General features: G+C 49.6%; 1 protein-coding gene across 2 annotated transcripts; it reads left to right on the forward strand.

Annotated features, from left to right (window-relative positions):
* Positions 1–371: 371 nt before the first annotated feature.
* Hrh1 (histamine receptor H1) lies at positions 372–89675 on the forward strand. 2 transcript variants are annotated; one of them, XM_036182763.1, is made up of 2 exons: positions 372–428; positions 86381–89675. In XM_036182763.1, exon 2 carries the CDS (start codon positions 86416–86418, stop codon positions 87883–87885), a length of 1470 nt encoding a protein of 489 aa, XP_036038656.1. In that variant the 5' UTR covers positions 372–428; positions 86381–86415; the 3' UTR covers positions 87886–89675. The 2 variants fall into 2 exon arrangements, with proteins under 2 accessions (XP_036038656.1, XP_036038655.1); XM_036182762.1 differs by lacking the exon at positions 372–428 and adding an exon at positions 488–954.
* The last annotated feature ends 12241 nt before the right edge of the window (positions 89676–101916 follow it).

Here is a 101916-nt window from a genome sequence, read left to right on the forward strand (position 1 = left end):
GGCGTGCACCACCACCGCCCGGCTATACTTTTTTTTTTTTTTTTTTAAACTGATCCCTCTAGGGTCTTCCTCCGTCCACTTGTGGTTGAATTTGTGAAGCATCCTGTCTGCTCCTCCTCATCCGAGTCTGGTCTGTGGCTCTGCGTGCCCCTGGGGTGCGTATGCCGGTAGCAGTGGCGGAGGACCATCGCCAGGCTTCCTACTCATCCCTGGCCTCTTGCCAGGCGCAGAGCTCCGCCATGGACCCGGGGCGCGGCGGTGGAAGCTGGGCGAGGGAGGGTGCCATGGGGCTGGTGGTGGGCGGGCCCCTCGGCGGCTCCTCCCCCGTGCCCGCCCCGCCTCCGCGTGCTCCCGCCACCCCCGAGGCCTCCGCCACCGCACTGAGCAGCCTGGCAGCCGCGGCCAAACTTTCCCGGGAGCCGGCGCGGGTGAGTCGGAGCGCGGCGCGGGCAGGGGCGGGAACTGGGCGGCGGGCGAGGATGTGCTCAGACTGGGCTCTGAGCTCCTCGCCCCCGCAGGGCGGCGGGGACACCCTGCAGGTGGCCGCACGAGGTGGGCGCGCCGGGTGCCTTGGCGACGCGGACGGCCTGGGTAGGATGGCGGAGCTGTGGCTACTGCGCCCTGACGCACAGACACCTGTGGCTTCCTCCGGTTTGGGCCAGGAGCGCCGATCCGCGTGGGCCTGGCGACTTCTGGGCCAGAGGGCTGTCTCCGGGGCTCCCCAAGCTTCCTCGGGGTCTGACTTTGATGCAAACGTTGAACCCAGCCCCTGGGTGGAGGTGCGATCTCCGTGCCAAGCTCCGGGCATCCACTGTCTTTCAAATCCTCCTGAATCCCCAGGACCCAGGTTCTAATATACCCACTTTACGGAGGAGGAAACTGAGGCTTGGGGAGGGAAAGTTGTGCCGCCGAGAAGCGCCTTCAGCCTAAATTGGATGAATCCAAGCTACTTAGGTAGGTGGAACCCAAACCAGGTGTCTGGGTATGAGAAGCATCTGAACCAGCGCTCGCTTCTTTCCCAGCTGTCTGTACCATGTTCTTCTGGCTGCTGTACTAGAAGGGATCCTTTGGGTGGGTGGGGTGGTGGTGGATGCTGTGACCAGGATGTGGATTCTGGTGGCAGAGGTCCGTGGGAACTGCCCTTTCGGGACGAGGCTTGGGAGATACTAAATTCTGGGATTTACGCTGGGTTGCTCTGGAACCAGAGCACAGAGGCTGTCTACAGAAGCCACCTTTGAGGCCCTTGCTAGCCTGGGAGATGGAGGTGCAGGGATGCTCCAGGCAGGGTCGCTGTCCTCCGGCAGGGGGCTCCCACCTCAGACCGACTGGAACTGTGGAAACCGGCAGTATCCCGCTAGAAGATCCCCAGGTTGGGGCGCTTGGAGAGTACATTCCGATGTTGGGGGGGGCGGGGAGAGGGAGGGCAGGAACCTGAGCACAAGTGAAGTGTGTCACTGGAACATGAAGGAGAGAGGAGGTGGGGATCTGACTGAGGGGACTTAATGCCCCACCCTTGGTTTTATTCCTGGGGGTCACCAGCAACCCTTGGAGACAGCAAGAGCCCACCGGAGATGATTGTGGATTAACATAGTTTATACAGCAGCCGTGCAAGGCACCATTATTGAGCAATAGGTGGAGACGCGGAGAGGTTAACTAGATTGCCTAGAGTTGGCCAGCTGGTCCGTGGTGGAGTGGGGATTGAGTACCAGTCTTGCCTGTATCTTGGACTATCCGTGAAGCTCAGGTGGCAGACAGAACCTCAGGTCCTTCTGTGCTGTGGCTGGCAGCAGTGGAGATAAACAGCAGAGGGATGCTAGGCAACGGGGGTCACAGCACCCCTGCTTCTGCCTCCAACAGGTCTCTTTGGGTGTGTTGCTGCCACTGAGTAACTTCTTACAGGAATTGCTGCTCACCCCATGTTGATGTCCTGCTGTGACTTGGGGCTTGCTGGACCTTCAGTCCGTGGCCACCTAGCTGCCCCCAGAACATTGCCCCTGGGGGAGTACAGGGTTTGCCTGAAGCTGTTTTCAAATATGACAGGGACCCGAAGATCCAGCAGGTAGCTGGGTACCACCCACCTATAATCTCAGAGCTGTGCAGAGGCCAGAGCTGCCTGCCAGGGTCTCTAACACCCTCCACTCCCAGAACAGTCCTGGGCAGTCTTGGCTTGGAAGGGGTCCCCAGCACTGGTTTGAGTGTGGTGAGGAGGTGTTTGGTATGTGAATTTCTCGCCTGCACACTTTCCTTTCTATAGCCAAGAAGTGCCTGGCAGAAACACAGTGGTTTTTCCTCAGTACCAAGGCATGGCAGAGAGGTCGTAGGTGCATTTTAGGGTCCGGTCACCATGCTGTCTCTCATGCGCTGTCACAAGCTGTTTCACCTCTTTCCATTTCCCACGTTTTGAATGGAGGTGTTCATGGTTCCTTCCTCCCTGGGCTGGTGAGAGAATTAACTGTGTTCGCGTTGACAAGGCACTGCAAAGGTGCCTTGTAACTTAGCAGAGTACCATGTAAGTGCGGCTGCTGTCACTGTGATACCTCTGACAGCCTCAGCATGGCAAGCCTGTGAGCTCCTGGCCACTGGGACGCTTTGATTTGATTAACATTAACAAGATCCTTATTGGTGCTAGGCAAACACTCGACCACTGAGCTACATCTCTAGATCCAAGGATCTCTCCCCCACCCCCATCCCCGCTTTCTCACCTGCAAAATGCGGCCGATCTAGTTAGAGGCTGCCTACCTCGAAAGTCCTCCTCAACCTCTAATTTTAACAGGCAGAAGACTCCTCACCCAGTCAGCCCTGCGCCAGGTCCTAGGGAAGTCCCAGGTATTGCTGCCATTGTCACTACAACCACAGGCCTGTCTTCTTTCACCTTGCTGCTTGAACTTTATGCTCTTGCGTGGTTTGGATCTAGGGTGATTTTCAAGCAGATGCTTTCTAAAAGGAAGTGGCCAGGCTAGGAGGGACTTGAGAACTCTCCAGTTGGAGGGCAGAAGAAGGTGTTTCCTGTCTCTCAGCCTGGATTTGAACACTGTGGTCGTTGCTTGGGTTTCCCATGGAGAGGCAAGAGTCTCTTGACAATTACAGGGTTAAAGGGGATACATGAGGTCTGTTTCACAAGATCTGCCCACAGCTCTCCCAACAGAGGACACCAGCCATTGCCTCTGAGAGTGTGCAGCTGGCTGTGGTGATGCTGCATGCCTTCTGATCAAGGAGAGTGCCTTCAGAGGTCGGCAGGCCCTCTCCCAGGCAAGGACACACATGGTTGAAACCCATTTCTGTCCCTGAGAACCAAATGACCATGGACTCCAGTATCCTCATCTGCGAAATGGCCATGAATCTTCCTTACTACCAGTAATCCTGTTTCTCAGGATTAACTCAGAGAAAGACGGGCAAAGAAAAGAAAAGAAAAACCAGCTGAGTGTATAAATGGCAAAGAATTACATGCAATTGTAAATAATTCTCATTAGCATTCAGACTGGGCATTAGCTATAATTGCTCCTGATCCAAGATGCTTTGTCTGAAAGCCGTACCTGGCAGAGGATCCTTCAAGCCCCAGTCACCCGCTGCCCTCTCTTTCACAGTGACTCGGAGCATTGCTGAATCTCAGGAGGTAATTATAACAAAGCTGTGTCTTATAAGTGACTCACTTCTGCCATTAACGGTGGCAGAAGACTCAATGGCGCTCTCTCAGGAAACAATGCTGCTGATGCTGTCCAGGGAGGGGTAGGAGGATGCCTCACCTCTTTTACGCACTGTCAACCCCCGTGGTAATTCTCTGATGATCCTGCAGGAGGATCACAGACAGGGACAGAAGCTGACAGCTCTCACTCGGCCTCAGTGGCTTGCTTGCCTCAGTGGCTTGCTTGCGTGGTGAGGGGCTCTTGCACCTTGTTGCTGCTAGAAGAATGTGTGTTAGCAACCACTGTACCGTTAAAGACGAGGCGTGGAAGGGGGAAGGTGATAGCAGTTCCGGGGATGAGTTGAAAGTGTAGCCGCTGGTGTCCAGTGGAGCTGAGTTTGGATGTGGGCTCTTCTTCCAGTTTGTTAGTGAGGTTTGGATGAGTTCCCAAATAGAGGATGACTCTAGTAGAGCAGGGACTGTGTCTGTCTTGGTAAGTACCCCCATTCCACGAAAGGCACCTACGATGCCTGGTGGAGAATTGAACCTTGACTTTCCCATCTGTAGAATGGAGCCAGATAGAACACCACCTTCCCTAGGGGTTGATATGAGAACTGATTGAAGAAATGTTATGACCAGAGTAAGGACTCTGTGATGCCTTTGATGACACAGATAGGTAGATGGACAGAAGGGAGGACACTGTTGTCCAGGCTAGGAAACAGAATATTAATCTCTGACCCCCAGACTATAAAGAAGCAATAGTAGTAGCCAGAAGAAGGTCCTGTTTTAGCCAGCACTACAAGAGTGTTTTCATGTCCGTTTCCTTCTGACGCTGAAGCAGAAATCCCTGTCCTTGCTTTACAGGTGAGGAAACCGAGGTTGATGCAACAGTGCAAATGCTCTTAGCGATTTATACAAACACGGTTAATACACACCAAAGCCAGAGTCTCAAAGCAATGTGAATTGGAACCTCAGATCCTTCTGGGCTGTGGCTGGCAGCAGTGGAGATAAACAGTAGAGGGATGCTAAGCGATGGGCCACAGCACCCCTGCTTCTGCCTCCAATAGGTCTCCTTGGGTGGGTCGCTGCCACTGAATAACTTCTTACAGGAATCCCTGCTCACCCCATGTTGATATCCTGCTGTGACTCAGCGCTGGCTGGACCTTCCATCCAAAGCTCCCCAGCTCCCCCCAGAGCATTGCCCCTGGTGGAAGAGGACACAGGTTACTCCAGTTTCCAAGTCCCAGTTGTTACTGCCAAGCTCTCTGTTGCCCTGTAGAGGGCAGAGGGTGTAGTGTTTAGTCTTCCATGAACATTGTACCTCTTTTCAATGGAGGGTTTCGGTAACCATTTTTAACAGCTCATAGTGTGAGTTCTTCATTTTCTCCTGATGACTCAATACCTCTTTTGTTAGCTATATTCCCAGGTACTTGATAGTTTGAGGCTGTTGAATTTGTTGGACATTTATATATTTTAAATTAACGTTCTGTTAGTTTCTTGTTAGGGAACTACATTTGCATTTTGCAAATTAATTTTGCATCCAGAAATATTTGCCAAACCTCTTACTAATTAAAAACTGCCCTAGTAGATTCTTTAGAAAGCACGGCCTAGACAATGATAGAAGATACAATGAACAATTTCATCTCTTTCTTTCTAATTCTCTTGTTCCTCCTAAGACTTCAGTGTGGTGAATTAAAGTGTCTCTGGGCATTGTGCCTCTTGCTGGGGCAGTGCGGGAGCTGTTCTCATTTGAAGATTAAATATAGTTTGACTCCAGGTTTGTGGTAAATCACTCTGTTAGGTTGAAGAAATCCCTCACATTCCCAGTGTCTAGTTTTCTGTCCTTCTTAGTAAATGGAAGTAGACATTTTAAGGATGCTTTTCCTACATCAGCCTGGGTGATCATATGATCTTTTCCCCGCTCTTTTGGCCTGATAAACCTTCTTTGGCATAAACGCACCTTGTGTCATCCTGCAGCATCTCCGCAGATGATCTTTTAGCATAGGATTGTAATGTGAGTGCACGAGTGAAATTCCTGGTGATTTACATATTGAAGCGAATTTATCAGACTTTGGCTGGTTCAACTTTCTTCTGTGCTGGGAGCAGTTGCTGAAGCAGGGTGTTGTTCTTCCTGGGGTGTTTACTAGAGGTGTCACCAGTGAGGCCACAGTTGGAGGGTGGGGAAGAAAGCCAAGCTGGAGGTCACCAGTGAGACACAAGTGGAGGGTGGGGAAGCCAGCCACTCAGCCAAGTCTGAGAGGAACTTTTCAGCACTGAGAGGCTCCAACTGCCTAGGGCAGAAATGCCCAGAGGCCGCCTGAGTGGCATGGGGACAGCCCAGCCGTGCACACTGAATGAGGGGGGTCTGCCAACCCAGGGCCCCAGAGGGAGGTGTCTCAGCCCCAGGTGAAACCCGATGCTTGTGGGCTGCAGTTGAGTCTCCTCCTGAGCCTGCTGCTGCTGCAGGCCATGTGCTGGTGATTCATCCTTCTCCCGTGGCCAGAGACTGAGGGACTTGACTTCCTCCCGCATTCATCCTCTTCCAGCTGGTGGCAGGGACTCTCTTCCTAGCGTGTTAGTTTTTGCAGGGTCAGCCCCCCGAACCTAATGACCCACTACTGTGTCTGCTCCTGACTTTACTTCCACCCACTCCTCTGGGTAGCAAATAGGGCCAAGTTTCTCAGCTGGAACTTCTCTTGGTGGTCTTAGCTAGATGTGCCAGGCCCTGTACTAATTCGGATCATCTTTCTTAGACACTGTGACAACACTGGGAGTGGGGGGTGGGGTGGGGGGTTACTACCTACTTCTCCCAGGTGAGGAAAAGCAAGGGTTCTAGTTGATTATCTTCAGTGGCTTCATGTTTCACAGTGAGATGATTTGCTTCTTACCTATTTAAAGCAGGTTTCCTTTAGGCTCCCCGTTCTGTTTACGGAATCTTCCTTCCTCTCTTGCTTCCTTTTCTTCCCTTTCTTGCTCCACGTGTCAGAACCGGATCACTCTGGGGAGGCAGAGCTACAAACGGAATGCTACGCCGCTCCAGAGAACACTACTGGCATGGGCCGCACCGGACATTTGCTGCAGGCTTCTGTCTGGGCTGGGGTGTTGTATATTGTCCCACTGGCTTGAGAAGTCAGCAGAGGCGGGAAAGGGGGTGGCTGCAAAGAGCCTGACCAAGGGGAGCTTGACCAAGGGACTGTTGCCTCAAGTATCAGGGAGAGGCTAGCAGGGTGTTTTTGTTTGTTTGTTTGTTTTTGTCCTACCTGTAAGCATGGGTGACAGAAGAGTGTTGTTTTTTGAGGAACAAGCACACACAGCTCAGAACCTGAACATGCAGCCACCCTCAGCCACCCTCAGCCACCCTTAGGAGCAAGACAGGGAAGGAGTTAGGCAAGGAACACCTATTATATTTTCTCCTGCAAGTGGCCACTGCTGGCTGGGAACAGCAGACTGGTGGATGAGCAGACAGACGGCAGGTTAGCCTTCCGAGGTCCATGCAGGCACAGAGGAGGTACGGAGGAGTGGGGACTGAGCCGCACATTTGAGGGCTATTTGTATAGTGTGTATTTTATAGCTACCAAATGTATTTTATAGCTACCAAATGCCTACCCAGATGTATTTTATAGCTACCAAATGTATTTTAAGCTAGCAGCTGCCCGCCTTTCTAGGCAGTTTCCATGTGGTTTCTTCATTCAGCTGGGCATCTTTCATTTGCTCACTGGCGTTTCTCTGTTCTTGAAGAGGCTCGCTGATCCTCATTAAGTAAATGCACACTGCTGTTCCTTGACCTGAGCTCATGTGAAGCACAGAGCCATGGCTGGGCCACACTCAAAGCCCTAAGGCTTTGAATGGGACCTCTCCCCAGAGGTCTCACTCTGGGGAACTTGGCTCCAGCCTCCCTGGAGGGCTGCAGGAGGCCCTGCTCTTTCTAGCGTTTCCCAAGGCTCCCTGTATGAATCTGGGGGAAGGATGATCCTGCATTTAAATCAGGCCATTCCCATCTCTCCCTGAGAGCAAGAACATTTGAGGCAGAAAAGGCCAGAGAGACTGTCGCATACACAGATTCAGCTGTACAGTGCCACTTGCCAGTCCAGCCAAGGGTCAGGGCTGGGGACATAGAGCTCTGTGTTGGTCCCGTCACCTTCCAGATGGTATCTTGGTCAAATGCCTTGGCTTGTCTGTATCTTGATTCCCTCCCTGTACAATGGGCTGTGTGACGGTAGTCTCATGCCATATGATATTTTGGGCAAAGATGAACTGAAGGCAAAGATGGTCGGCGTCTCATAGATGACATGGAGGCAGAGTAGACATTGTCATCACAGGAGGTGACAGTTACAGGTGTGTCACTACCGTCAGACTTTCCAGTGGGGCAGATATGATGAGAGAATGCAAGGCCTCAGCTAGCGGAGGTGCTTATGCCTTAAGTTCTAGCAAAGTGTTTAAAAAGTAAAATGATAATGATGATGATGATGATGATGATGATGATGATGATGATCAAGAGGCCCAGGTATGATAGCACATGCCTGTGACACCAGCACTAGCAGCTGGAGGTAGGAGAATCAGGAGTTCATGGTCATCACTGGCTAGTGATGTAATAAGTATGAGGCTAGCCTGGGAGACACGAGACCCTGCCTCAAAAGTGAACAAGCAAACAAAAAACCCAGCAACCTCCACCGACACACACACACACACACACACACACACACACACACACACACACACACAAACACAAACACGGCTAGAGAAATGGTTCAGTGGCTAAGAGTATTGGCTGCTTTTGCAGAAGACCTGGCTTCAGTCCCCAGCACTCACGTGGTGGCTCCCCACAACCCTAACTCCAATTCCAAAGGGATCTGATGCCCTCTTCTGGCCTCTGTGGTCACGAGGTAAGTACATAGTACACAGGCTACATGTAAGCGCATACATACACTTAAAATAAATACTTTTTAAACGTGATAACCAGTTTTACAGAGGCTACATGTACAATATTCCTGATGTCTGTGGAAATGAATAGATCTTTCCATAGGCTTTACAGTGGATGATACAGAGTAGCCTCTGCCCTGTAGGATCCACTCACTGTAAGAGCAGGAGCAGGTGACCCATGTTTTTATCCTGTTTCACATATTTTGACTGCACCTTTTTATATCTGGATTTTTCAATTATTTATTTATTTATGATTAATTTTTTTCCTTAAAAAAAGTGCTTATGTGTTTTGAAATTTCACCTGTATGTATATCCATGTGTGCAGTACTAGAGGAGGCCAGAAGAGGGCATCAGATCCCCTGGGACTGCAGTTGCTGAAGGTTGTGAGCTGCCATGTGGGTGTTGGGAATTGAACCCAGGCTCCCTGCAAGAGCCGCCAATGCTCTTAACTGCTGATCAAACTTTCCAGCTCCTATTTATGATCTTTTTTTTTTTTTTTTTTTTTTTTTTTAAAGATAGAGTCTCACTCTGTAGCCCAGGATGGTCTGGAACTTGCTGTGTTGCCCTGCCCCAAGTGCTAGGATTCTGGGGACATGTCCAGATGCTTGAATACTTACAGCTGTATCACTGTTACCTGTGGTATTCAGAACCCTCCAGGCTGTGCTGACTTGTAGCCAGGGGCAACGGTTCATGCCATACAGCCTGGGTGTGCTGCTGCCTCTGACACTCTGGTGTGTTCATGCAGCAGTGGGACAGCCTTACAACGTGTGTCTGATAATGAATGCTGCCACATCCCTGTTGCTCAGTGACACCCAGCGATTTACCACCAGGATCGTTTATGAGTATTAAATGAGTCATGCAGCTTGAGAGAGTATGTGAAAAGCATCTACAGTGAGGGCGTACGTGTATTAAATAAGCTGATTAATGAACAGCTGCATGGAACACCCCCCGCCCCCGCCAGGAAGTCAGCCATCATGTTGTTGGGTTTTTCATTTGTAGTGGTATGGCCCTGTCCCTGAATGTCAGGGAAATGGCATCAGAGACCGTGGGCTGCTACTGGCTGTGTTACTGAGGATCCCTAGGGGAAAGCTCCAGTAAGGCATGCTAGAACCTAGGGGTAGAAGGGTTTGATGGTCATCACTGGGGTTTCCGAGTCTTATCCTGGACATGTTTTGACTGCATGTATGTATGTGTGTGCTGGTGCTCACAGAGACCAGACGGAGAGCATCAAATCCCCTGGAAGTGGATGGTTGTGAGCTTACATATGGGTGCTGGGAATCCTTTGGTTGAGTGCTCTTAACCACTGAGCCATCTCTCCAGCTCCTGAACTCCATCCAGTCTTTAGCTGGCAAGGAAGCATTTAAATCTCCCTGGCCCCAGTTTCCTCATCTGGAAAAGGAATATAACAGTGATACTCATCCGACAGCATTATTGAAAGTCTAGTGTCCCAGATCCTTCCTCTAAAGGCCTGCACCTTCCCATCTCTACGTCCCCAGCTCTCTTCTCCCCAGGGAGGCCTGCTCTGCTTCACTTCCCCACCCCCTCCCCATGATCTGATCATTCTCTCTTTGTCTGCACAACTCCCAGCAACCTATAGGATGGGAACATATCTGCTGGCCTCCCTTCAGTCTGCAATGACTTCATTAGCAGCTGGCACCTAGTAGATGCACAATAAAAACCTACTCAGTGCAAGCTAAAAGCAACAGGAGGCTGCGCAGCCCACCACAGTGTCTCTGTTTAATGCAGGGCTAGCCCTGGGCCTCTTAGGCTGAGGAGCTGAATGGCGAAGAGTAGGAAACCCTGGACAGAGACAAGCTGTTTCACTATTGCTGCGGGAGCTCAATAAATATTTGTCGGTAATTTATCGATTGATTCTCACAGCACCTGGCACCGGGCTCGACTGAGGCCCTCCATTAGCAAGTTAGGAACACAAGAAAGAGAAAGATGGTGTTTCCTCCTGTGGTCCCTCCTACAGGGGGGCTTTGCCCAGCCCCGGCTCTGTCCACCTGAATGAAGATTAAAGGCAAGGCAGCTGGAGAACAAAATGTCACTGTGATTGTCAGTCAGCATGGCTCGAGAGCGAGGGTGGCTGGAAGGCAGAGCTGGCCGGGTTCCTGTCCAGGTGTGGTGCTGGACGCTGGCCAAGCAGCCCCTCCTTCCTTGGGGAGAGTCTGGCAGCCTGTAGGCTGCCTACCTAGCTACCTCTGACTGGGTCTGTTTGCACATTTCCTTTTAGATCTGTGTGAATGTGTGTGTGCACGTGTGTGTGCACGTGTGTGTATGTGTGTGTGTATGTGTGTGTCCAGTTGTGTGGAAAGAGGTAGAAAAGATAGTCAGGCTTAGCTAGGGCAGGGTGGCGTGGCAGTCCAGGGTGTTAGGTACTGGCTTATTACCTGTGTTAGCAGAGGATGGAAGAAACAGGTCACTGACTGGCTTTTGGGGGCTCCCATCCTACTGACAGACAAGTAACTGAGCTCTGGGCACTGCACAGTAGGGCCTTTCCTTCCTGAGGCTGTCCTGTTGCTCAGCCACCCAGGGAAGTGAGCATTGAGGCTGAAGGTTCTGACACACCACAGCGACTGACAGACTTTGGAAAGCTGCTGTGGAGGTCCGAGCAAGAGGAGACTGCTGTGGAGAGAAGGAAGCAGGGTGGATCTTAGGAGCCAGTGAGTGGGCACTGGGCAGGTGGCATGGGCCTGCAGCCATTGTTGGAGGTAGTGCTGAAGCTGTGTTCTTGGATAGCTCGCTGTGCTGATCTCGGTCTTCATTGTGGGGACTCAGTTGTGGGGTTTTGATTTTGCACTTAGAGTAGGATAGACATTCTCTTTGTGGGTGGAGCCTCTGCAGGGAGTTCAGAGGTCTGCGGGCACAGTGCCATTTGCCCACTTGGGGGGGCTAGGAGTGGCTTTCTCTCACTCTGCTGGAACGTATTCTGGAGCGTGCTTAGTGAGTGGAGTCTGGAGAGCTGGCGTGAGCTTGGTACCCTAAGAGGTATGGTAGACATCCCGAGACATCCTTTCTGCACTTCAGTCCCCATAGGTGACAGGTGGCAGCATCCCACTGATTGCCAAGCCCATTCCCTACACACTTCCTGTCCCAACTTTAGCACAGACCTCATCTTCCCTTTACAAGACCCCTCATACCTGTCCTACCACCTCCCAAAGCCCATTGTTATCACCTGAGATCATTCTCTGGTAGAATCTGACTATGTCACCTCCTGTTCCAAACCCAGGGATGACGTCTAGGGCTATTATAAGGAATGAGCCCTAGGTAGAACCAAGAATGACATCTCTGATGAATGATCTGGCAGGAGAGCAACTGTCAGAATCACATGGATTCATTCAGTGTCCCAGTTAGCTCCGTCAGTTTGACACAGGCTAGGGTCATCTGGGAAGAGGGACTGTCAATTGAGAAAATGCTTACACCAGTTTGCCTGTGAGCAAGTCTGTGGGGGCATTTTCTTGATTGATTGATATGGGAGAGCCCAGTGCAATGTGGGTGGTGCTACTCTGGCCAGGTGGTCCTGCATGTTTGAGAAAGCAGGCAAAGCAAGCTGTGGGAAGCAAGACAGTAAACAGTGATCCTTCACGACTTCTGTTTCAGTTCCTACCTTTAAGTTCCCACCTTGAGCTCCTGCCCTGGTTCCCTCAGTGATGGATTACAAGCTATAAGCTGAAATAAAGTCTTTCTTCCCTGGGAACAGTGTTATGGTAACAGTGTTTTATCACTACAATAGAAACTTATCTAGGACCGAAATGATAGACAGCAGAGTGCCCTGGGCACAGCATGGGCCCACTCTGACCAGGCTGCTTGATAACTGTGCACAGGAGAAAGTACTTAACCCGTCTCTACTCAGCACCCTCACCTGTGGAACAAGGAGTCTACACCTCTTGGAGCTGGATGGGTGGCTGGCGTTCTGCCATCTACACTGCCAGCTCATGCTGGGGACAAGTAGCACTCATGTTAGCTCTTATCCAGCCACATGACACATACATACACACTTTCTTCCACTTTCCAGCTCTAGGATTCAGGGTACATGTGTCTTCTTCCAGGAAGCCCACCCTGACCACTCACAGCCTGGGTTAGGGTCTTCTCTGGCCTCACAGCACTCCAGAACCTACGTCTGCCACACACGTTATTTCTTATTGTCACCATCTGTCTCCCTAGGGTCTGAGCTGTCAGAGGATACAGGGCTGCGACTGACCCCTTGTCTTATGTCTGTCTTCTGGCACAGTGCAGGAGATACAGTAATAGTTAGGAGGTTGTTTAATGAAAAAGTGAGTGACAAGTGAAGGTGAGCAGGGCTTTGGAACATAAGACATCCGTGAGTAGAGCTGAGGAGATGGGACATTCTAGGCAGATAGGCAGTGCTATCTAAGCTTGAGAGGTAGGAAGGGTCCACTCCAGCAAGGGTGTCTGTCTGACCAGGTGTCCCCTCAGAGGGTGACCCGGGAACTTAGCAGGAAGTAACGAAAGGGAACAAGATGGGACTGACTGGGATGCTTTGTGTAGCGAAAGAAGTGTGGCTGTGAGGGGGTGGGCATAATGGAGGGTGGGGGGCTGAGGAGGAGTCCTTCACTTCTGCCGGACCCTGTGGATCCTGCTGAATGCCTCTGTCACACCATGAATTGTTTCTGAGGTGAGGGAGCAACCGTCTTGACTCTTTCCAGGGCCAGACTATAGTGTTTCAGAAGTGGAAACTGGACATACTGTTGAGTGGTTGGTTTTCTCCAGAACATCTTCGTATGCGCTGAAATGTGCTGTTCGCTCTTCCCCTTGCACTTCCTCACCGTAGAGGGCTGCAAGCAGGCACAGGGTGTGCAGTGCATGTTGATGAGGAGGCTCTGCAGCTGTCACTCGGTTCATGCAGGAGTAAAAATCATCTAGCTTCCCTTCAGATGGACTCTTTCCCCCAACTTGCTTCCTCCGTGGAGATCTTCGATGGAGTAGTTAGATGCCAACACAGGCCTTCTGATGGGCGCGTGCACAGGAGACTTCCCTGTGAAGTTCTTGGGACCAAACAGAATCCTGCTTGTCTAAAAGCAGTAGGAAAGACAGTGCCTGGGCCAGCAGCCGAGGCTCACGGGAGTTGAATAGGAGTTGGAGGTTGTTTATGGGCATCATGAAATTCTGTGCACTGAGAACACTGTGCAGTCATGGCCTGCTTTCCTGACAGGTACAAGGTGGACAAGTTACAAGGACATAGGGAGGGGACAGTGTGAAGGGAGACTCAGAGAGACTGAGTGACTCATTCTGCAGCATACAGCTAATGTGTAGCCAGGCTAGAGTTTGAGCTGGGGTCTTCTGGCTCCCTTCCACTGTGCCACAGAGCCACTTGGAGTGTGATGCCACATGCTTGGGACAGCGTGGAAATGGCCACATTTCACCAATCCTTACAGATCTTCACGTGGGAGGTCAGGCTGCTTTAATCCACCTAACTCTCTCCTAACAATGAAAAGTGGATGTTTGCAGGAGCTATGTGTGTGTCCTCTGTCTCCTGAGCTCCAGGCTGGATACATGATTCTGGGGGCACCTGGTGTTGATCACTCCCTGAGACTTTTGTTAGAAGCAGGTAGGGGGAGGGGAGGAAAGCCTGCACAGACCAAGTAAAACCAAATACTGAGCACTGGGTGGAAGTGCCGCCTTGGGTGAGTGACAGACACAGACAACAGGCTCTGGACTGACCCTGGGCTGGCTTGTTCTATTGATGTCAAGAGCTAAGGGCGACCTCAGTGGCCCATCCCATGCTTCTCTGTGATTGGTCTGGGGAGAAAGCCCTGCAGAAGTGAGCCTTTCTGCTGAATGTGCCCAGTCCTTTTATATCTCAGATGTAGAGCTGTGTGTCAGGCTCTGAATGCCATTTTGAGAACACTTGTTTTCAAGTTGAGCATCTCCACATCCGTGCTTCCTGGGGAAATTGCCCTCATCAGCCTCGCCAGCATCACCTGACCCAAGGCGGGTTGGTAATGGTGTGTGCTGAGCATCTGCTGGGAGGCGGGCATGATGCTGAGCATTTGAGTGTCACCTTGGTCCATCCTCTGAGCAACTCTGTGAGGTTGGGATTGCTGTTATCTGCATCTTTGACATGAGCTGAGAGCTGATAGCGTTGCGTCATCAGTATGTGCCACCTCAAAGGTTTGTGTAAAGACTTAGCCTCAGCATGTGATGCTCTTGGGAGCCATAGAACCTTTGGGTGTTGGTGCCTGATAAGAGGAAGTTAGGCTCTCAGGGGACATGTTCTTGAAGAGACAGTAGGACCCCAAGCCCCTTCCTCTCCCTCCCCACCTCTGCTTCCTGGCTGCTATGAGGTGAATAGACAGTGACTCTGAAGTGATGGTATATGTTCCTGTCATGATGTACAGTGTCAACACAGGTCCAAGGCAGCAGGGTCAAATGACCACAGACTAACACCTCTGTGAGCCAGAATACCCCTTGTCCACTTTAAGCTGGCTGTCTCTGCTCTTTTGTCACAGTAATGGGAAACTAACTACCACAAAGAGTAAGTTCTCTGGGGCATGTCATCTCTTGGTGGCAGGACGTCTCCCCGGCTATGGCTGGACTCCATCCTTAGCTCCGCATCTATGTTGCTTGCGTGGCTTCCCACCTTCTCTACCCACTCACCTCTCATGTTCCCGTATCACTGCATACTTCAAACACTGATCTTAAAAATATTTTTATTGTGATGAAATTTATATGAAGTGGGTGACTGTTGTCAAATGGCCCACAGCTGCACTTGCAATGCCCTGGAGGCAGAGGCAGGAGGATCATGAGTTTGAGGCTAGACTATGGTAGAGTAACAAGACAACCATCCCCAGCTAAAAAATGGTAAATGTTATAGGGGTATGATTTATATCTCATCAAAACTGCTTAAAACCAATGAAAAGCCCAGATGAAGACTCTGGTCAGGTATCCCCTGCTGTGGCCTTGCAAGGCAGGCGGATTCTACTTGCTGTGACTGGGAATAGCCACAAGCATGCCTTAGGCTTGGGTAAGAGCTGGTTGCCCAGATGTGGGGACATGAGTAAGACTGAACACAGTGTTATCACACATGGCAGACCCTGTGGGGAGCTAAGGGAAGCCCCCTAAGACCTGTTGTCCTGACGCCCCTCTGCAGTAAGGCATAGCTTCCCTCTCCAGTGCCAGGGAAGGGACGAGAAGAGCATTGGCTGCCCGCCCTCTGCTCCTGCCACACCTTCCACCACTCCACACCTGTGTGCTGAGTTCCCGCCCTGCCTGTCTGCTCCTACTCCAGCTCCTGGGCTCCCTGCATGAGATGGAAAGGCTCTCCCCAAACCAGATTCTAACCAGCTGCCATTGCTGCTCTGGGACTTTTCTTGTCCCGTGGTTCCTGTTGTCCCCTGGCTTCTACAGGCCTGCAACATCTTTAGTCCTTTCCCTTCTTGGCCCTTGATATCTCTGTCCTCTCTTCTGCTGGCCCATGAGATGTTTCATCGTGGACATCTGCTGGCTGTGATGTCTCTTGACCATGGTCCATGGCCCTGTGGCTCTGCAGCCCCATAGCTCTGTATCTCTGCTTTGGTTTTCCCTCCTGCTTGGTTTTGTTAGCCAGGGATCACTTGGACACACAGTTTGCCCCAGCCATACCATATAGAACCAATGGATGACTGTGACTAGCACTGCCCCCAATAAGGAGGGTGACAGAGTCGTGCTCAGCTGTCCTCCAGAGGAGCCTTGTGACCAACAGGCCTCATTTACTCATTCTACAGATTTCAGCAGTAGAGACTATTTCACCCTCCTTGGTGTTGGAGACCATTCTGGATGATGAGATACAAGAGTGGATTAGACCAGAGATCCTGCCTGCCTAGGGCTTTGTTCCTGGATGTGTGTGCACACGCAGGGCTGGGGGTGAGCAGCAGGCGTGAGGCCCGAGGGTCCCTGCACCAAAATAGATGAGTGGAATGTCCTGTGAAGTACAAAATACCAAGGTCTTGGGTCCCTGTCCTTAGAAATGAGCATCTCACGGAGTATTAAAGGAGTATCTCCCCAGCTCCTGTATTGTTCTCCAAACAGCATTTCTCTAGAGACTGTTCGAGAAGAAACAGGGATGAGTATCCTCTAGGGAGTCATTTAGAAAGAGAAGTTTCTATGTCCCACTTAACCTTACAAGAGGTGAGCAAATGTCACCAAGGACCCTGGGAGATAATAAAGGGTCAGAGGTCTTCTAAACACAGTCAGAGCAGGCCTGGGAAGTCCCCTCTTCATCCTCCAAGTTCAGTCCATTCGGCCTATCTCAGGTCCCATGCTGCTTGAAGAGCAGAGAGTCATTTCCATGGGGCCAGAAATATGGAGATTGTTGTCAAAAGGCAGATGTGAGGACAACATCTCACTTCTCTTTACCCAGGGAGTAAGAAGTGGGCATTTGGATAGAGTAAAGCCTGGAGGTACACTCCTGAAGAAGAATATTCTGGAAAGAGGTATAGAAAGACCTTGGGATGGGAGTAGTTTGGAATGTTCTAGAGAGAGCAAGAAGACCTGAGTGAATAAGCATAGTGAGTGACGGTGACTAGAGAGAGCAAGCCTGGTGTGGAGGACATTCCTGGCCATTGTGATGCCTTCACTTTTGTTCAGATGACCCTGAGAGCCACTGGGGGACTCTGGACCACCAGCAACAGGACCAGAGGTGGTGTGATAAGCGTCACTCTGGCTCCACTCATCTGCAATAATGAAGAAAGGAAGCAAAGAGTGGCAGAGTGACTCTGGGGGACACTTGTGCTGTTCCCCCAAGCCAGGTAGTCAGGGCAAAGACCAGCGTGTGACCAGAGGCAGTGAGAAGGGGCGGGCTTCTGACATGTTCTGAGGCAGAGCGGAGTGGCATGGATGCCTCTCTTGAGACGCCTGTCCTCTCCTGGCTGGAGAAGGAGTTGGGATGATGGCTGTAGAGTCTCAGGGGGCACCCACACAGTGGGTGTCCAGCAGGTTAGACTGCCCTCCAGTCCTGCGTGCCATCCCTGCCAACATTCTGAAGTAGATATCTCGTTGCCAGATGCTGTCATGGAAACGAAGAGATGGGGAAACAGGAGAAGCCCAGAGGAGGGACGGGGGTGGGAGAGACGTCATTCCTTGCTCACCCTGTGGCCCAGTCTCACCAGCTCATTATACCAGGTGACAGCTCTGAGGAACCAAGTTGGGGCAGGCAGATGGAGATATGGAGAAGACAAAGGATGCTGAATGAACTGGGGAGGAGAGGGGCCCGGGCAACCTCCCATCGGGACAGGCATGGCTTTGTCGTAGGCTTCCCGGGACTCAGGCAGACTGGTGCCAGGATGTGACTCATCTGGTGACCCTTGCCCATCTGCCTATGCAGTCACTTCTCTAGGACACCTTCAACATGTCATCGAGTCAAAGTTTCGGCTCCTCCAGTCCCTTGCCACAGTGTGCAGACGGGAGCTGTTCTATGCTGTCCCATGCTGTCCCCTGGGTCCCCTCAGCTGAGCATTCTACTGTACCAGCTTCAAGCTTTGTAGCCCCTAGAACCCAGCAGAAGGACACCTGGGCTTTGAGTCTCCCAAGGCCGTGTTGGAACCTTGAGCTGTGGGGCAGAATGGCTCCTCTGAGCTTCAGTTTTCTGATCTGTTCAAGGAAGGGATTGGGGGTTCTTGGACCGTCCTGGTAGGATTCAGTGGGTTCACTCAGATGCAGCCCTGTGTTACTGTTACTCTCTGTATGTTGTTATTTTCCCCACTAATGAGACAAAAATTCCTGACAAAAGTCATTTAAGGAAGGCAGGTTTATTTTGGCTGCCATTGTGGTGGGAAGGCGTGGCAGCAGGCCACATCCTGCCGAGGCCAGTGTGGTGGTAATTCCAGCTGTCTGCTTTACAGGATCTGAAACACATGAGAGGAAGTCTCAGGAAGTCTACATTAAGTTGGCCTATGGGTACGTTTGAATGATTTTCTTTTTTACAAAACATATCTATTTGTTTATTTAGCGTGTGTATGTTTGTGTGTCTGTCTGTCTTAGTTAGCTTTAATTGTCAACTTTACACATCCTAGAGTGATCTGAGATTAAGGACTTGCCTACATCACATAGGACTGTGGCTGGGTCTGTAGGGGAATGTCTTGGTTATTAAGTGATGCATGAGGACCTGGCCCACTGTGGGTAGAAACATCCCTAGGCAGGTAGTCCTGTGTATGGAAGGTTAACTCAGCATGAGCCTGAGTGAGCCAGCAAGCATCCTCCTCCATGGCTTCTGCTTCCAGCTCCTTCCTTGGGCTTCTGCCCTGACTTCCTTCCTGATTGACTGTGACCTGGAAGTGTAAGCCAAGTAAACCCTTTCCTCCTCTAAAGTGCTTGGGTCAGAGTCTAATCACATCAACACAAAGGAAACTACCTGTCTGTCCATGTCGTCAACACCCCCCACCCCCAAACCCCACCCCTGTGCCCTGTGCTGGTTAACTGACTCACCTGGGAGGGGAGTGGCACTATTACTATTCCAGGGCTAGGTCCTGGACTGAATGAAGAGGTGAGCGGGGCCTGAGCACCAGCATTTGATGCTCTCTGCTTCTGACCGTGATCTGATACGGCCCTGCTGCCTGACTCCCTGCCATGGTGGTCGGCACCAGGGACAGGGAAAAACAGTCCAAGACAATCAGGAAGCAGAGAGACAAGAGCGAGTCACCCCTAGAAAAGTTCCTCCTTTTTTCCCCTTTCATTCAGACGTGATCTTAGTCCCTGGGATGATGCCACACACACTACACCTCAGCCAGACCTATCTGGAAACGTCCACAGACACCCTCAGAGGAATGTCTCCTAGGCAACTCTAAATCCACCCAGTTTGACAGTCAAAATCACCATCTCACTCACCTTTCAAAACTCCACAACAGTGATGGAGGTAGAGGACCTGGCTCCTCCACAGTCTTTGTGAATCGGTCATTTCTCAGTGAGATGGAATGAATCTTCCAAATCGAATCTCCCCTTCCTTTGGGAAGACGATGCCAGCCTTACACCAGGTTCTTTGTGGGCACTGGGGGGACAAAGGGAACACGTGCAGTTCATGCTTTGGGGTTTGCTGCTTGATGGGACAGGCAAATCTGATGCGCACCATCTCCTTAGCCTCCTCGGGACAAGCTTTGTGATATGGTCCAGAGGAATGCCGGGCTGCGGGTGCTGAGTCTGGGGCTTGTAGCCCAGCTGAGGGAACCTGAGCACACTTCTTGGAGGATGTGGGGTGTCACAGGAGGTGAGAGAGCCGCAGTGGCTGGCAGGAGTGTGGTGTGTCCAAGACAACAGAAGAAATGAGGTTGTGCTGGAGTCAAGGCTGAGGGCAGAGGGCGCAGGAGGGCAAACCTAGAGAGACAACCTGGACTGCTGCTGCCGGACTCAGAATTAAGGCTGCGCTGTCCCCTCCCCTCATCTAACCTACAACCTCTCCATTGCCGTGAGTTTGGGAGCTACCCAGTGCTATGTGTTGGGTAAGGATCCCTTCTCAAGGCCTGTGTCTTGTAGGCTTGTCTGTAAACTATAATGCTGTTGGGAAAACTGTGATGTCCTTTAAGAGGTAGAGCCTAGTGGGAGATCTGTAGGCCATTTGGAAACTATCCCTGGAAGGGGATTGAGGGACCATGGCAACTTTCCTGTCTTTCTGTTTTGCTTCCTGGGCAAGGGTGAATGTGTTTATGCTGCCAATTGCTCAAGCCTTCAGCACCACCTTAGACCCAAAAAAACAGTGCCAACTGGTTCTGATTGGAATTTCAAAGCTGTGAGCTCAAATCCACCTTCCTCTGTGTTGGTGGGTGATTGATTACAGGAACAGGTGGGGAAGAAGAAAGAAAAGCAGGGTCCTGGGATGCCTTTTGTGGCTTTTAGAGAGCCTTCTAGAAGTGACCTGGAGCAGTGTTTCCCACAGATGTTCTGGGGAGCATGAGCGGAAAGGGGTTCCCTCCTGAATAAATAGCCTGGAAATACTCCTTGCAGGGTCCCCTCACCCCATCAAGAGTGGGACCTGGTTGGACAGAGCTTCGTTTTGAATCTCAACTCTGCCATGTATCATTGGATTGACACATGGTAGTGAAACTTTCCTTGGGCTGACTCACTCTTCTTGTCTGTAAAATAAGAACAATGACAGTACTATTGACATGAAGTTGTGAGAATTTATGAGACCGAACACAACAGGAAATGCTCAGGGACAGCTGTCAAGTCACTGTATATTAAATATTTGCTATGACATTTTTACTTAAAAATGCACTTAGAATACATAAATTACGTTTTATTTCATCCAAAGGCTCTGAGAAGTGCTGTCATAAAACTACTTTGCTTTACTTGACCATGCATTTCTGAAATCTACTTTGATTTTGGATTGTTTTCTGTTGTATAACATCCAGGGGGTGCCTGGGAAATTCGCACTGTGTGATGCTCATTTGGGGAGATGATAAAGCTTTGGAAGCAGTCTGGGGAAGCCATTGTCTTTGGGTCCAGATTCAGTCCAAGTGGGAGTCATGTTTCATCCTTGATCCTTCCTCTTTCCTAGAGACTGTCACTCAGGAAGAAAGGCACGGGGTCACTGTAACTGGAATTATTAGCTGAGGGGTTAAAGGGGAGAATCCCGGTTCTAGCCCAGTCAATACCTAACCACACTGTTAACTCTTATTTGCAGGTAAACATCTTGCCTAGGCAGAATTGGTGGGCCTTCCTTGCCCAAGGGGTCAAGGCCTCTGGCACAGTCTCAACATACACTACACTGAACCAGTCACATGATGTTACCCTGGCTAGACCATGAACTCCTCAGGGCAGAAGTATGGTGTTATCCTAAGGATCTCAGCCAGCTCTTGATGGAAAACAGATTTTGTCACCATCCAGGGCTGCTCATGTCTTAGCTGGAGGTTAGAGGATGAGGAGGAAGTTCAGGGTACCCTGAGCCTTGAGTAGCCATCCCCTGCTTCTGTGGCTCTGAGGAAAGGAGTAAGTATGACCTTGGAGTATATCACCTGTGGCAGGAGGTAAATCCCACTGGGGCTGCTTTCAGCCTGGGCTTGTTTAGGAAGAACAGTGTGTGACAATGGGTAGAGACACCAAATGTGAAGACAAGCCATTCCCATCTGCTCCAAAGCCTGTGTGCCATGAGCTCTAAGTCTGGAGGCTTGTCTGAGCCAGATGGAGTTTCAGTCCCAGGGATGACATGGCCTCCTGTGTTGAGGGTTGGACTGGGCCTTGTGGGCAGGAACCTGACCATCCAAAGGGCTCCCAGATCAGTGCAGAATCCTGAGAGGCAACCCCACAAGCTGAAGCCCAAGGATTAGCCCTGGACTTTCTAAGGCCTGATAGTTGTGGGTGATTCAGGAAACAATATGGAGTCTAGGGAGCTCCTGGGTGGTAGATACCCTTCTGCCTACACCCTCCATCTCAGCATGCAGCTAGGAGCTGTGCCTGGTTCTGCTAGAGCCAAGAAGCCCCCAGTACAGATGTTCTAGCTCCCTGGCCCATCTGGGCTAACCCCTTCACATCCAGTGAGCAAGAACCAAGGGGATACTATGGCCTGGTCAGGTCAGGGTAGGATTACTGGAAAAACAAAGACATTGCAACTTAATCTTGGTTCCTATAGCAACATGGGGTCAACTCATGCATCCCATCTACAAGCCTCCAAGGGCCCATGGTAGCCCATGTTGTACATGAGACAGCTCAGGGTCATCATGGTCAACCAAAGTCCCCAGAGTGTTTAGCTAGTAAGGTCTTTCCAGATTGCAGTCATGGCTCCTGACCTTGAGGCTATAGGCAGAGGTATCTGTCCTGCCAGCAACTCCCAAATACCCAGCAGCCACTTACCAAATAATTGACTTGAAAGCTTAATATTAATTACAAACTGTTTGGCCGGTAGCTCAGGCTTATTACTAACTAGCTCTTACACTTAAATTAACCCACAATTCTTATCTATGTTTAGCCACACGGCTTGGTACCTTTGCTCAGTGCAACGTTCTCATCTTGCTTCCTCTGTGTCTGGCTGGCGACTCCTGAATCCACCCTTCCTCGTCCCAGCATTCTGAGTTTGGCTTTCCTGCCTAACTTCCTGCCTAGCTACCGGCCAGTCAGTGTTTTATTAAACCAATTCGAATGACAAATCTTTACAGCATACAAGAGCATTATCCCACAGCATGAGGCTCCATGTTTGTCACCACGGGAAGGAGGTAGACTCCCAACACAGTGCCAGCTCTTCTGCTTCAGGCCATGCCCCTTTCCATGACGTGATTTGTGCCGTCCTATCAAGATTCAACCAGTGTCTCTCCCAGCTATCTGCAGACCACACCCTGCAGAAGTGGCAGTGATATGGTGTCCAATGGTTAAGGAGGGCAGAAGGAAACTATCCATCATGAAGTAACCTGTTTCACACCTCATACTCTACAGCCGTTTGAGGCCTATAACCTCACAGAGTCCCTACTTACAAGTGTGTCATGGAGAGCCAGTAACAGCCCAACCCCCACTCAGGCTTTCCACCAATCAACACGAGCTATCTCAGATGTTCTGTGTGGCATGTTTGTGGCCACATGTAAATAGAATTGGGGTTCTGGACTCAGAAAACTACAGGTTTGTAGTTCTACCTATATATGGCCAGGTAACACTGGTGGGCATACAGTTCTTTGTTATGTGGAAATTCACTAGGGGCCATCTGTAGCCCCCAATCATTTGTGGCAATTCAAAATAGCAGTTCTGGCCATTTACAGACCCACAGAGAAGGCATGGAACCCCACACCATTGAGACCCATTCTGTGAGGCTGTCAGAGGGAAGAGCAAGCAGTGTTGGCCAGCCTGTGACTTCACTTTCTTCTCTGAGCTGAAGGCACTGGTGTCTCAGGTTCCCTCTGGGAAGGGAGAGGAGGCCTGAGTATCTGCCCTCCTCTGGACACAAAGTTATGTGGCCTCAAATGATTCCTCAATTCCTACAGGGTCAGCTGGCTTGAAAGGGATTTAGCTGGATGTGGTGGCTCATGTTGGTCAGGCATCAGCGTGAGGAATTGTGAGTCTCAACTTCATTGTAAATGTACCCACTGTCCTTAGATAAGTCTGTACTCCATAGAGCTCTTGCTACTCAGCAGTTGTTTTAAGGTGTAGATCACATAACCAACTGTTCTTCCATTTAAAGTGTGTGATGTGGTGGTTTTCAGTTTGTTCACAGTGACATGTGACCTCAAACACAGTCTAATTTAGAACATTTCATCACCCCCAAAAGCGCTCCCATCCACTCCAGCTACCCTTAACTCCTGCACCACCCCACCCTGTCCATGGCAGCTGCCGATCTATGGCAGTCATTGAGATAGATATGCCTGCTCTGAACGGTTCACGTGAAGAGAGTCACACAGCATGAGGTACTTCATGGCTCAGGGCTTCAGTCACTTGGCCCAGCGTTATGTTTTATTACTTATTTTTAACTTGTGTCCATTTATTTGATCATTTCCCCCGTTACCCTCATTTACACACACACCCTTGCCAAACCCCTTCTTCCTCCTGAGACCCCCTTACTCCACATCTGTTTTTTGTTTCCAATGCATTTAATTAGAGTTGTCTGCGTAAAGCCTTGGCAGCGTCGGGGGTGGGGTGGAGGGGATCATTAACTTAAGCAAGGGTAACCTGCCTGTGGCTATACCACCAGTAATATAACCCCCCCTCCCCAAGCAACTGGTCAGTTCTGAGGTGTTGTGAGGCCTTATGAACCCAAACCCAGCCATGATGAACTGCTGATGTATTTAGTTTTATACAGGTCTTAGCATCATTTTCTTGAGGCCCATCCATTATAGCATTTATCAGAACTACATTCCTTTATATGATGGAATAATAGTCCATCACATGGCTACATCTCTTTTGGACCATTCATTCATCCACTGATGGACATTTGGATCATCCCTACTTGGTCATCAAGGACACTGCTGCTATGAGCGAGTTTTGGTACAAGCCTGTGCTTTTCTCTGGAATTTCTGGGCCATTTATGCTTAGCGTAGTTCCTGTTTTTGTGGGATGGCAAGCATTCTAAAGTGGTGGTGCCATTTTACAGTTCTATTTGCACTCTCTAAAGGTTCCATATCTCCACATGCTCCCCACTTGCTGATGTTGGCCACTCTATGTGTACAGTGCTGATTTGCAATGGTGGCTAGTGATACAGGGTATCGTTTCATGGGATTAGGGCCATGTACCCATCTTCACTGGAGATGTGTCCATTCGGATCATCTGTTCAGTGCTTATCTGGGTAGTGTGTCCTTTAATGGTTGACATGTAAGTGTGCCTTCCAGTTTCTGTGTTGTGACACCTCAGTTCCCTTGCCTGTACCTTTCTGTCCCTTAGAGTGAAGACAGAGTATGTGAGGGTCCTGGCAGCTGTCATCATGGATAGAATGTTCCTTAATTCTCAGAACTCCCAGGTTGGATCAGCTGTCACATGTCACCCAGTTTGTCCCTCTGCTACCTTCCCATTTCATAAATGAAGCAGTTTAGGCTAGGAAGGGGAAGTTAGTGATTCCCAGTGTTCAGAAATGGTTTGAAGAGATCTGGAATAAACGGGCTGTTTAGAAGGCTCCCTCTTTGTACCTCATCTGCATGACATCACATTGGGAGTTCATCACATGACCAACCTGATGGGGTCACTCTGCTGCAGGTGTAGGTGGAAGTGCCATTTTCCACATCCTGTTCAGCCCTCCCCACCCTTAGCCAGGTGATCCTGCCTGCCCTTTGCTCAGGTATGGACCCTGGCATGCAAGCTGAAATTCTTTCCCAAGCCTGAGTCTTAGATTCCAGCCTCACTGCCTGCTCTCTCCTCTGCTGCCACTCCCTGTGTCCCAGGACACACTCAGTCTCAGGAACATCCCAGCAAAGTCCTTTCTCCTCTCACTCCCTTCCAGTGTTCATCATTGCTCTTCAGTTCAGAATTCTAATAACTGCAGAGGAGCCCTGGGGAAGATGGAAGGTCTGCCCCCACCCTGCATCCCTGATGTTCCCATCCTGAGACACTGTGTCCACCCATCCGAAAGCTCCGGTGCCATCACACCCAGCCCAGCCCACCTTTGCAAAGTGACAGGAGCAGGGGAGGCTGATCGAGCTGAGCCTTGGGTCTGTGGTAGAAGTTATGGAGGTCAGTGCATCTACACTTTCATGATGGGGCTGAGGAGGGCTGGCCTGATCCAAAGCAATCTTCAGGCAGAAGGAGGATATTGGGTAGTGTCTGGAGGTATCAGGGTGGGGAGCTGCCTTGGCTTGAAGGAGAGGGTGCTCCTGACCCCTAGTGAACTCAGGCTGACAGCTTCTGATAAAATCCAATAGTCCTGGCCGTAGCCAGCCTCCCATCAGAATCCACTGTAACTCACATGCTAATATAACAATGGCAGTCCCACTGAGCAGGCTTTCTGACCAGCATTGCTGATAGTACTGTATTGCATGTATGAATCCCACAATTTTCATATAACCTGTAAGACAGATACTGTTATTGTCCCCATTGTACAGATGAAGAAATTGAGGCACCGAGAGATTGAATAACTTCTTCCAAGTCATGCAGCTCAGAAGTAGCACCGGTTCACCCTGAACACAAACTGCTTTATTCTGCCGAACATCACCCCCTTTTCTTAAACAGGCAGGTGAAGTGCTTCTTGCCTTGCCTGTGTCTGAGGCCAGCTTTCTGTGGATGGGCACGTATGGTTCCTAGAACAACAGCCCTTCTCCATGGAGTCAGTCATGAGCAGTAAGAGGTGGAACTTCCCTGTGAGCTCAAGTCAGTCTCCAGCTGGATTCGATGGGACAAACCAACCGGCATGGGACTTCTCCTGGGTCTTCTGGTGTTGCTTTTCTGTTGCATTGAGTTTTTACCCAAGAAAACAGTGCTCACTAAAGAATCAAACAAGACAACCCTGGCTACAGCTGGCCATTGGCCGGTAAGCCCTGAATATCCACCTCTGATAGGTATCCTGGAGGTCACGAAAACAGTTTAGTGCCTGAGCTCACAGCTGTTCTAGACGTCCCAAATCTCAGCAGAGAAGTGCAGGAGCCTGGACACAGTGCTGGGATGTGCACTTGGGAGTCTCTGGCAGTACCATTCAGGTTCATTCTTCAAAGGAGCTAATGGCTTCTTCTCTGACTCCCATCACATTGGGCACTGCAGACAATTTGTGTATTGGGACCTTTGGAGCAATAACTGTCTCATCTGCTTCTCTGTCCCTAGCACCTGCCGTGAGCTTGCTGGATGTGAAGCTGTACCCCAGGAGTGTTCACTGAACACTTAGACAAACCATTGGACACCTAGCTCTGTAGCCCCCACCCCACGCAGTGTACCTGCTGGTCTAGGGTCTGATGTGTTCAGTACCTTGTAGCAGGTTGGACCTCTGCCCACATCCTGCCACCCTTAAGGGTTTCCTTCTCTACCCAGCTTCCCTGCCACTTCCAGGACCACAGAGCCTGGGTCCTGGCCCCTCTCAAGCAAGACCTAGCTCTATTTTAGGGCCTTTTCTACCCCAGGGATCTGAGGTCTGGCAGGGCTTGGGAGAATCTCACCCTTTCCTTCTCTTGCCACAGGAGATATATGTGCTTGGGGTTTGGCCACTAGAACTTTAGATTTATTAGGGCTGTCAAGGAGCTGAATAGTCTATTTCCTGCCAAGTGTATGTAGATAGACACATGTGCCTCAGCCTGAGGGAGGCTGGCGGGGCCCTCGCGCCGGCTCCCTTAGACATTGTAACTGTCATTTCTCATTACTCCTGCCCAGCATCTGGTGACTAAATGTTTGGAATGTGGCAATATTGCTGCAATTACTATTTCATTGTTGGAGAAACTGAGGCATGGAGAGGTGAGCTGAATTAGCTAAGCATAAAACTTTCCTGTCTGGAGAAGGCTGGGTCCAATTCAGAGTGGGCTGGACCATTCCCTGACTCAGAGAAGGAGGAAGGACCTGGGTTTTACTGCTGGCAAGTGGTGGTTCTTCCTGGCCTGAGGAATTAGGAGCCCAGAATTAGGAGCCCATGGCCACATTTACAATGAAAGTGTTCTGGTCTCTTCTGTGTCACAGGCTTGTTGCATGTTAATATGGTCATCGTGAAGGTGCCTGGCTCTGAGCTAGAGAGGCAGGCAGGTAGACAGGTGGATCATAGATACACATGTAGGAGAGATGCTCAGCAAATGGATGGGAGCTACTTCTGGTGAACAGAGGGAAGAAATAGAAGAAATCTAGGCTCTGGAGAAGAAGAGGAGAAACAAGAGAAGAAGGAGGAGGAGAGAAAAAGAGAGAGACATGCGCAAGGCCAGAAGCCAGCCAGACACAGAGACAACAGGAAAGTAAGATATGCAGAAAGAAAGAAGGTGGGGATGGGGATTTAGCTCAGTGGTAGAGTGCTTGCCTAGCAAGCAAAAGGCCCTGGGTTCGGTCCTCAGCACCGGCAAAAAAAATAAAAAAATAAAAAAATAAAAAAAAGAGAAAGAAGGTAAAAAGTAGCCCAGTGGTGGTGGTGCACGCCTTTAATCCCAGCACTTGGGGGGCAGAGCCAGGCAGATCTCTGTGAGTTTGAGGCCAGTCTAGTCTGTAGAGTGAGTTCCAGGACAGGCTGCAAAGCTACAGAAAACCCTGTCTTGAAAAAAAGCAAACCGAACCAAACCAAACCAAACTAAAACAAAACAAAAGCTCCGAGGCAAAATGTAGATAAAGAGAGACAGATTAAGTTAAAAGCTAGCCAGGCCAGGCCGAGCATTCATAACTAATAATAACTTTCTGTGTTGTGATTTTGGACTTAGTTGGTCACCTAAAAGAAAAAGCCTCATTCATCTAAGCGCATTGCTTGGAGAGGGGTGTGTAAGCACAGTACCTGTAGGGATAAGCTTCCAAATGCACTATTGCAAGGGAAGAGCAGTTGCAGAATCTGGAACTAAACTGTCCCCTGTGTTTGCCTGCCTCAAGTATGACATACAATCCAAAACCCAAACTTTTTTTTATAAACTTGAAAACTTAACATTTAAGTGTCTTCATCACATACTATCAGCAAAGTCAAAAGGCAGATGAGTCACCCGGAGAAAATAATCATAAATGCAGATGAGACATGAGTTAAGTTTCTTAATGTGTAAGAAGAGTCCCTGTCAATCAATAAAGAAAGGATCTTCCCCATTCCCATAGAGAAAATGACCAAAGAACTGGGACAGAAAAGAAAGTGAAGGATGTCTCTCATGGATGTCTCACCTCTCTTGTTATGAGGAGCAGAAACTAGAGGACAGTGAGACATGGTTCTAGTCTCCAGGGATTGTGAAACATTGAAAAGTTAAATGAGACGTTCCGATTCTGAGGTTGGGCAGCAGTAAACACTGTTGCAAATGTCAGCGCTACAAAAATAGTACAGGCTTGTTCACAGAGGGCCCCGGGACCTGCACAGCCTGAAGATACAGGATCTGTGACCACAAGTTCCCACTCCTGAAGGTCTGTCCTCCAGATAGCCCTGTGAGTGTGGGAAGCGGTGTCGGTGTGCGGGAGAACCCTGCAGGTTCTTCTTAAGCAAAGGCTCATGTATCCTGGGATCGTCACCGTGCATCTGTGGAATAGGATGAAGCCAATGAGTATGAACAGATGCCTAAGGAAAGTGCCTTCCTTAGAAGGAGAAAGAGAGAAGGGGGAAGGGGAGAAAAATCACAAAACAGTAGTAAAGAAAGAGGAAACAGGGTGGAGGGAAGGGGTTAGAATCCATGGTTCACGCACATGGGTGTGGGTAGTAATTTAGAAGCAAGAGCTTATCAGTGTTCATGTACTTGGGTGTGGATAGTAATGCTCCGAGGAGACACTGGTCTGTGGTCACAGAGCATCCAGGAATCAGACCCCTCACTCCCACCTCAGCTGGGGAATCTTTTTCTCTAACCCTGTGCCTTGAGTGAGTGGATAAAAAGCAAGGCAGACACATGGGATGCGCTTCTTGTATCAATTCCTCCTGCCTTTGCTAGTCTTAGGTTCTCCTTTTGCATGCTGAATCTTGAGCCTGCCCTCCTTTCCAGGTCACAGTGAGGATCAAAGGCAAACAGGGTCTGATCTCTCCTGGTGGCAAGGATCCCTCTCCCCAAATGTTGAGAGAAGTGTTTCAGATTTTAGAATTCTCTAGCTTTGGCAATATTTGCTTATCCAGTATGAGATAGCTCCGTAATGCCAGAAGAACCAGCTTCTTGCCCTAATGACAAGGTTTCTCCCTGTCTGGGCTACCTGTAAAGTAAGACATCTGGATCTAGTGCTGGGTGGCTCCTGGCTGCTTGTTCTCTCAGGGGCTTCCCAGCCCTCCCCAGTTTCTGCGAACCCCTCAAGACTACAATTTTGTCAGATTTGTCTAACTCCAGGCCTGTTTGCTTCTCAAAATTTGGGATTAGGCAGAGGGCCTGAAAATAATCCAATCTTGGGTCTCCACTTCCCACTTACAACCTAGACACCTTTTCCTCTGCTAGACAGAATTGATTGAAAAAAAAAAAAAAACAGTCTTTCATTTTCCTGGAGGTTTTCGTAAAGGATGAGGGGGCTCCTGAGAAACTGGGATGGCTCACTTGGAAAATCAATGGAAAAACATGCCCTTTGAGTATCCTTTAGCAACAAAGGCTGTAAAATAGAATTGGAAAACCTTCCAGGGGTTGGGAGGGAAAAGAGGAAATAGAAAAGGCATCTCCCATATTTACAGCCTTTACCCACCGCTGCTGCTTTTGATTTCAGAAACATAGGGGGCATTTAGTTTCCTGGCCACTGTTTCCCTGTCCTGCCCTGAGTGTGTTCCCAGCACTTGGGAGGCTGAGGTAGGAAACCCTTGAGTCAGGCTAATGTGGGCTACAAGGAAACCCTGTTTCAATAATGGTGATGATGATGATACCTTTAATGCTCAATAGTGAGGTGATGTTTCTATAAATTATGGTAAATCTACACAATGACATTTTGATATAACTATGAAAATAGATTTTGTAGAATAAGCCCTGAGGTGGGGAAAAGCTCACAGTGCCTTTGAATGGAAAGCAGAGGATATAAAACCAAGACTATGAAAGCCACGCTGACAGGTGTGGTTTAGATAGCTACACACAGAGATACTGATATTTCTATAATGATCATAGAGGAAATACACCAAAGTGTATTCAAATGTTTGCTTCTGAAAATAGGGTTATACTAATTCAAATCTATTTTAATTTTCTTATTTATGTCTTTTTTCATCTTTCCCATAACCATACTTCTATTTGAGTAAAATAATATATGTTTTTAAAAGCCTGATCACATTTTTTTCAAACCAGATTTTCAGACCAAATATTATTGTAGAATTTTATCATCTGGTGATGTCTTAACCATGAACTCTCACCAGGAGCTGCAGATGGACACTCCTTGGCCTAAAGGAATTGGATAGATGAATTTGGCTTGGCTGCTCCAGTTTCACAGGAGATTTTGTTTCTTAATTTCTTGAAAACGCGCACACACACAGCAGTGATTGCCAGCAGCGAGTGCGGTCCCTTTGGCACACTTGGCAGTGCCGGGAGGCAGCTGTCCCACCGGTTGCCATGGTCTCGCAGTTGACTGTTCCTACTGTCCCCATTGTCTGCATGCAGCCAGCTGGCATGAGAGTGCAGAGCAAGAATCTGAAGATGCCAGGCCTCCAAGTCCAGAACATCACGATCCTCATGATGCCACCGCTGCAAAGCTCCATGCCTGACCTTGTATCACGGGTCCCAGTCCCATTGTGAATGCACCAGGAATGAGGCACAAATGAATTACCTTTGGCCTGTGTGTAAACACTGCATAGGAATCATAACTGAGCTTTGTGTTTAGACTTGGGTTCCATTCACAAGGATGCTTCTCAATATACAAAATTCCCTAATCTAGAGAACTTGGAAACTGAAAGAAACACCTCTGAGGATCAAATCCCTCAAGCTGGATCTGTGATCCTTGCCCTACCCAATGCCTCAAAGCCAAGCTCACGGCTGTTCTCCTGCACAGTTTAGCCCAATGCTAGATTCTTGTTGAGCAACTGAATGGTGAGTAAAGTCCATGGGAGGTGCTGAAATGTGACACAGTGCCAAAAGCCAGGGCAGAACAGTCTGTAAGCTCTTGGGAGCACGTGGCCACAGATGATGCCTCTTCCTGAACCCTTGCTTTCTGCACCCAGGGCTAGAAGGATCATCAACAGTTCTCTGGGGCGGATGTACCAGATATGTGGTGCCTCCCAGGGAATTTTCTTTAAATGGGCAAAGAGGAAAGAGTGTGGGTAGAATGCCAGGATCTGGGCAGGAGGAAGTATATAAAAGGTGCTGATCTGCTCTTGACTGGTTTGGGATCCTCAAGCTTCTACACTGATCTCCTCCATTGATATCCACAGCCGTGAGCCACTCAGCTACTCCCAGGGACTGTGGCTCATAGCCCGAGGGGCGGGAACAAAGTGTCCAAAGATGCAAACATCGTGTCATCTTGTGCTTGGCAGACTTTTGTGTTGCTCTATGTCCCCTTCCCAAGTGTGGCCTAGACATGACCTGGGATGGCCCAGAGCGTGTTGCACACTTCCTTGACACAAAGATGGACTCACAAAGGTCTGAAACACTTATTGTGGTTATAAACTTCAGGATGATACAGCACACAGCAATTGGCTGGAACATCTGAACATCACCAGAGGAGCTTTCTTCATGTCTTTATTTCTCTAATACACATAGGATGGTGCTATGGAGAATGCATGTGGGGGCTCCACAGCAGCCAAACTGTGGGCCAACAGTACATGAAGAGCAGTGTTCTCAAACAGTCTCCATGCTCCGCCCCAGGCCTAGTAGCTAATGAGGACAGTGGAGTTCAAACTCCATAGGACTTCAAAAAATTGGTGAATGTGGTATATGCATGTTTATGTGCTCATGTGTGCATGTGTATGGGAAAGGGGGCACATAAACATGTGTATGTGCATATATATATATACATATACATATACATATACATATACATATACATATACATATACATATACATTTACATATACATATACATATACATATACATATATATATATATATATATATATATATATATATGCCAGAAATCAATGTTAGGTACTGTCATAGTTTGTTTTCTGTGGCTGAGATAAAAACGCCATGACCAAAGAAAGGGTTTATTTGGCTTACCCTTGCACATTGCTGTCCACCGCTGAGGAAAGTCAACACAGAAACTTAGGGCAGGAACCTGGAGGCACAACTGACTGTGAGTTGGAGCAGAAGTCTGGAAAGGGACTGGTGTGGGAAACTTGCCTCAGAGGAGCGCCAGAGGCCTGGGTATTGGTGGTATTGGTGGTATTGGTAGTATTGGTGGTATTGATGGTATTGCTGGTATTGCTGGTATTGCTGGTATTGGTGGTATTGGTAGTATTGGTGGTATTGCTGGTATTGCTGGTATTGCTGGTATTGCTGGTATTGGTGGTATTGATGGTATTGCTGGTATTGCTGGTATTGCTGGTATTGGTGGTATTGGTGGCTTCTTTCAGCGCCTTCTGTCTTTGTGCCGTTCGCCTGTGGAACTGGTGATGCTGTCTCTAATGGCATGTACTGAACTGTGCTTCTCCGGTTCTCAGGTGAGAAGTGGAGCTACAGAAACACTCTGGGTCTTCGGGTGAAGGCACATACACTTCTTTGTTGGGTGGTAGACACTTGGTTTTGTGTAGTTTTTGGAGAGAAATCACAGTGGTCCAGTCAGGTCTCCAAACTGAGCAGTGAGAGGTTCTCTCAGGCGATGGCCTGCTCTGCAGGGAGCACACCCTTCTGGTCCTCTGTCCCCCTCCTGCATCCCATCTGGGCCTTGCTGGCTGTGTTCTTCTCTCCAAGGGCTGTCAGAGGTAGGAGCTAGTTTTCATTGGCTTGGTTCTCTCTTAAACCAGCCAGAGAAGCCATGGCTCTGTTACTATTGGCTGCAGCATTAGCAAGGGTTTTTCATAAGCCTGCCATAAAGAGGAGGTAGAGCAAACCTATTTCTTGATTGGTCTGACTACTACAGGTTTCCCTAACTTACATATTAAAGGGTGAGAAGATCAACATATAAATATTAATGTTTGTGTGGCCCACAACCTACTCTTCCTGAGGGCAAGCTAATCATAGCAAAATCATTTTAGGAGCATCCTGTATAGTATTAACTGATGAGTGCTTTTCCTCTTTCTTAAGTGAAAATGGTTGCAAAGTGTTTGTTCTATTCATTTATTTATTAGACAGAGTTTTCCTATTCCTGAAGCTTGCTATATAGACCAGGCTGCCCTGAACTAACAGAGATCTGTCCGCTTCTGTTTCCAGAGTGCTGGGATTAAAGGCGTGTGCCACTATGCCCAGCACGCAAAGAGAATTTTAAACTCTATGATTTGTATGTCACTGATGCTCATAGCAAGTTGCAAGCTACTGATGTTCTACTCTGAGATTCCTGTGTTATGTCTGGAGTTCTGTACTTTTTAAGTAGGTTTCTTCATCTGTGCAGGCTGCTGTAACAAAACACTGTAAACTCGAAGGCTTTTAAAAATGAGAGATATTTTTGCCACACTTCTAGAGGCCGAGAAGTCTGAGTTCAAGGTGGCGGCATGTTTGGTGTTCACAGAGGGCTCTTTCTTCCTGTGTCCCCACATAACAGAAAGGATAAGATGGCTTCCCTTGGACCTCTTTACAGGTCCTTTATTAGTTACCCTTCTATTGCTGGCTGAAGCACCAAGGCCGAGATGACTTATCGAAGGAAGTGTTCACTTGAGCTTATGGTTTCAGAAGGATGAGTCCGTGTGAGGGGAAGTGTGGCAGCAAGCTAAATCAGTGAGCTCTGAGCGCACATTAAACCCTAAGTGTGAAGGAGAGGGAATGAGAGGGAGAGGAAGGAAATACGCGAGTGCCACAGTGTACTCACACACAGGGAATGCCCCGTGAAATCTCAAAGCCCACCCTCAGGGACATACTTCCTCCAACAGAGTGACACCTCCTAGCCCACCCCAAGTAGTACCACCAACTGGGGACCAAAGTTCAAAGAGGCTGCGGAGGACATTCTCCTTCATACCACTGCAGCCACTAATCCTATGCTGAGGGTTTCATCCTTTTTCGCCCAAGGTCCCACCTCCAAATACTGCTGCAGGGGGATTTCAACCAGGAACGTAGGAGATGCAAATATTCAGGCCATAGGAGCAGGGTTGGAGCCAGGAGAGGCTCAGGGAAGTCTCATCAGGTCTCACCTCGGATGGCTACAGTGGCGAGTTTTCTGCTTAGCAGAGACATGCTCTTTTCTCAGCACTTTGTGAGGTAGTGCGAACCCTTCTGCTCTTGAACTTTCTCAGTTTGGTGATTGGCTGTCCCTGTACAATGCAAATAAATGTACATACACAGTACACATACAGGGATAAAATGGCCATGCCCAAACTGGGGAAATAGGAGGTGTCCTCATGAGGTGTCCAGGTGAAGGACATTTTTCTAGGGGAGAAAGGATGTGGTGCAGCATGGTGCAGTTGGAGACTGAGAAGGCCAAAGGGAAACAAGCTGATTCCGTGCACTTGGGCAAGTTGTTTCCACTCCTTCCCCTCACCTCCCCTCTCCACCCCCATGTGCGTTTAGTATGTGCATTTATGTAGACATGTGTGTACGGCTGTGTGTCCTCCTCTGTCAGTCTCGGCCTTACTGCTTTGAGACGGGGTCTCTCACTGACGCTTGCTGTTTTGACTAGGCTGGCTCTTAGCAAGCCCCAGGATCCACCTAACTCCACTCCCCAACATTCTGCTTACAGGCACACACTGCCATGCCTGGCTCATGTGGGTGCTGAGGATTCTAACACAGGGCTTCATGCTTACCCAGAAGTCCTCGTACCCAGAGCCATCTCCCCAGGTCCATGCCTGTTTTTTTGTTTTGTTTTAGCTTTAATACAACAAGGTATCTCCTTCCCAGCTTATTGGAATAATTAAAAATAATGAGGCATGTATTAAATGATGGCCACCGCATTGGGCTCTGACTGTCCCATGCTGTGCCAGATGCCTACCATATGAGTCAGCTTTCCATCATGTGCTGAACACCTGTGCTAACCACCTCACAAGAGGAAAGGAATTATTTGGGCTCTCAGCTTCGGAGCTTTCTGTTCACGGCCCATCAGTTTATTGCTTTATAGCTGTGGTGGGCCAGAGCACCATGGTGGGAGCATCTGAGAGCAAAGCTGCTCCCCTTGTGGTAATGAGGCAAATGAGTGGGAAAAAAGACCAGGGTCCCATATCCCCTTCAATGCTCATGGCCTACAGACCTCCCATGAGGCCTGCAGACCTCCCCGTGGCCTGAAGGCCTCCCATGAGGCCCCACCTCTTAAAGATTCCGCTGTTCTCCCCACCCCCTGACAGTGCCAAGCAGGGGACTCAGCCGAGCACAGGAGGCTTCACAGGACACCCCAGGTCCAAATTTTAGGACTTAATCACAGGTTTTGTTTAACTCTCGCCACACTGTGACTTATTTAATAACCTTCTGAGCCAACTCTCCCTCTATTTAGGTGTCTCGTGCTGAGCACTAAGAGCTGCTGAATTACTAGTTAGACACGGGTTCACAGTGATATGTGTTCTCTCTCTCTAATAACTCCTGAATTACCGTATTACTCCTAAAATAACAACTTCTGAGTTAGAGAAACTGCTGTGATTTGTGGTGTCACCTCCACACTCGCCCCTGTGCAGGGAGACCCTGCCCTCCCCACCACCAAAGCACCGGCAGTGGGTTTTCCTGCCAATACTGCGCGTCTAGCCGGAACCTCAGTGAGGTCACTTTGACATTCTCCAAGACAATTTCCTTTGAAGAGAAGTCTTTTGTTTCCTGAATCTTTGTCAGGCCTGTAGCCAAAAAATGAGGAAAACATCTTCACAAGTGCTTCCCGGGAACAAGAGGCTGGGGGTGAGGGGGCGGTGTGCTTCTTCTTGAAATGATGTTTTATGTGCTTAGTGTGTGTTTGAATGTGTGCCACAGCATGGGTGTGGAGGTCAGAGGCCAGCTTTTGGCAGTCAGTTCTCTCCTTCCACCGTATGGTTGGGCTTGAAGGCACGTGACTTCACCTCTGCCGGTGCCATCTTTCTGGTCTGGGTTTTCTTTCTGGAAAGAGTCTCATTTGCCTTAGCTGCTCATAGATCAGATCCGAGCCCCGCCCTCGCACGTGAGACTTGTGTATCCACAGCCATGTGAAGGGAGGGTTAGACAATTAAGGCGGGCTGTGGGTGGGCCTCTCCCCACCACCCATGCCTACTCCCCTACCCTGCTTCGGCTAGCATTTCTACCCCGTCCCACCTCAGGTGAGAACAGCCACCTCACATGCTCCTGTTGAGGCTGAGCCGCTTCTGACCTTGTTCTTGCAGCCTGTCTTTCTAGAACTTTTGAACTGTGATTACAGCAGTTTGGGCTACTGAGGAGTTCTCCAGGGCTCTCTGAGCTGCCTCATCCAAAGCACTCTTCATGGATGGAGATGCATCACGAGCAAGTCAATGCAGCAGCGAAAAGCCTCCTGCAGAGCTGAAACCAGAGGCAGCTCTCTGATGCCAATCAACCCAGGACCTCGTGTACACTAGGCAAGCCCTCTGGGCTATAACTGGCTGCAGTCCCAGCCCCCAGGGACTTCCTGAGTGTCTAATTTCCCCTCTGCTCTCAGACCTTATGCCCCAGTCTCCAGTGACCTGGTGTCACAAAGTAGTCAGTGGCTTTCAAGTCTTCCGCCCCCAGGAGACCGAAATGCTCTTTAGCAAGCTCACACCCACAAGTCTGGGGAAGGAGCTGCACACCCTAGTCTTCCCTCACCTTCTTTGCCTTGCAGCCTGGCCATCTCTGTACGGTGCAGAGTTATGGGGGGTGGGGAGGGCGCGGCTTGCTCCCCAGCACTCTGCAGTGCACAGGCTCTCTCTGAATGAACACAGGTAGCCCCAGGCCCTGCCTGACCTGCATGCTGCCTGGCTTTGCCGCCTGAGTCGCCAGGGGCCCTGCCTAAGACCAGCGTGGCCTCCTTCCTCAGCCACACTTGGGCCCTGCCATGGCCTCTTCCCGGAGTCTTCCTTTCCTCACACGCTGCCATTCACAGTCACACACATCAGTTGTCACAGGTGTGCTTTGCCAGTGTCCCTAGGAGTCTTTGGATTTTACTGTCTACCCCCTTCAGCTGTTCTCTCCACAGGGACTGTTCTGCTTAGTAACCTGATACATAGTAGGTACTCCTCAGTTGGTGGTAGAGCTAATGCTGGGGCCCTCCTGGGTCATCTCTGCTATAAAATGGCAGGCCACCACCCTTGTTAAAACCACACTGTTCCCCCCATGAACTGGACCCTAAGTAGTAAGGTACTGTTTAGCCAGGTGTGGTGGCATTTGCCTGTAATCCCAGCATTCAGGAAGCAGGAGCAGATGACCTCTGTGACTTCAAGGCCAGCCTGGTCTACATAGAGAGTTCTGTAGTTCACCCCAACCTGATCTTCCCCCAGTCCCTGGCTCACTATGTGCTATGGCTGTCTCTCAGCTAAATGGCTCACACCTGCATCCTTGCTCAAGCCTGACTTTGGCAGAACCCAGGCCAGGTCCCTATCTCTCCCTAAGCTGCACTGCCTCTTCCCAGGAACAAAGAGCTGATCTTTCAGAGCACTGTCTTCTCCATCTCACCTGTGCTTCCAGATCTTTCTGCCACAGTTTCTGTTCATCTGTTCTGTTGCCGTCATCTCTTAGCCGGGCAGTGAACCCAGATCTATGTCCCTGCTTTGATCATGCAGCAACTTTCTCCTCAGCCCATGTCTGCCGGTGTTTATCACCTCCTGACAGCTCTCCACATGGTGACCGTTAGCTTGGCCTCCTCCTGGCCACCAGTGCCTGTAGTGGGTAGCCATTCCAGCCTTGGCCTGGAAGTTCCAACCCCCATTGAGTCTTTGGTAATGGTCACGCCTACAAGGCCGGGCTGAGAGAGGATGCTGAAGACCCAGGATCCAAAGAAGAGGCTTCTCTTGGTTCCAGGACCCTGGACTCGGGAGGTAGACTGAGCAGAGTTCTCCAGAGAACACCGCTGGACTGCGCCATACCTTTCCCAGACCCTGCAACCTACCTATCCCTTCATTTGTAAGTTACACCACTAAATAAACCTCCCATTTAACTACATGGAGTGGCCTTAATAATTTCACCAATACGTGCTAGCAGTGGGTCCCCCACCTTAGCCACACACCTCTAACACAGGGATAGTTCACGTGTTCTCTGTAGCCGCCGTCCCACCCTTTGTCTTGGGAACTTCTCCCACATCCATCCCATAATGGCTATTCTTGGTTGTCAGCTTGACTGTGTCTGGAATAAACTACAATTCAGAAATGGAGGACACACTTGTGAGAGATTCTCTGCGTTGTTTGAAGTGGGTGAATCCACTTCTAGCCCAGACCTTTGAGGTAGGAAGACATGCCTTTGGTCTGGATCCCGAGGTGGGAAGATATGCCTTTAATCTGGGCCACACCTTCTGCTGGAAGCTTCTCTAAGGACGCGGAAGAAGGAAGATTCTGTTCTCTGCCTGCTCGCCCTCACCTTCTTAGCACCTCTCTTCCTTCCCTGGCACTGGAGCCTACTTCTTCAGGATCCCAGCATACAGGAGAGACTCTTGGACTTTACGTTCACAGCTAGCCGTTGTTGGACGGCAGCCTGTAAGTCACTCCAATCAAGTCCCTTTTTATAAATGTATAGAGAGATTCATTCCGTAAGTTCTGTGACTCTAGGGGACCCTAATACTCGTCCTGACTTCCTGTTCTCATCTTCGGCTTTACTTGTGGCCTTCGTGTCCCCAAGGGAACACTAGGATTTCTTCCCAATGCATCTGCCTCACCTGTCTCTGGTCTCAGCCCACCAATCAATGCTTTATGTTTGGTTGAAGGGATTTGCCCAGGACGCCAGTCTGATTATCTAGCCCTCTCCCTGAACCCTTCACCAGCTGCTGTGTTCCACAGACTCAATCCCCAAACCCACAACTCAAGCCACACTCTGTTCATGCTCTGTGGGCCCCCAGATGTTAGAGTGGGTTCAGGGCTGCGGCATCTCCTGCAAACATCCTGCTCACTCTTTACTTTTATACAGTGCTAAAGATGGAACCCAGGACCTCATGCATGCTAGGCAGGTACTCATTCACTGAACCACAGCTCCTGTCCCTAGGTCGGCAGTTTGTGCCTTAAAGCCCTCAATGTCCTATTCTGTCTCAGAGAACAGCCCCGCCACCCATATCCAAGTCCAATCCAAGCCCCAAACAGTGGCTCATAAATAGCAGCAATTATTTGAACAATGAGAGATGGGTCTCTTGGCCATCCCTATGCCCCTTTCCTTTTATTCCTTCAGTAAAGAAAATCCTGGCAGCGGGGCCTTGGAGAGATGGCAGTTGGAGAGTGAAAGGGAAGAAGTGTGTGGAGCATGGGTCAGCAGGCTGGAACCGGAAGCTGGTGGGGCTGTAGGTGGGAGAGGGAAAGCACGCGAGATCAGTGGGCAAGCCTGTGGGCCTGAGTGGATGGTGTGTGAGCACGGGCAGTATGGAGGCTGAGAGTGGCCTGGCTGTAGGTGTCTGCCATTGTCTTGAGGCTCTGCAGAAGCCCTGATTGAGGATTCTAGGTCTCTATACTACAAGGGTTAAAAGGCACGTGGGGTGTGTGTGTGGGGGGGGGGTGTTAAGAATGGCTGAAGGCACAGGAGTCAGGCAGGGCCACAGGTCACTGGACACCTCAGTTAGGTGGTGGGATAAGTTATATTGGGGCCAACAGAGTCAGAGGGCTGAGTCCTCATTGCCAGGTGAGAAATGAGCTGAGAGGCACATGGCAAATCGTGAGCTGGTATAAGACTCAGGATGTCCCACAGCCTCCACTGTGGGAGGCTGTCCCAACCGTACCTGCATTTGCCCAAATGTTTGGCCTAATACCATGAATGGACTAGGTGTTAGTTATTTATTGGTACTCATAACCCGCGAGGAACACATCCCAAACACGACAAATCCACAGAAGAGCTGTTTATTAATACAGGATAGAGGATAGAGGTGACAGGCCTGTGTGAAGCACACACGTGAGTGAGGAGAGTAGAGAAGAGAAGAAGAGGAGAGAGAGACCTGTGCAAAATGGCGCCGGCTTTTTAAAGGGTGGGCCGCGCGTGCGTACAGGACTGCATTTGGCTACTCCACGCATGTGCATAGATTACATGGCCGTGTGCGCTTTATGCAACCAAGTAAAGCCAAGGAGTCCTAGTCACGCGAGATGTTCTGACCTGGAAATGGCTATTTTGAACCAGAAATAACTAGGCAGTCCGCCGGGAAAGCCCAACCGTGTGGACATGTTGTGATTTCCTATCACTAGGGACTTCCCATTCACGGACCTCCACCCGTGGGCTTCCCAGCAAGCTCTGAGGTGACTGCTGTGGTAACAGGGAGGCACAGAGGCAGGGGAGCCTGTGATGAGCTGCCTCCCTTCTTTGTAAATGGATTCTGTGATGTGTTTCGTAAACCCCAGGACAGGCATGTACAATAATGCTCTCACAGGTGGTCTTCAGAGCATGTTTGCAGTGACCTCTAGCCAAGAGCTGTTAAGTCGCATTTCCAGACATGCTTCTAAATTGGACTGCATCTATTTACTTATTTTTATTGTGTCAATTATGTGACCACAGTATATATCCATATCAGCACTGAGGTCATTACCAAATTTCTGTGTTTATTTCTTCCAGAGCTCAGAATTGAGCCAGGGCCTCACACATGCTGGACAAACACTCTGCTAAACATCCCTGACCCCAGCTTTTAAAATTTAATTCAACTAATTAATGGATGTGTTTGTGGTAACTTAGCTCGTGCCTTAGTTGAAATTTGGGTTTCTGTGGGTACAGAGTCCCGGGCATGGCTTCCAGAGAAGGGGCTGTTCCTTAGCTGCTCAAAGGATCCCAGGGTCAAGGTAGTGGCTAGGACCAGGCTTCCCTGAGCAAGGAAGGGCTTGATTCTAAGAGCACAGCTGATAAGGTTGTCAGCAGGATGTTGTTTCTGGTAGATTATGAAACGAGGCCTCAGGTCTTCTGTGGAGATTATCAGGGATGGCCCAGAGGTCCTTCCTGGTCATGTGGAGCTCTCTGCCACAGCTACCATCATCAAAGCCAGCAAGGGAGGAGATGCACACGTGACAGAAGAGTACAAGTGACACCCTGCCACCTTGTCATGTCTTGATTGTCAGAAGACCACCATGTGTCTGGCTCACACTAGCAGAAGGGCTTCCATGGGGCAGGGGCCATGCAGGCCGTGTGCCAGTGCCACACAGAAATCAATCTCCTGGTCTCGGCTTCACCCTCTTACCACTCCCATGATGAGGACATCTAAAGAGGCCTCCAGAGGATTTACCCCTCGCCATGTCTTCAGCCTATTTCCAACTTTTGTCAAGCTGTAGGACTAGGCCTTTTCATGCTGTCCCCTTCCATGTAGCTAATGTCCCTTTCAGTAATATAACTCGCTGTTTTGTGGGCTTTATGTATTATAGAAGACAAGGTTGACCCTTTCCCTGAGGATAATTTTAGAGAAAAATAAATCTTTGCCTTTATATGACAGATGGTGGAGGTTTGGGGGTTGGGGAACACATCCTAGTCTCCCAGCCTTCTGGAAGCTTGCAGCCTTGAAGAAAGGAGAGGCACCCCACACTGAAGAGACAGGCACAAATGGAAAGAAGCACCGGGGTGGTACAGAAGCTTCCGGAAGGTGGTCCTTGTCTGCAGTTTGACAAAGGCTGTTGTCTACACAACTCCTGGGCAGAGTCCAGAAGAGGTGGATTGTGGTCAGATCTTAGGTTCTCCATTCCTAACAAGCCAAGGTGATGCTCAGACCATCCATGAGTGCATATTAGCCATTGTTTCCAGGAAGCTGGATGCTGAATATATATGGAGCCAGCGTATATCACCACAAGGGCAGCAGTCCTGATATCTTACATGGATTTGAAAGGCTCTGAGAGGCCACTCCGCCTAAGGCTACAGCACTGGCTCCTCTACCATTGAAGGACATCTACACTGTATCAGATGTCTAAACAACCGTGCCACTGTCCCCATGGAGGGGGCGACTGAAGGGGGTGGATAGTAAAACCCAAAGACTTCTGCTCCTGCCAGGGCACCACAGAGCTCTGGGAAAGAGGGACCCCCTGTACCTTTGCACTGTGTAGAAATGACCAGGCTGCGGGGCAAAGAAGGGCAAGGATTACAGCCTCTTCCCTGGGCTTATGGGTATGAGTTTGCTAGAGAGCCTTCTAGTCTCTTTTAGAACTTGAAAACTGTTGACCGCTTTGACTCAAGGTCACTGGAAACTGGGGCATACAGTCTGAGAGCAGAGGGAATTAGACACTCAGGAAGTTGCTGGGTCCCCGGGGGGGGGGGGGGGCTGATGTCATTGGCTGAGTAGCTGGGCCATGGTATGCTGCTGACCACTGAGGAAAGCATGGGCTGTGCCTGAAAACTGACCCGCCAAAGCTGAGGGAGTGTTCTTCCTCGGGCATTCATTTCCCTGAGCTCTAGGCCTATGGCCCACGCACGTCCCCAGATAGAAGAGGCCCTGTAATGTGCTACCATCTCCCTGCAGGCAAGGGTGGCTGCTTTGTGCCAGTGGCTGTCACTGTAGGGAGAGTGGCATCTTGGATTGGTGGAGGCCCGGGTGCTGAGACCTCCATCTCAGATGTCCCAAGAGGATGGATGATGGCTGCTTCTCTGTTAAGGAGTGCTTAGCTCTGTGCTCTGCGGGGCGGGAGGGGGCATGTCTTCATGTTCGTTTCTCTTCACCTGGTCTCATGACCTGTTCTTCCACTGAGCTGGCTGCTGGGCCATTTCTACAGGACTCAGGTCACAGCCACAGCCATCATCAAACGTGTCCGCACTTCTCTCTTCCCTCACTTCTGTTAATGGTGCTACTTGACAGGAGTGTTGTGGAGTGGGGCTCACTGAGCAGAGAGAAGCCTGGGGCCAGGAGCAAGAGGGTCCATCTGAGGACAAGCTGCAGACCGGAAGCAAGGCAGTCAAGGGTCAGGGAGCCCCAGGCCTGAATGGGGAGGGGGAGGGACTGAAGCATGGCAGGTAGTCAGTTCCTCAGGGTACCCTCTGCATTGCTGTGCCTAACGGTGATCAAATACTTGACGCAGAACAACTGAAGAGGGAGAGATCTTTTCTTCCCCACAGTCTGAGGACATTGTGGTCTGTCATAGTCAGAAAGTATGGCAGAGTGGTTCCATTGAGTGGGGCAGGCCAGAGGCAGAGTTCATGGCGGTAGAAGCATTTGGCTGTTTCCTCACATCATGGCAGGCCAGGAAGCACAGAGGTCTGAGGAACCAGGGGCTCAGCTGTAACCTTCAAAGATCCATCCCCTCTGGCCCATTTCTTCCATCTAAGCCCTTCCCCCTCAGTCTCCCCCAACAGTAGCACTCCCAAAATAATGGGAAGAAAGCATTCCAGCCCTGAGCCTATGGTGACATTTCAGATTCAGACTGTCACATTCCACTCTGGCCAGCATATCCTGAAGAATGCATTTCGTTCAGCTTTGAGTCCCCCCAATCTCAACACTGTTCAAAATTTCCAACTTCAGGAGCCTGGAGTGGTTGCCCATTGGTGTCCTTGCTTCTCTTGCAGAGGACCCAGGTTTGATTCCCAGCACCCACATGGCAGCTTACAACTGTCTGTAACTCCATTTCCAGGGGATCCAGTGACTTCTTTTGGTCTCTGTGGGTGTGAATGCACATGGTTCCCATACATCCCTGTAGGCAAAACACCTGTGTACATGAAATAAAAGTAAACAAATCTTTAAAAAATTCAAAATCTGTTCTGAAACATGAGGGCAGCTCTTAGCTGTGAGACCCTATAAGACGAAAACGGCGTAAAGAACCATTCTACTCCAAAAGAGAACTGGAGAATGGCAAGGAAAGAGTGGACCCACGCAGAACTGAAGTCAGCAAACATGAAGTCTTGTGGGGTGCATGGCATTGTGACGGGCAGTCCACCCCTCCATCCCTGCCCTTTGCAGTACGCGTGCCCCATAGTCCAGTTCCCGGTAGACTCCTCATTCCCATCTGGAACCTCTTGAGCATACTTTCTACCATCCAGCTTTTCTGTCTGCACACTGAAACCCCACAGATACCACCCAGAGCTGACAGCATTCTGGGGCCTCTCTAGCCCACACCAAACTCCTCCACATTTCTCCTGCAAGCCAGCCAGCTAATGAAGTCTAGTTGTAGCGACAACCCCACTCCTGATAACAGTTTTCTGCACTGGTCATTTGTGTGTTGTTGTAACAAAAACACCCACAGATGCTACTGAAGGGAGGCGGGATTTGCTTTGACTCTCAGTGGGAGCAGGTTTTAGTCTCCAGTAGACAGAAATTCCTGGAAGAGCGACTCCACGGGCAGAAGCTCTGCCCTTCAATGCCATGTTGACTCTTCTGGGGATTTCCCTCCTCATAGAAGACTTGGGGTCTGTCTGTATAAATTCACACAGCAGCTTGCTATAATTTCGACCGGGGTTTTGTTACATCTATAGATGTGTTGGGAACAACTGGAATTCTTAGAAGCTGTGACTTCTCTTCTGTGAATGTGGAGCTACATCGGTTAGGATCAGAGTTGCCTTTCAAAGTGGCTATACTCCTGTATACAGCTCTCCTTATGCAAAAAGAAAGGGAGAGTGGGGAGATTGTCTATCAAGAGCCTCTGTGTGCCCCAAATTGGGCGATCCTCCTGAACTCCCTGGGGACAGGTGTTTGCAGGGTCCTGAGGTGAATTTCCTCTCTGCTAAGCCCAAAGCCAGGAGCTAGAGCTACACCAGTGACATAGCACTGTTCCTCACGCTCCTGGAGCTTACTGTGTAGGAGGCAGAGAGCCACTAAGAACATTGCCCACAGGTGGAGGACCTGGGGTGTTTGGGTGGGGGCCTGGGAAATCTGCCTGTAGGTGGCACTGTTGAGCTGAGATGGCTTGATGTGGACCAGGTGGAGAAGGGCCAGGGGCTCCAAGCAGATCCCTTGGGACTGGGAGGAGCTCAGAGCTTTCTGGAGATTCAGGGGTGTATGCGGCCAGAGCATGGGTAGGAGGATGAACAAGATAAGGTCATTGCATCCCTGAGGGAGGATGTGGACTTGGCCCTGCATGGCCTTGTGGGATTGAAGACATAAGGGACGAGGGCATGGAGAAAGAGAACAAAGTGCATGCTAGAGGCTTCACGGGATTCTGGTGCACATGATCTCAGCAGTCCCCATTGCCACCAATCTGCCATCCCAGTCGCCATCCAACACACAAGAAGATGGAGGCTCGGAGGCGCTGGTGGCAGCAGAGCCAGACTTCCCTCCTGCACTTGGTCAAAACCCCAGCTCAGCACTCCACAGCACCCCTACTGCTGCCCTCACCCCTCCCTTCCCAAGTGTGAGGCGGCCTGCAGGGCCAGCCCAGCCCACTCCTTCCTGGCCATTCTTTTGGCCTCTGGCCCGTCTTGGTGGCATCCTTGCTTAGGACCCCAGAGGGAAGTATGGGGCCTGGTAATTGGATTCATTCAGCCTAATTAAGATGCAGATGTGTACAGTGAATGAAGGAAGCAATTTGGAGGCAATTTGGCCAGGCCAGGTCTCTCATCAGCTTCTCTTCTCTGTGGGGAGGTTGGGAGATGAACGCATCGCCACCACAAACCACATCTGGCCTGTCCCTAGGGAGGAACTCTTCCCATCAGAGGACACTGTGCAGAAACAGCCTGTTCACATCATCCCTGGGGTGAGGCTCACCAAGCTCTGGCCTCTTTATACCCGAAGGGTCTGTCTGCTCTGGACCCTAATGTGGGGTAAGATGATTGGCAGCTCTGGAATCAGACGTTCCGGACTCAAGTCCCAGACCTACCACATTCTATCTGTGCTTCCTCGGGAAAGTTTATGAACCTCTCTGGACCTTGGTTTCCTTCTCTGTGAAATGGGATATTTAGTAGGGCAGACAGCAGTAGCGATGAAATGTGATTATGCGTGTAAAACACTTAGCAGCAATCTGGTGTATGCTGAGGAATCATTGTCATTAGAGATCACTGTGCTTAGTGATCATTGCCTGGCTCTGCCAGGCCCCTGCATTCCCGGAGGCTGGTACTGTCTTCCAGCCCCAGGCTTACCCCTGAGGTCTGGCATTTGGAGTTTGTCTTGGTAGCCCTGTCCCTGCAGTGTGCCTGGCTATGGTGTTAAGCTTGTCCAGGCGCTGACTTCCAAATTGCCACCTTTGGATAGTGTTTTCTCACATTTTTGACTACCAAAGTTGAGCCCCTAGCCAGAGCCACTTCCAGAGCCTGACTTATCTCTTTTCCTGCCACAGCAGCCATTTTTGTTTCTAAGTAAATCACCTAATTGGCATTGTTATCATAGCCAGTACTTGTGACATATTCATTGTGCCCAGTACTTTCCCTATGATGGCACTTCATCCTCATGGTTTGGAGTCACTAAAGCTCAGAGGGGCAGAGTGACTTGCCCAGAGTCACACAGCTGGGGAGATGCCAAGTTGAAACTTACACCAAGCTTGTTTGGTTCCCAGACACATTTTCGAGCCTCCTAGTCAGCATGTGTTCTGGTTCCCAGGACCCCCGTCTCTGGAACTTGTCTCTGAAGGTCCTGTGCCTAGGAGCATGGCAAAGGAGAAGCCTGCAGGCATGTGGGAGAGGGAAGAAGGGGTGAAGAGCTGCAGAAGAGAGCCTAGGGGCAGAGGGTCTGTGGGATCACTGAGAGACCTTTGTCCTCCCAGGGAAGAGGCAAAAGAGGAAAGAGCCAACAAAGCTACCCTTGGCCTTAGTGTTTCGGGAAGGAGGGACTATGGAAGGTTTGCAAAGGGAAGAATGTTCCTGGGGCAGGTAGGGCTGAGATGTTCAGTTGTGTGGCAGTTTAGTGACTGGGACCTCAGTATAGTTGGGGGTGACAGTGAAGGGATACAGGAGAAGTAGACCGGGGCCAGATTGGGCTGGGCAGAAGGCAGCCTCAGGCAGAACTTGTTGGAGGGTTAGGGTGCTGGGTTCTAGAATCACAAAGGCCTGGATCCAACTCTGTGCTCCTCCACTTCCTTGCTACATGACCTTGGACAAAACCCTTTACCTCCCCGAACCTTGTTTCTTCATCAACAGGTTATTCGGGGCTGATTGAGAGGCCCTCTCTCCTGCAATGTTGGGAAGATGTGTGGGGAAACATTAGCCAATCTCTGTACAAAGAGATTGTATAGCCGGGCAGTGGTGGCACACACCTTTAATCCCAGCACTCAGGAGGCAGAGGCAGGCAGATCTCTGTGAGTTCGAGGCCAGCCTGGGCTACAGAGTCAACTCCAGGAAAGGTGCCAAAGCTACACAGAGAAACCCTATCTCGGAAAAAAAAAAAAAAAAAGAGAGAGAGAGAGAGAAATTGTACAGAGTCACATAATTTGTCCCTCCCCTAACTTTGAAGACATAAAAAAGCAACTGTAAGATTCACAGAAGAGGCATTCTGCACTAAAACAGAAAAACAGCTTTCAAATCTATAGAGAGCCATCCAAAATAGAACAAAACGAAGCAGACAAAACACTAGTAACAAAACAACACTCAGACAAAACAGGCCTCTCTAATTTAAAAGACATCACAAAGTGATAGCAATCAAAACAGCATGGCAAGCTGGGTGGTGGTGATCACGCCTCTAATCCCAGCACTCTCAAGGCAGAGGCAAGGAGATCTCTGTGAATTCGAGGCCAACCTGGTCTACATAATGAGTTATGGGACAACCAGGGCTACAAAGAAAACCCCTGTCTCAATAAAACAAAACAAAAACAAACATAAACCAAAGCAAAAGAAAACCAAACAAACAAACAAACAAACAAAAACAGTATGGCATATACATAAGAACAGAAATGTAGATCAATGGAATGGACTAGAGAGTAGAAGTCTACATACACATACACATTCAACTGATTTTTGACTATGTCATTATGAAGAGTGGGTAGTCTTGTTCATAAGGGGCTCTGAGAGACTTGATTTCCACATGTGAGTGAATGGATTTGGCCCTTAGCTCCCTCACACAGGGAAACCACCTCAACTCCCCAAAGAGAGAGTAGGGGAAGTCCCTTAATGTGGGTCTTGGCCATGGCTCAGGCTACATTAGCCTATAGTAAGTCAATCAGACAGTTCCCGGGATCACATCCAACTAAGCTATGTGTGTTAGTTATTTGGCGCTCTTACCCTGAGAGGAAATGTCCCGAAACACGACAAATCCACAGAAAAGTTTTTATTAAGATAGGAAAAAAGAGGCAGACATGAACAGGCCTGTGGGGAACACATGTGGTCAAGAGAAAGGAGAGACTGGTGCAAAATGGCGCGGGCTTTATAAAGGGTGGGCCGCGCATGCCCATGTGTACAGGAACTCATGTGGTGTGTAGATCACATGGCTGCATGCGCTTTACACAACCATGCAAAGCCACTAGTCATGCCAGATGTTTTGACCCAGAAATGGCTATTTTGAACTGGAAATAACTAGGCGGGAGTGTCTAGGTCCGCTGGGCATGTTGTGACCTCATATCAATGTGTACATGGGAAGTGTTAGGCTCTGCAGATGGCTCCACAAAGACCACCACTCACACATACAATCTGCAAGAAGGTTTATTTCTCAAGAGCAAGTTCTAGTATACAGGAGTCAGCCACATGACAAAATGGCAGCAGCCCCAAGAGAAGCTGGCAGGCTTCTTTTAAGCACTTGCTGGGAATTCCAGAGACAGGTTGTCTCCAGCAAACACGATTGGCTAAGTAAGCCAACAGTTACACTAGTTTAAATTTGATTGGCTGTAGCATCTTTGGAAATGTCAGGGCAAGCCCAGACATGTATCAGAGAAGGAGGGGGGAGGGTTTGCAGGATCTGCCCTTTCCTGATTGGCTGGCTCTAGTCTGCCAGGACTGGGCAGGCTGCTGGGCTTAGGAGCTGGGGGAGCAGTCCGGGCCTCATTGGAGAAGGGCAAAGTAGCAAACCAGAAGCAGAGCTGAGGTCTGTGCAAACCTGGGGTCAAGGCAAGTGGGATTGGTGGCTGGGGGTCAGGCTCCCAGCTTCAAAGCACCTGCGCCCACAGTTCACTGGGGTACCCTGCTTCACCAGGGTGCCAAGCTGTGGCCAGGTCAGTTGGTGCTGTGCCTGCTGACCTCAGATGTCCCTAGCAACCACTCTCGGCCACTTGACCCATGCTACGCTGACCCCACCGGCCATCTTAGGAAGCGGTTGGCAAGGTGAAAGCGGAGCTTGGAAGATGCAGAATAGTAATGGCAACTCACATTGGATGAAGGTTAATACCCAAATTGTATAAAGTCAGGAAACAGCAATTGCACAAATGTTGGGAACAATGAAGAGGAAGGTTCGAGAAGTAAACAGGCACAACCATTAAGGGAAAACATGTGCAATTTAAAATAAAGCACTCATCTGAAGTCCCAGCTACTAGAGGCTTTAGGACAGGAGGCTCACTTGAGCCCATGAGTTCAAGGCCATCCTGGGCAACAGAGGGATACCCCACCTCTTTTTTTAAAAAGATTTTTATTTATTTGTTTGTTTGTTTGTTTGTTTGTCTGTGTATACAGAAGAGGATGCCAGATCTCATTATAGATGGTTATGAGCCACCATGTGGTTGCTGGGAATTGAACTCAGGACCTCTGGAAGAGCAGTCAGTGCTCTTAACCTCTGAGCCATCTCTCCAGCCCTGATACCCCACCTCTTATTAAAAATATGATAAAGCCAGGTAGGATGGAGCACACCTTTAGTCCCAGCACTGGGGAGGCAGAGGCTGGTAGATCTCTGTGAATTCAAAGCCAGTTTGGTCTACAATAAGTGACCTCTAGGACAGCCAGGACATAGGCCCTATCTTAAAACAAGCCAAAATATAATACATTAGAGCTACCCTGTGTCTTTGGTGGACCTCCTTAAGACTGAGAACCACAGGGGGCAAGATGGCCACCCTAGAAAGATGCGTATACTCCATACTCACTGCACTGTCATGGCAGCCAAGTCATGAGAACACCCTAGGACAGATGAACAAATATGAAGTGAGAACTCTTGGTCGGTGGCCATTTGGAGATATCCATGCCTCTCTCACCCTCCTCAGAGGAAGGTACCCCATCATTATGCCGAGTGAAATAAGCCAGGCACAGACAGACAGACACCACATCCTCTCACTTGTACATGACATAAGAAACTGCATCAGAGAAAAAGAGAGATGCACAGAAGTCACAAAGGACAATTTAGTTATCACAGGCAGTGTGTGGGGAGAGCAGAGGATGTGAACAGTAGGTGCATGGATGCATGAGCGGTGCTGGGGCCCTTCTCTCTAGCATGGCACAAAGGTGTGCCGGATTAGGACTTTTGTTCTATAAGCAGACTTTAATTGCTCTTGTTGGAAAAAGATGTAACTATGAAATGATGACTATATTCATCTCTGTCACTATAGTAACTGCGTTACTGTCTACACACATCCTGTAAGGTTATGCTGGCAATCCAAAGGCACACAAGAAAAGCCATTTAAAAGCTAAATGGCCTAAAGCAGTAGGATCGGGGTGGGGGGTTCAAGGCTATCTTGGACTATATGGTGGAGTTTGAGGCTGCCTGAGATTATCTCAGAAATAAAAGGGGGAGCTAGACTGTTGGCTCAGCAATTAAGAGTGCATCCTGCGTTTGCAGAGGATACGAGTTCAGTTCCCAGAACCCATGTCGGGCAGCTCACAACCATTCATTATCCCAGCTGTAGGACATCTAATGCCTTCTTCTGACATCTGCAGACACTCCGATGCATGGCTGCATGTATACACACACACACACACACACACACACACTTAAAAACTAAAATCTTTTGTGAAAAGATACAAAGAAGGGCATGGTCATCCCCATGGTCCTTCAGGTCCTGATAGCTCTGGGGAAAGGTGGTTGTTGTGGCCATCCGGCACTTTCTCATGGAGAAGGTGTGTGCCCCCGCTGTGGGACCTTTGCAAGAGCAGGATGAAGGGTTGAAAGCTGTGTCTGACAATCTCATCTTGGCTCTAACACATCTTTTCCTGTCTGTTCTGTTGCTTCCTGATCCTTTTCCTTTAAAGTGATTTTCAGTTGACTTTCTTTATTTTCTTGCTTCCCCTTTCTCCCTAACATACTATAGAGAGTTTTGGAAGAAAGCACTTGAAATAGTTCCACTGAAACAAAGCCACTGTTATTATTTTAGGGGACATTTCGTAGGCTTTCTGTCAGCGGGCACTCCCGTGCAAGTGCACGGAAATATGTGTGTTGTCTTCCTGCCATGACAGAATGTCTGGCGAGCCATGTAAGAGTGGTTCGTTTGGCGTATTGTTGCAGCTGTTCGTCAATGGGACGCGATGGCAGCAGAAGCCTGCTTGGTCACGTTACATTCACAGCTAGGAAGCACAGAGAGATGAATGCTGGCGCTCAGCTCACTTTCACTACTTTATTCAGACTGGGACCTTGGTACATAGGCTGGTGCCACCCACATTCGGGGTGAGTCAACCTAATCTTAATAATTGCTCACAGACTTGTCTCCTAGGTGACTCCTGTCAAGTTGACAGGCACACTGTCATGAACACCTTCCTGTGTCACTAGAGAAGCCACACAGATACTTACAGTAGTGTGCTGTTCCCATTCTGCTCTCCACCCAGCCCCATGATGGCTGCTGTTTATATTATTTCTAGTAGTCTGTAAATCTGAAGTACCCCTAAACATGAAGCTTCTCTCAAAAGCTAGGTCCCTGTTCTCAGGTTGCAGTAACAATGTTGGTCCATTTGAACATTGAATAAAAACTATCTTCTGCCCTTAGGCATAGTGCATGGGAGATATATGACAGTCTGTGCATACAGGCATAGTACATGGGAGACATATGACAGTCTGTGCATACAGGCATAGTGCATGGGAGACACATGTTAATCTCAGATTTAGACCTGGGTCCCATCCTTAAGATATCTCATTATGCAAATAGTCCAAATCCAAAAATGTCTAAAATCCAGAGTGTTCCTGGTCTCAGAACTTCAGGTCAGATCCTGACACTCTGGAGACTATGTTTCCGGACTGTGTGGCATGAGAGGCCACAGGCCAGGCACATTTTACATTTTGAAATAGAAGTCGCTCACTGCCATCCTGCAGGGAGTAGTGGAAGCTTGCCCCCCCCCCCCCCCCGCCTTGTGTTGCTCATCCAAATGCTAAAAATTAAAACACCCAGTTCAGAAATACTTAGGAGAGGGGTTTGGAAGTAATTGGTTATGATGGTATTTTTAATTGCCTAGAGAATCTTCCCTCTTTTCTTTGTGTACTTGACAATGAAACCGCTTTGTAGGTTAGAATTGAGTGTGTCTGCACTTCCTGGCACCTGGTGGCTGCCCCACAGCTCCCAGACATTCTTCCTCCTTGGTCTTTGGTTCACTGTAACAAGGTGTCATCATGGGGGTGGCTTAGCGGACACTTGGCACACTTCTGGAGGCTGGAAGTTCATGATCAGGTACCATTGTAGTTGAGATCTGGAAAGGGTCTTCAGTGGTCTCCTTCCTGCTGCATCTTAACAGGGCTGTGGAAGAAACCCATGAACGCTTCCTTTTCTTGCAAGAACCCTAATCTTGAGAGGGGACCACCTAATGAGCTCCTCTAAGCCTGATGATCCCTTAAGATCTCACCGTCTGCTGTCCCATAGAGGATCAGGGCACAACATGTGTGTTTGACAAGGAGGAGTCATGGCATCCAGTCCACAGGGCAGGTCTGAGAGCTAGTGGGTTGGTTCACCGCTTTGATGGGCATCTTGGCTCTCTAGTGGTCACCAGTGAGCCCGGTTATTTATTGAGCATTTACTATGTGTCAGGTTCTGTGGAAGGTAAACAGGCTTCAGTATGGGTCCACCGAGGCTTACAGGCCCGCTTCTCACCATGCGCAAGCCTTGTTAGCTCCATTTTACAGAAGAGAACGTGGGCTCAGCTGGAGGGGAAGGAACACAGCCTTAGAGGTTCATTCTTGTTCCTCGCTCAGTTCTCCTGTCCAGGAAGACTGAATTTCTAACTGGAACCTTGGCTCAATCTCCCGAATCCCATGCCAGTGTCTGCACCAGGTGTCATACCAAACCTGTCATCCGATAGAGTGATGACCTTCATACAAGGGAGCTAGCTTGAATCCTAGCTCTGCCTCTTTCTGGCTGTCTTCATCTTTGCTCTCTCTCTCTCTCTCTCGCTCTCTCTCTCTCTCTCTGATTTATCTTTATTATTTTTAATTATATGGGTGTAGGTGTGTTTTTGCAGGTAGACATATGCATGTGAATGATGGTGCCTGTGGGAGCCAGACTTTTGATCCCGTGGAGCTGGATTTACAGATGAGTGTGAGCATCCTGACATGGGCTGTGGGAACCAAATCCAGGTCCTCTGGAAGAGCATCAAGTGTTCTTTACCACTGAACAGTCTCTCCTTCTTAAAGATTTATTTTATTTTAAGTGTATGTGTTTTACCTGCATGTTTGTGTATGCCTGGTACCCACAGAGACCAGAAGAGGGCAGTGGATCCCCTGGTATTAGAGTTACAGGTAGTTGTGGGCTGTGATGTGGGTGCTGAGAAATGGACACAGATCCTCTGCAAAGGCAGCAAGTGTTCTTAGCTGCTGAGGCATCTTGCCAGCCCCCTTCTCCTTGCCTCTTAAATGGGGCTAACCTCTACCTTGTCAAGCTGCCTTCAGGACTAACTGAGGTAACATTGATTGTATAGATTAAGCAATAAATTAAAGCACCTGCCATTATCTTGTCCCATCCATTTAGAGGGCGAAGACCCCTAGATCCAGTGATCAGGGTACCATGGAGACAGGTGTGGCTCTGCGCTCTCAGAGCACATGGCTTCCTCTCTCAATCAGTCAGTAAATATTAGCTAAGTGCTTGTGCAGTGTGACACATCTGACCAGTCCATCAGAAGCTAGGAAACATAAACCAAAAACACGTGGAACACTGACTGTGCCTACTCTCCTGCTCCAAGGGCTGTTGGGATTTGGGGAGTGTCACTTAGACAGCCTGAGGCTACTTACGTAACAAGCGCCGCTGAACTGAGTTTGCTCAGTTGGTAGGAGCTTGTCTAACATGTGTGAGCCCTGGGTTCCATCCTCAACACTGGAGGAAAAAAAAAAAAAAAAAAAAAAAAAAAAAAAAAAGGTAAAAAGCAGCAGACTGTGGGGATAGGCTGATGGCAAAGTGTTTGCTGTGCAAGCATGAGGACCTGAGTTCTATCCCCAGTACCCATGTAAGAGCTGAGTGTGAGGTAGAGACTGGAGGAGCTCAGGCTTGCTCGCCAGCCAGTCTAGTCTTCAGGCTGGCAACCTCCAGGTTTTGTGAGAGACCCTCTCTGAAAAAGTGAGGTGGAGAGGGATTGAGATGACCCCTCTGGTTAGCACAGGTGCCCACCCACACAGCTTCTGAGCTTTCACAGGCCTCCTCAGTGGGTTCTCATGCCCTACAAATTTTGAGAAGGGCTGGGTCAAGCGGACAGCCAGCCAATTAGAACATTTGCAGTAGAATTTGCCCCGGGGGTGCCAGGGTGTGTGCCTGCCTCTTGCTGTCAAATGGCACTTCATTGTGAGCCTGGTGGCAGCCACAGGGCCACAGTTATATTTTTTTGCCTCAGAGAGATTTGCAACAGGAATCTCAGAAGCCAGTTTCCACCTGCTGTGAGGCGATTGTCTGCAGGACTCTGCCTGCCTTCAAATGGGGAGGGAGAAAGAAAAGGCTTTCTGTCTGTTCTGAGGCAAACGTGTCACTTTGAAATGGATTCTTTCCCTGCTTGGACACACTTCTCATCCCTTTCTGGTGAGTCACCGCAGATGTTAGCACAGCGCAGATTTCACAGAACGCTTCCCAGGGACAGTCCTGAGAAATTGATTCTCTGCTACCACAGAACCCCTCCTAGCCCTGCAAGGAAGGCCATGGAGACTCCTGCAGCTCCTTGCTTACTCAGATCTGGCTTCTCTGGAGTTGTTTTCAGACTGTTAGGATGCCAGCCTGCTGGTTTTGATGAGAAGAGGCCCCAGGCTCCTTCTGATCTTCATGCTTATAGTCGGTCAGTAGCAGAATATAGCAATCAAGAACGTGGATCCAGAGAATCGTCTTCCGGGGCTCCTTACCTCACTCAGGTCAAAACCAAAGTTCTTACTATGTCTCCAGTCCACTCACTCTCAGATCTAGCCACACCTAATTCTTTGCTGTTCCTCTTACATGCCAGGGCATGTCCACCCCATGGCCTTTGCACCTGCTGTGTCTTCTTTCTGGGATGTTTTTCACCCCAAAGTTGTTGGCATCATTAATTTCCTCATTTCTCAGGTCCCTGTTTGAATGGCACCATTTCACCTTGACCACTTAAATCTATCAGTAATACCTCATAGCATTTCTCACTACCTGGCATTAATTTACTTGTTTTTCTCTGTGGCCTGTGTCTCCCCCACTAGAATGAGAGCACTTATAGGTAGGGCCTCTCCTGTTTTCCCATATGTCTAATGCACTGTAGGACCATAATCAAGGTTGCTTGGCTGACTGACTGACTGACTGACTGAATGCTTGGCACTGCTCTTGACTAGCTGTGTGACTATGGCTCATTAGCATCTCTGATCCTCAGCCTATACATTCATAAAATGGGTATGGTTAGAGAGGTTCCATACCAGGCAAGATAATGTATCTCTCTTTTTTATAGCTGTCCCAAAATGCCTGAGTCTGGGTTATTTATAAGAACAGAAATTTATTTCTCACAATGTAGAGCTGGTAAGGCCAGGATTAAGGTGTTGGCAAGTTCCTATCTGGACCCCTTCCTCAGAGGTCACCCTGGCTGCCCTCAGGTGGCACAGGGTGAGAGGGTCAAGTAGCTTTCTGGAGCCTTGTTTATAAAGTTGCTGATCCTGTTCTCGAGGGAGGAGTCAGCATGGTCTCATTGCTTCCAAAAGGTGCCATGTCATCTTGCCATTGTCAAGGTTATTGTCGTTGGTGCTGGGACTCAAACCCCAGGCCTCAAACATACCAAGCATGTGCTCTGCCACTGAGTCACACCCGAGCCTGGATCCACTTCATAATGCCATTGGGTCTAAGTTCCTGCTGGGCTGCCTGGAAGGACACACACATTCAAATGATGGCTGTGCACACGTCCTAGCAAGCTACACAGTGCTCAGCATGTTCCCAGAAAATGCTGTCATTAGATCATTACTAAGACCAGTGAAATAGGACAGAACATGCTAAGGAAAATGAAAGAGGCTCTCGGGGGACTGTTGTGTTGAGAGATGGCAGAGGTCTGGTCATGTGCTCAAGTGGAAAGGCAGATGTGGCATTTGAGCTGACCCCTCCCCCAGCATGTGGGATGGTGGTACAGGAGGTTTAGAAGGGGGAGTGCTGTGGGGCTGGGCAGAAATACTTCCCAGAACCTGAGGAGCAGGGAGCAGAGAGAGAAGGGAGGCATGCTTTTCTTTGTGGGACAATAGCCCTGGTGCCTTCCTGGAAGCAGAGTCAACAGAACTCAAAGAGGCAGAGCGGCTCTGAGCCTCAGAGCAGAGGGCTCTGCAGCAGGGAAGCCGGGGCTGGAGCATCTCATTGCTTGCTGTCACAGCCCGTCTGGAGGGGAGCAGAAAACACCACAGACTTGTTATTCTAATACCGGGGTCACCTGCAAGTAGCCCTGGATGAGGTCTCATATCCAGAAGAAACCAGTTGCTGGCGGTGGTGGTGTTTCTGGGCACCGGGCATGCCAAGCATGCCGCTGCTCTATAGACTGGGAGGCCAGTACACAAGGGAATTGAGAGAAACGAAGAGCGTCTCTGTGTTTGCCGTTCATTCATTCATTCATTTATCCACTCAGCCAACACGGAGCATCTTACTATGTCCAAAACAGTGTGTTCAGGTGGGCATCCCAGGCTCAGCACTCTTGCCCCAGGGGCTGTGTTTCATTTCCTACTTGGAGGGAAAAATTCTCTAACTGAAGAGACCCAGAAGAGGCCATTTCTGTTAGGTTCCAGTTTTGTGTCCTTTCTGGTTGGTTTGCCACCCAGAGGAGATTTCTGAGCCCCCAGTGTAGACCGGGAAGGAAGGAATCTAGGAATCTGATGGTGGGTGGCTCACCCCCCTGCAGCAGTGAGCTGGCCTCTGCCTGCGCTAGGCTGCCCCCCTGCCGGGGAACACAGAAGAGCAGAATTTCCTAACTCAATACAGTTGGCATGTGTGATGAGGCTAATAACTAGCTGTAAAGAGCTGTGAACATTCAGAACAACCAAAGAGAGGAGAATGAGAATGGATGCCATGGAGGGAGAACTCTGGGAGCTAGGTCCCTTCCAAGAAGAGCTGTCCCCAGGGTTTGCAGGTGGCTCCCTGTCCCCCTCCACTTATTTACTGCCTGTCCCCAGCATTCAGCCTGTCTCTCAAGACCTCTGGACTCACATTGCAGTTTCTCTTTGTTTGTTTGTAATTATTGGTTTTGTTGTTGTGTTGGGCTCTTTTTGAGTCAGGGTCTTTGCTAGGTAGCCCAGGTTGGCCTTGACCGATAGTTTCCTGCTTCAGCCTCCTGAGGCTTCTTGTATTGGATGTAGGAAAATCTTTCTCCTTAGGCTGTCAGTGGCAGGAAACCCTGAGTCTGTAAAATCAGCCTGTCACAGCCAATGAGATGGATCAGCAGGTAAAGGTGCTGTCTGCCAAGGCTCACAACCCAAGTTCAGTCCCTGGGACTCACATGGTGGAAAGTAGAACTGAACTATGTCCTATGTCCTGTCATCTCTTGTATATACTATAGCATGGGGTACCACACACACAAATAAATACATGTAAAAAAAATAATAAAACCAGTGAGTCAAAAGAGAACAAGGATTGTGCGACTCCACATGAGGTAGTCAGGTTCACAGAGATGGAAAGTCGAATGATGTTGCTAGGACATGGGGGGTGGAGGGGGGTTGTTTAATAAATATGGAATGTCAGTTCTTCCGGGTGGAGGGTTCCGGAAACTGGCTGCACAGTGCGAATACGTAACATCGATGAACCGAGCAATTGCAGGGTGAGGAGGGCACATTTGATGCCGAGCATTTGATAATTTTTTTTTTAAGTTTTTAAAGAAAAAGACAACTCTGTGAGGTGCTAACTGCTTCTAAGAGCATGGAAATATAATATAATCAGCCATCCCATGTCTCCTAGAGAGGGCAGGCTCCTACCCAAGGTGACAGACCTGAGTCTGAGCTGACCTGCAGAGCACACAGGGGACAGGGCAGTGTGTGGCAATGAGTCAGGTACACAGCCTGTATGCCCAACCTCATCATTCCCATCTCATCAAACCCCATCATTTTCTATCCAGAAAGAAGAAGGAAGTAAAATGTATGGAAGAGAACCTCACAAGTTAAAACAGACGGAAAGGGGGCTAGAGAGAAAGCCCCATGGGTAAGGACACTGGCTGCTCTTCCAAAGACCCTAAGTTCAGTTCCCAGCAACCATATGGCAGCTCAGCTCCAGGGTTATGACGCCCTCTTCTGGTGTCCAAGGGCACTGCACACACACACACACACACACACACACACACACACACACACACAGGAAAACACTCATACACATTATTAAGGTTTTTTTTTTTTTTAATCTGACTTAAATGTCAGAGGCTGAGATGTAGTTCAGCAGGAGAAGACTTGCCTCCCCAGCATGAGCACTGCCCTGGGTTCTATCTTGGCACCTCAAACATTAAAAAGCCATATTAAGTCTTTTAAATAGGCAAGAATGTAAAGTCTTGGGGTCCCCTGCTTCCCTCCTGTGTGTGTGTGGGGGGGGGGGGAGCCTGGTCATGTGTGTACATAGGCATGTGTGGAGGCCAGAGGTTGAGGTGGGTCTTCTTCTGTCCTTTCCACCTTATTTTTCTTGCAGGGTCTCTTGTTGAACCTGGAGCCCACCAATCACTAACCAGACAGCCCCAGACATGCACCTGCCTCCACCCTCTCGGCACCGGCCTCACAGGCACACACTGCCACAGCTGGCTTTTCTGGGAGACTGTTGTCCCAGACTTTGCACAAGGAGCTCTTCACACACTGCGCCCTCTCTCCAGCCCCTTGGGGTGCATTTTTGCAGACATCAGGGGTCCTTAAAGTCAGAATAACTGCCACTTGTGGGAGCCATAGGTGGGAGGGAGTGGAGGCCAAATATTTCTTCCCAGGTCGTCTTCTTACAACAATCTACGAACTCATGTCATATTTGTGCAGTATTTCTGTATTTTCTTTTAAAGAAAACAAAAGAGCAACCTTTGGAGTAAGGAAGGAAGTGTTGAACACAAGCAGTCACCACAAGGACTTGGATCCAAATCCACGTTTGGCCCTCTTGTCGGCTCGGTGACCTTCAGCAAGCTGCATCACCTCTCTGCACCTTGTTTCCTGTCTGGAAGAGTAATTTGTGGCAGTAATTAACTCTTGGCATTGTGGCGGGAACTTAATAAGAATGCAGAGAAACCGTAGGCTCCGCGTCTGACCCCGAGCAAGCACCACTAATTAGGTGGCAGGAAGAGGACTTGGCTACGAGGTCACCAACACCACTTTAGCTCCAGTCTTGACCTGTGACATGCTGTGCACTCCTGGTGGAGTGGCCTCTGTCTGAAGTCCACGTGCCTCTGTGTTGATGACCCCGGTCCCCAGCGTGAACAGAGGTTCGGAGTTTGAGTGACCTGCTCACTGCAACAGGAGCACGTAGGAGTAAACCGTGGCCTGCTGATCTCCCCGGGGAAGCGGTGACAAGGAAGGTGCCATGTGGCGCAGCCTGCTGGGGGCACCTGCTGGTGAAAATATGTGCTCAACACACAGCTGAGACAGTAAATTGGTTTCTGTCACCCTGTGTGTCAAAGTCAACTCTGTGTGTCAAAGTCAAGCTGGCTTCTCCCTCCTAATCTTAAACTGCAAATCCTGTTTCCACCCTCCCACAGCCTGAGCCAAACTCCAAAGAATAGATGAGTTCAAGGTCACTATAGCAGCTAAGAACAGACGGTTCAAGGTTACTATAGCAACTTGGGAATGGCTACCTGCTGCTCCCATCCCATTTCACCGGTTTCTATTTTCTGTCTGTGTGCATCATTTGCTGTTTGTTCTCTTTAGGCATGGAATCTGGGACCTCATGTGTGCAAGGCAAGTCCTTTGCCATGGAGCCGTATGCCAGCCCTGTGTGCCATATTTTCCAATAGGGCTCCACGTCAGTTGTTAAACAAAATGTAACAAAAACTTTCATGTTTTACACTGGCATTTTTTTCAGAATGCTCCTTCTCCCAAGGAGACTGTTTTCCAGGCCTTAGGTCCTAGGTGCAGAGGAGAGATGGGGTGTGTGTGGGAGGGTTGGGATGGGTACAGTGTCTGTGGCATACAGGGAGAGTGACTTCATGCATTGTGAATGCCTCCAGGGTGTATTCATGCATACTGAGTGCCTCCGGGGTATACTGGACCCACTGAGTTCTTGGCAGTCTGCTTCCCCGGTTTCTAGGAATTTTCTTCACCTTGATAGTGTGAGGAGCGAGTGAGGAGTGAGGCCCCATTCCAATGCTGCTGGGCCTCTCCTGACTCTGCAGTTGTGGTTCAACGTGAGCAACACCACACTTGTCCTAAGGACTTCAGCAGTGTGATTCAGTGACATGTTGTGTGTTCACATGCAGCTGCCTGCCCAGGTCATCTCTAGATGCTCTTCCTTCTCACATTTGAACTCTCTCCCCTTCGACACTAGCTCCCCATTCTCCGCATCCCCTTTCTAATGGGGACACTAAACCTGAGGCCTTCTGCATCTGTCCTTCTTTCTCTCCAAGAATTCATTAGTCCACAAAGGTGGACTCTTGGGTCTGGGGAGATGGCTCAGTGGTCAAGAGCACTTGCTGCTCTTACAGAGTAACCTAAGTTCTGTTCCCAGCACCCACAGAATGACTTATAACCATCTGTAACTCCAGGTTCAGGGGATCTGGCACCCTCTGGCCTCTGCAGGTACCTGCACACAGGTGGTATACTTTTACATGGACACACACATAAAATTTAAATAAAAGAAAATTTAAGGTGGACTCATCTAATCCTTACGGTGTGTCCAGACAGTGAGATGCAGTGGCAGGGGTGTGAAGCAGCTGGTTACATTGCATCTGCAGTTGGGAAGTGGAGAGAGGTGGATGTCAATGTTCAGCTGGCTTTCTCCTTTTTATCCACTTTGGGGCTCCAGCCCACAAGATGGTGACACATACTGTTAGGATGGGCCTTCTTGTATCTTTTAACCTAATCTAGAAACTCCCTGACAGATGTGCCCAGATGTGTGCTTCCTGGGTGTCTCTGGGTCCTGTGAGGTGGCAGTCAATGTTGGCCATCATATCCTGTATGTTGGAACCACACGGGGACCACTCTTGTCTGTTGTGGACTTGTGGGTTGTTTCTCTGTCAGGCTGCTGTGAGTGGGGCTGCTGTGTACAATGGGTTTTTCTCAGAGAGAGTTCAAAGCTGTGGCTGTGTCGAAGAGTCCTTCCCTATCTGCAAAGCCCTGGGTTCCATGCACAGCCCAGAAAACCATCCTGTCATCCTTATGTAACTTGATAGTCCAGGGAAGTGTCTCAAGTAGGTGCCGCAATCAGCTGGCAACTTCCCTAAGCCCTGCCCATGGCTTAGAGACTAGAAGGTTCCAAGATAGCTGGAGGCGGGGCCTGTGTGAGGGCAGCTGGGCTGGGCTGGGCCAAGGGGTTTTAACAGGCAAGATATTTGAAGTAGTAACCTCTTTGCACTGAGAGATTCTCCCGGGAGCCATTTGTGAAAAGGATGATTACTTTTCCCTTCCCAGCATCTGCAGCTACTTTCCTAAGAGGGAGAATGGTCACTGTGTGGTTGGACAGCACACTGTCTTGTTAGGTTTTAAAATATCCAAATATGGCCTGTTTGCCTATCGCAAATCTATCCACTTATGAACCTCTCCCAGGGAGTTCACTGGGTGGTTTAAACTGTTTTTACCCACTGGAGATTTGCATTAGTTTTGGAAAGCAGCAGAAAAATGGAGAGAAGTTGAGTTGCCTGTTTCAAAAGCCGCAGGCAGGAAGGTGTAGTGGCCCAAACCGCTGACTGCAATGTGCTCTGTAGTCAAATGCCACTCAAGGAGAAGACGAGTGGTCCCCTGCTCATCATGATCTGAAGGCACTGGGAAAATCCTCTCTCCTTCCTGAGTCAGCCCAGCCTGTTCTTTCTCAGCAAGCTGCCTTGCCTGCCTCCCTTCAAGCACTTCAAGGCTTGGTCTGGAAGAACAGCCATTTCCAGGGCTGCCCTCTGAAGTGCTGGCATCCCGGGGGAGCCGCCCTCTGTGCTGAGGACCCTTACAGCCCCTCTCAGTGTTCCTAAGCTGCTCCGAGGGGTCTCTGGGGAGCAGAGGACAAGGAAGGTGGGGACGAGCCAGAACACGGGGCTCCGAACCCTGCCCTCTGAGCATGGCAGTCCGTGTTCATCTGTTTTAGGTAAACATTGACATGAAACACCAGTAGCACTACCAAGACAAAGGAGAGGAACAGGGGAAAAGTCTCTCGCCATGTTCGATGAAGAGGTTGGAAGAAGGGGATAAAATTATGAGCTGGTGCCTCTGCAGCCATGGGGGGACACGGGGGCTCTGTGAGCCAAGACTGAGAAGCCCCGCCCCCATTCACCCTCACCCTAACAATAAGCAGAGACAGAAGAAAGTAGCCACGCCCCTCTGCCATCTCTCTGAGACCCCGCAGTGTGTGAGACTGTTTAGTACTACACTCTTCTAGCTGAGCAAGGCCAGTGCAGCCATGTACATGGACTGGCGTGAACTGGTGCTGCTCCTAGCCAGGGGCCTGATCACTTGCTGTCCTGCAGTTTAGGTCAGGGAGAGAGGAGGTATCGCTCCCTGGTAGGAGTATAGGCTCAGCACCTCTCTGGTACAGTTTTCAGGTTAAGGATGTGTCCGAGGCACAGAGGTCTGCAGCTCTGCTTCAGTTCATAGAGGCAAGGGGTGGGGGCCCCCTGAAAATATGGCTGAGGGTTAATTAAGGAAGAAATAGTGTAGGGGCTGGGGATAAAGCTGAGCAGGAGATGTGGCTTGGAGGCAGGGTGCTCACCCATCAGACAGGAGGTCCTGTGTTCCATCCTCAGCACCAAAGGAAGCAAGAGGGGACAGCTGTCTGGCTCTTTGCCTTCTTAGAGGTGACTGACCTTGGAGATAAGGGGAGGATGGAGTGGAAGAGCTCTGTGCCTGCTGGTGCCCAGCTATAGGGAAGATGCAGCACTTGAAAATGTTAATGAACCATGCCGGAGTCAGAGCAGTGCCTCTGAGGCCTTTGGGGGTCACCCCAAACCAGAACCCCAGAGCTCACTTGGTTAGGGCCAGCAAGGGTTCTCCTTGGAGTCATGGACAGGATCAGGCATGGTGAGAGGATGTCCTGACTTCCACCTTTCTAACCTGGAAACTACCTTTTCTCCCTGGGGAGGCCAACTACTGAGAACCACTTGAGAAGCAGGCCTGTGGGCGCCAGGGTCAGGACAGGCCTCTCCAGAGAGCGAGCAGGAAAGAGAAGACAGAGACACTCTTGCAGGATACAGGCTGCACATGAAGCCATCACCAGGGAGCACAGGAGTCCCCAGGGAGAGCCTCCTGGGATCCTGGCATTGGGGACCCAGACATGACTCAGCCTTCCAGTCAACACCCACACTCTATGAGCAAGTCTGCTTAGCAATTAAGCAATTACAGCCCAGCTTGACAAGGCTTAGAACCGAAAGCATACAGAACCGAGAAAACTCCAGAGAAGGAAGTAGGTGAACCTATCCTGGGAGGTCAAGGCATGCCCAATGGGAAGTGATGTCAGAGCTGGGAGTTAGGAACTCAGGAAGACCTTGATGTTCCTGGCAGAGAGGACAGCATAGACACAGGTAGGTGAGGTCCACTTGAGGGGACGGGAAGTGGAAGCTTAGGTGACCTCAAGTGTTTGTGGGGGAGCAGTCCCTCTCTGTGCCCTTGACCCTTCCTCAGAGTGGAGTCCATATGCTTGTCTTGGGGGCTTGAAGTCACGGATAGGAGTAGAGAACGGAAAAAGAGACTACTCTCGGGGAGAGCCAAGTTGATTCATTTTACACATCAAGACTTGGTGCCCTTCCAAGGATCAGAATGACTGAAGTGAGGAGGGGAAGAGAAAGGGACACACCGAGGCAGGCTGAAGGTTTGAAGAGATTGGAGGGAGGTTTGAGGGCGAGCAGATGGCAGAGTGAGTAGAGGAGGACCCACTGTGGGGAGTTCCCCTGTAGGACATCAGGGTCCCACCTCTTTAAGAGTCTCCAGCAGGGTTTTTAAAATAGGTTTTAAAATTATGTTTTTATTTTAATTGTATGACACGTGTGAGTCTGTGGGCGGGTATGTGCACATGTGATGGGAGGTGCTTGCCAAGGGCAGAAGGTGGTATTGGAGCCCCTGGAGCTGGAGTTACAAACAGTGATGAGCCAACAGTCTTAGGTGCTGGGAACTGAACTTGGGTCGTCTGCAGGAGCAGTAAATTAACTGTTGAGCGTCTCTCCAGCCCCTCCAGTAGAGATTTTAGGGACTTCAAATATATGTGTATATATCTGGACATATAAGTACAAATATGTGTCTGTCTCTCTGCATATTTATAACTTGATGTTGGACTCCGGTGTCTCTTGACACCCGGGTGGGAAGTGGCTGCAGCCCTGACAACCTTTCCGTGCATGCTCACCTTCGTTTATATCTAGCTGGGTTTCCATTATAACCTGACAGTGAAAAGCCAGAAGACTCGGCTCAGGGGACAGAGGTGACTATAGCCACAGCAGTAAGGACATTGTCCGGTTTCTGTGTGGAGGATGGATGGGGTGGGCAGTCCAGTGAGGAAGCAGCTGAGGATTTGAGGGAAGGCCTTGCTTCACCCTCTGCTGGCGGGGAGGGCCAGGCGCCTGCCTCTCTGTCCTCCAGGCACCCGGGCTTGCTGCATATGGTTTGGTTTGGTTTTTTGAGGCAAGGTTTCCCTATGGAGCTCAGAATGGTTTGGAACTTGAAATGCTCCTGGCTCTGGGATCGTGGTGGGTTCTGGGATCACAGTGCACTCAACTTAATGTGTAGAGTTTTCAAGTAAGGCTGAGCACCAAGGCAGTTGCTGCCAGGAATGTCCTTCAACCTGTGGGATAATGAAGATCCGGGTCTTTAGCTGGTACCTTTACATTTCTTTGTGTAAGCCCACTCCCAGAGAGAAGTATTTGTTGGGTGCACAGGGGTATAGCATGGTACCTGACTCACCTGTCTTACTGTAGCCTGTGGGTCCATGTAGGCTAAGCTGCTCTATATTTGGTCCAGCATCCAGGAACTCCTGTCTCCTGAAGTGAATATGGTCTGTCCTCACATAACCCTTGCTAGAGCTAACAAAGTGAGCGAGGTTGGCTGCCTGCAGCCAGAGAAGTGATGGCTGGTGCGCCTGGCCAATTAGCCAGCAGGACAGAAAGTTCTTGGAAGAGCTGGGTGGCACAAGGCCCCCGTGCTCCCTAAGGCTCAAGGGAGCAGGAAGAGAAGTGGGCGTCGTGTTTATGGCCCCATCTCCAGCAGCTCAGCCAAGCATAGCACCTGCTACCATGTTACTGCTTAATTAATAGTTCCTGAATATATTAATGAATTAACATAACATGAAACCCTGTAATGGATGTCATTGGATGAGTCAAATGTGGGAATCACTGTTGGGCTTCTCTGCCTGCTACGTGGTGGGTTAGGTTGGCAGATCTTGAGCTACATTGGAGTCATCTAGAGGGCTTTTAAGGACCCCAAGTACTAGATTATACCCTGGGCCAATTAAGTTGGAATTGTGTTCCAAGTAGGACTCATGCCACAGTACCTCTTAAAGCTCACCCATGTGTCTTAGTTTGGGTTTTATTGCTATGAAGAGACACCATGACCATTAAACAGGAAAACATTTCATTGGGGCTGGCTTATTGTTCAGAAGTTCAGTCCATTATCATCGTAGCAGGAAGCATGGCGGGATGCAGGCAGACACGGTGCTGGAGAAGGAGCTGAGAACTCTACATCTTGATTGGCAGGTAGCAGAAGCCAGTGGCACTCTAGACCTGGCTTGAAAGTATTTAGACCTCAAATCCTACCCCCTAGTGATACACTTTTTCCAACAAAGCCACATCTACTCCTTCAAGGCCACATCTCCTAACAGTACCACTCCCTGTGAGCCTAGGGGGGCATTTTTATTCAAACCATCACATTGTATAACATCAATAGTGGACAAGGCTGAGAGCCTCTGAGCCAGGTGCTGGAGATGCAGGTAAATGTCTCACGTCCCCTGCTCATGTAAGGACAAAAGTCCATGAGACTCCATTCATTCATTCATTCAGCAGAGCAGAGTGTAGAAGCCTGACTAGAGAATTCCATTGCAGAATGGCTAGCACTCAGGACTCTGACTTGAGTATGAAAATAGTACCATGAGAACCCCCAGAAAGGAATGCTGCTCTTCCATAGCTTACTTCTCTCATCTTTTGAGTCTACTTCGGAGCCTGCTGAAGGACACAGGGAAGCTTTGAAGAGAAAGGAACTTTGAAGATGGGCTCTGTGGGTGCGCCGTTAAAGTGTCTCAGCAGGTAAAGGCATTTGGTGCCAGGCCTGACGACTTGAGTTCAATCCCTGGGAGCCCATGGACAAGTTGTTCTCTGACCACACATGTGCTATGTAACACACACACACACATACACATACACACACACACACACACACACACACACACACTCACCAAATAAATGAATGGAGGAATATTTTAAGATGGGCTTTATAGGATAAGTAGAAACCCACTGATATCTTCTTCCCTGTTTCTCTCTCTTCCTTTATTTTTCCCTCCAGCGTTGGAGAATCGGGTTTTGCACATGCTTGGCAAGCATTCTCATATGGAGCTATTCTTGAACCTTTTATTATTAGTAATATTTTTATTATTATTGCTCTTGAGTGATGAATGAGTGTGTGCACCTGTGTGTACATGCACATGTGTGTAGGTGCGTACACACATGTGCACCTGTGCTGAGGCCTAAAGAGAATGCCAGGTGTCTTGCTCATAACTCTCCACCTGGTCCCCTTGAGATAGTCTCTCATTGAACTTGGAGTTCACTCATGCCCCCACATCCCTAGGCTAGCTGGCCAGTAAGCTCTGGCGATCCTTCTGTCTCACCTTGCCCACACTCTCAGGACTGGGCTTGCACAGCCACACCTGGCTTTTCAACTTGGGTGTTTGGGATCTGAACTCAGGTCCTTATGCTTCAGCAGTAAGCACTCACCCACCGAGCATCTCTCCAGTCTGGTAAAGGATTGTCATGTCTTAATTTTATTTTCCTCTCCTCTCTTCCCTTCCCCTCCCCTCCCCTCCAGTCCCCTCCCTTCCCTTTTTTCTTCTCTCCCCTTTCCTGTTATCTCCTTCATTCCTCCTTCCCCCTCCCTCCCTCCCTCCGTCCCTCCCTCCCTCCCTCCCTCTCCCCCTCTCTCTCTTTCATTCATTCATTAATTTGCTTTCAGTACTGAGGTTCGAACCTAGGGCTTTGTGCATACTGGCAAAAGTGCTCTTTTTAAAATTTGTTATTTTGAAAGCTGGAGAGATGGTTCAGTGGTTCAGAGCAGTCTGCTCTTTCAGAGGACCCAGGTTCAATCCCTAGTACCCATGTGGCTGCTCACCCCTCCTAGAACTCTGATTCTAATCTGACACCCTCTTCTGGCTTCTATGGGTATTGCATGCACACAGTGCCCAAACACCCATGCAGGCACAACACTCACACGCGTAAAATAAAATAAATGAATCTTTAAAAACAACGAGATTCTGCCTTACCACATTGTCTAGGTGGTGCCTCAGACTTAAGGAGACATTTTAAGTTGAGTCTCAGAAAATGTTTGTGTGTACTAAGATACATGAATCACTTACTTAAGCCAGGCTGCTAGTGCACACCTGTCCTTCCAGCACTTAGGAGGTGGAGACAGGAGGATCAGAAATTCAAGTTATCCTCAGAAGGAATTTGAGGCCAACATGAGCCCCAGTACCCATTAAATAAGTAAATTCATGAATACAGAGCAAAGAAAGCATGCGGAATGATCTCACATCTCTTTCCTCAATTTCCTTCCATGGGAGCTGCCTGCAAAGCTCTTGCCCAGCATCACAGCCAGCATCCTGACATCACTGCATCCAAGTGCATCATGCCAGGATCCTGCAGCTGCTCTTCTGCTTTTCAACACCCTTCATCCATCCCTTGCCTCTGGAGGACACTCATCCGTTGTCTGCATCTTCATTACTTTCAAAGGTGCTGCATAAACAGAATGATGCAGTAAGGCAACCTTTTGTGATTGGCCTCTCTCATCGGGATACTCTGGGGCATCATTCACATTGCGTGTCTATTGGCAGCCTGTCTTCTTTTGCTGAGGGGATGGGACCCAGGGCATCTGGGAAGCTAAGAATACAACCCACCACTGGGCTACCCCCAAAGCCCCGAGCTCCTGTCTTGTTGCTGAGTGGTGTTCTATGCTGTGCTGCATTTGGGGGTTATTAGCAACACAGCCACTGGATGAACGGCGAGTGGGTTTTTGTGGGAACACCACTTTCTTTTCTCTGGGATAGATGCGTTGCTGAGCTATAGGGAGCCACATGTTTAGGACTCTTAGGTCACAGCTGTACTCTCTTCTGTGTGCCTGCACAGTTTCCTGTTCCCACTGGGAGATGAGATGGGCATGGTGCTGTCTCTCTGCACCCCCGCAGCATTTGTACCACTCTTCTTTATTTCATCCATTCGATAGGTGTACAGTGGGGTCTCCTTGTGGCTTCCCCATTTGTATTTCCCTTGTGGCCAGTGGTGTTGCATGTGTTTTTCATGAATGTGTGCGTGTGCGTGTGCGTGTGCGTGTGCGTGTGTGTGTGTGTGTTAGGTCCTCTGTTTATCTCTTGGTTAAACATCTTCTCACAGTGTTTCCCTGTCTCCTGATCAGATTTCTTTGCTGTGGAGTTTTGAGAGTCTGTTTGGCTTGTGGTTTGATTTGGTTTGGTTTGTGAGGCAGGATCTTATGTAACCTAGACTGATCTCAAACTCACAGTGCCCTGAACTTCTGATACTCCTGTCTTTACTCCCCCAGTGTTGAGCCAGCAGGCATGAGCCATTGTGCCTTGGAAGAGCTCTTTATGTATACTAAGTGTAGTCCTTGGCAGCTATGTGGTTGGCACATTGTGTTCCTGACTTTTCATCCTCTTAGCATGGTCTTTTCCAAAGTTTAACATTTTGATGAGATCCACTGTGTCATTTTTTTTCTCCTCCTGTGCCCTGCTTTTGGCATCAAGTCTGAGATGCCCTAGCCTAGCCTAAAAATTTTATAGCTTCATATTTTACAGTTTAGTATGTAAACCAACATGAGGCTTAGGTCAAGGTTCATGCTCTCTTGCCTGAGGTCTCAGGAATGCTTCAGTACCATTAGCTTAAAGTCCCTCTGCTCTTCCTGCAGTGCCTCAGCTCCTCTGCTATGTCTGGGGTCTGCTTGCTAGTCTCTGATCTACTCCGTTGTTCATGGCTCCCCCACCTGTGTTAGAGTTGTAAGTGTTCTGCCCTGTGACATCTCAAAACTGGGTGAGCTGGTTTCTTTTGTTTTATTTTTTTTTCAGAATGTTTCATTCAAGCCAGGTGTGCTAGCACAAATCCCAGGACTTGGCAGCTGGTGAGTGCAGAATTCAAGGTCAGCCTCGGCTACATAGTGAGTTCAAGGCTAGCTTGAGCTACATGAGACCCTGGCCAGTGAGATGGCTCAATGGGCAAAGACAAGTGATGTGAAACCTGACCATCTGAATTCACATACATGCTGTGGCATGCCCATACCCCTCATACACAATCAATCAATCAATAAATAAATAGTGTAATCTTTTAAATGTTTTCATTTATTCTAGTTCTTTTGCATTTCCACATACATGTTAGAATGATCCTTTTACTTAATTTTTATTTGTAGTTATGTGTACTTGTGTGTGTGTGTGCACACATGCAGTTATGCTTGCATGAGTGCAGTGCCTGCTGAGGCCAGAAGAGGGTGTCAGATCCCTTGGAGTTGGAATCACAGATGGTTGTGAACAGCCTGACCTAGGTGCTGGGAACCAAATTCCTATCCTCTGGAAGAGCAGAGTGCTCTCTTAGCCACCAAGCCATTTATTTCTCCAGCCCCACAGCAATCTTATCCACATGAGTAAGGTTTCTTCTTGTGAACAGAGGGTAACTATATTAAACCTACACCTCATTGGGGGAACTGCTCACTGTACCGAGCCTCCTCATCTGTGGGCTCTGGGTGTCTCCATTCCTTTACAGCTTTATTTGTTTGTTTGTTTGTTTTCATTATGATATGGCTGTTTCCAGCATGAAAGTCTTGTTTAAGTTCTTTACCTGAGGACATGTTGGTTTCCTTCACTCTCCAAGATTCTGGGCTCCCTGCTTCCACATGTCACCCTCTGAGCATCACTATCCACCACTCTCTTCTCTGATGAGAAGTAATGCTCTCATTATGGCGAGACTCTATTTCCTTGGGCTCCATCCAGATTTTCCCTTTGTCCTTAGTTGTCAGTGATTTTACTGTCCTGAGGCTTTGTTGGGGTTGTGTCCTGGCTAAAATCTGTTCAGGTCTGGATTTGCTTGGTCTACCTGTGTTGATGTGAATTTGAAGAGCCCCTCACAGGCTCATATAGCAAACATGTCCTCTGTGAACTCATGGAGTGAGTGCTTGTCACCCCATTGAAGCACTAGAGAACCCTTAGGAAATGGAGCCTGCCTGGTGGAAAAAGGCCATCACTGTGTGGATGAACTTGTATGGTTCCCCTCTAGGGAGCTGTCCCATCATGCCTCCCTCCCCTGCTCTGATGGACTGAAATCCCCCCGAAACCGTGAGCAAGAATAAACCTTGTTCCCCTCAGTTGTTTCTGTCAGGTTTAAGGAACGCATTCTACATCTTCTGTCAATTTAGGAAAATCTAGCAGGTTTTTTTCCTGGTACAATTCATTCTTACTGTCTTATATCCTTTCAGTATTATTACATAAGTATGAAATCGATTGTATTAGTTCCATTGGAGCTTGCTTTATTATTTTAAATGTAGACGATTCCTCTCTGGTGTTGAAATGGAGTGGTTTCTATTGATTAATCTCCCAGTTGACTCACTCTCTTTGTTTGGTTTTGGTTTTGGCTCCCTGTGGTAGATTGGACTGGCCCTGAGCTTGAGGCAGTCCTCCTGCCTCTTCTTCTGAAGTGTTCGGTTTATAGACATGGCTACCCAGCCAGTTCCCTGTTTTTACTCTGTTCCCTCCACTGTGCTGTTGAGCTCATCTGTGGAGTTTGCATTTCAAATATTTTTATTCTAAAATCTCCATCCAGATCTTCCTTATACCTTCTATTTTTCTTGAGAATTTTTTTAATTTATGTCAAGTATGTTCACATTTGAACTCTGAAACACTTTATGACAATTCTTAAAAAAAAAATCAGACTTTCGGGAGACTTTCGTATCTTTCTATTGTTGCTTGTTTATTGTCTCTTTAAATTTTTAATATTTTTAGTGTGTGCGTGTGTGTGTGTGTGTGTGTGTGTGTGTGTGTGTGTGTGCAGGTTCCTGGAAGGGACTAGGAGTTAGAAGAGGGTGTCAGACCCCCTGGAACTGGAGTTACAGGTGATTGTGAGCTGCTCCACATGAATGTTAGGAAAGGAACCTCTGAAAGAAAAACAAACAATCTTGACCAGCAAGCCATCTCTCTAGCCCCCATTTTTGTTTGCTTGTTTCCAGAAGAGAGTCTCCTGTATTCCAGGCTGTCCTTGAACCCACATGTAGTCAACGATGACCTTGAAATTCTAATTTATCATCCTGCCTCCACCTCCAAAGTGCCAGGATTAGGATTACAGGCCTGTACCACCATGCATGACTTAGGTAGTGCTAGGGTCAAACCCAGATCTCAAATGCTAGGCAAGCATTGTAATAACTAAGTTACGTCCCCAGCCCATGGCCTGAAAAAAAAAAAAAGAAAATAGAAAGATCTATTTGTTTTTATATTATATGTATGCATTTTGTCTATATGTATACATGTAGTGTGTGTGTGTGTGTGTGTGTGTGTGTGTGTGTGTGTGTGTGTGTACCTGGTACCCACAGAAGCCAACAGAAGGCATCAGATCCCCTGGAACTGGAATTACAGTCATTTGTAATATGTCCAGTGTGGGTGCTGAAAACCAATCTCAGGTCCTCTGCAAGGGGACCTTAACCATCTGAGCCAGCTCTCCAGCCCCAGCTCTTACCTTTTTTTTTTTTTTTTTGGCTTTTGAGACAGGGTTTCTCTGTGTAGCTTTGCACTTTCCCTGGAACTCACTCTGTAGTCCAGGCTGGCCTCGAACTCACAGAGAACCGCCTGCCTCTGCCTCCTGAGTGCTGGGATTAAAGGTATGCACCACCACCACCACCACGATCACCACCATCACCACCACGCCCAGCTTTTATCTTTTAAGCTTTTATTTGCAGTTGCCCTACAAGTGACTGCTGATGGAAATGGGGCCCTGGTCGCATTTCAGGCTTCTGTTGAATCTGGTCTCATATGACCCCGCTAGGGCAGAAGGGGCCATTTCAGGGGTATGTGTTGCATCAGCTCCAGGGGGCAGTGAACTCACCCCACTCAGCTTCTGCTGACACTAGAAGAGGCTGAGGGCTCCTGCTCCCAAATGCCACCACTGTGGGAGTACAGGGTTGTCACCCCCGGATGGAGATGAGAGACCTGCTCTCTAGTGGTTGTCTGTAGGTGTTGTAGTTGGTGTTCTGTTGCTGTGAAGAGACGCCATGACCATGACAACTCTTATAAAGGAAAGCATTCAATTGGGGCTTGCTTACAGTTTCAGAGGTTTAGTCTATTGTCATCATGGTGGGGAGCATGGTGGTATGCAAACAGACATGGTCATTGAGAGTTCTATATCCAGGTCCACAGACAGCAGGAAGAAAGAGACTCTGGGCCTGGCTTGGACTTTTGAAACCTCAAAACCCACTGCCAGCAATACACTTCCTCCAACAAGGCCATGCCTCCCAACCCCTCCCAAGTAGTGCCACACCTTGATGACAAAACATTCAAATATATGAGCCAATAGGGGCCATTCTTATTCAAATCACCACAGTAGAGAACCGTGTGCAAGGACCAAGTTGTGTTGGTGTCTCTTTACTGGCAAGAGTGAGCCTATGTTCCAGGGTCTTCTTCAGGGCTTGGCTGGAGTAGAGTCAGTTATGACGGAAAGGCTTCCATTCTGCCAGGCTGTCCCTTTCTAGGGCCTTGGACTAGACACAGTGGGCTTGGCTTGGAAGTTCTCATGCTGTTGCACCGCTGGTTCCTGACTGTACCTCAGGCTTCTATTTGTGAGGCCAAACAAGAGTCCAGGGAACTCATCCTCAGGTCTCTCTCGGGCTTCCAAGTTTCATGGTTAGTTGGCCTCTGCATCTCCAAGACCTGTCAGCCTTGTGCTTATCTTAAGAATATCTGGATAGGGTGTACTAGTGTACACCTGTAATCTTAGCACTCTGGAAGCAAAGGCAGGCAGATCTTTGTGAGTCCAAGGTCAGTCTGACCTATGTAGCAAGTTTTAGGACAGCCAGGGCAAAATAGTGAGAGCCTGTCTAAAAAACAAAAAACAAAACAAAACAACAAACAAACAAAAATATCCACACACACAAAGATCAGTGTCTTGGAGCTGGAGAGGTGACTCAGTGGCTAAGAATGAGTACTGTTCTTGTAAAGGACCCAGGTTCAGTTCGTAGCACCTATATCAGACAACTCACAACCACATGTAACTCCAGCTCCAGGGAATCTAGTGCCCCCCTTCAGGCCTCCTTGAACAGTTGCACTTAGGTGCACATACCCCACATATTCGTACATATAATTAAGACTAAAAATATAGAGTGATTTCTGGGAATTGGTTTATTTACTCATTTGCTTTTGAAATGGAGTCTCATGATGTTACCCAAACGGGTCTCACACTGCTGGGCTCAAGGGATGCCCCTGCCTCATCCTCCAGGTAGCTGGAACTACGGGAGCATTGCAAATGTGTCCAGAGGGTTCCAGTTGTGCTTGGTAAAGAATGGGAGAAAACGTGTCCACCCCATCAGCAGGAAGTAGAAGGTTCCAAACAGTGAGGTGCAGTCTGGGAAGGTGGGGGTGAGAGCTACTGGTAAGAGCTGCCCACTGAAGGACAGTGGGAGCTGGGTCTGCTTTTCAGATGTTCTTCCATCTATGCACGAGGAAAATTTCCTTCAGTAAAGGTTTTGTGAATGAATGGGTGAAGGCCGAATGAACGTCAGCTGGCAACCACAGCCACACTGGTTCCCACTGCTGCATGCTCTTGGTTCTGAGCCAAACCTGGTGATGCTGAAGACCCCCAAGTGTGGGAGCAGGGTGACAGCCTGTTGGTGCCCAGGTTACTCGGCTGAGGGAGATAGACACGAGAGCGTGCCTAATCCCAGGCACGTCCCTAAGCATCACCCCACCTCTTTTCTCCTACGGCAGTTTTGTAAGTCTGTTTTTTGTTTTATTTTGTTGTTGTTGTTTTCCTTCTGAAGCAGAGAACATTCTGGGTGACTTTGGTTCTTGGAAGTGTCTTTGTCAAAGCTGAATCTTCAGGGATTTGAGAAAAAAGGAAACCTCATTCCTTGCATCCTGAAATGACAGTCACATGCTGGGCTGCGTGTTGCATTCACTGGTTCTGCCTAACCTTAGCACAGATGTTCATATTTTCCATTCTCTGACATTTTTATTTAAAGCATTTACTTCCTTCTCTCTCTTCCAAGGAAAAGGAAGTCCGGGAGTGAGGGGAGCAAAGGTCGCCAAAAGGTCTGAGAAGATGGGCGTGCTGTGGTGTGGCCCTACAAGTGAAGCTTCACTCTCATGGCTGCTGGATTTTTGTATTTATGAAGCTGGAGGCTAGAACCCAGGGCCCCAGATACTCGGCAAGCACCCTGTCGCTGAGTCACACCCAAGTTCATTGTCTCCCCACCTTGGGTCTCTTAGTGTTGGTATCAAGCTCTATCAGCCTTAGTTTCTACGTCTTTGATTTAAGGGAGACCACTAGCAGAATGAGGGTTGAGAGACCGGGACCTTTCCCAGCCTGGTGGGTCCATCTGCCTTCCCATCACTAGTGTCCAAACACAGGGGGAAGAAATAGCTGAATTGAGCTTTCCATGCATTCCTTTTGGGGGCCATGTATCCCTCAGCACCCCTTTCCTGCATTTAGCTGTCACTGTGGGGCCAGACAGCCAAACAATTGCCAACTCCTAAACCCTTACATCATGTGACATGGGAAGACTGGGGAAATTCTGATGAGTAACTCAAAAGTTAGCTGTGACATCCCACCGTGTCCTCTTTACCAGGAAGCTATGAGGTTAAGGAAGTATGTGTGTGTGTGTGTGTGTGTGTGTGTGTGTGTGTGTGTGTGCGCGCGCGCGCGCGCGCACGTGTGTGTGTGTGTTTGTACAGGTGCTTTATTTGTTTGATTTGACCCAGAGCCTCACATGTGCCAGGCATGTGCTCATGTGCCCTACCCACTACCCATGAAGTGGTTAAGTCTTGGTACTGGCTGAAGCTGTTGTCCTGCTAACCAATGAGCTGGCTCTCATTGAAATGGTACTGAGGCTGGAGAGATGGGTCAGCAGGCAAGAGCACTGTCTGCTCTTCTAGAGGGTCCAGATCTTTAGTACCTCATGTCTGTCTCCCTCAGCCGAGTAACCTGGGGCCCGACAGGCTGTCATCCTGCTCCCACACTTGGGGGTCTTCAGCATCACCAGGTTTGGCTCAGAACCAAGAGCATGCAGCAGTGGGAACCAGTGTGGCTGTGGTTGCCAGCTGACGTTCATTCATCCATCTGTCCATTCATTCTGCCTTCACCCATTCATCCTTCACTCAGAGGATCCAGCCACTCATGTGGTGGCTCACAGCCATCTGTAGCTCCAGGGGATCTAGCATCCTCTTCTGATCTTCCCCTGCCAGGCACACATGGTGTCTATACTTGCTGGCACTCACATACATAAAATGCAAATTTAAAATTTTAAGTAGAAGAATAAATTAATGGTCCTAAGAATACTAGAAAATTTCCACACTGATAGAGAGAGGATGATTTTAACAGATGCATAGATCTAAGAGACCCAAGCAGCCTCTGCCTCCTGAGGGCTGGGGTAACAGGTGCATGTCTCTACACCTGGCCCTGCAGCCTCTTTCTTAAGCTCTGACTTGTTAAGATATTTCTCTGGGTTTGGTTTTGATTTTGAGGTCTTACTACATAGCCCAAGCCGTCTTTGAAGATGCAATCCTTCTGTTTCCAAGGAATTTAAGAAATTTTCTTCAACAACGTTATTGAGTTATAATTTATATACTAGAAAATTCACTCATCATAAAGTGAGGCATACAGTTCAAATACTAGGAGAGATCGCTCAGCAGTTAAGAGTGCTGGCTGATCTTGTAGAGGACCCATGTTCAGTTCCCAGCCCCCATATGGTAGCTCAGAACCATCTTTAAATCCATTTCCAGGGGAGCTGGTGTGCTCTTCCGACCCTTCCAGGCACCAGGCATGTACACACTACACATATATACATGTGTATATATACATGTACACACTCATGCACATAAAATTAACATTAATCTAAAAATTAAAATTCAGGCCGGGCGATGGTGGTGCACGCCTGTAATCCCAGCACTCGGGAGGCAGAGGCAGGCGGATCTCTGTGAGTGCGAGGCCAGCCTGGTTTACAGAGCTAGTCCAGGACAGGCTCCAAAGCTACAGAGAAACCCTGTCTCTAAAAACCAAAAAAAAAAAAAAAAAAAAAAAAAAAATTCAGTTACTAACTTTGCAGTTTCTCATTAGCAGAGTCAGTGGCAGCATGCTCCAGGAATTTTGTAAAGTTCCCTCCTGTCCCTGGACCACTCGGAGTGGTTACAAACTTCCTGTCTCTCTCTATTTCTGTTTGTTGTCTGTTTGTCTGTCTCTGATTTGCTGGCTCTGGATAATCACTGCCTTTGTGTTTCACTGTGGGTTTTTTGTTGTTGTTCTTTTGTGGTTTTGTTTGTTTGGTTGTTTGGGTTTTGAGACAAGGTTTCTGAAACTTTGCTGTGTAGATCAGGCCGTCCTCAAACTCATGAACAGATCCACCTGCTTCTGCTATCCAAGTGTTGGGATTAAAGGTGTGTGCCACCATGCTCAGCCTATCTCTCTGACTGATTGGCATACCGTGACCCTTTCATTGACAGACTGTGTCGTCAGGATGCACTCACAAGCTGCTGGCCTTGGGTTTCTCCGGGCCCCTGTGAATAATGCTGTGAGCGCTTGCGTGCTTGTTCCCTGCTGACACGGTCTTGGTTTCTCTGGGCTGTGTATAACATCTAGCTGCCTCCCACAGCACCTGCACCACTTCGTGTTTTCTCTGCAGCCCTCAAGGCTAAGTTGTCTACATGCGGAACTTGCTGCTGTTCTTAATTATTAATCAGCAGAGTAGACACAACACGGTGTGTCACTCTGGTTCTGCTTTGCATTCCCTGGCGACTCGCTATTGCAAACATTCTCATGTGTAAAGGCACTTCCTGTCTCTTTGGTGAAGTGTCTGTTCACCCTTTTCTGGTTTTTAAATGAGATCATTTCTCATCTCATGGTTGTGTGGGAAGACTTCTTTTTGTAATCATGTGCTCCTTCCTGATGTTGATATCTGAGAAGGGATTTGCCAGGCTGTTTCATTCCTGTGAGTATGGTATGTTTGTCCAAAATGGTCAGTTCTACCACTTGTCTGCACACTCCTATGTGACCACAGTCACAGGTGCAGTTAATTGTGGGCATACCCGGATATATCACATACAGATAAAATATAAAGAATCATCTCTCATTCTGCAAACTTACACTTCCTTTTGAAACACAAAGTTTCCCATGATTGTTTGAGGCAGGATCTCCTTATTTTTCCAGGGCTGGCTTAGCACTCACTATGTAGCTCGGGCTGACCTTGAACTCATAGTGATCCTCCTGCCTCAGCCTTATGAGTGCTATATTACACCCCACACCATGCTGGCCTCTTTGTTAGACTCTTAAGTCCAGCATACCAATTTCTCCTTTTAGGCTTGAGCCTTTAGTACAATATCTACAAAACAGTACGTTTCCTTTAAAGATTTATTTATTTTAATTTTATATGTATGGCTGTTTAGCCTTCTTGTGTGAAAATGTGCACCATATGTGTGCCTGGCGTTGTCAGAGGCAGAAGAGGATGTTGGATCCTCTGGAACTGGATGGTTTGAGCTCCCATGTGGGTGCTGGACACTGAACTAAAGTCCTCTTTGAGAGCAGTACACACTTAACCACGGAGCCCTTTCTCCAAGCACCAGACACCAGCATACAGACCTGTACCCTCGAAGATCCCTGAGGGCCTCTGCCTGAGCTCAAGGTCACTTGCCGACTGCTTTCTTCCACTGAGTCTGAGTCCTGCAGCAGAGCTCATTGTCAGCATCTGCTCTGTGGACGCAGGAGGTAGCATTGCCACGCTTGGGGCTTCGTGGAAATGATGCCCTCCCAGACTTGACAAGGCATACCCTCGCCTGCGATGCTTTTTACTGGGAATGGGAGCCAAAACATTAATGTTTTGGCTTACTCAACCAGAAGTGGCGTCTATGCAAATGAAGAGAGCAGGCTGGGATGGGGAGCTGTTCCAAGTGTGCCAGAATGGAATCCTGAATTCTCACTTCTTATACAGAAAATAAACCTGTGAAAACATTGCTTTAGTATTTTTTAGTGAAATTTACTTTATTGTGTTTTTAAAAACAAACGTGGTTGACAAGTTTTTATTTTTCCTGTTATTAAGTTAAGGCAGATCTCATCCATTGACTCCTGTTGTTAAAGGTATTATGAGAGATAATATTTTCCACAGCCTAGAGAAGGTTGTGTGCACACAGAGGTCCGCCCTCTCCCAGAGCCTTCTGCTTAATAGAATTGGCACCAGACTGTACAGATAATATCTTGAAGATTTAATTTTGTGCTGAGATTTTCCCATATTGTCATGAGTGCTCTTAGATTGGGTATCAGTGACTATGTGATGTTCTCTTCTGTGGTGACCACCACTCTCTGTTACTGTAACAAAATGTCCAGGGCAGGTTAACTATAAAGGGGGAAAAATGATGCAGCTCAGAATTCAGGTGACCAAAAGGCCAAGGTTCAGCAATCCCAGTGTGGTGGCCAATGGTGGGGATGGGTTTGGAGCCCATGTGGAAGGTAAAAGCCACACCATGTGAAACAGGAAGCTAGAGAAAGCCGGGGTCAGGTTCAAGTTTCAGTACCAACCTGTTCTTCCAAGATTTGAAGGTCCCAGGAGTTACCTGGATCCCCAGGATAAGCAGTTTCCCCTAGCCCCAATGGGGTGGAGACCCTACTAGGCTCCTCCCCATGTTGGCAATTAGGAGCTCTATAGGATGTCCTGCATCCATATCCAAACCACATAGCCACAAGTCAGTCTTCCCTGGGCCTAACACAGTGGCGATCACTCAGGGCCTTCACTGTTGTTGTTTATTTGTTTTGGTTTGGAGGGTTTTTTTGTTTTGTTTTGTTTTTTGTTTTTTTTTTGTTTTGTTTTGTTTTTTTTTTGAGGTCATGCAATAGCTAAAGATAACCTTTGACTCTTGTCCCATCTCTACCTTGAAGGTGGTGAGATTATCCACCTTGGGTCTACATATTTGTTCATGTGGATTATTACTGAGAAACATATTTCTAACTCTGAGGCTTCCAGGGAAGGCTAGACAAATTGTCTAAAAGGCATGGAACAGTATTCATCAATAAGATAAATCATCTCTAATGTTCATGTTAGTGCTGGCACATGCCCAACACTTGGGAGACAGAGGCAGGCAGATCTCTGAGTTTGAGGCCAGCCTGGTCTACATAGTAAGACTCTGCCTTTAAAATAAATAAATAAATAAATAAATAAATAAATAAATAAATAAATAAAGCCTCAGCAATAACAAGAAGAGAAGGTGGTCCCATTAGCTAGATTGGGGCAGCTTGGCTGTTGGAAAATATAGAGGTTGCAATAATTTAGCACCTTCTGTATACATGGCATAGTGCTGGGTGACTTGAAGGTTACACCTGAAATCACCATCTGCAGGTTTTAGTTAGATCCTTGACCTTGAGAGAGATGGATGGTTTTTAATTTAGAGCAGATGGGAGCTACCACTTGCCATGTGCTCCCCATGACAAGGGAGCTTAGATCACTCAAGGTAACTCTTTGCTCTGCTAGCTAAGATCTGACTTGAGAAAGACCTATGTTGGAGTTGGGGATGGGGCTCAGTTGGCAGCAGTCAGGAAGCCCTGGGTTCTGTCCCCAGCACTGCATAAAGCTGGGCATGGCGGCACATCCCAGCACATAGGTGGTGAGATAAGAGGATTGGAAGTTCGGAATCATCCTCGGCTATATAGGGAGTTTGAGTTGGAGGCTAGCTTGGGTTACATGAGCCCGTCTCAAAAAAACAAAACAAGGACTGGAGATGTGGCTCAGTGGCAAAGAGCACGAACTGCGCTTGCAGAGGATCCCAGCACCCAAGTCCAGCAGTTCACAACTACCCATAATGCCAGCTCCATGGGATCCAGTGTACTCTTCTATCCTCTGAGAGTGCCTGGACATGTGTGGCACACATGCACACACACACACACACACACACACACACACACACACACCCTTTTTAAACCCACAACACAAGCAAGTCCCCCTTACTGTGAGATGCATGTTATGTCCTAGGTTAGACAAATGTTCCATAGCTCTGGTCACAGTTTCTTCTGTCTCTCATCGAACATCTGATATCAGACATGTTGTTGTCACACTGGGAGGTATCTGCTACTGGTGTCCCACGCACAGAAGCTGGAGATATTTGTACAGACCAGGCACAGAGAAGCCCCCACCACAGAGTGGCCCCTCCCCCAAGTGCTAGTGGTACTGAGATGAGAAACCCTGAGGGAGCAGACCTAGACTACAATCTTCAGGAAATGCTCTCTAGCTATGTGGCTTTAAGCGAGTTACTTGGGCTCTCTGAGCTTGGGCTGCTCTGGTTAATATAACTCATGTGTGAGAGATGCCCAGAGCTTGGCTTCTTACTCTCTGTGGTCTGGAGTGTGGAAGGAACTTTGACCCTGGGCTTGTCTCACGTGCTTGACCTGATTGGATCGTAGTGTTTGTAATGACTAAAGAGCCTGTGCCTGCTGACGGCTTTGGTCTGTATCCACCCACTGTAACTCAGAAGAATGTCACCCTGTCCGCTGTGCCCATTGGGGAAGAAGGGTCCACTGCTGCCTTTTCCCAGATCCTCACTGCATAGCCCATGACCAACTGACCAGCTCCATGCCTCCCTACCTCCTAGCAGTAAAGGAAGGGAAAGGGAAAGGAGGGAGAGGGAGGGCATGTTTTCCTGCTTCTAATATAAGGATGCCTTGCCAGAGCTCTAGGCTGCTCAGTCTCCTGGGCACTGGGCAAGGAGGGTGTGTGTATAAGCCTAAAAGGATCCGCGTCCCCTCCTCCACCCTCTCTGCAGTCCCCTGTAAGCCATGAGGCCCTAGGAGCCCTGGGCCCCTGTCTCTGCGTGTCCCCACTTTCTCTTCAGTGCCTGTGATCTGTGAGGTCAGATAGGAACCCCTGTCCCCCACATTCTCTTCAGTCCCCTGTGGGATATGAGGCCAGATGGGGGTCTCTGCTCTGTGTGTCCCCCACCCCCTTGGTAGTCTCTCTTGAGATGGGAGGCTGGATAGGGTCGTGCCTTCCATCTTCTCTCTAGTCTTTGTGGGCTGTGAGGCTGGATGAGGTCTGTGTTGGCCCTCTTGTCCCAAGCGTCTGGCCCTCTTTTAGAAACTGCTCATGGATCTGCTCTTCAAAGTGCTGGTCCAAAAGGAGGGCGAAGAATACTGATGTGTTAGTTCCAAGCTAGATCCTGTCTAAGGGCCGGATATAGCACAGATATTTCCCAGCCACTGTGACCCTGTGACCCTACAACCCTGCAGCTGCCCAGCACCTGCACTCAGAATGGTCCCCAGATGCCTGGATGTTCTGCAGTTGTTTGAACATTTTTTATTTAGGGCTGTGAGGCGTGGCGCTAGGACATTTGCCCGGGGAGGGTGAAGATGTGTGTTTGATCCCCAGTGTAGGAAAACATTTTTTTCTTTTGTTTTCTTTCATTTTTATTAGGACTACCAATAAAGTAGCTGGTCCTGAGTGGGACATGAAGTAGAGGAAATCTCTTGTGGGTCCTCTGCAGCTCTCCCTGTGTGACCACAGGCGCCAGGCCTAGAATCCATGGGCCTGTGAGGCAGCTCCTTTTCCTGGGAAGTCCCCAGCATCCCTCAAGCCTGTCCCTAAGGCTCCCCCTCCTTTCTTGGAATTGCCTCAGCCTTTCCAAGGCCAGTGCTGTTTGCTCTGCTCCCTGTGTGGCCAGTTTTTTCTGGGCTCCCAGCCGGCTCCCAGAGTTCCCCAAGGCTTTCCCACTTCCATGGAACTGCAGGCATTCCTCAGGCCTCGCTGTGTGAGCTGAGCACAGGGGTTTCTCTGCAAACGCAGATGCAAATGCTTCTTCCCCAACAGCTCCCCCCAACAGCTCCCCACTTCCAACAGCTCCCCACTTCCAAAGCTTCCCCACCAAAAACTCAGCTCCCAACAGTTTCTGTTCCCAGGCCTGCAGCTTTGCAGGGCAAAGCAGCCTTCTTGCTTGTGAGCTAGGTCAGCAGGATGTAAAAGAGCCTGACAGCAGCGAGCGTGGGCTGAATGAAGAAGCTCTCCCAGCTAAAATGCTTCACAGCACGCTGCCTAAGCACCCTGGTTTTCTTTGTTGATTTGTAAGGATTTTATTTTTTTAATTATATATGGAGGGTTATAGAGGAATCTTAAAAGGTCTAATTAATAAAATCAAACCTGAGCCAGGTATTGGAGTGAATGCTGGAAGATCAGAGAGACAGAACAAGCCACAGCTTCCTCACCTCACCAGTTCCTCTGCTGATCCTGTTTCCTCAGACTGGAAGCCTCTGTGTCCTCGTTTGAATGGGTCTCAACTGAACTGTTGCTAGAAGCCTAAAAGCTTAACCAGCCAAATGCCTAACCAGCCAAATGCTTCTAGTTTCTGGTCTTCACGCCTTATATATCTTTCCCTTTCTGCCACCACTCCCTGGGATTAAAGGCTTGCTTTCTCAGATTAAAGGTGTGTGTCTCCATGCTGGCTGTATCCTTGAACACACAGAGATCCAGCTAGCTCTGCCTCCCAAGTACTGATATTAAAGGCATGCACCACCACCGCCCAGCTTCTGCTATGGCTTGCTCTGACCCATTTTCTAGCCACCATATTTGGCTCTGTATCTAGTAGCTGTCTGTTCTCTGACCCCAGATAAATTTATTAGGGTGCACAATATTTGGGGGAATATAATACCACCACAGAGGGTAGTGTGTCCACATGAGTGCAGTGTTCTCAGAGACTGGAAGAGAACATTGGTTCCCTTGGAGCTAGAGTTACAGGTGGTTTCAACCCACCCAATGTAGTTGTTGGGAACAGAACTCTGGTCCTCTCTCTGGAAGAGCAGCACATACTCATAACCATGGAGCCGCCTCTCTAGCCCTATTTATTTATTTTTGATGGTGTAGAGAATGCCAGGCAAGTGTACTGCCACTGAGCCAGATACTGCCGCTGTTCATTCATTCATTCATCTAACATACAGTTATTTGTCTTTTTAGTTTCTGTTTCTGTGATACAAACACCCCAACAAAAGCAATTTAAGACAGAAAGGGTTTATTTTGGCTCAACAGTTCTTGCTTTCAGCTTTTGGGGGCAGGGTAAGGGGTCACAGCAGCAGGAGTTTGAAGTAGCTGAACACATTGTATCTACAGCCAAGAAGCCAAGAGCAATGAATGAGTGTGTGTTTAGATGGCTTTCTGCATTCTACACAGCCCAGGGTCCCCTACCCAGGGAATGGTGCTAACCCCTGTGGAGCTAGGCTTCCTACATTCATTAATCTAATGAATATAATCCTTCACAGGCATGCTCAGAGGCCTGTGTTTCCAGAGCAGCGGTTCTCAGCCTTCCTAATGCTGGGACCCTTTAATACAATTCCTCATGTTGCAGTGACCCCCAACCATGAAGTTATTTTCATTGCTACTTTGTAACTGCAATTTTGCTACCGTTATGAATTGTAATATAAATATCTGATATGCTGGATATCTGATAGTTGGTCCCCAAAGGGGTTGCAACCCACGGGTTGAGAACCACTGGTCTAGAGTCTGTCAGGTTGACAGTTGATACTATCATACTTTTATTGGTTTGTGGGTTTTGTTTTGTTTTTGCTAAGGATAGAGGTGAGGCTTCCCTGCATGCTAAGCAGCTTTTGTTCTTATCTTTGCATAAAAGACCTTTCACAAATACGAAGGAGAAATGGGGATGGGGAACAGAGCATGCATCAATCTCAGCACTCAAGGGATAGAGTCAGAAGGGTCAGGAGTTTAAGGTCATCTTCATCTACCTGGTGACTGGAGGCCAGCCTAGGCTATATAAGCCCCCTTTTTTAAAAAATGTATTGAACTGTATGTAGTAAGCAAATTAACATTTATATTAATTTGCTTATTACAGTACATAAAGAAATAAACACATTGACATTTTGAAGCCAGATATTGTAGTGGGTAGCCATTCCAGCTTTAACCTGGAAGTACCACCCACTTTGAGGCTTTGGTAACTGTCACACCTACAAGGCAGAGCCGAGAGAGGACCCCTGAAGACCTAAGATCCAGATGGGGGAGTTCTCTTGGTTCCTGGACCCTGAACGCTGGAGGTAGCCCAAGCAGAGTTCTCCAGAGAACACCACTGGACTGCACTACACCTTTCCCAGACCCTGTAAACTATCCCTTCACTTGTAAGTTACCCCACAAAATAAACCTCCCTTTTATCTACATGGAGTGGCCTTAATATTTTAACCAATAAGATATGGTGGCTCATACCTGCAGTTCAGCACTGGGGAGACAGAAGTAGGGGGATTGCTGCAAGTTCAAGGCCAGCTTGGTCTACATAGAGAGTTCCATGCCATTCATGCCTACACCAAGATCTTGTCTCCAAAACACAGACAGACTAAAGTAAATAATTAGGTAAATAGATAGATAAATAAACAAACATCTTATTTGTGGTGCTGGGCTGGAAGCCAAGGCCTTGATGATGCTAACTACACCTCTATCCCTGAGCTATATCCACAGTGTAAGGACCTTCCTTGTTGGGGCCTAGGCTAGATTCAGCCTATGTCTGTGTACCTCTTCCGTTCCCCCAGGATCTCATCCAATCAGGGATGCTCATAGCTACAGGTCAGTTCTCCCTGGGCAGTGACCTAAGCAAAGAAAGCATTTAGTGTTCACCAAGATTCTGGGGTCACTTCAGCAGCTGAGTAACAACTGAACCCTAAATTGGAGCCTCTGAGGTTTTCTTAACATTTCCCTGAGCGCCTCCAAACTACTGTCATACTCAAAACACCCTGTCCTCACTTCCTTCTGGGAAGAGGGTAGAGGGGAAAGCGTGGTTCTCATAGCTTGGCATCTGTCACAGAGAGAGAATGCTTTGTGAGCCCCACTGCCTCTTTCTGGCCACAATTTTATGTCAGGACCAGCAACCAGCAAAGAGGACATAGATGACAACACAAAGCTTGGGTCAATCAGGACGTGTTCAAAATAAGACTTGCACAAAGTACTGATTGCCCTGTTCTGGTTAAACTCTGGCAGGCAAACTCCACAAAATCAGAGGGTTTTGTCCAGTTTATTCACTGCTATCTCTGATATCCAGAATAATGCTAGGAATCAAACAATTACTCACTGATGGAATGTGAGGACATAGGAATGCATGAGTGAATACATGTGTCCTGAGGTTGGAGTGGGTATCCACTCGCTCCCCCCCGCCCCAGTAGCTCCCAGCCTGATCTTAGGTGATCACTGACTTTGATCTCATGTCTTTCCTCCTAGGGCGGAAGCCATCCTTAGAGGCTGCCCTTGCGCCAATGAGCCTTCCCAACATCTCCTCAGCCTTTGAAGACAAGATGTGTGAGGGGAACAGGACCGTCATGGCCAGCCCTCAGCTGCTGCCCCTGGTGGTGGTTCTAAGTAGCATCTCCCTGGTCACAGTAGGTCTCAACCTGCTGGTGCTGTATGCTGTACACAGTGAGCGTAAACTGCACACCGTGGGCAACCTGTACATTGTCAGCCTGTCGGTAGCAGACCTGATCGTAGGTGCAGTCGTCATGCCCATGAACATCCTTTATCTCATCATGACCAAGTGGTCCCTGGGCCGCCCCCTCTGCCTCTTTTGGCTTTCTATGGATTATGTGGCCAGTACAGCATCCATCTTCAGTGTCTTTATCCTGTGTATTGATCGATACCGCTCTGTCCAGCAACCCCTCCGGTACCTGAGGTATCGAACCAAGACCCGCGCGTCAGCCACCATCCTGGGGGCCTGGTTTCTCTCCTTCCTGTGGGTTATACCCATTCTTGGCTGGCATCACTTCATGCCCCCGGCCTTAGCGCTTCGGGAAGATAAGTGTGAGACAGATTTCTACAACGTCACGTGGTTCAAGATCATGACCGCCATCATCAACTTCTACCTCCCCACTGTGCTCATGCTGTGGTTCTATGTGAAGATCTACAAGGCTGTGCGGAGACACTGTCAGCACCGCCAGCTCACCAATGGCTCCCTCCCTTCCTTCTTAGAAATCAAGCTGAAGTCAGAGGATGTCAAGGAGGATACCAAGAAACCTGGGAAAGAGTCACCCTGGGGGGTCCTGAAAAGGCCATCAAGAGACACTAGTGGAGGACTAGATCAGAAGTCAACCTCCGAAGATCCCAAGAAGATAAACTCACCAACTGTTTTCAGCCAAGTGGATGATGGGGAAACAGTCACACACCACTGTTTCCATCGTGACTCCATGCAGACACAGACCATGGCTGAGGGAGGTGGCAGAGGCTCAGAGGCCATTGAACAGGCCCTGAGCCAGCCCAAAAGGGATGAGCAGAACCTGAATACTTGCCGGCGGATCAGTGAGACATCAGAGGACCAGACTTTGGTGGATCGACAGTCCTTCTCCCGGGCCACAGACTCCGACACCAGCATAGAGCCAGGGCTGGGCAGAGACAAACTGAGAAGTGGGTCAAACAGTGGCCTCGATTACATCAAGATCACCTGGAAGCGGTTCCGCTCACATTCCAGACAGTATGTGTCTGGGCTGCACTTGAACCGAGAGCGGAAGGCGGCCAAACAGTTGGGTTTTATCATGGCGGCCTTCATCCTCTGCTGGATTCCCTATTTCATCTTCTTCATGGTCATTGCCTTCTGCAACAGCTGCTGCAGCGAACCTGTGCACATGTTCACCATCTGGCTGGGCTACATCAACTCCACGCTGAACCCCCTCATCTATCCCCTGTGCAATGAGAACTTCAAGAAGACATTCAAGAAAATTCTGCACATTCGCTCCTAAGGGCACAGCAAGAGGATGCCACATAGTGGGTGGACAGCATCTGATGTCCAAGAGGGAACCAGAGGAAGAAAGCGTGGGCGTCACGAGGGCCCTGGGCGTTGGGGAATAGAATCTAAGATCTTGGCCTGAGCAGTATGGAGGCATTCCCAGGGACTATCAGAAGAAGAGCAGGTGGCGGTGGTTGGCAGGAAGATTGTACTTCGGGTAGAAAGCAGAATATTTGAAAGAAGCGACCTGGCAGAGTACGCCTGGCCTTCAGGAACTGTGGGAGTCTCAGGTGCTCATGGGAAGTCTGGCTCTCTGATGTGAGTTCCTTAGTAATCCAAGAGGGCAGTGTGTGGCAGAGTTCTTCTGGAGGGTAAGCCTGGACTCGGAGCCTTCCCAAGCAAGAGCTACGTGACTGCAGAGACCTACACACAGATGCTGTCCCCCCCCAGGGGATCACCTGGACAGGCATGGCAGCCATTCCATCTCAACCACCACTTCTCAGAACACAGCCCTTCTGAGCCTCTCCTACAGCTTGCTCCAGGGCTGTCTGCCCCACCCTGGAACCTGCCTTACCTGTGTCAGAGTTGCTAGGAAATTAGGCAGCTTGCAAGTCCATTTTTCTTAACTCCTAGTTCCTTTTGGCTCTTAAAATGGTAACAACAGCAGCAGCAGCAACAACAACAACAACACACAGTGACAAAACTGACCTCACAAGTCAGGAGGAGGAAGTGGTTTTTGAATGGTTGCATCTTAAAAGCAAAGCAAAAGGCAGGCAAGAGGCTTGTTTCACGGGAGCTCCACCAGGGGGCTCTCATGAGCAGGTCTGGTCTGTGCCGTGAGAAACTAGAAGCAGGCAGGGGAGATGAGCTTCCTGAAGTCGCCTGACATTCGTGTAAGAAGCTGGGGATAAGGATGTTGTGTGGTCCCAGCTCCTTAATGGTCCACCAGTTTTCTCCAAAAAAGAAAAAATAATAATGCATCCTGTCAAGTACTCATGGTATTCACCAAGAGAGGTGACAGTTTCTCAAGCAGCTGGCATGGAGCACATCTGTGTCCTTAGAAGGTGACCCTAGGAAGGGACAATATGGTTTCTATCTGTGAGACTGTGTGATTCACACATGCTAAGTGAATCCTTTCGAAGGCACAAGAGCACCCAGTTCTACTTACACCACACGCCCGGTTCTTATTTATATTTCAAAGTGTAATGTTAAGCCTCAATGCGTGTTGCAAGTAGGAACCCCTGTAAAAGCTGGTCTTTTGTGTCTGTGTTCCTGTGTGCATGCTTTATCTAAATGAGACGCTATTGCTTACCTGAAACAGGACATTTGGAATGACTGTTCCATGACTGCTTTGTGCCTCCTTTTCTGAGTCTCACAGGCTGAGGGAACAGGTGGAAATGAAAGCCTGACAGAGGACTTTCTGTCTGGTGTCTGCTCAAATTTACAAATGTCCTTTCAAATGACTCTGTTTTCTAGAACATTCCCCTCTCACTCTGCCTTGCATCCTGGGACACTCTCCATGCTCAGGCTCGGGGGATATTGGGGACTTTCCTGCTGGGTTTACAGGCTGCCACTGGCCAATTTTTAGAAGCTCAGAGAAGGCTGTGAGTGAGCTCCTCCCCAAGGTGCCTCAGGATGGAAGGGTACTTAGAAGGATGACTCCGCAGTGGCTAAGTGCCATCATGCGTGGGGAGAACAGCACAGACAGCAGGTGCAGAGAAATGGCCATGTAGAGAAAAGAGCTTTGACTTGGGGTCTGACAGGGACAAGATGGATCAATAAATAAAACTGTCACCTAAAGAACAAGGTGCCTGTGATTGTGCTTAGGGTTTCCTGATGTCTCCTACACAGGAAGCCTTCACTTAAAACTTAGAAACATGAAACACTGGGGCTGGAATGATGCCTCAGTGGCTAAGAGCACTGACTAATAAAGCAGAAGACGCAGGTTCAGTTACCACCTACTACATGGTGACCCACGAGAATCTATAACTCTAGTTCCAGGGGATTCAATCGTTTCTAGTCTCCTCAGGAACAAAGCACACATGTGGAACACATGTATACATGAAGGCAAACACACACACATAAAATAAATCTAAAAGGTAAAGCTGGGGCTGGAGAGATAGCATGGAAGTTAAGAACCTGGCTGCTCTTGAAGAGGATCCAGATTTGTCTTCTAGCCCCCACATGAGAGCACACACCAGTTCCAGGAGATTAGGTGCCCTTTACTGGTATCTGTGAGCACCAGATGCACACAGACTGGACATATAAATATGCAGACAAAACACTCATACACATATAAAAAGAAAAAGAAACTTAAAAAAAAAAAAGAGAGAAAAGACCAGAAGTAGAAGTATGTATATGTATTCCAGTGCAGGGGAGACAGAGACAGGAGATCTTTAGAATTCAGTAGCCAGCTCAATTAGCTGAATCAGAAAGGATCAACAAGTGATCCTGTCTCAAAAACAAAGGTAGGGACAGATAAAGGAAGACACCAACATGAATAATGGGCAACACACACACACACACACACACACACACACGTGCACAAACACAAAAACGCACACATCATCACCATCACCACCACCACCACCATCATCTTCACAGCCTCCATAAGCAACATGCCAACAGAGAGGCATATTGTCTCACAAACACAGTCTAGAAGCATAAAAAAGGTCCACAAACTAAGGTTCAATACCAAGTTCTTCCAATTGGGACTGCGGCTTTCTGGAGTATAGGCAAAGGACATGTGGCAGGGCGAGGTGGTACTGCCCTAGAGAACCATCATGGGGGTGTAGAGGGAAGCCAGGGCCACCAGATTAAGGTTAGCAGGTGAGGCTTACCAAGAACAATTCCCCCAGAACCAGCGCAGAGGCGCTTCAACTCAGGGTGGTCCATGGTCACTGCTGGAAATGGTGAGAGGCGGTTGGGCTCTGGAGCCTCAGGTCCTGCCTAGCACTTTGGGGTGTCTCTTGGAAGAGCTCCATGGGGTCTGACTGTGTAGAATGAGTAGCCTGGAGCCAGGGAGCCAGCCTGCCTCTTCTGAGTCCTGAGTGCTGGTTCGACAGGTATGACCCAGGCTAACTGGCGCTGTGCGCAAAGCATGTATTGATGTGTGTGTTGGGGTAGCTACCTAGGGCACACGTGCTGTAGTAGGCTATTGCTGGCGTATCTGGAGATGGCACAGGAAGTTGCTGGGTGTCCTGCACTGTGACGTCCGCCAGTGCCCTTGGAGCCTCGGTCGTATTCCTTGACCTAAAGGTGAGGCTTGCCGGACAGCAGCTTCAGCTTGGCCCTCTTCTCCTGTACTCTTGGTGTCAGATGGGTTTGGCTGACCTGCAGGTATGGAACTGAGCGAGCCAACCTTCAACATCTATGCTGATGGCCGACCTCTGCACCCTAATGCTTGCAGGGAAAGCTCTCTCACCTACTGAAGGAGCCATCTCTGCACCTGCCCACACTGATTTAGCTCCCTTCCTGAGGTTACTGAACGAACCAGGTGACATTCAATACATACAGAAATATCAACAGATGCTTTGGCTTTTCCACATGGACTTAGTCTCACCATGGGACTGGGCATGGACTGTCAAGTGTTTGTTGTCCCGCCTGGGACCAGAGTCCTATGCAGCTATCTTCCTGTCTCTAGCGCCAAGTAGTCAAATGAGGGATGCGTGCATCTCCCATCAGCTACCTAGCTTTGCTGGTTCTTTGCTAACTGGCTAGCATGCATGCCTGCTTGCTTTCTTGCTTGCCTGCTGCCTGGCCTGCTTGCTGTCTTGCTGTCTTGCTGCCTTGCTGCCTTGCTGCCTTGCTTGCATGCCTGCTAGCCCGGGGACCCAATATCTCTCTATATGCCTTTAGGGATTCAGGACACTGTCTCCTGGCACACAGGCCTGCCCGATCCCGATGTGCTTCTGGATGAAAGGTTTTGACTTTGCCCCAGACTTTACTGCAGATATAAAGTTCTGAGCTTCGTGGTGTGTTTGGCCCTATTGAAATGCTCACTGTTGAGAGCCACGTACACGTGCAGGCCCCTGCATTCCTCAGAGCATCTGTGACAGGCTCTTGGCCCCAAAACCAGACTCCCAGTGCCTCTGTGCACATCATGCAGGCTCCCCAAGTGCCTTGGCCCCCTGTGCATGCATCTCATGTCAAAGAGAGCTACATGACTATGGAGTCCCACCACCTTGTCCTTTGCCATACATATCATGCTTGTGCTATCCTCCTCCTCAAGAGAAACGTGGCACCTGCGAAAGGGACCTCACACTAGTCATCCTTCTTCTAGGATATGTTTGAGGTGCCATGATGACCAGAGCTCAGAAATGGCACACCAGGCTCACACTGCCCAAGCCGGCTTGTGTCTGGAGAAGTTTGTCTGCCTGGAGCTCAGGGGGGTTCCCAAATGCCACCAGGTTCCCACCCCTGTTGTCTATCCTATTGACGCCTCCCAGAGTCTACATTGACTCTCAGTGGTCAGAGGCCGAGGTCTCACTGTCTTCCTGCCTCCAAGGCGATTTCTCTTCCAGCTAGAACCTTTTCACCTCTCACCTTTTGGGCTTTGTGCGTCTCTGAGGCTTATGGGTAGGCTGCCTTCACTGGACCATGGCCACAACTGGAGATACAAAAGGCCCAGAGAGTGAGGTTCAATCCCAAATTCTTCCTCCTGGGACGACAGCTGTCTAGAGCCTAGGCAAAGGAGATGTGGCCAGGCAAGGTGGTACTGCCCTAGAGATCCTTCATGGGGGTGTGGACAGCAGAATGCTGGCCTGGTCTTCTGGGCAAGGATGGACAGCAGAACTAGATCCTGGCAGTTGATGCCTGTCCTCAGGTGTGGTCCTCTGTTGGGGTGGCCTCCAACGACAGGGCAATTCACAGATCCATTCAGGTGCCTTGACTCAGCCTGCTGGTAGGTTCTGAACAATCCTTTTCCCTGGAGGTCATCCCGAGAGCAGTGCTGTTGAGAGCATTGGAAGGGGCGTTCTGGACCTTGTCTGCTCTGGAGGGTACTAGCCTGTTCAGGGAGATTCCAAGTCCTTTCCAGCCTCCTGGAGGTGCTGGCCTGTGTTCTCAGCCCACGGTAGGAGGAGGCATGCAGGTCCCTGTCCGTTCCTGGCCAGACTGGTACAAATCGAGGTCTAGGACAGCCCTTGCTTCCCAGTAGGGACTTATCTCACAAACCGCAATAACAACCCCCTCCACCAAATCCGACTTCATGAAAATGAACGGAGATGAGGTCTTCCCAAATCTCCACGGGGCATTCCGGAGGCCTTCCCCCTGGTTGACAGCGAAGACTGTCATCCTGGGGTCGTCTGGAGTCCCTAGCAGGCCCGCAGCGCCTTGGTGAGAAGCCTGAGCCAGCAGCTGCAGCAGGCTGGAGTTACACCCCTCTCAGCTAGGTGCTAGGGACCCATTTATCCCAGGCGCCTCTGCGCATGCGCACTGCCTGGACCCACATTTGAAAGAGAAAGAACCGCCTTCCAGCTCAGCCAGGGGCTTGGCCACTTGGATCTAAGCCTCACACAGACCCAGGCAGATGGCTGGACCTCAGTTGAAGGGAAGCCAGGGCTACCAGATGAGGTTTAGGCAGGTGAGGCTTAGCGAGAACACCTCCCCCAGAACCAGCCCAGAGGCGCTTCAACTCAGGCTGGTCCAGGGTCACAGCTGGAAATGGTGAGAGTCACTTGGGCTCTGGAGCCTCAGGTCCTGCCTAGCACTTTGGGGTGTCTCTTGGAAGAGCTCCATGGGGTCTGACTGTGTAGAATGAGTAGCCTGGAGACAGGGAGCAAGCTTACCGCTTCCGAGTCCTGAGTGCTGGGTCGACAGGCATGAGCCATGCTGCCTGGCGCTGTGGGCAATGCCTGTACTGATGTGTGTGCTGGGGTAGCTACCTAGGGCACACGTGCTGTAGTAGGCTATTGCGGGCGTATCTGGAGGTGGCACAGGAAGATCCTGGGTGTCCTGCCCTGTGATGTCTGCCAGTGCCCTTGGAGCCTCGGTCGTATTCCTTGACCTAAAGGTGAGGCTTGCCGGACAGCAGCTTCAGCTTGGCCCTCTTCTCCTGTACTCTTGGTGTCAGATGGGTTTGGCTGACCTGCAGGTATGGAACTGAGCGAGCCAACCTTCAACATCTATGCTGATGGCCGACCTCTGCACCCTAATGCTTGCAGGGAAAGCTCTCTCACCTACTGAAGGAGCCATCTCTGCACCTGCCCACACTGATTTAGCTCCCTTCCTGAGGTTACTGAACGAACCAGGTGACATTCAATACATACAGAAATATCAACAGATGCTTTGGCTTTTCCACATGGACTTAGTCTCACCATGGGACTGGGCATGGACTGTCAAGTGTTTGTTGTCCCGCCTGGGACCAGAGTCCTATGCAGCTATCTTCCTGTCTCTAGCGCCAAGTAGTCAAATGAGGGATGCGTGCATCTCCCATCAGCTACCTAGCTTTGCTGGTTCTTTGCTAACTGGCTAGCATGCATGCCTGCTTGCTTTCTTGCTTGCCTGCTGCCTGGCCTGCTTGCTGTCTTGCTGTCTTGCTGCCTTGCTGCCTTGCTGCCTTGCTTGCATGCCTGCTAGCCCGGGGACCCAATATCTCTCTATATGCCTTTAGGGATTCAGGACACTGTCTCCTGGCACACAGGCCTGCCCGATCCCGATGTGCTTCTGGATGAAAGGTTTTGACTTTGCCCCAGACTTTACTGCAGATATAAAGTTCTGAGCTTCGTGGTGTGTTTGGCCCTATTGAAATGCTCACTGTTGAGAGCCACGTACACGTGCAGGCCCCTGCATTCCTCAGAGCATCTGTGACAGGCTCTTGGCCCCAAAACCAGACTCCCAGTGCCTCTGTGCACATCATGCAGGCTCCCCAAGTGCCTTGGCCCCCTGTGCATGCATCTCATGTCAAAGAGAGCTACATGACTATGGAGTCCCACCACCTTGTCCTTTGCCATACATATCATGCTTGTGCTATCCTCCTCCTCAAGAGAAACGTGGCACCTGCGAAAGGGACCTCACACTAGTCATCCTTCTTCTAGGATATGTTTGAGGTGCCATGATGACCAGAGCTCAGAAATGGCACACCAGGCTCACACTGCCCAAGCCGGCTTGTGTCTGGAGAAGTTTGTCTGCCTGGAGCTCAGGGGGGTTCCCAAATGCCACCAGGTTCCCACCCCTGTTGTCTATCCTATTGACGCCTCCCAGAGTCTACATTGACTCTCAGTGGTCAGAGGCCGAGGTCTCACTGTCTTCCTGCCTCCAAGGCGATTTCTCTTCCAGCTAGAACCTTTTCACCTCTCACCTTTTGGGCTTTGTGCGTCTCTGAGGCTTATGGGTAGGCTGCCTTCACTGGACCATGGCCACAACTGGAGATACAAAAGGCCCAGAGAGTGAGGTTCAATCCCAAATTCTTCCTCCTGGGACGACAGCTGTCTAGAGCCTAGGCAAAGGAGATGTGGCCAGGCAAGGTGGTACTGCCCTAGAGATCCTTCATGGGGGTGTGGACAGCAGAATGCTGGCCTGGTCTTCTGGGCAAGGATGGACAGCAGAACTAGATCCTGGCAGTTGATGCCTGTCCTCAGGTGTGGTCCTCTGTTGGGGTGGCCTCCAACGACAGGGCAATTCACAGATCCATTCAGGTGCCTTGACTCAGCCTGCAGGTAGGTTCTGAACAATCCTTTTCCCTGGAGGTCATCCCGAGAGCAGTGCTGTTGAGAGCATTGGAAGGGGCGTTCTGGACCTTGTCTGCTCTGGAGGGTACTAGCCTGTTCAGGGAGATTCCAAGTCCTTTCCAGCCTCCTGGAGGTGCTGGCCTGTGTTCTCAGCCCACGGTAGGAGGAGGCATGCAGGTCCCTGTCCGTTCCTGGCCAGCCTGGTACAGGTCGAGGTCTAGGACAGCCCAGGCTTCCCAGTGGGGACTTCTCTCACAAACCGCCACAACAACGCATTCCACCAAATCAGACTTCATGAAAATGAACGGAGACGAGGTCTTCCCAAATCTCCACGGGGCATTCCGGAGGCCTTCCCCCTGGTTGACAGCGAAGACTGTCATCCTGGGGTCGTCTGGAGTCCCTAGCAGGCCCGCAGCGCCTTGGTGAGAAGCCTGAGCCAGCAGCTGCAGCAGGCTGGAGTTACACCCCTCTCAGCTAGGTGCTAGGGACCCATTTATCCCAGGCGCCTCTGCGCATGCGCACTGCCTGGACCCACATTTGAAAGAGAAAGAACCGCCTTCCAGCTCAGCCAGGGGCTTGGCCACTTGGATCTAAGCCTCACACAGACCCAGGCAGATGGCTGGACCTCAGTTGAAGGGAAGCCAGGGCTACCAGATGAGGTTTAGGCAGGTGAGGCTTAGCGAGAACACCTCCCCCAGAACCAGCCCAGAGGCACTTCAACTCAGGCTGGTCCATGGTCACTGCTGTAAATGGTGAGAGTCGCTTGGGCTCTGGAGCCTCAGGTCCTGCCTAGCACTTTGGGGTGTCTCTTGGAAGAGCTCCATGGGGTCTGACTGTGTAGAATGAGTAGCCTGGAGACAGGGAGCAAGCTTACCGCTTCCGAGTCCTGAGTGCTGGGTCGACAGGCATGAGCCATGCTGCCTGGCGCTGTGGGCAATGCCTGTACTGATGTGTGTGCTGGGGTAGCTACCTAGGGCACACGTGCTGTAGTAGGCTATTGCGGGCGTATCTGGAGGTGGCACAGGAAGATCCTGGGTGTCCTGCCCTGTGATGTCTGCCAGTGCCCTTGGAGCCTCGGTCGTATTCCTTGACCTAAAGGTGAGGCTTGCCGGACAGCAGCTTCAGCTTGGCCCTCTTCTCCTGTACTCTTGGTGTCAGATGGGTTTGGCTGACCTGCAGGTATGGAACTGAGCGAGCCAACCTTCAACATCTATGCTGATGGCCGACCTCTGCACCCTAATGCTTGCAGGGAAAGCTCTCTCACCTACTGAAGGAGCCATCTCTGCACCTGCCCACACTGATTTAGCTCCCTTCCTGAGGTTACTGAACGAACCAGGTGACATTCAATACATACAGAAATATCAACAGATGCTTTGGCTTTTCCACATGGACTTAGTCTCACCATGGGACTGGGCATGGACTGTCAAGTGTTTGTTGTCCCGCCTGGGACCAGAGTCCTATGCAGCTATCTTCCTGTCTCTAGCGCCAAGTAGTCAAATGAGGGATGCGTGCATCTCCCATCAGCTACCTAGCTTTGCTGGTTCTTTGCTAACTGGCTAGCATGCATGCCTGCTTGCTTTCTTGCTTGCCTGCTGCCTGGCCTGCTTGCTGTCTTGCTGTCTTGCTGCCTTGCTGCCTTGCTGCCTTGCTTGCATGCCTGCTAGCCCGGGGACCCAATATCTCTCTATATGCCTTTAGGGATTCAGGACACTGTCTCCTGGCACACAGGCCTGCCCGATCCCGATGTGCTTCTGGATGAAAGGTTTTGACTTTGCCCCAGACTTTACTGCAGATATAAAGTTCTGAGCTTCGTGGTGTGTTTGGCCCTATTGAAATGCTCACTGTTGAGAGCCACGTACACGTGCAGGCCCCTGCATTCCTCAGAGCATCTGTGACAGGCTCTTGGCCCCAAAACCAGACTCCCAGTGCCTCTGTGCACATCATGCAGGCTCCCCAAGTGCCTTGGCCCCCTGTGCATGCATCTCATGTCAAAGAGAGCTACATGACTATGGAGTCCCACCACCTTGTCCTTTGCCATACATATCATGCTTGTGCTATCCTCCTCCTCAAGAGAAACGTGGCACCTGCGAAAGGGACCTCACACTAGTCATCCTTCTTCTAGGATATGTTTGAGGTGCCATGATGACCAGAGCTCAGAAATGGCACACCAGGCTCACACTGCCCAAGCCGGCTTGTGTCTGGAGAAGTTTGTCTGCCTGGAGCTCAGGGGGGTTCCCAAATGCCACCAGGTTCCCACCCCTGTTGTCTATCCTATTGACGCCTCCCAGAGTCTACATTGACTCTCAGTGGTCAGAGGCCGAGGTCTCACTGTCTTCCTGCCTCCAAGGCGATTTCTCTTCCAGCTAGAACCTTTTCACCTCTCACCTTTTGGGCTTTGTGCGTCTCTGAGGCTTATGGGTAGGCTGCCTTCACTGGACCATGGCCACAACTGGAGATACAAAAGGCCCAGAGAGTGAGGTTCAATCCCAAATTCTTCCTCCTGGGACGACAGCTGTCTAGAGCCTAGGCAAAGGAGATGTGGCCAGGCAAGGTGGTACTGCCCTAGAGATCCTTCATGGGGGTGTGGACAGCAGAATGCTGGCCTGGTCTTCTGGGCAAGGATGGACAGCAGAACTAGATCCTGGCAGTTGATGCCTGTCCTCAGGTGTGGTCCTCTGTTGGGGTGGCCTCCAACGACAGGGCAATTCACAGATCCATTCAGGTGCCTTGACTCAGCCTGCTGGTAGGTTCTGAACAATCCTTTTCCCTGGAGGTCATCCCGAGAGCAGTGCTGTTGAGAGCATTGGAAGGGGCGTTCTGGACCTTGTCTGCTCTGGAGGGTACTAGCCTGTTCAGGGAGATTCCAAGTCCTTTCCAGCCTCCTGGAGGTGCTGGCCTGTGTTCTCAGCCCACGGTAGGAGGAGGCATGCAGGTCCCTGTCCGTTCCTGGCCAGCCTGGTACAGGTCGAGGTCTAGGACAGCCCAGGCTTCCCAGTGGGGACTTCTCTCACAAACCGCCACAACAACGCCCTCCACCAAATCCGACTTCATGAAAATGAACGGAGACGAGGTCTTCCCAAATCTCCACGGGGCATTCCGGAGGCCTTCCCCCTGGTTGACAGCGAAGACTGTCATCCTGGGGTCGTCTGGAGTCCCTAGCAGGCCCGCAGCGCCTTGGTGAGAAGCCTGAGCCAGCAGCTGCAGCAGGCTGGAGTTACACCCCTCTCAGCTAGGTGCTAGGGACCCATTTATCCCAGGCGCCTCTGCGCATGCGCACTGCCTGGACCCACATTTGAAAGAGAAAGAACCGCCTTCCAGCTCAGCCAGGGGCTTGGCCACTTGGATCTAAGCCTCACACAGACCCAGGCAGATGGCTGGACCTCAGTTGAAGGGAAGCCAGGGCTACCAGATGAGGTTTAGGCAGGTGAGGCTTAGCGAGAACACCTCCCCCAGAACCAGCCCAGAGGCGCTTCAACTCAGGCTGGTCCATGGTCACTGCTGTAAATGGTGAGAGGCGGTTGGGCTCTGGAGCCTCAGGTCCAGCCTAGCACTTTGGGGTGTCTCTTGGAAGAGCTCCATGGGGTCTGACTGTGTAGAATGAGTAGCCTGGGGACAGGGAGCAAGCTTACCGCTTCTGAATCCTGAGTGCTGGATCGACAGGCATGAGCCATGCTGCCTGGCGCTGTGCGCAATGCCTGTACTGATGTGTGTGCTGGGGTAGCTACCTAGGGCACACGTGCTGTAGTAGGCTATTGCGGGCGTATCTGGAGGTGGCACAGGAAGATCCTGGGTGTCCTGCCCTGTGATGTCTGCCAGTGCCCTTGGAGCCTCGGTCGTATTCCCTGACCTAAAGGTGAGGCTTGCCGGACAGCAGCTTCAGCTTGGCCCTCTTCTCCTATAGTCTTGGTGTCAGACTGGTTTGGCTGACCTGCAGGCACGGAACTGCGCGAGCCAACCTTCAACATCTATGCTGATGGCCGACCTCTGCACCCTAATGCTTGCAGGGAAAGCTCTCTCACCTACTGAAGGAGCCATCTCTGCACCTGCCCACACTGATTTAGGACCCTTCCTGATGTTACCGAAGGAACCAGGTGACATTCAATGCATACAGAAATATCGACAGATGCTTTGGCTTTTCCTCATGGACTTAGTCTCACCATGTCACTGTGCACGGATTGTCAAGTGTTTTTGTCCCACCTGGGACCAGAGTCATATGCATCTATCTTCCTGTCTCCAGGGGCAAGTATACAAATGAGGGATGCGTGCATCTCCCATCAGCTACCTAGCTTTGCTGGTTCTTTGCTAACTGGCTAGCATGCCTGCCTGCTTCCTTTCTTGCTTGCCTGCTGCCTGGTCTGCTTGCTTGCCTGCTGCCTGGCCTGCTTGCTGCCTTGCTGCCTTGCTGCCTTGCTGCCTTCCTTGCGTGCCTGCTAGTCAGGGGACCCGCTATCTCTCTATCTCCCTTTAGGGATTCAGGACACTGTCTCATGGCACACAGGCCTGCCTGATCCCGATGTGCTTCTGGATGAAAGGTTTTGACTTTGCCCCAGACTTTACTCCAGATATAAAGTTCTGAGCTTCATGATGTGTTTGGCCATATTGAAATGCTCACTGTTGAGAGCCACGTACACATGCAGGCCCATGCATTCCTCAGAGCATCTGTGACAGGCTCTTGGCCCTAAAACCAGACTCCCAGTGTCTCTGTGAATATCATGCAGGCTCCCCAATTGCCTTGGCACCCTGTGTATGCGTCTCATGTCAAAGAGAGCTAAATGATTATGGAATCACACTACCTTGTCCTTTAACATGCATATCATGCTTGTGCTATCCTCCTCCTCCAGAGAAACGTGGCACCTGGGAAAGGGAACTCACACTAATCATCCTTCTTCTAGGACATGTTTGAGGTGCCATGATGTCCAGGGCTCAGAAATGGCACACCAGCCTCACACTGCCCAAGCCGGATTGTGTCTTGAGAATTTTGTCTGCTTGGAGCTCAGGGGCTTTCCCAAATGCCACCAGGTTCCCACCCCTGTTGTCTATCCTGTTGACGCCTCCCAGAGTCTACATTGACTCTCAGTGGTCAGAGGCCGAGTTCTCACTGTCTTCCTGCCTCCATGGCCAATTCTCTTCCAGCTAGAACCTTTTCACGTCTCACCTTTTGGGCTTTGTGCATCTCTGAGACTTATGGGTAGGCTGCCTTCACGGGACCCTTGGAGAAAACTGGAGATAAAAAAGCCCAGAGAGTGAGGTTCAATCCTAAGATCTTCCTCTTGGGATGACAGCTGTCTAGAGCCTAGCCAAAGGAGATGTGGCCAGGCAAGGTGGAACTACCCTAGAGAGCCTTAGTGGGGGTGTGGACAGCAGAATGCTGGCCTGGACTTCTGGGCAAGGATGGACTGCAGAACTAGATCCTGGCAGTTGAAGCCTGTCCTCAGGTGTGGTCCTGAGTTGGGGCGCTGTGCAACGACGGGGCAATTCACAGATCCATTCCAGGTGCCTGGTCTCAGCCTGCTGGTAGGTTCTGAACAATCATTTTCCCAGGAGGTCATCCCGAGAGCAGTGCTGTTGAGAGCATTGGAAAGGGGCATTCTGGACCTTGTCTGCTCTGGAGAGTACTAGCACGTTTACGGAGATTCCGAGTCCTTTCCAGCCTCCTGGAGGTGCTGGCCTGTGTTCTCAGCCCAAGGTAGGAGGAAGCATACAGGTCCCTGTCCGTTCCAGGCCAGCCTGGTACAGGTCGAGGTCTAGGACAGCCCTAGCTTCCCAGTGGGGACTTCTCTCACAAACCGCCACAACAACGCCCTCCACCAAATCCGACTTCATGAAAATGAACGGAGACGAGGTCTTCCCAAATCTCCACGGGGCATTCCGGAGGCCTTCCCCCTGGTTGACAGTGAAGACTGTCATCCTGGGGTCCTCTGGAGTCCCTAGCAGGCCCGCAGCGCCTTGGTGAGAAGCCTGAGCCAGCAGCTGCAGCAGGCTGGAGTTACACCCCTCTCAGCTAGGTGCTAGGGACCCATTTTTCCCAGGCGCCTCTGCGCATGCGCACTGCCTGGACCCACATTTGAAAGAGAAAGAACCGCCTTCCAGCTCAGCCAGGGGCTTGGCCACTTGGATCTAAGCCTCACACAGACCCAGGCAGATGGCTGGACCTCAGTTGAAGGGAAGCCAGGGCTACCAGATGAGGTTTAGGCAGGTGAGGCTTAGCGAGAACACCTCCCCCAGAACCAGCCCAGAGGCGCTTCAACTCAGGCTGGTCCATGGTCACTGCTGTAAATGGTGAGAGGCGGTTGGGCTCTGGAGCCTCAGGTCCAGCCTAGCACTTTGGGGTGTCTCTTGGAAGAGCTCCATGGGGTCTGACTGTGTAGAATGAG

This window comes from Onychomys torridus, chromosome 3, assembly GCF_903995425.1.
Source record: "Onychomys torridus chromosome 3, mOncTor1.1, whole genome shotgun sequence".
NCBI lineage: Eukaryota > Metazoa > Chordata > Mammalia > Rodentia > Cricetidae > Onychomys > Onychomys torridus.